Source organism: Camarhynchus parvulus, chromosome 6, assembly GCF_901933205.1.
Source record: "Camarhynchus parvulus chromosome 6, STF_HiC, whole genome shotgun sequence".
In the NCBI taxonomy this organism is placed as follows: Eukaryota; Metazoa; Chordata; class Aves; order Passeriformes; family Thraupidae; genus Camarhynchus; species Camarhynchus parvulus.
Genome location: NC_044576.1, coordinates 7294383 through 7409001, shown reverse-complemented (window position 1 = coordinate 7409001; position 114619 = coordinate 7294383). Strand labels below are relative to the sequence as shown.

Genomic DNA, 114619 nt, shown 5'->3' with positions numbered 1-114619 from the left:
GGCTCTGGATCTGGCTTTTCTCAGGAGTGTACAAATACACTGCTGTGCTACTGTCCACAGAGGAAAGCAGCAATTGAGGAATCCTGTCATGGAAAGATTTATCATCCATAGCCTCTGATATCGAGCCCATGTCTGTGACTCTGTGGTTCCTGACTGTAATATATTCATTCTCTGCATCCTTAAGCCAGCCTATATCAATGAATGCATTGCTTTGAGAAAAATTTAATGTGGTTTTCCTACTAAATATCATGGAAGAAAAATATTTGTAGTAAAAATTCTGACAAACACATTTTGGTTGTCTTGTTTCCTTGATTACCTTCCACACATGACACAACACAGTGTAAAAAAAAAAGAAAAAAGAAAATTAAATCTTCATAAACTCCCTTAGGTTCATTTTCAATTATCAGTAGAAAGTATTTTGTGTGTAGGCTCTTGGCAGGCCTGGAATTTACATATAAAGAGATATAATAGCTTCACTGACCAAGAAGTTGCCAGAGAAATCTTGCCTGTAGTAATTCTTTTTCCTCTACGATTATACCAAACACATACATGAATGATTAAATCCATTATTGTGTATTTGAGTCATTCTCTTGCAATTCAGGGTCATCAAAGTCCCAGTTTACTCGGAGCAATTATTCCATCCAAGCATGTTTGGAGGCCCTTGGTAAGGACAGAATCAGTCCCGGGTGCAGGACCAGGGTTGTGTTTCCTGCTCCAAAGACTCTGGGCCCTGTGCACCCTGTCCAGGGCACTCTGTGCCTGCTCAGCCCCAGAGCAGGGGCTCAGGCCTCCCCAGGGATCAGCTGCAGTGTCTGGGCTTGGCTGGGCTTTGCATTTCTGCAGGCACTGCTCTGGACTCAGCAGGGCCACAGCAGGAGCCATGTGCTCTGCAGCCTCCTGCCCACACTCCACAGCCTTTTGGCTAATTACAGGGGCTGGCAGCTGCTCTGCCTTCATTCCAAGGCAGGCCCTCGCTTCATTTGCCTCCTGCCAAAAATAATCTGAGCTCAGAGAGCAACAGAGGTCATCTCTACTTGGAAATCTCAATGTTTTCTGCCTTCCTTCTCAATTCCAGGCACTTACATTGTGGATGAATTTCACTTAGATGCCCTACAACTGACTGTAATAACAACCACAACTATAATAGAGGAGCAGGAAGATCTGTCTAACTGCAGATACAATATATTCTTAATCCCCTGCCCTCAGTCTGGCAGAGCATTAACCCTTGCTTTTTGCCCTCTATACAGAAATGCCACAAAAACGTCCTTTGGAAGAAGATACATTGGCACCTTGACCAGTACCAGTGTTTCTACTAAAGCAGGTTTTTACAATGGAACTGGCCTTGGGCTTCTCAGCAATATCCTGGTTTAAGGCTGTAGTCAAGAGATGTGAGGAAGGGATAGAGGGAGAGCCTGAAAGAGGGCAGAGAGCTGAGCAGTCCGAGGTGGCACAGTGTTACATGAAGTTGGCTGAGAGTTATGAACCTGTAAGGGAGGAGTTCAGGTTGGGAGGACAGCAGCTATTTCACAGGGACTTTGAAAAGAGCCAGGAGATTCTCTTCTTCCCAGACTCACCAGCTGCTCTTTAATCCTCCTCCCCCTGGTCCCTGCCCCACATGCCCCACTTCCCCCCAAGGCAGAGCCCAGTGGGAAGCTCTGCAGGGCACAGCTTACTGGTCCTGCAGCCAGGCTGGGAGCCAGGCAGGGCAGGGAGCACTGGTGCTGCTGGGAGGGCTGATGCCAGTCTCTCACTCACAGAAGGAGCTTTCTCCCACACACACCAGGCCCTCCATCAGCCAAGGCCCCCTCTGAGCACTCAGCAGAGAGCTGGGCTGGAGAGAGGAACATGCTGTTCTGTTACAGCCCATCACCTCTGACACAGCAGAGCAGGTACCTGCCCTCCAGGCAGCAGCCCACTTTGCTCATGTGGGCAGCCAGCCATGCTCTGTAACAGAGCCCAGGAGCAGCAGGGAATGTTCCTCTCCACTGATCTTTCCACTGTGATTGCACCAGGCTGCAAACCTGTACTCAACTCACTCATGCCCAGCCCCTGCTCCTGAGTGGCCTCTGGGTGCACTGGTTTGAGCTGGGGCTCAGTGCTGTCCTGAAAGTTTCTCAGGCTTATCCACAGCAAAACCAAAGGTACTGTGTTACATCCTTGGTGCTCTTCCCTCCCCTACACAGCCAGCTGCTTATGTGCACAGCTCCTCATCTTCAGCACCCACAAGTTCCTTTTATTTCAGAGCTCTTTGGCATCTTTCCTTTTCCCCTCCTTGGGGTAGTCCTGGCCTACTGGGCCATGTCTAACCAAAAGCATTTCCCAAGCCTTTTCTCCTTTCTTGTCTTCATGCTTCCTGCAGTCCTTCCTGCTCAAATTTTAGAGGCTCCATGCCTTCAGCTCAGCCTGTCCTAAGCTGCCATCAGCTCTTCCCATCCCTGCTCAATCTGACTCACACCAGAAGCACAGACAGATCTCTTCATGGAGAACATTTTAGAGCAATGTCTTGGTCTTGTGGATCATTTAAAGTAAGCCATCAACATTATTATCAGGCCAAAGCATTTTCCCTGGCTAATGTATGTCAAGTCCTGTCACAGCTGAGATCAAAGGCCATGCTTCTCCTCCCAGCTTTTTTACAGAATTGCTCCACTGCCCTGACACCCCCTGCACATGGGAAGTGAGGGTCAGGTACCAAAAGGATAGCAGAGACAACAGGTTTAACTCCACATCCACTTTCCCAGTGGGCTCAGCCTCACAAATGAAACCTAGAATTGGCAAAATGAAGTGCTGGTATGGGAAGCAGTGAAATAACAGAGCATGGGCCTAAGTTTACCATTCTGTGTTACTGCTGGGCACAAACCAAAACAATGAGGGGCCCTTCAGCATCACCTTTCAGTGCTTCATAGAACTGCTACTGATAGGGACTTTGAAATGTGACCCAAGTCAGTAACAATTGCTTGTTTAATTGATACACTTTGAAAGATACTGCTGCCTAAAAGCTGTGCAGAGGTTTCAGACACTGGGTTCGTGGACTAATGGCATTTATGAGTTAATATTTAACTGACAGCAAAAATCATCTATATTGTTCATTCCTTTCTTTTTTCCTGTATGTAACAGCCCATTTTTTTATTTCCTATTACTTTTTGTTTGCTAATAAATTTAAATAGCCTCCCAAATGGACCTGGTAGTTTAATGAATTGTTCTCTATCTTCCCACATTCACGGCATTAAAAGAAAAAAAAACCACTTAATTTCAACTTTGTATCTTGCAATCTCTTTCTGGCTGATGCTTTCCCACTTGGAAGACTCCCTTCCAGCTTCAACAACATGTTAAAATATTCTCCTACTTTGGCCTGTGGTGCCAAGGCAAAATTCTGCTCATTATTTCCTTTGAAAGACACAGAGCTCAAGTGTTGGTTTACATGCACACACACCACCCTCATTTTGGGCTTCCTTACTATTCCCTGTTGGGTTTTGTGGGTTAAGAATTTATGAGCCATGGACACTGCAGTTAAACATCCTGGCCACACGCAGCTTTGCACAAGGCATAAAATCTAATATTGAAAATCAAAGAGCATTAGCACTGACAGCAAGTACAGACCAGTGACCCCAAAATGCCAAAGGCTTTCAGGTGCTGTTAGAGCAGCTGAAGCTCTCTGGCATTTAGAGAAAAATGGATGACTGAGTAGTCATTCAGCAAAACAACCAGCCAGGCAAAACAAAATAGAGGGTGGCTTTGGGGGCAGAAGGGAAACAAACAATGTGTGGCTGCTCGTCAGTGTTCCCTCTTCTGCACATGCAGGGCTGAGACACCAGCAGTGTAACAAAGCCAGGCCAGCGTGCTTCTCTTGCACAGCAACAGGGATTTCATGGACAAGCCTGCCAGGGAATATTAAACAACAGCATTGTAAAAAGGGAGATCGGTTTACTAGAAGAGGCAAACAACGAGTGTATCTCGCTGCTGCAATGCATTCCTCTGCCCAGAAATGCCATGCAAGTCAAGGATGGGCCCGGAGCATCCCGGGCAGCCCTCGGAGCACCGCGCTGCCGCCAGAACTGCAAACACCAGAGGGCACTCCCCGGCTGCAGAAGGAGCACAGAGCGTGCTCGATGAGGCTTATCAGCAACAAATATCTCAGCAAATTTAACAAGTCAAGCATCTTTCTGGTAAGATTATTAAGAGGAACGGATAGAAGAAAAAAAATCCAAAGAGCTCACATTTTATTTTCTTGTAGTCTTTTACGTCTTCCAAGCTTGAGGGATTTTTGTTAAAATTAAGTTGTAACACCTAACAGACAAGGAACAGTAAGAGACAAGCACTTGCTAAAAGGACAGAAACACCAGTACTCCCACTGCCTCAGATGAAATCCCATAGATTTCATCATGCTCAGGTGGGAAGTCTTATTTCAGGCACAATCTGCTCAGCAAGCTCCCATCCCAGGCACGCCATCTCTTCTCCTGTAGTTCCCTTGTACTGAGGGACATTCTTTGGAACATTACTTCCCTGACTCATCAACATTTAGAGACTGACCTCCCACTGGAGCTGGATGTCCCACCCATACTCTGGGACACAGGAAACAGACTGCAGTTTGTCAGGACCCTTTTCTGGGGAGAATTCGGTCACTGGCCTTGTAGCCTTTATAAAAGACTAAGGATTTGCTTACAGGGGCCAGGAGCCATCCCCAAAAAACTGCAGACCCTGAACTATACTGCTTTTTCATTGAGGAAAGCTCTCTGAAATTCTACTTCTCCCCCTCAGGTTTACAAAAGCACGTGAACAAGGACAGGGCTGACAGCAGAAGGGACCAAGTCAAAGAGCCAGAGATGCTGTTTCTTTTTGCAGACATTGGTGTCAGTGACACAAGAGGGGCTCTGAGAAGGTGGCCCAGAAGCTCAGATTGTCTCAGACTCCCATGGTAATTGGCTCTGAAAGCAGAACTCAGTAGGAAGGGAGACCTCCAGGAGTCAGGGTGAAAGCAGAAGAAAACCATGAAGAATCTGAAAGCAATGAGGTAAAATTCAAATTTGTTAGAAGCTTCTAAGGAAACAGGGGGCCAAACCTGGATCCACATTTTGCATCCAGCTCACATTTTTATAAGTTACCTACTATGGACAGGAAGCCTATTTGCCTGGACAGATTAGCCTGGAATGACATTCATTTTCAGAAAGGCCCTGCAGGAGCCTTGATAAGGGCTGCCAGTGTGATACATCAGTCCTGGCCCTTCCCACAGCATTTTCCAGGCACCAGCACCACGGAGGTAACTGATACCAGCAATTATTTCATTCTCCTTCCAGAAGCAAGAAGATTACATTTGATTGAGCTTCACTCCTGATTAATGTCTGTCTCCAGGGTTCTCTGCCAGCATACAAACCCACTAAGCCCCTAGTATTCCTTTAGCCTGTGACTCATAGGAGAGCCCAGCATGCAGTTTTTCTGCTCCAAGACTATGATCCTAAGGAAATGCTCAATCTGAGTCTCCTTTAGAGGCCTCTGAAAATAACCACACAGAGTCCACTGTCAAGGTAATGTGCTGTTAGGCCTGGATCTCACATCTGACATATCTGCTACATGAAAAACACAACAAAACCCAAACAGGGCCTCAAAGCAAATAGCCAAAATCTAGCCACCCTGCTTTTCATTTTCCTCTGGGACATACGGTTCAAAAACCAGCCCAGCAACACCCAAAGTGGTACTAGCCAGCATAGCTGAGGTGGTACTAGTGATAAGAAGAACTTCAGTTTTAAAGATAGGAAATGCCAGTGCCGGGTCTCACACTTTTTGTCCAGGCAGGTGATAGTTCTAAAGAGATTAAATGCAGCTCCACTCTGAGTTTAGGACATGATGTGTCTCACCCAAGGCTGCAAACACAACCAGAGAGCCAGAGCAGAACTGCTGCTATTGACTGCAGTGCTGACAAGCGCTCATCTCCTGAGGCTTCACCCACTGAGCTCCCACAATTAGGGAGTTCATTCCTTCTTTCCTTTCTCCCCATTCCTGACACACAGAAAGTGATCCTAAGCTTGAGCTACTTGGCTTAACAGTACCTCAGTCTCATGACTTGGGGCCAGGTTCATGGCTTGTAAGCATTTGGAGTTGACAGCTACCCATGACTGGGGCCTATGAGCTGCAGATCATGAGGGATCATGAAAGCAAGAGCAGTTTGCTTACAGTGACAAACAGGAAGGATTAAGATGTTTTCTGTTCATGGTAGAAAACTTTAACTTGAATTCTTTGGCCTTTTTTTCCTCTAGAAGAATCCCAGCCAAAGAGGGAGCCAATATTAAGCACTACAGTCAGTGACAAGTGCCTTTGAGGACAAGAGCCATCCACCCACAGAAAAGGATTCTTTTCTTTATCTACAACTCAAGGAAGGAAACACAATTTTATTATTGGGCTGGCCTAAAAAATAAAAAGAACGTACTTCTATTCTGGCAGTTAGTTTCATATGTGGGCCAAACCCTTTGCTTTTGTAACATAGTACAGTCCTGAAAGCCAGATTTTCAAAAACAGAGCGCCAGCTTCTCAGCTCAGACTGAGAACCCACAAATTGGCCAGACCATCAGCAGTGTTTTGCACATATTATCTCCTATTGGGACAATCTTTTCAAATCTGCCTGTAACTCAATGAAACCACAACAGTTACATCTGCAAACAATTTGGCCCACAATATTTTCCTCTCTAGTCATGCTTATGCAAAGGGAAAAAATGCCACTTTCATAGTGACTACTTTATCCATGTTATTCACATGTAATAATGCCCAATAGCAATGTTTTCTAGAATACCCAGGAGAAAGCAGAAAGGTGTTTTATTTTATTCCTCCCAAAAGAGATTTTCCACAAAGAAGCAGCCAATTCTAACTCCAAAATACAACTAATCCATAGCTAAGTAGCAGAACAACTCACTTGGAAATGAAACTTCTCCAAAAGCAATATCACAACTCCCACTCATGCAAATGGTTTTCATTTGCAAGAGTGGCTGTTCTTGAAGAAAGGACTCCACAATGGAATAGAAAGGTGATTCAGAACTGTAAGTCTGGTGCTAGAAAGGACATTAGAGCAGAAATCTGCAGCTCACATTGTGTTGGGCACAGACAGTCCTGACTAGAATTACTGACAGTTACGTTATTCAATAGCCTTTTGAGTCTCAGAAATTGGCAGCAAACCTAATATTTCAGCTATTTGGATAAAACTGTTCCTTGTCTCTAGGGTATTGCTGTTTATTTGCCTCAACTCTATTAATTCCATCTAAACCAGGTATTCAGAAAATGTGCGATAGCAGAATTGATCAGTCAAAACATACCGAACATTCTTTTCCAGAGGATTGGGAAATAGCTCATTTAAGTAGTTCTTTTGCAACATCTTTTGGCTACACTGTCCCTCCCACCAGCTTCTTATAAGAATCATAGAATTACATCTATTATTGCCTCACTACAGTTCCTTTCACTACTAACTTGAGATAAATTATCACAGAGCATTCTGAAAAGACCCACAAGGATCATTGAGTCCAACCCTTAAGTGAATGGCCCATACAGAGATGGAACACACAGCCTTGGCATCATTAGCACCAGGCTCAAACCAACTAAGTATTCACATGTATTTTTACTTTATTTAGAGCAGGAAGTTACTTTTTCTTCCCTTACAGAACAGTTGCCCACCCACTCCAAGAAAAGAAAGTAAACTGTCATAGCAAGGCCCCAGGTAAAACTGTAAGCATGCTCACTTCCCACTGCTAGAGCATATTTAAATGGAAATAAAAAGATAATGGAAAGACTAAATTTAAAAGGAAAACTAGAAAGCTACCTACAGCCTGCAGACAGCAAGGAGCCAGATCCATGTGCCATAAAGGTTACTTTGGGCAGGTAAAGAGACTGGCCTTCTGCACCCTGCCTGTCCTGTGCTGTCTCCAGCCATCCACAACACCCAGGGGCTATAGAAAGGGTGAAAGTGAGGGGCTCCGTTCACTTCTATCCTTACTGCATATCCCACAGCCAGAGAGGCATCTCTCCATTTCCTGGAAATTGCAGCATTGTGGCAAGAATACAGAAAAAAAAAAAAAACAAAGCTATATCACAAATCTAAATGTTGGATTCCCAGTAGAATAAGGGTGAACACCATTTGGCTTTTAGGAAATTATGGGTTACTGTCAGAACACAGCTTTGATTTAAGCTCTAGTTTAGTTTGGTTCAGGCTTGTGTCCAAACCTTTTAAAAAACTGTTCAGTTAGAAAAGTTAAAGGAAGTACTGTGGGGTTTACTGCACTTTTTCCTTTAGCAGTGAAATGTTTTGACTGGAAGCAATTAGGGTCAGGAGCCTCTTTTTTATGACATGCATACTCAGGCCACAACACCGATCCCAATGGGCCTAAGTGCAGCAATAAATGTCGTGGGCACCCATTGTTTATTCTCACTCCAGAGTAACTGGACAATTTTACCATTAGGTGGCACCAGAGAATATTTGAACATTACCAGGAAGGACAATTGGAACTGGGATTGTCGTAATTAAAGATAGTCCTCTTTGCTATGCATATGAGCTCTTTAATTACTTACTATAAGTGATACACAGTTCATCAGAATGCAAGTTGCAGCTACAGCCAAGATTTATTAGCAAGTGGTTTTTAATCATACATGAGAAGTATTTAACATGAAATTGCCATACAGTTGGATTTAACTGAGATGAACGGCTTTGTGGGGTTTTATTTGTCTTACTGAAAAGAAAAATATATTTCTGCCCAGACAATTCCAAATGTGGGCTGTTAAAAAAGACCCTTTCAAGAGTCCCTGTGCATATCTGGTACAATTCCAGCAAGGTCTATGAATAATTTACTAGCTAATGAGCTCTTTTCTGTTTATGAAATAATACTCTTAAGAATAATAGGGCAGGACATAAGCAGTAGCCATATGTTTCTTCTCAAGTTCTAGCCAGACAAACGACCTGAAAATTGCTGTTGCAAGAACTTCTAAAGCATATGGCTAAGTACAGGGAATTTGTTAGCTTCTTGTGTCAGATCCAAGACTTTCTAATTATCAACAAAAGATGGCATACCAACCCAATTACTCCTGATATGTTCCAGTCAAAGACAGATTCCAAGTAACCATAGCTGTGTGGGTGTATGTGGTTTGAAATAACAGGAATCACTGCAAATTTAGTGTAAATAAAAAAAGTAGACCCAGTGATCACATCCAGACAAATGTGTCCCAGTGTGCTGAATGTACTTTCAACAGGAAGCAGGAATTTTTAGGCATTCTACCAACGCTGATTTCGAGCCACCATAAACTATTAGAGGTACATTTACTTTCCAGCTCTACAGAAAACTCCAGCAACAGCTTATTTCGTTTGTCAGAGAGGAAAAGAAATGTATCTTTCTTACATAACAAAAATACACCAAATAGCTGACAATTTTTTTTTAACTATTAAATGCAGATTGCTTTTTAAGACAACATCCTCATCCAGCTGCATAAACACCAGGACATTGGTACATTATGCATATTGCTGATACATCTGACTAAGCAACTGAGTCCAGTGCCATGTTCTTACTCACAGAAATCCTTACCCCAAAGCCCTGGACACAATGTGTTTTCATACCATGCCTGAATCATAGAATCTCCAGCCATTCTACTTGACAGCAAGATGGAAAAGCAATGATATATTCAAAACAATGGACCAGAACTCATAAAACCACTAGGGGAAAAACACAAGGAACCCATTTGTACATTAAACAATATTTCATAGTCATACTAAAATTTATTACATCATCTTAAGAGCCAAATAAACTGTCAGGGATTATTCCCACTGTACTGGGTCAGTGTGTCAATCCAGGTCAGCAACAGCATATTCTTCACTAAGTTAAGAATGTTTCTGGGTTAATTTTTGTTTTAATCACACATCTTGCAAGGAAGGTGAAGGTCCACAGGTCATTTCATGCTGTGTTTATGTTTGAATTCAGCATGTTGAAAGTCACTGCTTAGGTCCTTTATTATTTAGCTTCTAGTGACTGACTGTCCATGGTTTATGGTAAAAAACATACAAAATGCCAATTATCCATAGACAAGCCAATGACTGGGATGTTTTCCTCTCCACAGCCCTGCAGGCGCTTCTCAGACCTGGGACGTCTTGGGTTGAGCTGCTCAATCCAGAGCAGATTCCACTCACTACACTGCAGAGCTCTGGCTTGCTCTAGGGGGAGTAAAGCCTGAGTAGAGGCTGCTGGAGAATCCCTAACGGGCCACTGGCTGAGCAAAAAACCTGAAAGAAACCATGACGCTGGTGAAGGGAGAGTAAAAACCCTGCAAAGCCCCAGAACCACCTCCTCTTCCAGCCAGACTGGTCCATTCCAACAAAAGTAAGCAAAATCTGTGGAAAATGATCCCCAAATACTAAGAACAGACTAAACATTAAAGTAACTGCATGGGCAAAAGATGTGTAAGAGTCTAGAAATGCAATCTTTTCTAATAGCTCAAGTTTCACTTGCATGAAAGTGAAAAAATCACCAATTTAACTAATCCTTGCTTTATTATACTGCCTTTAAGAGTAGTATCTGAGCTACAAGTGTAAAAAACAGGCATTTTTTTTACAAAACACAACTCTGATCTAGTTAACACACTCTAAGAAAGAAAACAAGAAATGAAAAATCACATTTTGGACCTGTCTACATTTCTAGAACTACAGTAGAAAGATCCCAAAAATCTAAAAAGTAATTCTGAAATTTGCTCGGTCCATACTATCTAAGTGTACATGACTGATGGATTTCACCCAAACACAAGATTAAAACTAAACTGTTGTTCCTTATCATAGCAAATAATACCTGGCACTGTTCATAGGCATTTCCAATATTAACCCACCTGTAAACCAAAGAAAACATTTTCTCATAGCTCAGGAATCACAGTGCCACAGCAGCTCATTTCTAAGACCCAGGAATGCTGCTTGTGAAACTTAACCTGGTGCGAGCACATGGAAGCTTTTCAATGATTAGCTATTGTTTTATCAGCTCCATGACAGAAAAAGATGTTTTCACCAGAATGGGAATGATATCTAACTGACAAAGCTGCCTCAAAACCAGAATAAATATAGAGAGAAATACTAATAAATACAGAGAAAAATACTAATAGTACTAATAAATACAGAGAAAAATACTAATAAATACAGAGAAAAATACTAATAAATACAGAGAAAAATACTAATAAATGGTATTAGTAGCAAATAGGTTTTCCTAAATGTCCTTATAGAACTTTTTCCTACTAAGGTGTGGGAAAAGTGTTCAAATGCCTGTGCCCCCAATTAAAACACCTGTTTTTAAGCAGGCAACAATCCACTTTTCAAAACCCTATTCCTCACTGCATGTTATGTTCCACTTGCCATGCTTTGTCTCTTTCAGGCTTGTGTTTACCAGTCAAATACAAATTTTAATCTCCTTCTCATGCCATGCTGTTGGGGATCATGCTTTCCTCCTGAAATGCATTGTTGCACATGCCACAGCTGGAAGTAGCCCTCCCTTCCAGCAGGAATTAAGCAGACACATGAATTCAGTCAATTAAGCCCATTGATTTTGGTGGTTTTGTTTGTACACACGAAGCCAGGTTTAAGCACCACAGTGAGCAATGCCTTTCTTTATCATCCCACACACTGTCCACAATCATCCAGCTATGCTAATATCAAGGTATGAATGCACAATCAGTCAGCCTGAGCTACTTCACAACAGTTGTGTCCATAGAAAAATACGAATAAATATATTTATATAATCATATATGAATATAAAATATATAAAAATATTTCTATAATATATGTAAATACTAATAAATATGTGTGTCCATGGTTTTGTGGTATTAGCCAAGCATTGGTGCTGTGGTATTCCCAGGTATCTGAATCCTGCCCTCTCTCCCCTCCTGAGGCACAGGACATTGCAGGTGTGTCTCTGGACCAGTACACTCTGCAAGGAGGTTCAGGAAGTCTCTTCTCTACATCAGTGTTCAGCATCACTGCCATAGCTGTTCAGCCACTGGGAGAGGATTGTCTGTTGTACAGAATTTTTTGATTTTTTTTCACTACACAATGATCAAGTACCTTTCATCTTCCCTCACCTCAAGTCCTGTATGCCCTTTGCCACAGCAGCACTGTGCAGTTTGTTACAGAAAATGGGTTCAGGAGAGGTACAGATTAGTTAAGGGAGCATCATTTGGAACACAGCACCTGTGCAGAATCCCTTGGGCTGCAATATTCTCAGTTACACTTCATAACTGAGAGCCCTCACCTCCCTGCTCTTCCATCACCCTGCAAAATCACAATGCTCTTCCCAAACTCCATCAGCTCTGTCTCAGGCATGATGGCTGTATGCAAAAGCATTTCTCTTGCCAGTTGAAATCCCTGCTGCACCTGTGTGGATTGATTTAGCTAAATAGTCTCAGCCAGTGCTTTTGTACTAGATTCAAAAGATTTATTTTAAATATCCCAGCAGAATCAGATAAGACACACTCAGCCCATTTCAGCATAAAATGCAAAACATTCTTGGAGCAAAATGTGCAAAGCTCCCACAACTATTTAAGTTAATAATTAAAAGGCCTTCCCCTAGGGTTAACCAAGTCAAGTTAGTTATTCTTCTCATTTAAAGTGCATGTACTAGGACCAAAAAGGAAGACTGTTGGATGATTTTGCATTTCATCCATGCAGAGTTGTGCATTATAACCACATACAGAAGTGCAATACACTTCCAGAAAAGCACAATATCGCTCCATATCTTGGCATTAGTGACAAAGTGCAGCAAGCCACATACCTTGAAGCCATGCAAGCCTCTCAGACTGCTATAGAAGACACACCTGCATAGCTGAAACTGCTCTGGTGACTGCCCTAGATTAAACAGCATGGCATTCACACAGAATGTAGGCACATATAATAATGCCTTTATAATGTGGCTTGCACTTCACACCTGCTGTATAGATACCTTTATACCCCACACCTATGGTGACTTGTGACTGGCAGCCCCAGCCAGCCACTTCTCCAAACAATGCTTTAAAAAAGCAAATTTACTTTAATCCCAGTGTTGGCCCCAGCTTTGCAGGAAGACTAAACCATAGGAAAAGGTAACACTCTCCCTGTATAAGTGCTACAGTAAATGACCACCCTCAAGGTGACCATGTTCTGAATAAGATCCATCAGGACTGTGTGCTATCCTGTGCCCACTACCATCATCCTGTCACCACTTGACTGCTTTTTGGGTAAAAAAAAGGCTCTCAGTCAGGCAGCCCTGCTATCTTGGCGCACGGGAGAGTCTGCTGAAGGCAACAACAATTATTCCAGAAAAACATCATTAAAATAAGTGCTTAACTTTAGAAATAAATGCTACATTACAGCATAAGCATTTCAGTTGATTCTGAAATCTCAGGCTTTTCTTTACTCTTTGTAGCCTACTCATGCACGGGATAGAGAGCATTCCTACAGGATCAATCTTGCTAATAAATACATTTAGAGGCAGCCTCTATTTTTTTAAGGGCAGTATAAACATTCGCCCAAAAAATAAAAAAAAAGCACAGGATTTTTTTTTGACAACAACCCTTTAAAAGTTAGCATACTAGCATTTGAGACCTAGGTACTTATTAAGCAAACTGAAGCATATACTTGATGGCATTATCAAAAACCATTCTGAGATCTCTGGATCAAATCTTTATCTGTTTCATGTCCAAAGTCATTTACTCCAACATATCTGTGTGAAAACATCCAAGAGCAAAATGTATTCCTACATGCTCACTGGAGTTCTTGAACATTTACAGTCACTGACCTAACAAAACAGTGTTACAGACTTGTTTTAGGAATGTTATTCAGTCCTGTCAGTGCTTCCTGTCTCTGCCTCTGTGGGCTAGTAAACTTGACTTGAACAGTTTGGTTACATTAACCTAGCTTTCCTTGCCATTACTATGATATTTTTCTTTCTTGTGAGTACTGTGAGTCATTTCCTTAAATCTTTGCTGGTTTGGCTGCAGTCTTCAGGATAGTAGGAACTGCCAATGCTCCTCTTCTACTCCTGGTTTTAATTGTGCTGTGTGCAAGAACCATTTCTCTATTAGAGTAGATTTATCTGTTTAGTTGAAACAATTACATTTTTGCCTAATGCAAACCATTGAAGTTCAGTTGTCATCATAAGTTCTTCAAAGCCTTAAAATTCCAGGTGTGGACAGTCTGAGCCCAATGTTTTGTGAATATTCAGATAAAAACTCTGCAGATGAGCAGCAAAGCTTTAAAAATGTGGCCATACCACTGTATCCTATCATTTATTTAAATCAAACAAAGTCTTCATACCTAATTACATAAAGTCTACCAATGCATTCTAATGCTCAAATACTCCTCTGTGTATTCCTAGGCCTTGGACAGAGGAAAACACACACACACACTCATAAAAGGAACAAGAAAACTCAATAGGTGAAAGACCCATCCAGGGAGATTCTGTGGTAGTAATAAGCAGCAGGACAGGGAATCACCTACCTGCAACCCAGAACCAACATCAACTCTCCAAGGCAGGGACAGAGCAAGAGCCTAAGAGCCAGGGAAGCCCAAACCAGGGCTAAGCTCTGGGCCAAGCTTAAGTGCAGCTCCTGAGCCCGTGGGTACAGGGTGTGGTGGGGCCCTGCCCAGGTGGGGCTGATCAGGCAATTAAAGCCTGTTAGGCCCAGAGCCCTGGCACTGTGGGAGAGGGGCTTCCCAGCCTCCAAGGGTGAGTAGCTGTGAGAAATATAAACAGCCATGTTCTAAGTGCTAAATAAATCCCGGTGCTTTTTACAGACTAGTGACTCATCAAGTGCAAACAATTTTATAATAATGAAGCCGCATATTAAACCTGTATGAAAGAAACAAAGTAAAACAAAAAATCCTCTAATCCCATTTTTTGTTCAGTTTCTGATAGAGACCCCCAAAGCTAATTCTAGCAGCTATCAGCCTTTACTGCTGAAGGGAAGTACATTAATTACTTCAGCCATTATATACAATGTGAAAGCCTTGAGTGACTGAAGGAACCTCTGCAGTGTAAAGATTTAGTTCTTAGTTGAGGGACTACTATAATAATTGAGTAAATCTTATCTGTTGAGACAAAAAGAAGAATTTTTTGAAATGCATCACTGTTAAATGCAGCATTTTAGCTATGCAGGATGCTAAGAAGGATGTACACTACATTATACCCCAGTAATGGGAAAGAAAAATAACCACAATATTCCTAATAAAGAAGGTTGATCCATTTGGAATCTGAATCCAGAAAACACTTTTACCTATCTGTAATTTTATTTCCATTAGTTTTGGAAGAAATAGAGAAAAACTGATTCAGTATATATTTATTTTAAATCAAAGTATTAAATCCAATTATAAACTTATATCAGAATTTAGTTCAGATACCCTCTCCTTCAATAAAACCACTTTTTCCTGTTTGACACTTTATGTGAGTGGAATAGAAAGAATATAAACCACCTAAAAATCACCTGTGAAGACTACAGTCTTAAGAGACAAGTTTCAAAACAGGAATGCTTTTTCTTAATCCAGAAGAGCTTTTTTCCAGTGGCTTCTAAAGAGAAGAGAGAACTTTTCTTGTTCTTACTTAAGGAAAGAACATGGTTATCAAGTTCAGGATTTAGATTAGAAACCAACTTTTCCTTATTTATAGATTTGTAATGCAGTTCCTTTGACAGCAATGTAGGATGTTGACATCTGACATGATAAGGAGATTGACAGGGCAGGATCATTGCTCTCATCCTTTTTGATTCTTTAGAGCGCCATATTCAATTCTAATTCATGCTCTTCTTCATTAGTTACTCTCCTTACAAATATCAGTTTTCTTTTTCTAATTGGTAATATTTAAATCTCTTATTATAGTGTTTTCTAATTAGATTTAGAATGTGAACTATGACTTTGCTTCTGAGAGCCAAAACAGAGAGGTTTTGCTCTTGCCAGAAAGAGCCCGTGCCATTTCCAAGAGTGAAAATTCCTGGACTTCTGAGCCTTGTACATTTGTTTCCAATTCTCCTAACATTTCTGAAAAGACAAGGTTCACATAATCCATCTGTTGAAAAATCTTCCAGAGATTAAGATGTTTAAAACTGCATGGCTCTAATAAATAACAGTGTATATATAAGGTTATACAGCACATTGAATGTTACCAAATGTTAACACCTCATGTGTGATCAGTCAGACTTTTAAGCCTAGATCCAGTGGTTTTCTGCAAGGTTCACCAAGGCTGTATTTATTTCTCTGCTCATTCTCACAACCATTAATGGCTCTTTTTAAAATCCTTTGGTGATGGGTGAGGTACCAGAAAACAGAAAAAGGTCAAATATAGTGACTGTCTGTAAAAAAGGCAGGAAGGGAACCAATAAATTCTAGATTAGTCAATTTAACTTCTTCTCCCAGGAATATTCTGGAGTAAAAAAAGTAATTGGAACAGGTAATTGGAATAGGTAACCTAATAACAAGAGTCACACAGAGCAAGTATGGCTGTGACAAGAATAAATCCTACTAGCCTAACGTGCTACTGTAACAAACCAGGAATGTCTGTAGCAGTGGCCCTAACTCAGGACTTCAGCAGAGTTTAAATCCTATTTCCTGTAACATTCCCATAAAATACAGCAAAAGTTGTCAATGACATAAAAATGTGCAATAAGCATCCCCACACAGGACTGTTGTGACCATTAGGATGGAAGGATGCATCAAAACAGACAGATATTCTATCCTGGTCCCACTGTGTTCTGTGTTTCTCTGATGGTTCTGTGAGAAAACTGAAAGGATGCTCTGAGGGGTGTAAAAACTGAAGCTGCAGAAGTACAGCATTAGTGCAAATAGATGTCAAAAAGCCAGGAACACAATATTTAAGAAAAACCAGGTTCAAATTCATTTGGGACAAGACCAGGAGACCATGCTGAGCAACAGTACTCAACACCAAAATACACCAAAGGACAATTATGTGGACAATGGTATTTTCAGAAAAGGACCTGGGAGTTAAAGTTCATCAACACAAGCCATGCAGACAGGATAAGCACTACATAAAAATGAATATTCAGGAGTACAGGTTGTGAGGCAGCGGGTAAGATCATGCAGTTCTGTCCAGCACTGGTCAGGCCTCAGCTGGGGTACTCCCTCCAGTTTTGTGCTTGTATTTTAAGGAGGATGTAGCTTACTAGGGAAAGAGTTTGTTGCAGAGCAGCACAAAACATGACCTCTGAGAATGAGCTGAAAGACTTAGGAGTATCTAGCTTAATGAAGGTAACCCTTAAGATTAATCAATGCTTGATAAAAGTATTTATAAGCACCAAAGTCTGATAGAAAGAATAAATAACTCACTCAATGTGTCCATGTTGGACAGGACAAAACTGACAGCTTTAAGTTGCAGGAAGAATAATCCAAGTTACTTATTAAAGCGAGAAAATACTTCTTGATGGTAAGTGAAACACAGGAATTTCCTGAATAGGTCATGAAGACCTCATCATGAGAAACTGTAAAGGAGTGAATAAACAAATATCTATCAGAAATGAACTCAGCATAGTTAGGAGATGAATGAGATAACCTTTTTCGTTATCTCTTTCAATCTTTTGTTTTATGGTTCCATAATTCTGTATCACTAAAAAGATGATTCAGAATCTTTCTGCCCTTTCAGTTAGTATTTATCAGGCGAATTTCTAGGGATAGAAAAGTTTTTGTAATGGTTGTGGAAGACGTTTTATTTATTTGCTGGTGGGTGCACAGTACTTTAGAACACAGCAGGACACATTATATTATTCTGAGAAGTTTAAGTTAATGGGACTTGTTTGGGGAATATGGCATAACATCATGAAAAGACAAGATATTATAGGCTTACTTCTGTAAAATAGTGAATGCAATAAAGCCTTTCAAAACCACCAGCATTCATTTTCACTAGCAATAACCTCTTCCAAATAACAAACCCCAAATTTAGCACTCCTAGAAAAGCATTTCTAGGATACTACAGATGATGAAAGAATCTGTATGCCACCTTCTCTTTCCCCACCCTCAAACTGCAGCTTTCCAAACCACCCTTTCTGCACCCACCTCAGGGAGCTACAGAAAAGAGCATTTTGCTTCATCGTGGTACTGTGAAGTAGAGAAATTTGAGATGAAGAACAACAAATAAATGCAAGCTCTGCAATACAGACTGTGCTATATTAAGGGTAAGTTACACTGTCTGACTGTTTATATTTCAATTCTCCCTCCTGGGCAGACACACCCAGCCATCCATCCCATGCACTGGGAGCAGCCCCAAAGCAGAGCTGAGCACGTCCAGTGCTGCTCCCTGCACGGTGACCTTCACTTCTCATCCCCAGGGCCAAGGGCAGAGCAACACCCTTCCCAGGAGAGATCCTGCACTGCTCTTGGTCTGGGGACCTTGTGCAGCCCCAAACATGTGGGACTTATTACAGTGGATCACCCAGTTCATGAAGTTCCTTTAAATTCCAGGATCTGTTTCACCCCAATGAATGCAGGCTCTGCACAGAGGCTGAGTGTGACAGTGAAACATTCTCCTATTCAGTGATGCTTTTTCTGATTTGCAGATATTATGTGTGTGTGTGTGAGGTGAGGGAAAGAGACCAGGAGGGAAAAAGAAGGCAGAGAATGTAGCAAAATAGACATGGTACACCAGAATGAGAAAGATCCTGTTATTCTTTTCTTTGATCAAGCTATTGGCCCCAGAAAAATTGTCCAACATAAATTATATATGCCAAAGTCAACTTCAGCTGATGTTCTTTCTAGCCATTTGATTTTGTATCTGCCAACTTCCACCCATTTCCCCAATTTTATCCACATGTAATAGTATGTAGCCATTAAAAATGTGTTTTTCTACTTAGTTCAAGTTTTCTGTGTAACAGGCATTTTATTCTTCCCCTGCAATATCCTAGGAAAATAAAATGTCATTTATTCAATTGAAGTGGTAGAGTACTGAATTTAACTACCAATAATAATGCCTAATGACTGTATCCTTTTAAAAGCATTCATATGGATTTCAGTAGGAAATCTAAGAGTTTACATCTTATTTTTTAATCTAAAAGCACATTAAGAAAGAGTTCTTTTCAGCAAATAAAAACTAAACTGCGGACAAAATTATTTTTAAGAGGTCTTTGATTGATTATATTATTTTTATGGCTGCTGAAAAAAAGATTACTTTTGGTTCAACTAACTGATGAGAAAGAAGGTTTCTGTGGCTGTATTGCAGGAATGGATAAAACACAAGGAAAGGGACCTCCTGGACTTCTTACACTGAGAATCTCTGACTGTAAATCTCACTAATTTATGAGTGGAAAATACCCAAATAATTGTTTTGCTCAGAGGAGCTAAGCACCTGTAGCTGTTGTGGATTGTAACTGGTGCTGTCAACGCTCACCACTTGTGAATATTTTGGATTGTGCAACTGACAGGTACTGGCATCTAGAAGACACACGACTCCAGCTGGTGTTGCTCTGGGGCGAGGCAGCACACTTCACTGAATTTCAAGCTGTTTTGATAAGAGCAATGTTCACTTTCCCATCTACCAAAAAAAAAAAGGAAAGAAAGAAAAAAAAGTGCTTGATGACTGTAAACTTCTCAACTGGGAAGGAAAAGACTTTTAGTCTTTCCTGAGTCTGCCCCACACACCTATAGTGAGATCACACTACAAAAAAATATTAAGAGAAAGAGAGATTACACTGTTTTCAAGACCTACATTCATATTTTGTTCTAGTGTTTTTGACTTCAGACACTTTATTTCCTGGGGCCATGGGAAGTGTCAGAGGACCTTGTGAGCAGTGTGTTGTTACCTGCAAGCGGCTGGCTAGCATCCACAGAGGCTGAGAATGCCTCACACCATGCATGTAATGCACAACTGGAATCCTGGGTGTTGTAGCATTCATACTGTCACAGAACTAAGTGGGAAATATGTGACAACTCGGTAAGCCCAAACTGGAACTTTGTAAAAACGAGTGCATGTTGAGACTGGGCACCGTGCAGGTCCCTGGATCTACCTGGAGTACCAACAAATCTCCTCACAATTGTTAGCATGGTCCTTCAGGCTGATGTTATCAACGATTTGAGTTACTGTCCCATCAGCTGTAATTTTTGTGTTGGCATCCAGACTGCATCCTGGTTTGGCCACCAGAAATGCATGGATGCTCCAGCTCTGGAGCCCTGCAGTGTAGGATACCTTGTGGGTTGCCAGACCCGGTGCTGCTGGATCATTTTCTATCAAGTAGACTGGAAAACAGCAGAAAACAGCAATCAATTGAAGCAGAAAGCTCTTGTTGGAGTGTGTGGTGTGTAACTTTTTGTGTCAGAAAGGATTTCTCTGATTCAGTAGAAACAAAGCAGACCCAAAGAGAGTAGGATGCCCGTGCTTTACTCTGTCCAGGTGATTTAGACAGTCACACTTGGGCCGTGATGGGCCTCCGGGGCAGCGTCTGGCTGAGGGAACAGCAAAATGCCACCAGGCCAGTGTGACAGCTCATGCTGATGTTTCCTCTCCACCACTGCGTGCTTGTGGGCTCAAACTGTTTGCAAAGCGGCACGAACTGTGCCGGAGTACATCCAGCTGGGATTCTGGGTGTGGGTAAACGCAGCTCTGCTGGAAGGTCAGGGATGTCCAACCCAGTCTCTTGAGGTGCAGCAGCACAAGGCACTTCTCCCTCAGGAGGCTTCGTGCAGCGAAACGCCCGAGCGGGGATTCTGGGCCCTGCCCGGCGGGAGGGGATGTGCCAGCCGCGGCCCCACGGCCAGCTGGTCCCTGCCGCCCTCAGCGGCGCGATCGGGATCGGCTCTGGGCACGGTGCACCTCAGGACCGCCACCCGCCTGTCCTGTGTGTCACCCGGCACCGCACGGTCACTGCCGACCCGCCCTCAGGGTCGGGGTCGCCGGCTGGCAGGGCGATCCCGGCTGGCAGGGCGATCCCGGCTGGCACAGCCCCCGGCCCGCAGGCGGGGGCGGTGCCGCTGGGGGCGTGGCATCTCCCCTCTCCTCCCCTCCCCTCCCTCCGCCCTCCCCGCCCTCCTGCGGGGCCGCGGCGCTGCCCCCTCCCGCCGGGGATATCCCCGGCCCCTCCCCGGCGGGCGGAGGCCCAATGGAGGTGGGGATGCTGTGCGGGCTGCGGGCGGGCTGGGGGCGCCGCCGAGCCGCGGACGCCGCCGGGCCGGGGCCGCGCTCACTCGGCGGGGAGCCGGGGGCAGGGGCGGGCGGCGCCGGGGCTCGGTGCGGCGGCGGCTGGGATGCGCCGGCCGGGCGGCTCTGGGGGCAGATAGCGTCCCGCGGCGAGGCGGCCGAGTGGGGCCCGGGGCGGCGGCCGCCGGGCAGCGCCATGGCGGCGCAGTGCGACCCGCTGAGCGGGTACCTGCCCCAGCCGCTCTCCGACCCGGGCTCCAACAGCGAGCGCAGCGCCGACTCGCCCGCGCCCGGCTCCGAGGAGGACTCGGCCGGGCCGCCGCGGCCCCTGCACAGCCCCGAGTGGGGCGAGGAGCGATTCCGGGTGGACAGGAAGAAACTGGAGGCCATGCTCCAAGGTGAGGGCGGGAGCGGCGGCGGTGCCCAGGGGGCGCGGGGCGGTGGCGGCGGCCGGGAGCGGCGAGAGGGGCCCCGGTCCCCGCCGTGCCGTGTCCTGGCTCCCTTTCCCCGCCGGAACGGGAGCCCCGTCCTGTCAGCCGCTTCCCGGGCGCTGGACGCGGGCCCGGGTCGGCGGGCGCCCCGTGGGCCGGTCCCTGCTCCGGGCGCTGCCGTGGCCTCTCGGGCCGGGGGGAGCGGCTCCCTGTGCCCCCGGGGCGGAGCCGAGCGCCCCGGCCCCAGCCCGGTTAGCCAGATGCCGCTTGGGGCCGGGCCGGCCCCGGCGCCGCGGGTGCTGCCGCTGCCCGGCCCCGCCGGGGCTCGGAGGGTCCCGGTCCCCCGGAGTTCCTTCGGCCGGTGAGAAGGGGACATCCCGCCCGGGCAGGCGCTGCGGGCTCTCGGCTTTCGAGGAACAGCCCAGCGCGCAGGGAGCCGCCGGAGCCGGGTGTCCCGGCCGGAGCAGCGGGGATGGATCCGCAGGGCTGACAGCGGCCGTGGGACCGGCTCGGCCCTTGGCTCCGCTGTCTGGGGTTTGTTTTTTTTGAAGGTTTTTTCTTTCCTTGAGGCTACGTGTTTTATCCCAGTATGTTTTGAATTATCTGCTCTCAGTGGAAGTTACGTAGGCAGCTTTTGACAAAACAGGAGTAGTAATTGCTGGCTTTGTTGCTAAAGAGCACATGAGTGGGTTTGAACCAGTTGAGGATGCTGCTGAGCGGGGTAATTCCCTCGGGCTGTTCCCAGCTGTCTGGCCTGAGGAACCCGTGAGAACCGAGGTGAGTTTCAGTCCTTACAGTGTCAAATCTCAGGATGTGTCTGGATCAACAAGAAGAGACGGTGGTGGCTTCAAGAGGGCGCTTTTTCCTTTGGAACTACTGTTTTGTAAACATTTAATGTTACACTAACACGGTAACTCACATATTTGTGTACATTTCCAGAAGAAACCCTTGACAAATGTTTTACCTGACATGTCACAAAGAAGGCGTTTTGGTCACTTACTGGAAGCTTTGAGTGCTCCCTACATGGGCATCCCCTGTCAGGGACCTGCCTTCCTCCTTGCAGCAGTGGAAGGCAGGCTGTGGGAGCGAGCAGCAGAGCAGCAGCTGGTGAGTTGGGTTGGTCACTGAAGAGCTGCGGTTTGACTTGGTGACTACAATGATTGGAATTTTTTTAATTGAGATGGTCTCTCCTGGGGGTGAGTTAATCTTTAATCAGTTAATACTTTAGAGCTGGTAGAAAAATCTCATTATGTAATGCAGTAAAGAGAAAGGAATTTGGAGAAACAGAGCAGCACCAACTATTTATAAAGATGTGCTCATCAAAAGTGTCTGAAAACCAAAACCACATGGGTGTTTCTGTGTAAGAAGTGGTAGAGAAGGGTCAAAAGTTAGAGTTCTGTAAGAAGATGAAGGTTGCCTTAACTTTTTCGTCTAATAGCCAAATAAATTTCCATTATCTCATCCCTCACCCAGTCCTTTCTTCTACTGCCTGAGGTAGTAAGCATGAAGGGATAAACAAAGCTCACAAGCAGAAAACAAATACTCTGTAGGTTGTGTGACTCAGTAGTCGCCACTGTCAAAATGTAAGATTTTTCTTTGCTCCTTTTTCAAATTTTATTTCTTACCTTTGATAGGAAGAATAAACTAGTAAAAAGTATACGAATGATAGAGCATAGTGAGTAAATACAAACAGAGTACTGCCTGTTTTTTGATGTGAGGTTACTGTATGCTCTGTCTAGAATACACATTCTTCAGGTGGTGGTTTGAGGAGGGTTTGTATCAGATGTCCTTGTCGTGGTGAAAAGTTTATATTGGACTTGGAAATAAGTGGCTTTATGTGAAAATCTGAAGTGTCTGGCTTACTGTTAATGAAAAACTGTTTTATTAGGAAGCAAGAAGCAAACATAGTAGTCCTTTCTGTGAGAAAACCGAACCGTTTTTGTAAACATTTTGTCAGTTTCTGTCAGTTCCCTCTCTGTGCTTTACAAGTATTTGTCTCATCTCTTGACTTACCTCAAGCACCAAGCAGCTCTGCCAGGGAAAGCATTGTGAAGCCAGATCTGTACCTGGTTCCCAGAAATTCAGTCAGCTGTGCTGCTGATTACTAGCCAAACTTGATTTTAATTTTTAACTTCTCCCACCCTCCCCACCTTTTGTTTGTGTCCATCTTTTGGGAATGAAGCTTTGACTTGCCCTTTTAGGAAAGGGAGAATGGAAAGGAAGCAGTGTGAACAATCTCTAGGAACAAACTCCAGTTAGATAATTTGTAGGGTTATGTTCCCTATGGTTTTTAATACCAGATCCTTTACTGGAAGTTCTTAAAATATGCAGAAATTGCATCATGGAAAAGAAACATCTTTTCAATCCAAGTCATGATGAGCAGATTTCTTATTTCCAAAAGTTAGCCAATTTTTGCACTTTTTTTTTTTAATTTCAGGCTGGTGTAAATACAGCTTTTTGTTCATATTAGATGCTTAAAGGCTCCTCTTTTGCTTTGACTAGATAGCTTGTTTACATTTGGAAAAGTTACTTTTTAAATTATTGAAAAACTTAGAATGTCTTCTAGTGATCACCACCCCTTTCTTATATTATGGAAGAGTAAGAATGTATCATTTTTAGTTCCCTTATCTTCACAGCCAAGTTTGAAGGAGCATCTGTTGAAGGAACTTATCAGGAAATGCTCTCATTCTTGCTTGGGGGTGCCTTGGTGTTTTTTTTTTTCCTCATCAACATCTGTTGTTTACTGAACTAATAGTGAAATGTAAGAAAAACTGTCTGGGAGAAAGAATAAGCAGCAGCTCCGTGTTCACCTCAGTGCATCTGTTACTTCTTGCATTGCTGAGTTTTTGTATGTGCTGCTGCTGCTGTGGTTATTTTCATCTTTCCCACAGTTTGTGGGCAGTTTCCTGAGGGCTGGGGCTGATCCCAGCAAGGCTCACCTGGGAATATCAGCCTCTGCAGCTCGTCAGGGGACTGGGGCACCTCCCTGTGAGATACACAGTAGCTGCAGTAAGTGCTGTAGCAAGAACTCCATAGCTGTCTTTAAAAAAAGAGGAGGTGCAGGTAGTTTGCTACCAATTTTATCTGAACCAGAAATCAAATCTGACTTGAGGTGTCAAAAATTTTTGATAGATTTGAGGCTTCCACTACCTTTTTTTTTTGGTTTGTTTTTCCTCCCCCACTTTAAAATAATTGTATTGGTATTTCCTGAATATTTCTGTTTGGAATATCAGAAACTGCAAAAGCTGTAGTAAACCCTTTGCAAATAAGAACTGTTTTTTCCTTGTGTCCATCTTCTCTGTATGACTGTTTCATTACTTGCACATGGATGACTGGAATTGTGTCCTATAAACAAATCTCTGTCTTTACAGTGGTGTGTAAGCTCTCTTATGCCTCATCTCTTCATCAGTTTCTTGGTTATTATTCTAGAATTACTTTTTTTTTCTAGGAGGCCAATATGAGTAAAACAGATCAACTTTTCAGCAGTGACAGAAAATGGTATTTCCTAATAGCCCAATTAATTACAGCTGCTCTGCACAAATTCTGGTTAATGCTCAGGTGACTTCATATTGTGGGATGATTTACTTGGTGTATGAGTGCCTGTTACCATAGGAGCTGAATATTATTGTAAAGAGGCAGAACAGTAAACTTAGGAAAGCTGTCCAAAAATTCTAATCTATCAGCTGATGTTGCAGCAATCAGTAGGCTTAGACAAGCTGGCCACGAACATTAAAAAATCCCAAACCGAAGAAAGCAACACCTTTTTTTGCTTGCGTGGTGTGTCTCATTCTTGGTTACAAAATATTATGCCAGTCTTGCATTTCAAATAATCCTCTTTCTTTGTCATGTTCTTTAGCAGATGTAGGGGTTTTTTATGTGGTATGTGTGGTTTAAGTGCTCGCAGTTAAATACTTTTTGACTTTATAATGTACTATCACACGATAGTAGTTTGCTAAAAAAAAATCTCCATGCTGTTTTTAATAAGAGTCTAAATGTAGCAATGGTGTGTGGGCCCATATTATGTATGGCTCTTTCATTAAAGTACAAAACTCTGCTAGTTAAAATTCTGTATTTCTTCACTTTTTGTATTTTTTGTGCATCATCTTTCATTTTGAGGACTCCTCAGGGTAATTTTAATTAGGGATCTAAAACTTTATGGGTGATGGTTTTTTTGTTCTGTGTTTTTGTTGTTTTGGTTGGGTTTTTTTTCCCTTATGAGGTAAATCAGCATTTGCCTGACTATTGATAAACATGTGAAGAAAAGCACAGAGCTGCATGCCCAGCAAACTCTGAAGAGCACCCAGTTTGCTCTCGAGCTCATCTTACAGAGCAGGTTGTGCTGAGACCAGGTGGGCACCTTGGAAAATAGCACTGGGTGTGGTACTGGCTGTATTGGTTATGTCGCAGGTCAGCTGGAGTAGGCCAGAAGTAGAGGAATCATGTAAATTCTAAAGATAATAGTGGCTCACTGCTTCCTTTCCAGGCAGGAAGGACAAAAGTGCTGTAACAAATTCAGCATGAGCAGTCAGTGCAAGCTCCTCACTCAGGTGCCCTTGTGTAGCTCTGTCCTGCCATTGCAGTGTTGAGAGATCTCTCCCTCATCCTACTCCCTGTTTTGGTGCTCTTTGCCTGCCATGGGGAGCTAGAAAAATGCTCAGCTAGTAGTTTTCTGCCCAAAACAACCCCTGATTTTCTTAGGGGGAAGGTGACATGTTTGCTTTGATAACTTTTTTTGCATGGTTTAATCCACATGAAACTTAGAGTAAATTGTTCATTCCTTTGCCTAAAGGTCACCCAGAGACCATTGTCAGATCTTGATTGTACTTATGCAATGCCTCTTTCTGATGTCTGGATGATAACCAGCTTTTGTTTGCTGATCCATCAGGTGAAACTTGTGTTTAAACAAGTATATTTTCCCTGCTTAATGCATAACTGTTGGGAAGTTTACTTCAGTACTTTTCATAGTCTTCTGCACTGGTTTGTTTCATGTGCAGAGAATGAGAAATCAATTCGTGTGGCAGGCAAAGCTTGGGGGAAGTGGAGTGGGGGGGAAGAAAAGCACTTTTATTGGAATGTGCTAAAGAAGACAGATATTCTAAGAAACCCAAGCTTCTGCTGAGTGCTACAAACAATGGTTTTATTAGAGGCTGGACCCTGAAGATACACATTTTGAGCAAGTTGGCTGCTTAACAGGCAATTGTAATGTTCCTGTGATGGTGCCTGTGCAGGGAGGGCAAGTTCCATATTAAATTTATTTTGGGGTTTTATGTTTAAATGGCTAAACAGGAATTACTGATATTCCCCTGGATTTTTTTGTGTGTGTTTGTGGTGGTGGTAGAAATCTGTACAATAAAACTTAGTGTACTGTGGTCCTTCAAATAATTAGTGTACCTTGCTTGCAGCTGAAGTTAAAAATACTCAGAGTGCTGGTGATTTATACTCCTGTTTACAGTTCCCATGTCCCTCTTGGAGCTCCAAGGGTTGTGAACTATGTCTTATCTATGACCAGATTTGTACTGAAATATCTAACTCTTTATTTTAGTAGGTCCTAACCACAGTTGCTTTTCCTAGAGGAAGAAAATGTTGGGCTTTCCTACTAAATTGTGAGATTTCTGTTGGTGGTTTTTATTATATTTTGTTCTTTGTAATGTGTCAGCATAACCTATACAAGGACATAGTTGTGGGGAAATTGGAACCTTCCTAATAGCATTTACATTTGGTTTTTAACTTATATGTAGCAGGAAAAAAGAATCCCAAGTTCTTTGTCAGGTTTTCAAATCCCCAAAGTGCTGAATAGTCTATTTCTACGAAAAATAAATACATGAAATGAATTTGTGTGACTTGTAGTTCTTGCATTCCACTATTAACAATTGTAATAATACCACTTTCTCAAGTTTCAGTGTTCAAGTAGTACAAGGGACTATCATGGTTTGGCATGAGCTGCTGAGTTAAGTATTGCTGGCTTGCACATTCCTGTTGGTTATATTGTAATCTTTACCTCCACTGGAAAATATGTCCTATTTTGAGTACTCATTTCAGGCTCTTGGCTTTATGCCTCTCAAACAATGAAACATGCTAGTTTTCTTTAATTTCAAACCTCTATGTCAAAGAACTAATAGCTTTTTAAAAAATATTTTTACAGTAGTGACTTTTGCTGTGAAGACTCTTTGGTGACTTTCATGAACTTTGAGCTTAAAAACTGGTATGACTACACAAGCTGGAGGTCAGCTACAGAAAATACCCACATCTAATAAGCTATTTGAAGGAACGAGCACTTGATTTAAGGTTTTCTTCTTTAAGATGCTACCTATTAATCAGTGGTAATTTCTAAAATAATTTTTACTTAAGCAATTCAAACCATTCTTTGAACATAGCCTTAGCTCCTGTTCAGTCTTTGTTTTTGTTTCTTGCCTCTGGCTCAGAGCAGTATGAGTGCATTGCGTGAGGCAAAGGAGCTCTTCATGTTTTGGTGATTTTATAGCTGATTTTTGTAAAGATATCTGCAGTGATATCCTCTTTACTGGAATAAATAGTTTCATGTTAGAGTTCTGTTGATGTTTTGAAGGACCACTCCAGTGTGAGTGTTATCTCACTAGATAATACGGTCTAAGGAATCTGAGTAATCAACGAGTTCTCTCATGTGTGAAAGCAGGGTTTGGATATTGGGTGGAAAACTCTTGATGTCTCTGCAGAAAAAGATGGGTCTGATGGATAGGGGTTTGAAAACAAATCTGAAAACAAATCCATAACTGTGAACACTAAATGTCTGGATAAGTAATTTGCCTGGTAACATAACTCCATGTAATTTTTCTGCTGCAAGCCAGGTTTCATGGAGGGGTTGATGGGCATGTGGCAACACTGTTCTGTCCTGTTCTCCTGCTGTGCAGCTCTGCTGAAGTTATAGACACCAGGGCACAGAAATTGGGAAGGCACACCATAGGTGTGTGCCTGCAGAACTTCCAGGAAAACCTTTACTGGGAAACCCACAAGTATGGTACATCCCTGAAGCTGCTGATGGTGATGCACGGGTGCAGACAGGCGGAGCTGCAGGGCTGCAATCTCCCTGAGGCTGGAGAGGTGTGGTGCGATAGCTCTGGGGCCTGGAGTCCTTCAGTGGCAGGGTCTGTAGGCTGCTCAGAGTGGGATGCTGGGGAGGAGGTGTTGCCCTTTGATGTGGGGGAGTGGCAGGATTGCAGGGAGCTCTGCCTTGGGGCGCACCACCAGCCATTTGAGAGTGCAGGCTCAGGAGTGCTGGGTGGTTTTACAGGTGCTGCTGCAGACCATCTGGGTGGGAAGAAGCAGCACACAAGGCCTTCAAACAGCAGGAGGGAGGCTCCTGTTTGCAGTTGATCCCCATGGAGGAGTTTAACCCCTCTGTTCCCTGCTGGGACAAGAGCCTGGCAGCACACAAGCCATGGAGGAGGTTTCTGGAATGCTTTCTGTGACAGCTTCCACACAGGTGATCAAGGGACCCAGCAGGTTTGCTGGGCTTTTGCCTTGCTTGCAAGGAAAAATTATTCATGAATGTGAAGATGGAGGGCAGCCATTGAGAGGGACCCTGGCCAGCTGAAGAAGTGGCCTAAAGGAATTCCATGAAGTTCATTGAAAAGGGAACACAAAGTGCTTCTCCAGGGGAGAAAGCTGTCACAAGTTGGGACCTGACATTCTGTGCAGCCCTGGTGAGACACATCAGGAGTGCAGGGTCCAGCCCTGGTTCCCCAGTGGCAGAGAGACATGAGCATTCTGGAACAAATCCAGCAAAGGGCCACAGTGTTCTGAGGGACTGGAGGGGAGGCTGAGACGTCTGGGATTGCTTAGCTTTAATCTTGAGAAGGCACAGGGAGCATCGTATCAATTGTGTGTGTCAGGGGATAGAAGCAGATGGAGCCAGAGTCTTCTCAGTGGTGCCTAATGACAGGACAAGCAGAAAAAAATGTCATCTTAGGACTTTTCCTCTTTTTGTGAAAAGGAAATAATCCATAAAATCTGGAGGCTTTCCAGTTTTTGTAATGTTCAGTGCTGAAGTGAGGTCACTTCTGTCTTTTTTGGACAGCAAAGGAGTTAAAGAATTCTTAACTGCAGTTTCAGTTGTTGAGTTCAAATACTAAATCTGAGATTGGGCTATTATATTAAAGCACAGTGTCAGGTATTGGAGATTACTGAAAATACATTTTTAGGTAAATCCTTGCTCAGACAGCAGTATTAAAAATACGAATTTGCAGCCTGAAGCATTCTCCATAGTTGATAAAATTGTGACTGAGTTAGGGGTCAATTTGCCTTCCTCAGAGCATTGAGAAACATCTGCTGGGAAAACTGGTCTGTAGACCCCATCTTTGGCAATCCTGGTAGGATTTGGTTGTGCTGGCCCCCAGGGAGATCCCTGCAGGAAGGGAAGATGCTGGCTGGGTCAGGCACTGCTGCCAGGGCAGCTCTTGGTTCTCATGCACACGAGGGGTGCTGGGGGCTGTGTCTGGCTGCACATTGAGGTGTTGGGGTGCTCTGGCCCACAGGAGCACAGCTGGAGGCTCCCTGCAGCCTGGCTGGGTGAGCTGGGACACAGATCTGCCCTGGCAGCACCTGGGTGCTGCTGCTTTGCTGCCTTCAGGCAGCTTTTGCAATGCTGGTCCTACAAGGCTGTAGCTGTGGTTATCTCTGGGAGCCTCCCACCTGCTGGGTTTGCTGGGGCTCTCTCAGGGTTGGCTCCAGGGATGGATAAACTAACTGGGTGCTCAGGGGCCGAGCAGTGGGAGCTGCCCATGGGCTGCATGGCCTGGCTGGCCCCAGGGGTGCGTTCAGGGATGCTGTGCTCTGGGTTACACCACATCCTCCTGAGCTTTGTGTTCCTGCTGCTGGTATGTGAGCAAGCTGTGAAAACAGGACCTGGGAGTGCAGCTGGGCTTGGAGCACAGTCCTGTTATCTCTGCTGCTTGGATTCTCTTGTGTAAACCACAGAAGGACATGTTGCTCAATTTATCCTTCCTAGAAGTGCCTTCCTTGCACATGTGAGTGACAACAAACAGGAAATTACTTGTTCTTTAGCTTTCTTTCCCTTTGAGGGTGAAAAGTTTTTAAGAAATATATTTGTAAATGTATCACTTGTGGTGAGAAAGACAATAATAGATGATGCATTTAAAAGGCATGAGATTTCCAGTCATTCTGACTACCTCCCAAATGGCCAGCTGCCAGCAGCTGTGCCTTGAATTTGGCATCTTGAGATCAACAGTTTAGAAATGCTGTGGAGTAAAGCTCCTTTTTTATTGCTTAGATTTATTTTTTTTAATTGCCCAGGTTGATATATCCTAAACCTTTAAAGATTAGATTTTGTCCCATTCCTTTATGGGCTGTGAACTTTGGGGCACACTGGTGGCTTGGGGAGGTGCTTTCCAGGACACCCACACAATCTGCCATCTGAAGATGTAGTTAGCCCTTGATAAGTGATAGTTTTGTATGCAGCTAAACGTTTTAGCTGTTACCATTTCTAGAGGGGCTCCAATGCAGCCTGGTAGAAATTTTACTGGACTGGGAGGAATATTCTCTGGTTTACTGCTTTTGAGACACTGAAAAAATTGCTTTTCTTTGCCCCATCTGATTTGACTGCTGAGCCTTTTCCCAGAGGTAGGAAGCTGGTCAGTGTAGCTGGTGCAAGCCACAAGGCAGCTGCATTCCCTATTCTGATGCAATTCCAGGGCTTGCCTGGTGTGTAAAGGTTGCAATAAAACTTGTGAAAAATGCTCCTTGTGTATAAAACTTGATAAACTTATATGGAGAAGCCTTTTCTCAGATATTAATGTATGAAAATAGTGATTCCCCATTCCTCTTTTAGGTGCTTTACTTGTTGGGAACATGCGTAGCTGCAAGTGAGACATGAGCACTCCATTTTCCATTTACTGAACTTCTCTGCAGGCCAGGTCTGGGAGGTTTTGCAAAATCTTGGTTCCATTTTCCCTTAGAACTATGTGATATGAATCAGGTCTGTAAGAATGGTTTTTGAGGAAAAATAAGCAGCAATCATGGTGCTTATGTGGTTATTGCCAGGCTTGCAGTATGTAGATGCTGAGGAATGTTTATTACACTGGGGTTTTATAGGTACTTCTTCTCCCTCACCTCATAGAAAAGGGTTTCTGGTTGGTTGGTTTTCCTGTGTGCCTGCCCAACAGGTTAAGAAGCTATGGGTTGATAATTCTTTTATGACTTTCAGCCCTTCTCTACAGCTTTTTAACTTGCAAAAATAACTTCTATTTGTAGGAGTTAGAATGGCACAGGATTTTGATTGGGCTGCTAAGATATTAAAGAGGTTTTGAAAGCAAAAAACTATAAATAAGAGTGCCAAGGGAAGAAAAAACAAAGCCTCATTCCAGATCATTCAAGTGAAATATATCTGCAAGTTCAAATTATGTACTTGAAAAGATTGAGCTATGTGTTTTCTCACTTACTTGGCACAAAGTCTGTGTAAAAGCTTGAATGATTGTCCATACTAGTGATGAGATGACAAGCAGAACAAACCCAAAATACCATTCTGCTGCTTGTGGAACAGCTCAGATCATGGGCTTCATCTGTTTAAACTTTGTTCTTGGAGAGGAATTATGCTAGATTTCCTTGTGAGGAGAACTTGCAACATTTTTATATCAAACTGAGCTAAATGGTCTCCAGTACAACATATCTGAAAATCAGTATTAAGCCAAATAAATCTGGTCTGAATGAAGCGATGTTAAAAGATAACTGGAGGGGGAAATTGGTAACACTAATGATTTATCCTGTTGTTTTGAAGTGCTGCTTTTGTTTTCTGGAACATGTACACATATCTGTGCTGTTCTTAGCTCACACATCCCAGAGTGGGTCAGGAAAGGAGCACAGGGGGTCACTGGTGCTGCCTCCCTGCTCATCCTGGAGCACCTGGCACAGAGCTGTGTCCAGCTGGGTCTGGAACATCTCCAGGGAGGGAGGCTCCACACCCTCTCTGGGCTGTCCCAGTGCTCGGTCGCTGCACTGGAAGGAAGTTCTGCCTCATGTGCAGATGGAACTTCCTGGGCTTAACCTCATGACATTGTCTCTTGTTCTACCTTGCTATACAAACCTTGAAATTTTTTTATTGTTTTGATAGTCTAAAGTTCCATGGTGAGGTTGCCACATATACCAAAATTTTAAATATATTTTTGCCTCTTTCTTTTTTGTTTATAAACCATTTTTTAATTCTACATACAGGTGATGATTTTTTTTTTACATTTTAAGCAAACTTTGGTTTGGGGAATCTGTGTTACCACTCTGAATTAGTGGTTTAACCTTTAAGTATGCCTTCTACCTTATTGCAAATCACTTTGTATGAATGGAGAGCTTTGATTATGTCTATTTTGATTGGCTCTGTTCTGTTCAGTCTGTGCCTGTAATAAATTTATGGCAGTTGAATATGTAAGATTGGTAAATTAAAACCAAGCATCTTGAGAGATGGAAAAATGAAATTTATAATTCCAAAATAAATATTAAGTCCATTATAAGTGATGCAGTGAAACATTTTTGTTTAGTTTCATTGATGTCTTCTAAAGATATTCCCCATGTTCTTTATGGTGAGATTGTGTTCCTTGAGGGTGTATAAACTGGGATGCAGAGTAATTAAACCAGGAGCTTTGTTGTAAAGGAATTGTTGTGCAGAACATTCCACTGTGGTACAGAGCCACGATGAGTGAAAGATGAGCTATGTGCTGAACAGAAAGGGGTTAAAATCACCTGTGTTAAAACCACGTCTCTGGGTGTGTAATACTTACATTTAAGTGGAAAAACACACATGTATTTATGTGTAATTGAAATGAAGGATACATTTGCATGTCACCCTTGCTGGGATATGGAAATCCTTTTCATGGAAGGAATATGAGACTTGGTGTCCCTTTCTCAGGATGTGTAAGCACATCCATGGGTGAGAAGTACTACAGAGCAGTGAAATATTAAATTACATTAGATGGCCTTTGTTTATATGCAGCTGGAGCAGGTAAAATAGCAATGATTTAAAGAGTCTGGATGTGGAATACATTTTTTAAATACTGTTTTATATAGTGGAAAAGAATCCGGGTACGTCTTTGGTTCTTTAGTTAAACAAACACAAGTGCTGTTTTTGCTTAGTAAATTTGCTTCCGGAGTGTGTATAAAATAGTGGATAAGAGAGAAGCTGTTTCTAATCTGTTCCATGTGCAGAAACAGTGAATAAATTTGATCAAATCTTTAGTTCTTTATAAGCAATTCCTTTTTGAAATAAGAACATATTCTGCAGAATTTTCTTTTCTTCCTCTGTGTGGAAGACATTACCCTCATTAGAGTGCAGAATACATGGACTCTCAATATGTGTGAAATTTTTCAATGCACTAAACAATTGGACATGCAATGATGTTTTCTGGGTTGCTTAGCAGCACTCAGGTTTTTAACTTTAAGTGGTCTTCAGTGACATCTTTAGATTGTTCAGAGACTTGGCAGAAATAAAAAAGGTCATTCCAGTGTTTGAGACATGAGGAATCGTTTAAGCTGTGGAAAAAAAAAAGAGCAGGGTATTGCAAAGTTTTGTATGTATTTAAACATTTACAAAATTTTATATTTGTGTTCTTGTAAATGTTTGGGGGAAGTGAGTGCTAGAAAATTATTCTGCTGGATTTTAAGTATAGTTTTAGGTATTTTTCACCTGAAAGGTGCAGACTTAGACAACAGATGAATTTTACCTTTACAAAGGCTATATAATTTAATTTAATATTTCACCACTCTATAGCACTTCTCACCCATGGATGTGCTTACTCATCCTGAAAAAGGGACACCAAGTCTCATATTCCTTCAACTGAAGTTTTTTTAAATTGGTTTATATGTCATTGGAATTATGTTTTCTTTGTTTATGTAGAGAGCTGAGGCTTCCTAGTGTTTTGACTTGAGAATATAATGCAAATCAATTAAAATGTAAAATGCTAATACACTTTTTTTCCTTAGAGGATAGCAGCAGAGGATAGCAGCTGCATATTTACAGGAATCTTTTCATTGAGTGTCTCTCCTGTATCACTGCAGAGCTTCTGTTGGCACTGCCTTCCCTCTAGGCTTGAACAACCAGCAGAAAATTTGAGACTGGTTTTAATAATGTGTTAAAGAATTAAGTGCTGTCAGCTTCGTGCTACAGCCCTGTGCTGCCTGAGGCTGCTTTTGGTGTCTCTTTCCCTGCTCCTGCTTTCTGCATTGCGTGAGTTGAAGGAATGTTCATCCTCCAAGTGAGCAGTGGCAGGGTCTGGCCAGGGCAGGAGCGAGCGAGGCGTGGGAGCAGCGAGTGGCGGAGCCCAAGGAAAGAGTGACACAGCTGCCCCTGCAGGCTGGCCAGAGCAGAGAGAGCAGGGCAGCACAGCCAAGTCTGCCAGACAGATAGGAAATTTCACAGTGGGAAATCTCAGGGCCCAAGAGGCGAAGGGAGACGTGACTAAGAGGATTATTAAAGTCCAGTAGCTTTGGATGAGCACAGGAAGGATCTCCCCATACATTGCACGGCAGCCAGGCACGCTGCCGGGAGAGGAGCTGCTCAGTGCTTCTGTTCAGCCTCTCTCCTGCTCTCCTTCTGTTTGTAGTGTTTTCTGGGAGGAGAGGAGGAGGAACCACTCACCAGCTCTGTTCTGCCCCCTCCCAGCAACCTGATGGATTGAGATCACTTGGAACATTTCAGCATTTCTGCACCTGGTACCCAGACTCGGGGCTGCTCCTCTTCATGGGAGGGAGAGCAGGCCAGGGGCAGGCAGGGAGAGCTGGGAGCCTGCAGGGCTGGATGGACACAGCCTTTTTCCATCCTCTCCTAACTGCCCTTTCAGATAGAGTATAGATCTTTGGTGAACGCTGCATTTGAGTGTAGGCTTTGGTATAGGTGCTTTGCTATGTACCTACCCAGGATGGGTTCTTTCTGTGTGATGTGTGTCCCTAACAGCTCCTCTGGCTCATCAGGACTGCCTCACTGGAATGGAGGCAGTGACAGGATGGTTGGGATGGGATGTTTGGTATTTGGATGCATTTTCTTTGCTGCAGTAAGGCAGAGTCAGATGCTGCAGTGCATGTTGCCTTCCACATTAAAGATGTGACCGGGAGGACCACGGTGTGGAGCTGCTGGTCAGCATGGATTTGCATTTTTCTGAAGAGAAGAGCCGCAGCCATAAAAGAATATTTGCAGTCTTCTGGATAACAGTAGAGACTTTAGGAGTGTAGTCACTTTGTAAGGGATTTTTGTTGTGCTGTTTTACTCATCCTAATTACTTGCAAATGATTACAAAATAATTGGGGGGATATACGTATTTGTAAAGTAGATAAATTTTACCTGGTAGTGAGAAGGTAATGGTAAACTTACAGATGGAGCTTCTTGTTCTGAAACTCTTAAAAGTCCTTAGTGTTTAGCATTTTGTTGTGATTTAACCTTTCTTCCACCATTTAATAATTAAAGGAGTAAAATGTGCTCTTAGTAATGTATGAGTAATTTTATGTCCCATAAAAGGGTTTAACACCAGCCCAAGTGAAAACATGGTTCTCTAATTATGAAATATAATTATCTTTGTGGTCTCTTGTGATTCCCAAGTCATGTCATCTTCTCAAACATTCTGCTCATGGGCTGTATTTCTTTTCCTTCAGTAATACAAAGTCAATTTCTCTTTTGAGGTAGTCCATGATTTAAACCTTATTGAATTTGAAGGGAGAGTATCTCAACATTTTTAAGGACAGAAGTAGAGGTGAAGAGGGTGTTTAGGAGGAAAGCACCTTTTCTGGTAAGTTAAATAACTCTTAATTCAATTTATTTAATGTGCTCAAATGACCCTTGTTTGTTCTGCTGTAAGTGGTGGTTACTGCTGCAGGTGGAACCCAGATCAGCTCCTGTTGCTCAAATACAGACTGGTTTGGGATATTTCTGGCAGGAACTGGTTAATCGCTGCAATATAGAGATTGAAGTGGACTGGACACCTTGGGGACTGGTGCTTGAGCTGTCTCAGCTCCCTGGTGCTGTTTCTTCAGCAATGGAGGATAGTTTCCTTTTCTGGAGAAACCTCTCTGATCCGTGGGCAAGCGGGCTCCATGGAGGTACAGTGAGAGCTGGTTAACATTTCACTCGGACAGCTTAGGCAACAGAAATTTATTTACTTTTCTAAAACAATTTTTTTCTTCTGACACCTTAAATTTGGTGATTATTTTTCATTAGGTTGCAGAGAAGATTTGTATCAATTTCTGGAAATGGGTTTTGCCAAGGCTGTGGGTTTGTGGTAGGCAAGTAGTCTCATGATTTCAGGGTAGCAACTTAAAGAGCTGAAAAGTATTTTATGGTGAAATCCAGTTGAGCTGTAACAGAATACCCAAATTCAACCAAAATCAAAACAGAAGAAAAAAATGCAAACAGGAAACGTTGCTTTTTTTGGCAGTCTTAATAATAATGGCTTATGAACTCCAGAAATGGAGTACACCCTCCAGACTTTCACCTCTGTTAATTCTAGATGGTTTGGGTTTGGTTTTTTCTTCATAATTATGGTTGAGATAGGCAGAGACTTTGAGTCTAGTGTGCTTTTTGTCTGTAACTTCTGGCTGTTACAATGTCCTTTCCTCCACAAAAGTGATTTATAAACTTACATGCTTGTCTTTACAGAACAATCTACTGGTCTCCATACCACTTAATTAGTGCTAATTGTATGCAATGCCTCATTGTTTTTAGTAATGTGCCAAAAAAACCAAACAATAGCCAAATTATGTTTTAAAGGAACAGCTCAAATAGTTGAAATAGCACTGGTAAAAAAACAGCATGAAAGAAGAAGCATAAATTAAGGGATAAAGTCACTGTTGGCACAGCAGGAAGCACAATACTGTCATGTTTATCTCAAGAACAGCTTGAATTGTGAAGATTGGAGCCACATCTGATGGGTCATGCTTGTACTATTTCATCTATGCAATAAACTATATGCAGTTGTGACTTCTGAATTATTTTTGAGCTCATGATTAAGTGCTATTGGTGATATGTATTGTCTTTAGAGTAAATAAGGTCTATGTGTTTATTTTTTTTTTAGAATGTCTGGGTTTCAGTATCAGGAGGTGGTGTTTGAATCTTGGGCTTGCATTTCTCTGAGTGTATGGACTTTTTTCAACTACAAAAACAGGCTTGTATAAAGATGACCCACAGTCTCTGCAGAGTTAGGAACTTGGAAAATTCCTAGGGATTAATTGCAACTCTAGGAAGACCCAGTTAAATAAAGTCAATAGTAGGAGGCTTTGCCTAATACTTATCATGTGTGGGCAGGGCTGTGTTTGCCATTTTTCTGCAGGAGGCATAATGCACTTTATTTGGAGTGGACGCTGTCACTGTGGGGAGGATTTTCCTGGGCTGGAAGTGCCCATTTTCTCTGGTGGTGTTTGTGTGTGCTGTGTGACAGCAGGGCTGAGCACGGCTGCAGGTCTCTCTGTGGGGACTCGTTCTTACCCTTTCTCAATGCATTTGTGATTTAAGATCCTGACTCTACCAGTATAATGTAGTGTTTAACCTCCTTCCTCTTCCAGTGCAGTTTACTCTGCTTAAAGACTCCTGAAACATGAACTTTCCAAACATTCAGCAGAGGAACTAGAGCAGCAAGTCCTCCCTTTTTTTTTTTTCCTTTTCTGCTTGGTTTTAAAGCTAATCCATTTTAACTGCAGGAAAAAAGTAATTTTACTGTTGGCTGCTTTGCACTGCACAAACCTTTGGTTCACGTTGTGGAACATCTTGAGATCTATATTATGGTAATGGAAGAAGAATGTTTGGAATCTTTTGTGGACAATGTTTTTTTTAAAGCAGAGCTTTGTGGATGGCAAAGAGCAAAGGCTGTCATGACTTTTTTAACTTTTCTGTTCCTCAGTAGCAGGCATTTTCATGTTCAAGGGCTCCATGATCTGTCCTCTCCCTCCTTTCTCAGGAAAATAATTGTTGGGATGGCAATTTTGAGTAAAATACTGCCTTAAATTTTCAGTTTTCAGCTGGTGGTACAGCTTTGTTTTTATTTTTCTCCTGGATGGCTTTTTGGCTTATTCAGCATTATTCCAGGCTTTGCATAGTTCTTGAAAACCTGTGGGACTGCTGACCTGGCTTTTTGGATCCTGAGTTTCTCTGTGTGATTAAAAAAAGCTGAAATAAATGTCAGAGGCTCAATACACTGAGAACAACACAGTTAAAGAGGTTGTTCTGTGGAGAGGTTTTTTTGTTAAATTGGAAGAGGAAGAAGCATTAGATGTTATTTTGTGTTTGTTATACATATGTATACTTTTTTAAAACTTACAGGTTAACTTACAGAATTTCCAAGACATCTAAATCTCACCCAATATGTGAAAGATTTCTTTCCTAAGGGCTTGATAGAGCTTTGAGGAAGTGATGGAGGACTTTGCAAATGACAGATTTTTCTGATTGTGATACTTGCCTACATGCATTGCAATTTAGTGTTGTAAAATTACGTGGCTTGAAATAGTCACAGAGAGAAAGTGAGGCTGAGTTACAGCGTGTTCAGCTCTTACATAAAACTGTGTGATTTTTATTGGGGCTGTTCTGTTCCTGCTATTCATTGTTCATCATCTACTCCTATTGCACATGTTGATAGAGAATGCAAACCTAAAGCAAGCTTTTTTAGTATTTCTTAACTGGGACTTCTTAGGACTTTGTTGGATGCTTTATTTTTGTTTTTAAAAGGAACTACTAGCTGATGTTGACTGGAAACAGTAGCCAAATGTGGGCACATAAGGGGCATTGACCAATCTGTGCTCCAGGGTGGTGATTGTTTTTCACTGAAATACAAAGCTAAGATCCCCTTGGCTGTCAAGTGGCAGCAGTGCCATTATGTTTTTACTCTGCTCGAGGCTTGGTTTATTGTTAATTCTGTTGAACATAAAGCACTCACGTGGTTCGTTTTCGGTTGCAGAAACTACTGATGGGTATTGCAAGCACACAAATATTCTTTTTTTTTATTGATGGGTAACTCATTTCTTTGGCAGAAAGCTGACCCCAGTACATGCTTATTTATGTCTGGGAATGCTGACTTTGAGCTACTTCCCCCTGCTCTCAAGTGGACTGTATTTCCTTAGGAAGGTTTGCAGTTCAAAGCCCCCTTGCCTGTTGGAAGCAAAGCTGTTGTTTGAGTTAGAAATCACGCGTTTGCGCGGTGTCCTTGTTTTCCCACATGCCAGCACACAGATGTGGTTATTGTAAATTAAAAATACCCTGTTTGTAGAGCTGAATTGGAAGTACCTTAATGTATGTGCCTGCTTGTGCTTTACATCATGTGAGTCACACACAGTTAGGGATTTCTCAGGAGCAAATGTGGCTCCATAAATAAATAAAAGAGCCCTTTTTCCTACATTGGCTGTCTTTATCATTCCTAGCTAGAATTATTCTCTAGAGCAATCCCTTCTAGTGTTCCCTGTGTATGGCTCTTGCCTGTGCTTATGTTAAAGGTCTTTGGATAATATTTTTCCTTTTGCCACTCTTCTTTGATACATAAGTTGGTGTTTTATGATACTTATTTCTTGGTCTTTTTGAAAAGAACCTCATCACTCTTTAATAACAGCTTGCTTTCCTGTGGTTTCCAGTCTAACTTATCTGCTACCATAGCAATCTAATAATTTACTAATTATCAGATGACACTGTTAAGACTTTTTCTGTCCAAAAACTGGCTGTGGCTTTGGTTTTATTTGCTGTCAAGTCCTGAGAGTGACATACCTTGACTATAAAAGGTACAATAAAATTGCTGACAGTACCATGTCAGCTCAGCCTCAACAGATCTGCATGTGTGCATTAATTATGTTGGTTAATTATGGTTACTCCAAAGAACACCAATTGCCAGATAACAGGAAAAATAGCAAGGTTTGAAAGTAGACTTGATTTTTCTCTGGTTCACTGACATTCCTTCCACATTACTAAGCTTTCCATGTCACTTAAAAAGTGAGTCTTCTGGCAAAAGCTTTATGAAAGCATGAAACACATGGGCAATACTTATAAAAACTGAGATATTTTGCAAGTGTAACGTGTTGAGGGATGTTACACAATGCTCAGTCCGTAGTGGTTTTTGTGAATAGGTTGTAATGTCATTCTGTGTTTGGTGATAAAGAATTGGTTTTGTATTTGTTGCTGGAAAAGGAGCTGATTTTTGACGTAATGCAGGAAAAAAAAATTGACATAAACTTTTACGGAAAAGATTGAAATTGAGTAATGCTGACCAAAAATGCTAAAACAGTCCTGTAATCAGCATTGCATTAAATCAGCTGCTCTAACATCTTGCTACTTAAGCCTCTTTTGTTTGCAAAAAATATGATATTTCTTCGGCTAAAGCCCCCACACAGGAACTGAAGGCAGAAGTGGGCCAAATATTAGTTCCTTACTTGTTATTGTTTGTTTTTCTAGATTTTGGCAGAAATTGCACATTCTTTGTTTTAATTTTTCACTTCCCCACACTCGACATTTTATATCCTTTAAGTTTACAAGTTTCTTTCCAGTTTATTTTGCATGAACTTAAAGGCTTTTGTATTGTATCACCTGTTCTAAGCAGGACTTCTCTGAGTCTTGAACATAAAAAAGGGGAATTTAATATCAGAAATAGTCAAGGTTTCTAGATAAATGAGTTGTGTAACTCAGAATTACAGTTGTCTAACCACAAAACAATGCTTTCTTGTTTACTTGTGGTCATTAATTTAGTTTAAGCATTTCCTGCACTGTATCACAAGGTTGTGTAAATGCAGCTTTGTAGAGTTTTCCTGACTTATATATTTCTTGTAAACAGCAGTTGTAGAAATGGCTTTGAGTCCATAAAAATACAAATTAGATAGCAGGGGGCCAGATGCGGGTCTTTGAGGTTGTACACTGCAGTCAGTGATTTGCTTGTGCTTGAGAAGAAAGGAGTTTTAGGATTTGAGGAACATATTTTGGGCCTGTTTGTGTAGGCAACGTAACTTCAGCTCTGCACTTCCTGCCTGGTCCTTAAATGTCTTTCTTGGTCTCATAAGGTTTGAATAAAGGGTTCAGCAGCCCACAAAGGCTGGCTTTCAATTCTTGGGGCACACACTCCCCAGTGCTGTTTATTTAGGGTTAGTCTGATGCCCACAGTAGTGTTGGGGTAGGTTTGAGCAGTCCAGGCCTCTGCTGGGGGTTTCACCCCTCAGTGGGGTTGCTTCCTGACTACTGAAAAGTGCAAATGAAGATTCCTCTTGCCTCTCAAGCGTAGCAGCTCCAAGGTGTTGCCAGGATTTTTCGGGAGACTTTCAGCTACCCTGTGGCAGGACCTTGCCTTAGGAGGTGGTAATCACAAGGAATCCAGTGGTTAGTGCAGCTGGATTTCTAAAGATTCATCTCTTCAGAGCCTTTGGGTGGAGAGAGCTTTGCATTTCTATACATCTGCCTTGTAGCTGGAAGACACAGCTCGAAAACCAAGAGAAATTAACTTGAGCATGTTAATTTATATGAAAGCATTGCCCAAAAATACATAGAAGTTTTGACAGCTGAGCTATAAAGTTGTTGGTAATCTTTATAAGATGTGAATTTGTTTTTATTGTACTGTGAAATTTGCATCCTTGGCTATTTTTTTTTTTCTTGAGAGAAGTCCAGATTTGGGAGGAGTCACCCTGTGAAGAGGGCTGACGGCCTAGATCAGCTTTAAGGTGAAGGGGCAGTTAAAACTTCTCTGTGTGTGTAGCCTTTAGTGATGTGTGCTTCCAGCATGTCTGTGTTCAATTTCACAAAGAGCTTAGGGATCTTTGAGGGACAAATCTCAGTAGCATTGAGGTATTTGAATAAATATCACTGTGTGTTCTGCCAGATAAGATTTTGGTTTGGGTTTATTTTAACCTTTAGGTGACTGACTTGTAGTCTCCTTCCTTTGACTCTCATACACAGTCTGAGCTCAGTTGTGTAATACTTGAGCCATGGTGCATTCTTTGGAGTGTAGAGCACCTCTCCATGAAACTGTAATGAATCTGTGACTTTGCTGCTTGCTTGTGTAGCTTGAAATTCCACTTGCTATGCCACCTTACCTGTGGTTTGGCAAGAGTGCTCAGGTTTTCTCAAGGAAAGTGTATGACAAACTAAATACAGTATTAGCATGATTTATCCTCAGCTGTTCAGCTCCTCTTCCACTGTAGAGAAAACTGTCATAGGTTTTCTGTAGTTATTGATGAAAATTAATGAGGAATAGATGGTGAAATAATGTCATTATTGTCTATCTGAATTTCACAAGGATTTGCTACCATTCAGCAATCTTCTCCTAGAAGATGATTTAGTTTGAAAAACTCATTGGTAATAAAAAGAAATGCAACCAGTGGAAGTGCAGAATTTCCTGTGGAGTTGAATCTTTTTGCCCAGAAGTGGCTTTCTCCTCGTGCCAGCTTAGAGCAGTGTTTTTTGGGATACATACATCTGCTAAGTCTCAGTCCTGAACTGTTTGTATCTGTAGTGCTGCCTCAGTGAAAAAGCACGTAGGATTTCCCAGGTGGAGTAATTTCACTTAGGAGATTAAAACTAACATAATTGGTATAATTTATTTTTGTGTAACACCCTAAAATCAGAATGCTCTTCTTAAAGTAGCTGTCCTTTTTTTTTTTTGCTAAACAGTCCACAATTCTAAATTAAAAACTAACTAACTATTCTTAACACCTTATACAGTCCACTTCTAATGTGACGTGATTAGAGCTGGTATGGATGCCAAGCTTCTGGCCAAATTTTACCACTGTAATGTAAACCAGTGCAGGCTTTTATCTTACTGTAAACTGTGTCTAGAAATCCTAATTATACAGCTTGACGTTCTTGATTCACTGTGTATGTATATGTTTTTGCTTACATGCATGCACATAAATGGAATAATTTAATGCTTTGGCAGCTGTATATACCAGTTGTGTTTTTTAATATGAGAACTGTTCATAGGAAAAATTCATGTAGATGATAAAAATGTGGACATAAAACCAGCTGTGAAAATAAGACTTGTTCACCTTTACCAGAAGGGTCTAGACTTCTGTTGTGCTTTGATCTTCTTACCTAAACAATTACTTCATTTCCTTAGTTTCTTAAAAGCAGAAAGATCTTGGTGTTGTGAGTAAACTTGAGTTTGGCAAAGTAACTTATATCACTGTATTTTTGTGCTGATAATTAATTTGGATTTCATGCCTAACAAGTGCACAGAACAATGGGTGACAAGTTGGTGCACATTTTGTTGTGGTGATACACAGCTCTAGACTGGATGGATGGGTAAATTTACTTCCTCTGCTTCTACCCTTTGGGGGGATCCATCCCACTCCTTCTTTACAAATCTTGCTTTGCAATTTCCTCAGTGATATTACTTGAACAAATTGTTTTGGTTCTTGGGTCAAACTGATGAACTTGCCTTCTTCAAATGTTACATGGATTATGATGGTATCCAAGAATAAACTGGCACCCTTTTTCCTGTCTTTGAAGCTATGAATTGAAATATAGGGTGTATTCCTGAAAATGGGGTTGTGTGTGATTTTACCTTTGTCTTTTTTTTTAATTAACTGAATGCATCAGTGCCTTGCCCCAGTGCTTATGCCTGCACTTATTTACATTTGTTTATCTTTCGCTTTTCTTCTTGGCTTTTTAAACTTTTTGTCCTTTGCTACTTAATGCTGGTTTACAGCTCAGTTATCCTTCTCATGAAGTGTTTAAGTGGGTTTACATTTTTCTGTACGTATATTTAAACTGGTGTTTTTCATTTAGAGGGAGTAAAAGATGCAAAAAAAAATCCAATTTATTGTTTGCAAATACTCAGGTCAACAGCTTATGTCAAGTGGGCACTGCTTCAGTAGTACTGTCAGTAGTCTAACATATTACAAATCTAGTGTACAGGAGTGACTCTCCATTTTATCCTGAACTGAACAGCCCAACAGCCCTCTGCTAGAATTCCTCTATTGCCACATGCCTTAGAATCTGGAATTAAAATATAGCAAGAAGCCTGAATTGGATTTTTGTCTGGGGAAGAATTTATGTCTAAGGCAATCAGTATATTTTGAAACTGATGAATGCAAAATAGAAGACAGCAGGCATTCAAAATTCTCACGTTAAGGGAAAAGGAGATGCCAAGCAGCCTGGGTGTGTGGATTTGCAAGTGTTACCAGCTGTATGGATGTGCAGGAACAGGGGAGCAGATGCCTAGAAAAGGGTTCACAATGTGTCATAACTGAGGCTGTTGGGTTTTTTCTTCTGATAGAGACAGAAACGAAGAGTGAGTGGGTTTGGACAGAAAAATGAAACTCTTGTTTGTTCTCCAAATATTCCAGTTTCATCCAGGAAGCTGGAGAATGTGGAGTTGGTTGAATTTTAGAAAAGCAGGAGACTTTGTAATTCCAAATAATGGGAGTTTTTTATCCCTGTCAAATGTATTCCACAATCTTGTTCAGCATAATGGGCCAGATACAGGCAGTGTCTCCTTACTGTTGGAAAAGGCCTTGGAGCTCAGTGTTTAACCTGCATTGCAACAGACTTAAACTGGTTTCCTGTATAAAGCTTTGTCTTTGACTTAATCTTGGCTTCTCTCCTTTAACTCCACATCTGTGAATGACTCATAACAAGCAGGACCATCAGAAAAATATTGTGTACATTTTATCCAATTCTGTAGGGTTTTTGTTTCTCATTTTTTTACAGCCTTGCTGCATTCTCCCCTCCCATGCAATGAATCATGCAGTATCTGTACTCATACCTGACAGGAAAAGTGCTTGAGCATTGAGGGAAAGTTGAATGCTAAACAAACAGAAAGAATATCCCCAGCCATCAATCTGCTGAGAGCAGAGCTTTTGTGTTTGGCAGGTATCCTCAGTCAGCCCCCGGGGCACTGCTGATATTATGATTTTCTTTCCTCCTGTAAACAGTGAGCCCTGTTAAATGGATCCTCTGGCTTGGGGCAGAGCTGGATCTGTCAGGCACTGGCAGCAAGGGAGCTTCTGCCTCCTGAGACACTCCAAGGCTTTTTGTTTTCAGCTCTCTCATCCAGAGACTCAAGGCAGTCCCACTGCAGAGCTTTTCAGAAGAATGTCAAGCTTTACATGTCTTACTTCTCCTGCCCTCCCATGAGTGCTTCGGCCCATTTCCAGATGTGTGACAGCACGGGGGCAGCTCACTCAGCTGTCCTGTCCCTTTGCAGTGTTTACAGTGGCCACACTGGATGGGAAGGGCAAAAATGCTACACCCTGAGTCCTTGTCTTCCATATTTTTATTTCAATACTTTCCTAGGGAACCACAGCCCTCATATTTAGAGCAGGTTATGTGCTAATGATAATGGGGGTGTCAGCTGAGGCAGGCAAGGTGGGAGAAGGGCTGCAATGGCTTCATCCTGACAGTGTTGTGGTCTCTTCCCTTGTGTCAGAGAGGAAGCCTGGAGTAGTGGACAAGTGAGTTGCTGGCATAAATATTCATAATTTTTATTGCTGTGCAGAGAAGTGTTTTATAATAGCAGTGTGGTGTGATACGGTGAGTTGGTGAGATGTTCCTGCAGCTGCTAGAGCTGCCCATCTCCAGCTGTCCCCTCCAAAACTGCCTCTCTTTGGGTAACAGGTCGAGGGAACTGATTACATCTAAGCTGTGTTTGAAGTGGGACAGTGCTCTCACGAATGGCTGCATGCTGCTGCTGTCAGTTTTTCCCTACAAAGAATTCAGAACAAATTAATACAATGTGATTTTTTTTCTGGCCAGCTTACCATTTTGGATACAGAGTTCAAAATGGAAAATTGAAATGCTGAAAGGCCTGTTTGAAGGTAGAGAGGCAATTAACTAAGTCCTTGATGAAAATAATAGAAGCTAAACCACATCACCTTTCCTTTACACATCTCAGTATAGGTGATGCTTTTTGGATGTGACTGATGACACTTTGCATCTCTCAGGGAGCTGCTTGGCAAAGAGCAAAGGAAGACTGAGGTCACAGATGCTTTATTTTTGTATGTATGGAGGCAGCAAAAATGCTTTATAAACATGAAAGTTATAGCATTGTTCTATTCCCTTTTTATTACTGCCTCCAGTAGTATTTCAAAGATGATTTTCTCAGAACTGGGGGAGCTATAGAGCTTCAGTGTACTTAATGTAAGTTTTCAATCAGGTTTCACCCATGCTCATAGCAATGGATCTTAACAAAGATAATTCACTTTTTGATAGGCTCAGTTGTAAAAAAAATGATTATCAGTAGCACAGATGGAAATTTTCTGTCTTAAGAGGACCTATTAATAGGTTGTTCAACTTGGCTGTTATTTAGGTGTCAAAAAGCCGTCTTCATCCATTGATTAAAATGGAAGAAAAATGTAGCTTGTATTTTAAAATCTGAGGATAATAGTGGAATTATTTGATGAAAAATCAATAAGCTTTCTTCCTTGGAATTCTTATCTTCTTTCCTACAACCTGGCAGCTGGGTGCACTGTTTGCACTGTTTCCATTAAATGGAAAGTACCATTTAATGGTACTTTCACAGTACCATTAAAGTGGTTACAGACTTGAAATGGAAAATTTGTGTTCATTGGAGACTCCCGACACTTTGAGGAAATCCTAAGTGAAGTTGTTGTAAAGTTATTTTCTTGTTGACCTCAGTTGAATTTTTTTAGTTAAGCAATTTCCAAGAAGCCCTCTGCTGATTCCAGAAGCAGGGTCATTGGTTTACTCTGTATCAGTGATGAGAATGAGGGCTTCAGTAGGGCTTTGAAAATCTGTTTGGAGGCATCAGCTGGCATATCTTCTGTAGGAAACAGCAAAAGTCCTTGAGTGCATCTGGAGGGTGATGTAGGAGACTTCCAGGAATATTTTACCCAGTTAGAGAGATGATGGAGCATTTGTGGCTCTAACAGTGAGCAAGTGGCAGCCAGTAGAGCAGTTTTAATCAGGTAATACAGTGCTGACAGCTCCTCAGTTTCCCTGGCTTTGTTCTGGAGGGGCTGGCAGGAGGCAGGCCGAGCAGTCGCTTCATTATCCTCATTAACTCCTCAATGCCTCACTGTGCTCCACCTCCCACCAGGCACTGGGCATGAGCTGCACCCATGTGTGCCTCTGCAAGGAGAGATTTCCACCAAGGAACCCCAGCTTCACTGCCTGCCTTCAAGCTGTGACTTGTCTCTAAAAATAAATAAACAAGCTGACTTATTTCTATGCAGAGTCTTGGCAAGACAGCTTTTTCCCTAGGGATAAATTTGTTTTGCCAAATGAAAAAAATGTTAGATATCTTAAATTTACAGTTGTTATGTATTAAATTATTGGTTTTAGAGATAGAGTTTTGTAGTTATGCAACTCGAAAAATATTGATGGTGGAATGGACAGGGCAAGTTGCTTTCTGTATAACCCAATTATTTTTTCCTTTTTTTTCCCCTTTCTATTTGTTTTTCCCCTTAGCTTTCAGTCACTAAATCTGTCAGGTCCCTACAAATACTATGAGGAAATCTCTAGGAATATTTGTTGAAAATCAATGTCTTTTTGGTCCTCAGAGTACACATGTTGCTTTTTTTTCTTGCTTTCTTTCTTGGCAATGCATGCAGAGCTAGTGGAAGCAAGTGTAGTTTAAGTTTTCTTTTTCTCTGTGTTGCTGTTGCCTTTATTCATCGCAAATGATGGGTGAAGCTTCCTGAGTTCTGGTTGTAGAGCTGGTTTTAGTTATTTCCCAACAATCTTAATTTTAGTATCAACAATTTAATTTTAAGATAGAATTCAGGGGAGTTGAAAAGTTAGTATTCTTCTAAGTGAATATGACTAGTATTAAGGGGAGAATGAAGATGATGGATGTGTCACCTGTCTGTGTTTACAGTCACATTCTGATGATGCCAGCCTTGATCCAGGGAGCCTCCTCTAGCTGGCAGAGGGTCCAGGAAGAGCCCATGGACCCTGGATGGCCAAGGGGGCTCATTGACCCTGTTTGTCAGCAGCAGGGAAGAAGCACCCCAGCCTCAGCCTGCTTAGTTGCCAGCACTGGTTTGGTCTGTCAGATACTGGAGCACAGCTGGCCTCTGTGGATAGCTCAGCAGTTGTGTATTGAGTTCCTGCTAACAGGAGGAGATACACTGGAACCCACCCAAAACTGTCCAGATATTTGACAGGCTGCTTACTGTCATTTACTGAGCATGCTGAAATTCTTCCAGTTCTTCCTTGGCTACTCTAACTGAAGAAGAATGCTCCCTTATAAAGATTTTAAGTTTGTAGCATGGATGGTTTTGTTTGGACTTCTAAAATTTTCTGTCTGACTTCTTAATAAAAGGTGACACTTTCACTCTCAGTCCAAGAGTCCTTTTGTCACAAAATATGTAGATTGCTGATAGTTTCTGTAATATTCCAGATATCATGTAGGTCCTGACTTTGTCATTACTTTTTTGTCAGCATGCTCTATGGACAGGTATAGTTTGCTTTTTTCTCTTTTGTTGAATGTTCCAGTAATTTCTCAAGAATTTTTGAGCTTTTCTCCCTTTGCTCAGTCTCCTTTGCTGGTACCATCAGTTGACTCTGACATGTCTATAGTGATCATCCTCAAAACCTGAAGACTGCTCTGTATATAAGTTTAAAAACTTATATGTCCGATTTTCATTCATCAACTCTGGAAAACTCCATGAAGCCAAATAAGACTCTGAAATAGTGAGATTGCTATGTGTAACAGGTTATTTTATGAAGTTTATTATCATTAATTAAGTAAAAAGAATACATATTGAAAAGTCAGTTAATATATGTTTGGATTTTTCATGCAGATTTCTTGCTTGTTTAAGCCTTGTTACTTCTCTTGCCAGACTGTATATTTTAGTTGAGTTGTCTCTGAGACTTCTTAGTTCCTAAGCTGAAAACTGGAAGTGAGAGTGGCTTTGCAATTTCAAGAAAAATGGAAAATTGTTTTGTTTGGATTTCAGCAAATTCAATTTAAGGTCAGATTTTTTTCTTTAACAATGCACGCTCTATCTTTTTATTCCTAAAGGCATATTTTCAGCAATTCGGCTTAACTGTGTGGTCATGGGGGTGGAATTCTTTATCTTGGCTTGATATAAGCAAGCCTTCAGAGCATGTGTGGGTTAGTGTCTGACTTGGTGCACAGGAAAACACAATCTCTTTATCAGGTGGTTTCTGGTTCAATGAAAGAAGTTTTTGGTTGAGTTTCTTTGTGTAAGACAGCAGCTTGGTAACTTTGGCTTTCAATAAATAACTGTTCATTCCATTTAAAAAGTTAGGAGTAAATAAAAATCAGCATTCTTATGTAGCTAACATGTTTCCATGGCAGTTTGAGAAAAAAACTCAAAGCTAAATAACATGAGGACACTCTTGACATAAATGTTATGAAATCTTTCTCATGCAATGGATAGGAAAGGTAAAGTAGAATTGAGCACTTACCTTCTTACCTATATTGTTCTGCAGCTTCTTGAAATCCTGTTAAGTTGATTTGTCTTGATACAATGAAAATAATATCTGGTTATCTCTCTCTCTGGTTAAAGAGTATTTTGATGCAAGGAATTTTTTTTTTCAGCATAGTTGAGAGCTGAAGAGCAGAACATGCTTTTTTGTTCTCTTAAAAATTTAGTCTTTGAGTACAGACAGAGGAGAAAGTTTGGACACTAATCAATGTCCAGGCAAAGTCCCCAACTCAGTCACACTCAGTTACCCTGGGTTTTTGATAACTTCAAGAGTTTGGAAAATAAGACACAAAACTGATGTGTGAGATCAGCAAAGTTACAGTAATTCATTTAAACACTTGACTTAATCAGTGTTTCTTGGGTTCCCTTCCTGTAAAATATGACCTGTATTGTAATAACTTTTTTAATAACTGAAATAACATTTGAAGTGAAAGCTCAAATTCATTTTTTCCATGTGAACCTGGAAATTACAATTGGGCCTTTTTATGATTTGGTGATTGAGTAGACAAATGGTGCACTTCTTGGGTACCATAACAGTTAACACCTGTTTCAACTGTTTCATATTTGTATTGGATGGAACCTCAGCAATCCAATATGTCTTGAAAAGCAAAAATCTAATATAAAATATTTCATGGTATGGAAGAAATTACAATAAACAGAGTATAGCTTAAAATATAAAATGCTTGTTATGCACATTTACGTAGGTTTCATCTGTATTTCTGAAACCAGTGTAGCCACCTTGTGTAAAAGTAATCTTAGTTTTTCTGAGGGTTGGTTAAGTGATTATTCAATACCATAAAGTAAATACTGTTTTCTAAGAAAACAGTATTTCCTGAGTTGGCAGAAATGAAGCAGTGAGAAGTCAGATACAGCTGGATTAATTAGCATTTGGTTTGTGATTTCTCTCAAATCTGCTTGGGGACAGGGACCTCTGGCAGAAGGGTGGAGTGGTCTCCTGTGGCGCATGCCAGGCAATAATGTCACTTCTTTATGTTGTTTGTTACTGGTGTGGTATTTTGCATTCAGTAACTTCAGAAAATGTGAAACTTTGTTCATTAAAATCTGAGAGCTTATTTCAAGTTTAGTAGAGATGGGCTCCATTGTACCTTCTATGCAGCTCGGGTACAGACTGCTGGCCCCCTCAGCCTCCCACAAAAGGCTTGTTGTCTGTGGTGTTTGGTAACTTCAAAACTTCCTGCTTTTCTGGATAAAGCTTGGTTTGAAAATCTAATTATTATTATTAAGATTACAAAAATAATTTGCTTGAGTGCCTTGTCAGATGTAAATATCGTGAGCTTCTTAATATGATATTTCAAAGCTGAAGTTTATTTTGAGAGTCAGGGTTAATACTCTCAAGATTTGTTTAGAAAATATGATCTTGGCATGTGATGACCTAGGAGATTTTTTTTCTGAAACACGAATTCAAGCTTGCTTTTATCTCAGTTTATCTGATTTGAGGTAAACCTCAATGCCTTACTAAATTGCATTTGCTTGTAGAGAACACTGTAAATGATTTGCATTTTAATGGCTTCTGCATAAATTTCATAACTCTGGAATGCTTCTCTTGCTCATTTCCCTGCAAAAGATGCTGGGTTTGTCTTGCTGTAACAAAATCTGTTTAGCTTTTCAATTATAAGAGAAATGGATAAATTTGCCCTTGGTTTTGGCTGTTCCTACTCTTTTCAGAATTTTCAAGACTGCCTTTACCTACTTTAGAGAACAGAAAGGCTTCAAGATAATTTCACATGAATCATAAACATTTCAGACACATGTTGGAAGCTTTTTGAAACATAGGTGCTTAGTTTGGGAGCAAACATACATGCAAATGTAGGTAATTGTGGGTAGCATCACAAAGTTCATAAACTGCTAATAGAATTTAAATTTAACTGCAATTGCTCCTCATAAAAACCAGAGGAAATTTAGGAAGTAAAATGAAAAAGTACCTAATTGGTACAAAGAGTTGTATGATATGAGGAAGGAGGGAAAAGGGAGACAATAGCTGGAAAATAGCTAATCCCAAAAAAAGCATAATACATTGTTTCATGTAGTTTTTCTTCAAGTTTTTAGTAATTTTTTCTCTTTCATAGGGAAATATATAATTCTAAGTGTAACAAAATACTTTAAACCACAATTCTGAGCATCTTTCCCCTATTAATTAAATGCATAATGGAGATGGTAATGACTAGATCACCTTAATATAGAAAAATTAGGTATGATCAGAGGCATACCTCTTCCTGGATTAATTAGTGCTGTATCTTGGATATGAAGTGACAAAATTCCAACAGATTGCAGTATCCCTTAACATGTGAAGAATTATTCTAAGGTACAGATCTTAGAGCTGAAAAGCTCTAATGAAAGACCCTATCTGTATAATATGTTGTAAGAACTAAACCTTCTAGTTACTAACTAAAGGTTTTTATAAAGTGCCATCTGCTCCAACTTTCCTATTGTCTCTACTGTTGTGGGTTTTTTTTTTCCCTGTGAACCCATTTTGTGATGTTTTCATTCCCTCTTCTTTCCCGCTTTGTCCGTGCTTGCTGGATTCTGTCTGTTGTGCCATCAGTTGTTGGTGGGGCCAAGCTGTAAATCAGGTCACCAGAATGATTCATATTAAAAATAAACCTACAATAAAAAGCTTGGAATCCTCTTTGTCAGCATTCTACTTAATGCCCTGCAGAGCATCTCTGCTATTATCTTAAGCCATCTCTTGTTTGTATTCAGTTTGGAAATTATGCATTTGCAGCTGGAACAAAATCTGTCTCTTCTCAAAACTGCAGCTTCAGCCACACATCTGTCACGTTCTCCTCTCCAATTTATCTCGTGTACCCTCTGATTAAAAGCATGTTGGTCCCATGTTCCACTTGAAATAGAGTGGTGGTGCTCCTCCCTTCCCAGAAGGATTTCCTATCTATTCCTGAGTTAATGGAAAACATGTCAAGCAATGTGCACCTGTCAAGGGGCTGCTTCAAGGAAGTTGTGTTTTTCTGCTTGTATCAGTAGCTTGTAACTCTGGAAAACAAACCTTCCCCAGTTGTTTTCTCTGCTCCCAGAAAACCTTGTTCTGTTGAAATATGAACCAGTTTGCTCTTCTCATAAAGACACCTATGGGTTTTGAAGGTGGGGAGGGCTTTTCTTCCTCAGGCTTGTGGAATTGGGGAGTCTGGAATTGCTCTGCAGCAGGATGAATGCTTGACAGGCTTCATTTGCTGCCTCTGTTATGGCTGCACTGGAGTTGAATCATGAACTTCTGAAGTGTATTAGATAAAACTTGCTAGTGAGCTCTTCTCTGTGGTATTCAAGTGTTGTTATTGAGATTTTGAGAAGCTTATTTCAAATGTAGTGGCACTTCTTCCTCTGGGGTAGAAGTCATCTCATACCTCCAGCCTGTATCTGCTCACTTGCATTTTGCAATCATGTTGCATTAGCTGAGTTGACAGTTCCTAAAGAGTTTGGAATTGGTTGTGTAATTGGAGGAGGGTGGCAGAACCAAGTAGTTGAAAAATGGCTTTGAAGCCAGGGTGATGGGGTGAGCTCGAGGGGTCTGTTTTGTACATGGGAAATACAAAGTTGCTTCAGTAATCCTGTACTATTCAGGAAACTCTTCTCCACCCTCAGAGTTCTTTCTGAAGGCATCCCTTTCTCCAGGGGAAAGGAAATTATCCTCTTTGTAATCAGTTTGAGCTACTGTGTTTTGAACAGCTTGCTAGTTCAACACAGATAAACTACAGCATAAGCTATGTGCAAACAGTTGCATCATTTTAAGTGCAATAATTTGCATTAACTAAATTTGCAGTTATGGGTTTAAATACAAGTGGGAGATAATCCAGGTTGTGGTCTTGAGATCACTGAATAATGTGATACTTGATACAGAAAATCTTGTGCTCTCCTAGCTTTCTTTTGATCCTGCTGTTGGTAGAATTGCAGGGCAAAGCATGCCGTGTGACTAAATTGTTACGCTTTAGACCATGTGTGTTTTGTAACTGAAATATCTATCAGTGTGTTAGAGCTCAAGTACCCAAATACAAAGGGCTCAGACTCTGTCCATGGCAAGTGGCTTGTGAAAGGTTAATCTGGGTATTACTCAGCTGTTGACAAATGTTTATTGCATGAGAAAAAATACCCAGAGTTGTTATTTTACAGTAGCATGTACTCACTGAGAATTTCTATATGTAAGCCTGCAAATTGTCTCCTGTGTATTTAGTAACCAGATCCCATTTTTGTTTTACAGCTGCTGCAGAGGGCAAAGGGAAAAGTGGGGAAGACTTTTTTCAGAAGGTAAGAAAGATATTTCAATTCTATAACAGCACCTGACTAGAGAAAGAAAAAAAAAACCAATTATTCATGCATGTGATCAACTAATTAAACTTCATGCACAGTTTCCATGATATTGATCAAATTTTTAAAAAATTTGTCATTTAGTGTCTTCTTGCTACCAGCCATGCATGGAATGAGATGAGAAACAGGTTCTTTGGTATATGCTCCTGTCATCCATGCACAAAAACAAATTAACAGTTTTACTAATTACTTAACTGAAAATGTTAAAATACACATGATGAACATTTGTTATGCTTAATTTTGAACCTAGAAGATGTTGTGAGGTGGTCTTAAGGATATTGTCAGTGGATAAATGCTGCATCCTGTTATTAAAATACTGCCTTGCAACTTAGTGTGATATTGTTGAAAGCATAAATATTTGGTTGAGAAAGGCAATGGGCTTTTAAGAAAGAAATGCACAATCCACAAAATGATTCAACAATTTGTGGTTGGACAGAGGCACGGAAGGACTGGAAAAGGGAGTCCTGCAGCAACAAAACTACCAAGTGAAACATGGTCAAGAGTAATGACTTGCAGATTATTTTTCCAAAGCAGCATAGTATTGGGGTTTTTTGGTCTTTGTTTGTTTTTTGTTTTTTTCAAGAATAGTGTGAAGAACATTATTTATAAGTTATTTTAATGAAAATCTGCATGTTGCAGGCTAATAAAAATAATGACCTGTTTTTTCTTTAGTACAGGGAAGACAGACAGTGCAAACTTTGCTGTATGCTGAAATGCCTTGACACTCCTTTTTGACTCGTTGTCCACTGAAGTAATTTGCTGTGTTTTGCTATAATTTTAAGTGATTGTTCCAGAAAGGAAGATGTGAAAGGTTGCTTTACCCTGCATGGGACTGTGGGATGCCTTGATAAAGGCTGGTGAGGAGGAGTATATATTCTGCCAAAATGTTTGGATTTTCAGATTTATGTTGCTCTTAGTTGACAGTGAGAGTTGTTTTTCCAAATGTGGTGCTTAACTGTCTGATATTAGTGTGCACAGAGGAGAATGTGTCAATAGTGCCTCCTTAGGATTTTATCAAAATACTTTGAGTTTTTTAATTTGCTGAAACAAAGCTAAGCCATAGTACCCTATGCTTTATTCTACACATTATTCATTTTACCACAGTGTTTTCTCTCTTTTAGATAAATCTGCTCATAATTCTTAAAGGTGTGGATAAAATATTTCTTCTTGAGTGGCTCATCTGTTTGACATGTGTATTTGATTACTTGGTTATTTACTGTAGATATGATGCGCCTTACAATTATGTAGTCACTAGTGTAATAGCAGAAAATGGCTGTGTTGAATTTAACAGGAAAGCAAAATATGCTAAACTTCAACTGTGTCATGAGTGCAACTCTTTACCCACACTGATGATGCAGTGGCTATCCTGGCATTTAAATCTTGTCATATTTGTGCATAATTATTATCTAGGCACAGTGGGTGCTGCAATAGGTTAAAGCTGCTTCATTTTAACTGGCATTCTTCTTAAAATATCATCAACTCCACAGTGTAGATTTCTGAAGTTTCTGAGCACATACACACAATGCTACAGCTAATAAAACCAGATGGAAACTATCTCCTTTGAGTTCTCTTTTGTTGGAAGAAATCTCTGGACGGTTGCTCATAGCTTACTCACTGTCTCTGTCTGTGCAATTTCCTTTAATCAGAGTTAAATTTTTCCTCTCTCATGTGAAATGAATAAGGCAGAGTATGTGGAGGTAAAATGAAGACTCATTTCATGTGTTTCAGGTTGGTGCAGTGAGGAAGGAAAGTGATTTGTGGTATTAGAAACACATTGCAAACTGAGGCAGCAGGACCCTTCCAGAAACTCAGTATGAACTCAAAGCTGCAGCAAAGGCGTTTTTGTAATGCAGTTCAGATAATGAGACTTCAGGACATTATTGGCAGGATTTTGAGTGGGACAGGGAGGGAGAAGTGCATCCTTGAAAGGCCACATCTAAAACATGAGGGCTTTATTTGCATAAATAATGCCAAGTTTGGTGTGTTCTGATGGACTGCCCTCAATGTGCTGAGGTTGGCTGTTGCCTGGAAGTGGCTTGTGAGGTGGAAGAAATTTTCATAGGAATGCTGAAATAGCAAATGACAAGGCAAAAATTCAGGAAGGTGATTCTGTATGTCAAGGCATGCAGACTAAGAGGGAGGAGAGAGGAGGCTGTGCCTGTGGGGTTGGCAGAGACTCAGCCTGCATTGTTAAGCTGCAGAGAGGCTTTTAAAGAAAGTTAATACAAGGGTTTGGTGCTAAGCAGTCTTTTGCTGGTCTTCAAACACGTGAGAAAGCAGTACTACTTGGATTTTTATAATCAAGCAGGATCTCAGTGGATGTGAGCTGGTCCTACCAACTTTCAACTTCCAGAGTTTAATAACAATTTAAATGTGAAAATGCATTATTTCACTGAGCATTTTAGCAGAAACAAGCACATGCAATGCAGTTGCTTGTAGAGTCACAGAATGAGCCCCAATTCTTGGTGAAATTCAGGTAATTTTTCTGCCCTGTCATGACAGGGAATACCGGGTGAAGAAGTGCCCTTTCCTCTGGTCCAGAATTCAAGTGAAAAGTAAATAAATGTCTTTCAGTGGTGTCATTTTTAAGAGTCTGAAAACCTTATCATACTTTCTTCTAATGTTTCTTCGTTGTACTACTGCTTCAGATGAGGTAAAGCCTACCATCATCTAATGAAGATTTTTCAAAACCACTGGGAGCTACTAATAACTTAGCAAGAAATAAATAAATAATGGCATGGTTTTCTCTGTAGAGCTCTCGGATCTGCAGTTCAGTAACAGGTAATCCTAAATAAACATGGATTGCTCTGCTGTTGTGTTACATACTATTTAGTAAAAGATCCTTGTGGACCTTGCTCTCTAAATTGTTTTTCTTATTTATTCTGTGAGGGGAATAAATAATATGAAGTTATTACATGTCCTTGATCCAGAGCCCATTTTCACTTGATGGTGGATTTTTTCCACCAAGTTCCACAACATCTGGCTCACGCCTCATAGGAATCAAGGCCCTTTCCCCAGCAAAGCCAGGACATTGTTCGAGGGAACAGATAATTTATGTAGCCCTGTAGAGGTGTGTGGCACTCTTATATAAAATGTAAGAAGGTGGTGATTCTCTGTCCTGAAGAGTTCATAATCCAAAACAGGTGAGGGTCGGCCCTGTGGACAAAGAGGAATTTCATGCATCATTTTGGTTTGCTTTTAGCTCTGTCATCATCAAGTTGGTTTCTTCTTTTTAAACACTTGGGAATCTCAGTGCTGATGGTAATCTTTCATTCTGGAACTTCTTTGGACAGGGATGTATCTGTAGCCTTCTCCAGGGCCTGTGAGCAGAGTAGGGTGGGTGATAGGTGAAGACTGTGGCTTTACTGGAATTTGGGTGGAGTTCTTGGGACTGCACGTGCAGAAGGTGGTGACTGGAGTGATGCACTGCACAGGTAACATCCAAGCTCTTTATTTCAGTGTTATTCAGTGTGCATGTGTTAGTGGGGCTTTGGGAGTATGCCTGGAGGGGCTCCTCAGCTCTGGCTTGCCTGCCTTTTAGGGTTCATTTGCAGAGCTTGGTTTTGTAGGAAGCACTAAATACTACCAGCCAGCTGTAACTTCTGTGTTTTACTGGTCCTGAGTGTTTGACATCCTTTTATGTTTTGTGTTTAGGGTCTCTTCTGTATCTTTATTAAGCAAACAGAAGTGTTTGCATGCATTTGCCCAGTTGGAGATACTTAGGGGTTTTTGAGATATCTCCGGATTTAGACAAAAAGTATATTTAAATGCTTGTGTCTCTCTTGACTGCAGTCTGTTATTCCCTGAGGGAGACCATAAGTGTGCTTGGAGCTGTAAAGTTGCAACTGGGCAAAAGTTTCATGTGTGTACCAAAATCTCTTCTGTTAATTATTAGGAGCTTAGGAATGCAAAGGAAGACTAGTGGTTTCTTTTCATTTTCCTTCCTGTGCTTACATGTAGCATGTTTAAACTGTAGCTTCTGATTTTATTAAATAATTAGCACTGTAGAAGTTACTGTGGCCATTTTGGAAGCAGAATGTGGTGAAACCATCCTTGAAAAGCAGGTCATCTTTCAGTCCAGGTATTTGGAAACAGTAATACAAAGAGACTAAAAAAGAAAACAAACAAACAAGTGCCCAACCAAAGCCAAAAAATAACCCCCTGTGATTATTTGAAGATGTGAAAAAGCTATATCTAACTGCATCTTTAATCATGTTTCTGTTAAAGTCCTCTGTGCACTAGTCATTAATGATTGTGCATTTTTATTTATTTAGGAGGCTCTGGCAGCAAAGGCAGCAAGGAATCTTCCTCAAGCCCTGTTTGCTTATCTAAGACAGTAAAAACACTTGGTTTGCAACATCCTGTGTTTTCTCTTGAATCTTTGAAAAATATCTTTTATGTTGTTCTAGGACAAACCTTCAAACTGTTGCAATATTATTACTCATGAATATATTAATACAATGTTGATGTATGCATTTTGTAAGTATAACTAGTATATTCTGATACAAATAAAGTTGATTTTCTCTTTGCAGTAGGTCAGACTGGAAGTGGATCAGTCTCACTTTTTAATCTCTGAATGTGAAGCATATCTAGAGCTTCAAATGCAAGTGGCTTAGGGCATTTTCAGGCATTAAAAATATTAATCATTGACCTGAGACTAAGATGTCTCAAGCTAATTATTATCCATATTCAGGACTAACTTCTGAAGGGCTTTTCATGTGTCTTCAGCCATGACTATTCCCCAGCTGCCTATTTATAGCTGTAGTTCCCCCAGGGCTGTGTTTCCATTTCTGATGGGAGCCTCTGACTTTCTTGCAGTGTTATTTATCTGGTGGTAAGACCTCGTGAGCTGCTGGTGATCAGACATTATCATGGGTCTGGTTTCTGTTTCAACCACAGCAGCAGCTTGGAGCTGCAGGAACTGGTTCTACACATTCCACTTTTTCTGGGTAGGAATCAGGATCTGCACTAGCATTAAAATAACCTCTTGATGTAGAGCTTGGCTCATGGCATGTGACAAGGATTTATTAAGGCCATACGTTTCCAGAGCTGGCTTCAAGTGCCTGGCTGGGATGGGAATGCTGGCATCCAATTTACCCTGAGCTTCCTCTCATTTGGCTTCCTGGGAAGAGGAAGTGACTGCTTGGAGAGGGCAGCATGGATTAGGGGCCTGAAAGAATGTCAGTGCAAGTTAACATTTGCAGGAAATCTTGGGATTGAGACATTTGTCTCCCTTTTGGCAAAACCGCACCCAGTGGAAAGGAGGCTATTTAGGTTGGATCAGTTTCTCTAAAAAGGTAAATCAAGAATGCTTACTTAACTTTTTGCTTAGTTCAGGCAGAGCTGAGTGGTGGGAAGGCTTCATTTTTGTGGAAAATGGCATTCATCCCATCTGTACTGTAGTGACCATTCTGCTAAGGCAATGGAGTAATTCCAAGGATTTTCGGGTTTTTTTTTTCATTTCATCTCCAGTTTCTCCTGTGTTGCTTCTGATACAATGGGTGCTATCTTGAGATTTTACCTGTAATAGCAAGTCTTAGTTGTTAAAGTTCAGCTTTGTGCCACTTCATTGCTATACTTTACACTTTGTGCAAGATCTCTTGCACTGTAAAGCAGTAGAGGAGGAGTGGTTTGTCACCACCATCTCAACTGAGGTGCTCAGTGCTTTTCATTCTGAGAGTTAAACCCTCCCACAGAATAGAGGAGGGATTTCCTTCTCAGAAATGTTTGTACTTTTACCTTGGGGAAAAAAAAAAGTAATATAAAGGAGACAAGTATGAGAATGATTCAAATCAAGAATATACACTGGCTTTCTGGCTTGTAAGGAGGAGAATTGCTGCTTTTGGTTTCAGAGAGGAGATTTGGATGCATATTGGTGTTTTGAACAGTGTTCTGTGGGGTTTCATTTATCAGTGATATTTTTCTTAGGATTTTTCATATTACTTGTGTAATTCATTAATGCTATAGAGACAGATATTTCTATAGAGAATTCTTGCATGCTTAAATTTTTTTTTGTTTTATGCTTTGTCCTGTATTCAAAACAAAAGTGTTACCTGTGACCCTTGACTAGTATTTCCATTGATGGTAAAATAAACTTTTAAATCAAGTGAAGGACTTAAGTGTTTCTCCATAGGTAAGGACATTTGATTGATTGATTTTTACTCTCAGCTATTTTTGCTGTATTTGTAACTTAGGTAAAAAAGTTCTGTCAACATTTTTGTTGCAGAAAGTTCGCTTAATGTAGTTTTTGGATGCAACAACAATACTGCAATATTTGCTTAAACAAGACCCTTGTTTTAAGAATCATCTTAGTTCTTTTCAGGTGAAGTGAAGGTTAAAAAAAGATGCAGTGTTGTATGTGCATACATGCATTTGTTCTCATCTTTCAAGGCTAAAATCTCTTACTGGAAATGGAAACAATAAAAATTCCAAAGCCACATCCATATAGGCAGCTTTCCCAATTCCATCTTTAGTGATTTAGAGCTTTTATGTAGTCTGAAAGTTTCATTTGTAAAACTGATGTCTTTTACTCTGATGCCTTTATTGCCTTTATACATAATCTGTTCATTAGTTTTAGTATTTAGTATAAAAATTTTGATACACATTGATCAAAACTATGAATAAATACATTGCCCATGATGTTAACCTTGACCTCTAATTTTAGCTTCAGGATCTCTTCATCCTGCACATACTTTTCTTAATTCTTGGTAAGTTCTTTGGGAATAGCTGTGAAAACTTTGTGAAGATGGTAAATTTGTTAGAGTCAGCATGGGTTAGGATTAGTCCTTGACAGCAAACAGCCCGAGTTCTGCTCTGGGGAAGCCTCAAAGTCTGCACAAAAGTATTGGCCCTGAGAAGTTGCAGGGAAGCGTTGGTGTTTTGCTTAGCTTGACATGACACTGCATAGCAGTGTGCAGGTGAGTTTTCCTTCTGTTCCCTTTTTATATATCAGTCAGAAACACATCCATGTTTTTTGATACTTATTTTAGCATTTAATAAGAACTTGAAATAAAAATCAGTTTAACAGAGATGGTCAAGTGAGTAGGTGAATATCAATTTCCTGCAGCATTAAAGCAAATGACTTGCAGTGGAAGCATGAACAAAAACATATGGGAGCATTGATCCTTATCCATGCCGCTTATTCCAGACAGTAATGTCTAAAATAATTTACGTGTTACCTTTTTCCAAGACAAGTAAAACTAGGGAAGAAGGACTAGCCAAGCAGTCACCTTTTCTGAAAATGTGTCTGGGTTTCTGACAGTTGGGCTATAGAATGGGAAAATGAAGAGCCCTGCCCTTGAAGACAGCAGGCACTCATGTCCTTTTGTGTGGGAAGGCTCTGTTGTCCCACTGCTCCTTTCTGTACAGACACACAAGTGGAGCTTGGTCCTTGTCCTCCCTGTGCATCCTTTGGTTGTGGATTTTAAATAGATTGCACCTACCATGTGTGCTGTCAGTACTGACAGACTGCATTCACAGCAAACTTACTAAAGCTTTTTCTGTATTTTATGGTTTTAATTCTGGTCTCTGCATAGGAGATGGGTTTTTTGCCACACAGGAGCACAAACTGGAAGCTCTGGACAGTGTAGTCTGGAATGTGGGGTGCCTGGGGCCATGTGCCATTGCTGCTTCTCAGGAACAGCCCCTCCTCCTTACCTGCAGAATTAGGGCTTACACAGGGGGTCAGGCTGTACTGCCCAACTTTGAGTAGTGGCTGTGACAAAGTGTGAATTCTTGATTGGAATTGCTTGTGTAGATGACCTCAGGGGGGAAGAAACTACAATAGGGCTTGGGATGCAAATCCATTGCTGTACCCAAAATGTTGGCCCAACTTCCACAAGATCTGCGTACTTGCACCAGGCTTTGGGCTCAGTTTTGTAATCTCTTTTTTAACTCCTTTTATTCCTCAAATTTCCTCACCAAACCAGTAGTCCTTGATGCTGCCCTGCTGATGTTCTCTGGCCTCACCAGTTTTGGAGTTTAAATTCCCAATGGGTAACTTCACACAAACCTCTTTTGAGTCTTGTTCTTCCTTCCCATCCTTGTTCTTGCCTTGCTTTCTCCTCCCCCCAAACCGAAAAAACAACAAACCATTAAATACAATAATTCTGGTTCCAGCTACACCCATTGCTGTGTTCTTGCTGCCAAAAGTCATGTTCAGGGATTAGTCATCCTCTCAGATTGTGCTGCATCACCTCTTGTGCACTGCAAGAGATAGAACTAAGGATCACCCCACGCAGAATTTCACATGTCTGCTGTGTCTCTTCAGGTCTTGTCCTATGGAAATATATTTTCCTTTCATTTTCATCTAAGTTATATTTCATAATTCAAATAAACCATAAGAATAAACTTGTTTGTACAGCTGTAAATGCATACAAACTGAGGGGACTAAGACAACATTTCTGAAAGCTGAAGATGCTAGATGAACACTGAAAATCTGTGAAACCCAGTATTCCAAGACTAGGCCCAACATCTTCATGGTGTAAAGTGAGATTGTCTCGGAGTTTCCCACGTGGTATTGAAGTTCAAACTGATTTAATTTTGTTCTTTTACTCACTTGCCTGGAAAAAGAATTTCATTTTAGTGGGGAAGGAATTCATACTGGGTAACTACAGAGACCCACTAGTAGATGCAGATTCCTGTCTGACCCATTTTTCCTTTCACTGTGATTAATACCTGAAGCAGAAAAGGCCAAGATGCCCAAATCCCAAAGGTGGGAAGGCCAGAAATAGGTATCTTACCAACACTAACTATAAAGAATACTACTTTGATTTAATGTGCCTGCTTTAAATGAAGAAAGGTCTGGTATATATGTCGTTCTTGTTCATCCACTGTGTGTAAACTATTTCCTTTGAATTCTGAAATACTTGTGGGCTTTGGGGGAGTTTTGTTTGGTTGGTTTTGTTGCATTCAGGACATTCCAGTTTCCATCCAAAATCAGCTAAACAAAAAATACAGCATAAGAAAAAATAATTTCTTACTGTCTTAATGTAAAAACTCCCTAAAGTGCTTAAACTATAAACTTTTCAAGCTGGAATACAAGAAAGCCAAAAGCTTGTCTTCCAGCTGCCTTACAGTTAGACTTTTTTTTTTCTTGAAGGCCCAATGATTTGCAACTGAAGCCAATTTTTTCAGGGTCAGAGTACAGTCTGATTTGTTTTGTTGGTGTCTTCCAGTGTCTTGTCCTCTTCTGTTTTTTCTCCACTGAGAATAGCTTACATATTTTGGCTTGTAAACACTACAATTACACTTGGGCAAAGGAGAGGAAGGAAAGTTGTAGAAAGACAATTTCTTCGGTTTTCCTTCATTTTGAGAAGAAGCATGAGGTTATTTGTTGGGACTTAAACCTTGCTGGCAGAAATGCCTGATCCCTTTGGTCAGTTGATCCCTCAAGGCGAGCAGAGCACTGATTAGTACTCACTCTATCTCTTATTTTGTGTGGAAATAAGGGAAGCTATGCAGAGGTGCTGTTGTGCAGAGATCATGAACTCTGAGTCATCCCTAGGCTGAATTTCCCCTGAATGTTATGTAACTCGAGTATTTATACAATTGGAATGCATGTATTATAGCTGGAGCACTTGAGAGTTCTCTTTTTCATGTGAGAGCAGAACCCCTGTTCTCAGGGTATGTGGCATAATACTGATTTCACTAATAAAGCAGTTCCATTGCAACATGCACTTGAGGTTGTCATGGAATTACTCCAGATTTTTCAGGGAAAAAATTTAAATCTTGGCACTTAGAATTCCCTGGGTTTGAATGGTAAAGCTAAAACAAAAAGTTGGTGCAACAGTGATCTATGCAGTCTTTAATCTCATCTATGATCTTCAATATCATCTTTACTTTCAAGTTTAACTGCTCTCATAACAACTCAGTTCCAAGTTTTCCAGAGCTTTGTGACAATTTGCTGTTATAAAAAATACAATACATAAATAGTAACTTAAATACAATGATAGTTTATGAATTAAGTGGTGTAGTTTATTTTTTTTTTTGAGTGTTCTTAGGGAAGTCCTGATTTATTGTAACATTACAGCCTGGAGCTGAAAGCCAGCACAGACTGAGCATTTTGATACTTCAGTAAATGTACTTAAATGCATCCTGACTTTTTTTTTTGCCTAGCCTAGGATAGGAGATAAACTTGTCTTTGTAGGGGCCAAACTGAGTTATCTTTTTTGGTCTAATGTGGCAATTTTTAACATTACAAAGAGCTTAAGGATACTAGATGGCCAAATCTCAGTGGCTGGCAGTCAGACTGCTTTTCCTTTGAAGATCTTATATGCATCTTTCTCATATGTCCCCAGAATGTGCAGCTGTGAAATTGTGGGCTTTCATTTTATTTTATTTTATCATAAGAAACGGGGAGGATTTAATTTCTTCAAGACAGAAGTCTCCAACCTTTATTGAGAGGGTAAAGGACTGATGGGATGTAACACTTGCCTTGAATGACATGCATTCTTCTTCTGTCTCCTCTCTTGTGGTTCCTTTCATGTTGGATCTTCTATAACTCAGTCCTGCACCGTTCTTTGTTTTAGCATCTCCCTTTTCCTTTTAGCCAGTGCCTTCCAATTTTCTGTGTATTTCACTGCCTCTTGCACAATTAAAAAAAAATCCTCGCCCAAAGACTTTTATCAGAGACAAGTGAATTCTTTGAAACAGCTTTTTTCACATCTGGATTGAAAAATGGTGAAAAGTATATGTATGTTGCTGGTAGAATTTCACCCTCCTGGAAATGTTTTATTTCAGCTGTAACTTATTATCCAATAGTGCTGAAACCAAAAATACAGTATAATGAAGTCTGGCTGATGCTTTGTTTTTCCACATGGCATGCTAATCTGGAAGTTGTTGTGGTGTCCTTGGGATTTGGATGTAGAAGATAAGAATTAGGAACTGTTGGAGAAATCTGCCTTAATTCTGAATTATACTGTTATGGAAAACATACTGGTATTGTAGCTGTTTTCTTAATGCATTACTCTTCTTCTTGGAAGTGGCTTTGCTAATTATTTTGACATTTTAATTGTTTTTATTCCATCATGAGTATGATGAGAGGTATGAGCTCACCATGCTTGTTGATGAGACCTTGGTATAAAAGAGAAGTCCTTTAGTCTCAGTAGACATGCCCAGCATTTCGAGGAGCTGGGTTTCCATTCATCTGAAGTCCTTGGTGTCAAGCAGTTCCTTGGAACTCCTGTGTTACAACTAAATGGGTTGGTGAAGCTCTGTAGCTCTGTGCCAGGATGAAATTTCAGTATAATCTACCTGTAAGAGGGCTGGTGGCATTTTCACTGAGCCCAAGGCAGCAGCAGAATGAGAGCTGACACTGAGCTAAATGGCTGCCTGGTTTTCACAGTGTAAGCGGGTGTGCATAGTTTTTCCCTGTTGGCTGGAGATGTACAGATAGGTTACACGCTGTGTCATAATAAATAAATGCTGTCAGATGTCTGCTCTGACCTGCTAAACTGAGAAGTAAAAATTCTTGAGTCTGGATAAGCTTAAAATGAAAAGCTGCTTTTGGGTAAAAGTGAGGCAAACCAATATATTTTGACTTATGGAGACTCAGAAAGACTCAATTTAAATTTGATAGGCTTTACTTAAGAACCATTTTAAGGTAACTGAAGAAATATTTGTGTTGAATTGTAAAGTTTTGAAATTCCCTCAGAGATGGATGTGGAGTCTGCTGTAGCTATTAGTGGTCATTTGAACTTCATGGAAGCTGTTGAGCATTTTGGGTTTGCTCTGTGGAATTCTTTTGAATGATCAGAACTCAGCCATGCTTATTAACAGACAAAAGTTCTCAAGGAAACCAGAGAAGCAGTTAATGGCTTGTGCTATTTAAAAGTAATAATATTTAACAGTTTTAAAAATGGTAAACATGATATTTTCAGAAAATGTATGTATGCTTTTGCAGGAGAAAAATAAAAACTTAATTCTTTGAAAATGCTTTCTTTTTTAATAGATTATGGAAGAAACAAATACACAGATTGCTTGGCCATCAAAGTTGAAGATCGGAGCAAAATCGAAAAAAGGTATTTTATTTTGTTCTTTTTATGGGGTGGGATTTGTTGTTAGCGTAGTAAAAACCAGAGAATAAAGAATTGGATTTTTAGAGTCACACATCAATACTGGTCACCTGAAGTATTTCCATTTCAGTCTGCTGTTGCTTACAGAAATTGCTTGTTGAAGTTATCTTGGCTTTATATAGGTATTTGATACACCAACCCGTTTTAAGGAGCTTGCAATTCTGTGAGTATTTATTTAATCAAAATTGTTTTATTAAGCATGTGTGCCTTCTGCTGTATGATTCTGTATCTAATCAAAACAGTTTCTTTATTTTACAGCAGCCAAAGCCAGTGTTTCTGGTAACATTTTAGATGAACGGGTGTTTTGTGGGGTTTTGTGTTTGTTTCTGTAGAGTACAAAGATGAGTGTTGGCCAAGCCCAGCAGAACAGTAAATACTCATTGTGTCCCTGACAGGGACAGCCTGCACACTTTTTTGGGGTCTCCAAGAAACCTAAGTGGAGCTGTTGCTTAGGAATGACCAGTATTGTGGTTTAAATTATGTTTCTTTTGGAAGTCCAGCCTATTAGTGTGAGCTAAGTATACAGCCTGGACATCTATTTTGGAAATAAACCTTCTTGTTCTGTTCTTAAGGAGTCATAGCTGTGACTGATGGAAAGCAGCACTTAATTTCTCTTCTACATAAAAAATATGAGATTGGGAACATTGCATGCATTTCTGTCCAGGCTGATACATATTTAAAAACCAAGAAAACGAACTTCAGATAATTTCTCTCCATGTTATATATAGAATGTATAGGTGGAGGTGTGGGCTAACCTTAGTAAATTAATAACATCTCTTGGGAAGAAAAATGATCTTTTTAGAAAGGTGCAGGATTAATAAAGTTTTTATGGTGTAAAGTGAGGTTGTTACTTTCCCACATGGTGTTAAAGTCCAAATTTATTTCATTTTTTCTTTTCCCCACTTGCATGGAAAAAGAATCATGCTAAAATGGGGAAGGAATTAAGACTGGGAAAATGCAGGTGTTCTGTATGTAGGCATTAATGTGTGGAACTAACATTTATAGTAATGCAGGTGTGACAAGGTCTCTGTGCAAACCTGGGAAGTTCTGTGTGCCCTCTCCTTGGGGTGCTGGGAATTGGTGCACACTTGATACTCCTCAGCAAGCTGAGGCACAAGAGTTTTTCTTCTGAGGGTAGAAAATAAGAAATAAAGTGGTGCCTGTAACTTTTCCCCCCTAATTTAAGTGGGCTTAGTTCTGAAGATGAAAAGCATGAATGAAAGGCAGTAAAAGAGGGGTAAGAGAGGTGGTTGGTTGGGTTTCTGCATTGGCACTTGGAGATGCAGCTTTAAATTAAATTAATTTAACCTCTTTATTAGTGACCTCAAGTAGAAGATAATGTGGTGAAGCTCTATCAATACATGGAATGAATTTGAGTACCATGGGAAATAAAACAGCTGGAAGAGTTATGGGCTGATAAAAGTAAAAATTGAGGAAAGGGAGCACATATTCCAGCTGGGCATACTGAGTGAATCTGCAGCGGGAATGATTATCCTGCAAAGTCCTTCTGCCAAAAGAAACTTTAGATAGTGAGATAGTGATGGGCTGTAAACAAGACATTTTAGCAATATGCTAAACTATTAAAAAAAGTGTTTCAAACGCCTGTGGATTTCAGGGTGGCTCTAGAGTTAAGACTTGTACTCTCTGGCCAGCTCAGGTGTGCTGGGTTGTGTGTATATACACATAAGATAGTAAATTACAGCCTGTGCACAAAGAGCCCCTTAACCCTGAGGTTCCTATTTCTTGTGAAATAAGGTGCAGTTTATATGTTCTGTTTACACTTAATACCAATTGTTTGCAATTCTGTAACTTTCCATTTGCAACTACAGCAGCTGTTTATATAGAGGTAAATATTCCAAGTGTTTAACATACTCTTAGCTTCACTTAATGACATTTTGTGATTGAGAGGAGAGTCTGCAACAAATAACTGGCTGGCTCTGCAGGGACTTGACCTCAGATCGTGCTCTCTCTGCCTGCCTCCTTGGCTAGAGCTGAGTGCCTGAGTCATTCATGAGGGAGCAGCAGCTATGGATGGACAGTGCTTTACCCCAGCCCCACGCTGGACCCAGGCATCGCCCAGACATGCCAGATTTTTGGTACAGTTTTGGAATATAATCTGCCTGTGGTTTCAGCAGCTTCACATCCTGTGTGTTGTGGCCTTAGGTCATTCATAGCTTTCCTCCCAATACAGGGGAAAACCAGTCATTAGGAAAACATTGCTTTTCTTTCTGTGATATTGGTCAGTCTGTCATGAAGCACTCAGGGCTCAGTGGTGTCGTTCTTCTCACTGCTGGTGACAGTTTTATTTAGACACTACTGATACTAAATCAATAAGAGCAAAGCATGCTTTGTTTTGAATTGAAGCACAAAGGTATTGAAATTTACAGCCAAGGTGTGCATAGTAAGATTCAGCAAGGATATGGAGGTTAAGTTCTCTACAAGATCCAGAATCCTTTTGTGATCCTTAAAAAAAATGTGCTATAGTGAAGCTGAAGCACCAAGAATAGATGACTTGTGAACCTCTGTATCATTTCTTTTCTGTTATATGGATTGCAACTTTTAAATCGATGAGTCCAAAATTCTTTATTTTAGGTATCGTAGTGGTAATTCATTAACTTACACTTGATAAATATTTTCTGATGGGGTTTTTGAATTGCAAAAGACTTATGTCTGAATTAGGCATAAGCGGATTTAAAAAAATTGCTAATTTGAATTCATTATTTAATGTGTTTTCTAAAACACATCATCACAAAGCTAAATTTAAAAAAAACTATTATCAACTTTCAACAGTTTCATAAGGGCAAAACAGGAATTTCCTGGTTTTAATGAACACCAGATGCTGTAGCCTTACTCTAGTGATGAGGAGGGTTAAAGCATTTAGAAATAAATGTTTAGAAAACACACAAACATATAAATCTTCCACAGCATCTTAAAGCAAGCCATTTGTTCAGGTTGCCAAAGAGATCCCATAACATGAAGGATTTAGGGAGGGAAGTGAACAATTTAAAGCTCTTCATGACTGATTCCATCAGTAATGAAAGAATTGGCACTGGCAGGGTTTGCTCTGCTTTACACTGGTGCTGTAGAGCTCAGGGTGTATCAAAGCCTCATGTTCTGGAGGTCTGGGATCTTCTCTAGTCTGGTGAATTAAAGACCAAATTGAGAGACAGTAACTTTGGCTCTCAACGTGCTTTTTTTTTCACTCTGTTGTAGTTACTGTTCCTTTGGAATGCTGTTAATTGTCTTTTAAAGATTTATTCAGTGGTATGAAAGCATGAGTAGGTTGCCAAATCCTAAATGATCAGATGCTGTAGTTCCACAAACGTTTTCCAAGCAGGCATAAGATAATGGGATTTTCCCTTTCCCTTTCTGAAACACTGTCTTGTTCTTGTTGTCCAGCCCTTTCTGCTGTGCTGTCATTGGTGCTCACATGGGGGACCAGGGTGGCTGTTCCTCAAATCTAGCCATGGATAATTTTTACTTTTGCAGAGGGGATGTTCTTGTTCGTTTACTAGGTGTCTGAACCCTAACTATACATGCTCGTATGTTTCCCCATCTGTTTGTGTGGAACTGGAATGCTTAATGCCTTGGAAGCAGGTGAATGTCATGTTAGCCAGCAGCAGTGCTTGTGGATAGGTACTGAAGGTGCTCTTTAGGAAATGGATATATGGGAGTTCAGATTTCAACTATATTCCTTACTCTTTTTATTTCTAAATTTTCCCTCCCCCATACCCCTGTGTCCCTATTCCAACAGCCATAAAGAGGTTGTGGGATGTGTGTGTGCTCAGAATGCAGCTTGGAATAGCTTTTGGGGGACAGCCACCATAAGAATCCCTTCAGCTCTTGGAAACTTAGTGGCTTTAAGCAGGAAGATGATCAGAGAGTTGGAGCAGGGAATATTTTAGTATGTTAAAAAAGATGGTAAGGGGAAATGCAAGATAAATTGAACTTGCAGAACAGGTAGAACTCTTCCACCATTCACTTTTAAAAAGGACTTCGCTTGCTCTTTTTTCTTCCTCTTACTCCCATATTTTCATTCCTCTTCTATTTTCTTTAGTCTCCAGCTCTTTTTTTATCTGTATCATATCCTGAAATTACCAATTTCTTTTCTTTCTCTCTTGAGTTGCTGTTACTTTATTTTACCTCTTCTCTTATTTGCTGTTTCTGGCATTGTGACTTTTTGTTTTGCTCTTTTTCTGTTTTTCCTCTCTTATCACTGATGCATTTTAAGCTGGTCAATAAAAACCTATTTGTACTTTTTCCATTTGATTTTACATTTTACCAATTCTTTCATCTTTTTTAATAACTTAAAAAAATTTAAACTAGTTTGTGTTATCAAAGCATTTCCTACATGCTGTTTTTCATTAGCATATCTCCAACACAAGTACAGAGCATGTTAAATTCATATCAAAGGAGAATAGCAAGAAACATAGTGGTGCTGATGGTACTGGAAGGAAGGCAGCAATAACTGTCATTGGGCACTGCTGGCATTCATTGCCTGGCAATTTGGCTTCATTTTTTTCATTAAACTTTGCCTTTTGCAAATTATCTTTCAAGCCAAGTGCAACTGTTTCCCTGTTTGTATCCTGTGCTGTGAAGGTAACATGCACAGTGAAGTTAATAACTGAAATACCACACTTGAGGCAAATAACCAGAGAGATTTCAGCCAAATCAGTAAAACCTCACTCTGGTTTATTGGAATGTTGTTTAGGTACAAGGGAAGCATTCTGCCTGTTTCAGGAGGCGTTGTGATAAAAGGTAGAGCCTCCTTTTTGTTAAAACAAATGTCGCTGCTTAGTGAACTCAAGGCCAAGCTTGTGAGTTACTGCCTTAGATATCTAGAGGAAGCTAAAATGTTTGTCCTTTCAGACCTTTAAATCAACTTTCAGTTGTTTCCCAGTACTGTGATAGAAGCTGAAGTTGATATTTTCAGATGAAACAGGGAGGGAGAGAACCGAGAACTGCGGTGTCAGGCTGTGCAGCCTTAGGAAAGTGTGCCGATAAAATGCCAGGTTATTTCTTCTTTTGCCGTATCTTTCTGATAAATCTGATTTTAGGCTTTTTAGATAATTTGTTTTTCTTTTCAGAAATATGTCATTTTCTCAATTCAGTTTGCCAATGCAATCTTTTTTGAAAAGAATGTGAACTGCTTTTAAAGCTAAACCTCTAGCTTTAAAACCAGGAGTGGTTAATCTATGAGTAGTTCAGAGTTGTGCCTGCCAGTTCAGCATCCCATTGCAAGCACTTCATCATTTGCACATGTGTTCCATGGAGGGATTGCATCACTGCTTAAAACACAAGTGCATCGTAAGTTATGCAGTATTGCTCTTTGTACTGCAGCTGAGCTGAGTCCCACATTTGTACAGAGGAGAGACTGCCATGCAGGAATTCCACACTGCAAAAATCCCACCTCAGATTAATGGATGCGAGTGGGACTTTGTCAATGCTTCTGTCCAAACTCAATATTTTATTACTAAATATCAGTGATAATGGAAGAGTTAGTAACCCTCCACAGCATCATTATCTAGGAGTCTTGTGAACTTTAAACATTGCTGTAACCTCTTGTAGCATGTCTGGAAGTCTCTAGAGTTTCCTTCCCCCCAGGAAACACCCAGCCAATCAAAAACCACAACCCCAAAACCTCCACCAAACCAAAACACCCCTAAGCAAACCAGAGAGCTCAATGAGGCAGATGTTGAGAAACTTTGAGTAGAGGGAGAAGTATTTGTGTGGTATCAAGGGGTTTGGACCCTTGCTTCAGGAGATTCTCATTGCATTGATGGTATTTTGTAGTAAATGCAGAGTTTGGTGGAATTAACAGATTTCTCTGCTTTCAATTATTGCCAGGATTGCTGAAACACTGAAAGGGTTTTGGTCTAGGCCACTGGATTTACATTACATACCTAATCTTTTTCTAAATACCAGGTGTCTTGGTGTTCTTCAGATGCTGGCATGTCTGCAAAGGGCAGTTATGTAACCTGAAATTTCCCCAAGAAATTAGCCAAGTCCTAGTTCAGTCAAATAAACATAAAAGCAACTAGAAAATTCCTAATAGTTTAGGCTATTTGCTTCTTTGTCTTATGCAACTCCTAAGCAGATAATGCTGTGCTCTATGTGGTTGTGTGGATATCTTCCCTGAAGGAGCGGTGCAGAATTGGGAAATTGGAACAGGGAAGTAGTGGAGTTGCCATCCTTGGAAGTGTTCAGAAAAAAAAAATACAAACCAACAAGCCAAGCCAAGGCACTGACTGCCATGGCTGAAATGACAGGGTGGTTTTCAGTCAAAAGTTGGACTTCATGATCTTGGAGGTCTTTTCCAGCCTTAAAGATCCTGTGATTCCATATAGAATAATGACTGTTAGGATCACCTTATTTTTTAGGTCTTCGGTGTTTTCCTTTTCTTTAAGGCTTTACATACATGTTACTCCTTCTTAATATAGTAGCAGCCATAACAGAGGGTTTTAGTGGTTTCCTTAAATGACTTCCTTCTTCTGGGCCAAAGAGGCATTAGTTAATTTTTTTTCTTTTTTCACATTGTATATATATTATGCCTGATTTAAATTTTGTTAAAAAGTGATTTGGAACTAGCTGTATTGTGGAAAAACTGCAGAAATTAAAGATTGGGGATTTCAGAAATGGTTAAAGTTGCATGAAAACATTTTCTTGCAGAATGCTACTTTTCTTAGTTACAGTAGATTTGTTCTTAATTCTTTCAATATAGAAGTGAATCCTGCTACTTTTTTAAAGACTATGCCCAAGTAAAATGTGAGGTAAAACTACTCATTTTAATAGGATTAAAAGCCCTCCTATAATTTCATTCACTTCTAAAATTGCAATCTTTTCCTTTGTAGCCATATATACCCTCTAAAAGTGCATTAAAATGTTGTGAATAATAGGAAACTGAACTTCATGTGCTGGAATTGCTTGTGTGTCTGCCACTACTTACCTGTGTTGCTGATTTATCAATCTTAAAGGAAACCACTTTTAATTTTTTATTTTAATTTTTTTAAACACTCTTTAAATTACTGTAGAAGAAATTGATATTTTTGTTTCTGTAAATGCAACAAGGCACTGAGTTTTACTTTGCGCCTAATGTCTTAAATGGTGAATCAGCCCCACCTGGGAAGGTCACACAGCATCGCAGGACTACCAAGTGCTATAATGAATTTAGAACTCTCAAAGGTTTTTCATAGGTTGGATCAACTCCTGCTCTTGACCTACTTTCATGTATTTGTGTGCTGTTTCTAGCTACAATAAAACCCCAAAACCAAACCTGATCAAGTGAATGTGGGATATAATCAACTAGTTTTCCTGCCTTAAATTCTGTGCTATGAATAGCCACTTAATTGGTTTAGAGCCTTAAGCTCCAATTAAAAAAAAGGGGGTAGGGGAATTAATCAGGTCCTTGGAGACCTGCAGTCATAGGTGGAGTTTTTCTGACAAACTTGAGCTTCTCACCCACTAAGATACTTTTGAAAACTGTGCCAACTGAAAGGCTGTAACCCTAACTCTTGCTAGGAACCAAACATGTATGGAGTGAGGACTCTTCCTGTTCCTTTAGCTACGGATGAAGGGATGTAGAGTGATGGAGAGAAGAAGAGAGCATCTAAACTTCTGAATGGCCTGGATGCTTAAGCACACAGAGGCAACTTTTGTATTGGTCTCTTATTAAGGTTTAATTTGTTTAGTCTCAACACTGATTTCAGTGTGCACATCAATAGAAGTGTTGGCTCAGCTTGCCCCAAGTCATCCTACAGCTTACAGAGAAAGTAATGTACTTTATCCCAGCTGGAGCTCTGCCAGCCACTTAAACCTGCTGCTGCTCTGGTGCCTTCCTTTGCTCGTGTGGCTCCCTATCCTTAAAGTCAAGGAAGCAACCCCTGTCCCTACCTGATGCAGTGAGGTGAGGGAGATGGTGGTTTGATGGCTGCTGTGGGCACCTCAGGAGAGGAGCTTTTCACCTGGTTACACAGCAGGCAACAGAAAGGTGCTGCAGGATGGGCTTTGGAGTTCACTTCATGAGTCTTTCCCAGCTGCAAATGGAAAGGGGATCCCAGTGCACCGGTTTAAGACACCTTCATGTAATAGCAGAAGGCACAATGGGTTTTGATCACCAGACCCCAGGGCAGCCTTATTCCACATGTGAATAACAACAAAGATGCACTCACTTGTGCCTTTTCCAAGCACTTGCAAAGGCAAGACTGCTAACCACTTCTGCTAGAAGCAAAATCAGGGAGATATGATTGTTTTCACAGCTGGCAAACAGCACAATTGTGGTCTTCCCTCTCTCTCCTGCCTTGCTGCATGCTTCCAGGGTGTCCCCTGCCTCCATGGCTCCCTGCTAGGCAGCTCAGCCCTGCAGCCTGGCATGCCCTGGTGCCAGTCCCACTGACGCAGGGGGCATTCAGGGCCGCTGGCTTGTGGGGGCCAGTGCTCTTTTGTCAGCAGAATTTTTCCTGAAGCTGCTTAATTTTGGTTCCCAAGGTGTAAAGTTGTGGGTCTGACTTTATACCAGTTCAGTAAAGGTTTTCTCAAAAATCTTGGCATTTAAAAGCCTTTTCCTTGTTGGTGCCCTTGACAACAGAACTGTTGGTTTGGGTATTCTGTGTCAGCTGTGTGCAGCAAAATTCCTTTGCAGCTCTTATTTGACCTCACTAAAAACAGGAAAAAAGATTCACCCTGTTATGCAATTGTCCAGCTAAGGACTATGAATATAAGTAGATTTCCTAAAAAAAAATTCTACCCATATCTTCAAAGTAGATGAATTGCACATATGATTCTGCAATGGAATTGAAAGTTGCTCATGCCAGGAGATAAAGGGGGCTCTGCAATGTTTTTTGAGAATGCTGGCAGTGTTTGGGAAAGGGGGAGTAAGATAGTTTCTTATCTATGCAGTGGTTCATAAAATAAAATTTCAGTCAGATCTGGTAAAGGGTCTGGGAAATTACAAGGTTTTTCTGTTCCTCAGAGTGGCATTAAACTTGTTTGACCTTGTTGCAGCAGAACTAATGCTATTTGTATTACTCTAGTACTTTTTCCTTTAGAGAAGGGATTATTAATCCTCTTGAGTATTTTTCATGAGAGAAGACAAACTCTTGGTGTTAAGTGTCCATAGTACATTTTTGTTCTTTTGTCACAATGTACTTTTTCTTGGGTTTGGTTGGAGAAGTGTTACAAAAGGCCAAGTGTCATGTTTCATTTTTTTTAAAGTATGATGTACTCCTGCTACCATATGTTTCAATCCTAATGGTTGAGAAGGCATAAAGGGATGCTGAGAAGTTCTTGCTACCAAAATAATGCATTACTGAATGAAAATGTCTGACACTAATATGAGTAACTGAGGGTGCTAATTTAAACACACCAATTATGCATTAAGTACGATTGAGCATTGTTCAGTGAGTGGCAATGATAGGTTAGTAAACAGGACTTAAATTCTTGTTTTGGTTTGGAACAAAAAAATGCCTTGAGTAGCGGAGGCCAGAACCCTCCAGCTCTCAAAAGCTTAGAGAAACAAAGATGCATGGCAGAAATCTACTTAAGAGTCTTGTCACAGTTTGAAGGAAAAAAAGATATGTCCTTGAATATTACTGGGGAGAACACTACATTTTTATACTATGAAGCAATTATACCTAATGTGTGATATTCTGTAGCTGACCAAAAAAAAAATATAGTCTTTCCAGGTTTTGATACAGTGTTTCTGTAACTTCCCCAAAGAGGCTTTCCTGGGGACAGGAGCACTTGCAGGTAGGGCTGGCTGCTGCATTCCCTGCTCCAAGCCTGATCAAGTCCTATAAACCTTCTGAAATTACAGTGTACACGAGTATCATCCTCTCCCTGCAAATTTGATATATTACTAGTAAAGTTCTGATATTTTTGAGTGCTTTGATTTCACGTGTTCTTTATACTGTGCATTCTAAATATAGACAGAGTCTGTGCCAAAGGCAAAGTGCAAACTTACAAAACCATCATTGATAGAAATTCTGGTCTCTCTAATGACTTCCTCTGGAAACTGTAATTTGAATCATAGGATTTTTCTGAAGTAGCACTAGAAGGGAATATCTGAAAAATAGCTGTAATAGAGTTTTCAGAATTTTAGACTTTTCATCTGTACAAACTTAACCTTGCAAAAAACTGTGCTGGTCATTTAATTCCATGATTACTTGGCAAGATTTTGTCTGTAAAGGAAGTCGAATCTAAAGAGAACAAAATCCTGGGCATAGCTAGTGTTCTGGTGACTTTTGTGGGCCAGATTTTTAATATTTAAAAAAATTTGTGTTTTTATGGTAAATGCTTGTTAAGCACCCTGGTAGGTTTGGCTTTGGAATTGGTTTTGTTTAGCTGGGGATTCCAAAACCATCTGGCAGTGCTCACCAGCCATGGCCAGTCTCAGAGGGCTGCTGGCAACATCTTCCCCCTGTATTAACTCCTGTGAAAGGGAAAGGCAAATGAGCTTTTGTTAATGGGAACAGAGCTGTGGGAAAGGACAAAGTTGGGAATGAAGTGGAATGGAGAGAGACACGGAGAGGAAATGAGAGGCCGATGAGGAGACTGGAGCCAGTTGGAAAGAGGTAGGTGGGATGGCAGGAAATGTGAGGTTGGAGTGGGAGTCTTAAAGAAATGAGGGTTTTGAAAGAATGGAGTGATAAAGAGTTAGTGCCAAAGATGGTGTAAATGGGAAAACAGATGGGAGGTGCAAAGGAGGAAGGTGGTGAAAATGCATATTCCAAAAGGTGCTGGGGAGAATTACAGCTTTCCGTTCATAGGTGCCTGGCATGGATTTCCAATACATATCCTTGTCTTGGAAATCAGATCAGACACAACTCTGAGGTTCTTACTTAATGAATGTCCTAGGGAGAAGCTGCTAAATGCTGCTGTATTGATGTGTACTTTAATTACTGTCCTAAACCAGTGATTCAATGTCTAACATGTCATCATTCCCATTTGATGTCTTTGTGCAGCTTCCATAAAGTTGCAGTTTTGATGGCTGCAATTTAAATTTCTTAAACATTTACCAGATGTCTTGTCTTGCATCAAAACATATGGATGACTTAAAATACCAGGAATGCAAAATATGAATTTCTAGTCCATGGGAGATGAGGATATTGGCAATTTCTACTAACAAAAAAATCGCAAAACGGAGTTAGTATGTGTGCAAGTAAACCAAGAGGGCAATGAAAAGGATTAATTTTGAGTGCAGCTTTCATCCAGCTGATTGGATTTGTGTCGAGTGCAATGTCAAATAATGTAAACTTGGTTTTGCAGAGCTGGAGGAGAGTAATAGCCAAGAAAGTAAGCTGTGAAAATACTGGGCTTCAGGAAAGTGCAAGCTTTTTTTTGTGGAATTGGCTTAAAATCCTCTAATGCCAAACACGCCCACTGAGATTTCCAGCAGTAAATTTGTAGCTATATGTGTGCAAATTCCTGTGTGTAGTTCCCCTCTGCTGTTCCTGCTGCCCTGAGTGCAGTGAGCAGTTACAAAGGGGAATTGACTTTGCTCACAGACGCACATTTGGTCACATCAAAGAAATCTGAATTGTCAGATTGAATGTGTGCTTTCTGTGAGGGGAAGGAATACTGGTTATTTGGGTGTGTAATTTTTTTTTATTTTCTTCTTGTGGATTTGCTTACTTGAAAGATGCTACAAGAAGGAATCCCTGTAGGAATGCCATGACCGCGTACACGAGTGCATTTGGGAGAGGAGCAGATTTTGGATTCCATAAGATGGAGGTAGTTCAGAGTGATGGGGTTGGAAAAAAAATAAACCAAAAGAAGCTACTGTAGAGAAGTTCATTTATAGCATGAATTACTGGTGGAATGCCAGACCAAGATAAGAAAGCTACTACAAAATGGGTTATGCTTTTAATCAGCTGACTCATTATATAGAAAATTGCTTCTTAGCAGTGTAAGCAGCATATCAGCCCAAAAGAAGGAATTAGCAAGAAATAAGAGACTCTTGGCCATTAACTCTTTTTTCCTTTTCTTCCTAACATACATTAACAGACACAGATATTTTTTGCATATTTTCTACTCCATCTTCTGTTATTTTTACAACTAAACTTTAACGTCACTCATTGCCAGCATCAGCAGCAGCTGAAAATGAACATCTGGTAACTCAGACCTGAGTGCCTAAAGTGCAATTTCTAAACCTGTGTCTGCAAGTGGTGCCCTTTGCTGTTCTGCTCTCATCTTCTGGCAGGGAAAAGATGTGAGCAACAGCTGTGGGGAGAGGTGGTGCTCTCTACTCCTGATAATAATACGAATTTTTGTCTTGCTGACTTCTTTCAGTTGCCAGTGCCTTAATCTGACACAAGTTTGTTTTTTTTTTAAATTTTTTTTTTGTATTTTTTCATGGGCAGGCTAAAGGTTATCCAGAGAGTGAGGTATGTGAGGCCATAGCTGATAACTAAAATATTGACAGAAACCTATGCCCAGCATTGCCATTCAGGAGTTAGACTGGCATAGTGGAGTAGGGGGAGTTCTGGGTCATATTTTGTGGTTTCTCTCAAGCAATTCTCTGGTTTTTAAGTCCAGTGTTTGCTGGTAATTTTTGAAGTAACTCTCATGCCTGGTATAATACACAAGTATTTACAGAACTCCTTTGATTTAATGCTGGTTGAAATTTACCCAAGTAAAATCAGTTGCAGGCAAGTTTATGAATATAACATATATTTATTATTGATGGAATTAGCGATTTTTAGGGGGGTTTTTGCTATACTTGAGCTAGAATTTGATTTTGCTACAGTTAATGTAAAACTTGTGTTCTCCCACAAGTATTTAGACAGCTTAACTGGGGACTATTTTCAGCTGACTTACGTTGTTCATCCACAGCTGGGACTACATTTTCATTATGCAAATTGGTGGGACATGAAATATTTGTAGGAGATGGCTGGAAAGGGACTGTAATTATTTTTTTCTTTAGAGAAACAGTTACTGCAAAAGTAACACAGGGATTTTTAATTTTTTTTCTTCCAACTGTGGATGTAGAACTTGAAACAAGGCTGATTTTCTTTGATTTTTCTCAGCATTTCAAATGGAACAGCACTGCCACCATTTTTCTGAGCAGACATACTCTCTGTCTGGAGCCCCAAACTTCCCATGTCTCACTTTCTTCTAGTCTAGTTTTCTTATAGCTTGCCAAGAGTGACAATGTTTGCATATTTTGCCGTTTGAAATGAGTGCATGCACGTGAATTATCCAGTTTTTCTTTGGCCAGTGGCTGCTCTCCTCAGGGTGAGATGTAAAGGTGGAAAAATCCCACTGTTTTCTGTGTTTATGATGTTTGGCTTGTGAATATTTTGAGGGGAAAAGTCTTTTTAGTTTAAGTACTTCTCCCAAGTATTCACTTCAAGTACTCAGTGCTAAGCTTCCTGATGAACCTCTGGAGTACCTATTGCAGCTGAAGGATTTGTTACCTCAGTGCAACTTTGTAAATGGTCAATAATTTCTGTAATGTGTTGCTGTTAATCAGTCTGTAATTGACTTAGAGACTTAAAGTGAGTCTCTTGCTGACATTCTGTTGATTGTTTGGAGTGCCAGATTAATTACAGCACGTATTGTAGTTGCTGTATTATGACCTCCATCTGCTTTTTATTAACTTTCTCTGTAAATGACAAACTGTCAGTGCAGACTGTTTCGTACCTTCTGAAGAAAAATTCCCCAAAACCCCACAACTGTGTACTTTAAAAATTAAAGAACCGTTGTGTTTAGATCACAAGTTTGTTTATTTCTTTTGTTTCTGGAGCAGCTGACTCAAGCACAGATGACTCCTCCCTGTTTTGCAATAAATAAATGGACAGAAAGACCATCCCAGGCCATTTGAAACTCAGCCACAGGAGTTGGTGTTGGTTCTCTCTGATCCGAGCAGTCGGACATGCACAAACCCACAGCATCCCTTGTGCCAGCAGCTGGCAGCAAATCCCTCATTTGCTGGAGTCACTTATCCCAGACTGCTGCCACTTCAGAAAGCAGCCCCAGCCATTAATTCTGCAGAGTAGGTGACAGGCAAGGAGGCTTTTAAAGAGAGTCACATTTGCCTGAGCCTTTTATCTCATTTCGTGTGCCTGCAGCCACCAGAGCTTAAAGTCATGGATTTGTACTGGTTCAGAGGAAGATGAAATGTATTTATGGTCACACTGGTGAATGTTTTAAGGAAACTCTAGGTAGCAAAGGAGCCAGCAGGTGTGCATTGTACTGTAACTACACTCACACGAGAGTGATTTGAACTTTGGCCGTTCCTGTAAGAGCAGGAAGGTTTTGGGCTTTTCTGGTTTTGATCAGGGCTTGCTGTGTTTTTTGTGAAGAGCAGTGATTTGCTTATACTTGGCCAGACAAGGGAGGGGTAGAATACAAACACAGTTGTAATATGAAGGGAATTATCAAGGGACTTAACATCCAGTGAGTGTGCTTGGCAGTAACTATAGTAAAACTGAAATTTCAAGCCCCGGAATGTAGTTACATAAACTTATTGCTGTAATTAAATTACTTGAGAGTACAAATTTGTCACAATCTTTCAGTGAAAACTGGAATTAGTTGATGCATTGGTTTTGGATTTTTAGGAGCTTCTAACAAGCAGATACCTTGCAATGTGCTCTGCACTGCATTTGCAGGTAAACTGGAGACTGAGAGTGTTCCACTCTGATGCCCATCTTTCTATTTAAACTCAATTTTTGGGACACCAAATGCAATTCATCAGAGTGACTGCTGAAATTCACATTGCAGAGATGCTCAATAGGTGATTAATTTCCCAGAGGTGAGTTTTGCTATTAATGCAATACTGGGAGAGACAGATGGACAGAAGTGATGCAGAGAAAATTCATCTGAGAACAGCTCTGGAATGACTTCTTGATTTGAAGGCAACACTGGGCATCTTTCAGGTGTTTGGTGTTCTTATTTCTCAGTGTACCACAAAGAAATTACCCTTGCAGCGGAACTGTGGGCAGTATTTGCTTGCTCTGAACCCCTCCATGAAAAGAAGAGCAAGAGTTTTTAAGTCACTGTTCTTCAGGAGATGAAGGTTCTCTTCCCAAATCAGCTGCAAACTGCCTGTTCTACTGGTGGTCCAGCCCCAGAATTGCTCCTTGCAGGGGCTGTGTCCAGAGCAGCTCACACAGGGGGTGCAGTCAGTCAGAGCAGTGCCAGGATTGGATGGGGGAGCACTGCAAGGAAGGCTGAACCTGAGGCATGAACTTCAGCTCATGAGTCAGATGATGTTTTTTATTTAGAAAAAGGAGTCACAAGGACTTGTTTGAGAATATGTGTGTGAGAAACTAAAATTATCTCATGATTTATGCATCAGAATTGCAGCCCTGACTATGAGTGAAGATACAGTGGTGTTATTTCTGATAGGAATGTCATGGCTGTTTTCTAGGTCCTCTATTAAGCTGATTTTGCAATACTATAGCTTTTTTCCTCTCTGTATTTCTTATTTTCTTTCCCAGGCATTGTGATTCTGTGTTTGTGCTTTGAGATACAAAGGCAACAGACATTTAAGTTATGAACTGTGAATTTGTTGCGTCCATGATGAAAAAAAATAAGCCATAACAGGCTTTGTGTCCTGCTGAGAAATTGCCTTGCTTTGGGTGGCTGCTTGGGCTAAAGGCTGAAGAGCAGCAGCAGCAGAGCTTCATGGCATGTGCCTTTTTGTAGCTGACTGTATTTGCAAAATGTCCCTGAAGTCACTTTTTGGAAGTAAAAGAAGGAATTTAAGTTGATCGTGGTGGTAACTAAAGTTGTGTAACTGAAATGGAGTGTCTTGGTGATTACAATTAATTCATTCTCATTTCTTCTTTCCAGGTTTTCTTCTCTACCTTGGCCTTCCCCTTCTCCCTTGAAATCTGGTCACTTTTCTGTTTAAATTGCCATATGATCTGTTACCTCTTCCTTGTCTTCCCTCTTTGCTTATGCTTTAAGAGAAGTCTTTTCAACTTCACTTCCTCTGTCAGTGATCCGAAATCCAGTCATCAATAGTTTTTTTCTCCAAACGTAATGTTGTACAGGTAATCTATTTTTTAAAGCTTATCTGATGTTTCTGGCTAATTTTCATTTAATTCTGGGCATTCTGAACATGATTTTTCTGTGTTCTGCTGGGATGTTTCGAAGCTGCTGGGAGATCCAAATGTGGGATTCAGCTGTGATTCATGTACAAGTGCATCTCATTTCTTTTAATTTGTGAGGCTTACATCAAACAGATACTTCACTCTGAGAGCCATTTTAAGTAGCCTGTTGCAGATTTTGACATTTTCTTTTGAGCTACACTGAAATCTTGGAGAAACAAGGTTCTTTTCTCTGCTCTACCAGATGCTGTGCTGCATTTCTTCAGGTTTCTGTGTGTGTAAGGTTGGTGTGTTACTCAGTCTCTGCTTTGTGAATATCTGTGTATGTCTGCCTGTGTGTAAGTGTGTCACTATAAATAGTGGAGAGAAGTGAGGAGGGGATTGCTGGCTGCACATCCCACAGTTGTTACAGAGCAGGGCTGAAAAGCAGTGCTCTGGTGGTTAATGCTCCTCAGGTGAGAGCATCCAAACTGTGACAAGAGTGAAGGGCTCTGTGTAAACTGCCTTCCCTGGAGGGAACAGCGTGCAGAACAGTGCAACAAGTGTTTGCTCTTTCTCAGCTTCCTTCTCATGTTGTGAGTTGAACAGAAATTCTTCTAAAGATGGTTTGTAGGTAGGTGCCAGTAATGGGGGAAGTTAAGAGTGCAAAAATCCTGGGAAAACAGTCTTTCAAATGTGTGCTCACATATAGGCAGTGGCTCTAGCTCCTCTCAGGGACATTTCATAATCAGTTGTTTGTCCACAACAAACAGATCCCTCAGAATGCCCAGAGCCTCAGGATATGTCTCCTCTGAAGACGCTATTAATTGCTTGCAGCCCATGTTGAGGTTTATGATGCTCTGAGTAGGCTTTTGATCATGCCCAAGTTAGCTGGGTGAAGTCTCGTTCAGACAAAATGATGCTGCAGTCTAACTTCAGCTAAAAAGCAAGAAAAAAGACAAGCCCCAAACAAAAAAACTACATGTTGTTGTTGAGTGATACCTCTGAGAATACTCAGGAGTCTGCAGTAGGAAATGGCTCATTGCATTCTGCCTTAGTACACGAGTAGCTTTTCCCTTCTGTGGTTTAGGCACTGGGAGGAGAAGTGAGTGCCCTGAGTTGTGTTGGAGAGAGGATGAGAATTCTTTTAAACTGGTAAGCCAACAGCACCGAGTGCCCAAGTGCTGAATTTAATTTATTATTCAGTCAAGCTCCTTTGCATGTGCCCTTACTCCTGAGCATTTGCTCCATGCTTTTAGCCTTCATGTTGCTTTTCCATGGCAATAGTTTGAGACTCTCTTGGCTATTAACAATCATGTACTTTGGTGAGGGAATGTCCACTCCTAAAACTGTACACACAGTATTTCTTAATTTATGGGCCTTAAGTAAATTGTTTCAATTTAATTATCCTTTGTTCCATATTAATAGGAAGCCTTATTTGACCTTCTTGCTTAGTTCACTTGTTTTATAGGTCTGTTTTTTCATCTTATTGTAGGGTGATCAGTGTATTTGCCCTTTCAGATGGGAACATACCAACTTCTATGTGTTAATTTGTTGTTTAGGGTTTTTTTTTTCTTTTTAACTTCTCACATAGCCTAGTGTGTTTTTCTTAGTACTTTTGGGACAGACACTCTCATAATTTGTCCCTTAAAAATTCTGGGTCTCTTTTGTCTTTTTGTTTGAATGGCTCAAGTTCTGTAATACTCTTGGGCTATTCAGATCTTAATCAGGCTCGTTAAGAATGACTGTCATCTGCCCTGGTGTTGCCCAGTTGTCTGGCTATTTTTAGAGTAGTGGTATTTTGGTATTTGTGTTACTTAACCTAAGGCTGTTCATCCTGTAAACAAGCTGGATGCATAGCTGTAGTCTGAAGACCTGCCCTGGACATTAAATGTAACACTTGAATTTCAGGAGAGGCTTACACAGTTCAATGGCTTCATTATTAGCAATATTTCTTGCCTGGGAGAAGTTGGTGTAGATGCATTTGCACTGGCACAAATATGCTTTTTCTTGGAGGAATTTTGTTTTGTTTGCTGAAGTGTCACACACAATAGTAGCAATAAAGCTGGAGGCTTGCTGGTGTAGCTGTGGACAAAGACTGGGGAGAGGAAACTCTGCCAAAGTGTGGAGTGAGGAATTTGAGGATAGGAGCAATAAAAGACCACTTGAAGGCAGGAGTCTGGCAAAATGAAGACTGTTGAGAAAAATTTCCAGCAGTGTCTGTTGTGTAACTTCAGCTTTCTATTCTATGTAAATATTCCTCCATTCTTAGTGAGGGGGGAAGGCCTGTTAAAATGAACTTTATCTTTTCCATTCCTAAAGAAAAATATACTGCCCTTCAAAATTGATGGAAGAGATGGATTACTATAGAATGGCATTTTTAATAGTTTGCATGACACTAATCATGTTGTTTCTTATGATTTAAAACCTTTTCCAGGGTCTGATACTACACATTAAATAAAGTGTTAAAGCCTTATATGCTTCTAGTGCACAGACCTTTGTTCTGTGTTTGCAAATAGCTTGCAAAGCTTTGGTGTCTCATGTCTTTATTTGTGGTAGGCACCTGCTCTTTGCTCACTCCAGTTTTATATGGAGCATACTCCCAGTTACATTGAGGAGCTTAATGAACAAGGTGATTTTTTCCCCCCCAGTAAGAACAGGCATCAAACCTCGTGTTCCTTAGGGATGAGGGATGACTTAGCACCACCTGGACAGAAGTTGGTGGTTGTGGCCCCAGCCAGGGGAGTTGTTTGGCCTGGCTCAGTGGGTACTTTCCCTCCAGCCAGGGCTGGATGCCCATGGCCCCATGGGCCAGTGGCAGTAAGCACTGGAGGGCTGCTTTGTGCTTGCCTGCACTGTCACTTCCAGACATCATCACACTTGGCTCAGTTTCGTGCCTGACAATCCTCTCCACACTTCTGAGAGTGCCATGGGGATTTCTGGGGGCTTTGACAGTGCATTGCTGCCATCACACCTGTAGGTAACTCAAATATTAAATATAGAGTTTTATCCAACCAAGATTTTTGTCTTAGTGCCTAAGACATGGTAGGATTTTTTCCCTAAATTAAATGTAACTGTTAATCCATGGAATCAGCTGCAAAGCACACGAGCTATTTGATTCCATAGCTATATCAAGAAATTTTGTTTCTGTAATACACAGAAAGTCAGGTTATTATGATGTGATTGTCTCTCTAAATTCTTACTTGATTGCTGAAATGATCTGTTTGTTGATTGTTATTTGGGTACCTGTGCGTTTTCTGCAGATCATACATAGTTTCGATGTGCTTTCGACTCATACAAGGCCAATTCAAACACTTCAAAATATTTTAGTTACAAGTAATTCTTTTCAGGCAAAATTTGATGAGGATGTTGTATTTAATTAGTGTTTCACTGAAGGAAAGAGTGAACAACTCTGGAAGATCTAATTTCTTTGACTTATACTGATGTGCTTCATATCCATTTCCAACCACTGTGTCCTTGAGAAGTAGTCAATTAAGGAGAGGGTACTTAAGACCAATATTAAAAGATTTCGTAGCACATTTTAGAGTTGTCACTGGCATCAGTGGAGTCTTTTTTGCTTTGTGGGTTCTTCTTTGGTTTTGTTTTTAAACTGAGCAATTGAGCTTTTTTTTCATCTTAAAAAAACCAAATGTAGAAATACAGGATGTTTGGCTGAAGCTGTCAGTATCAACAGAAAAGTCTCCAACTGAGATGAGAAATGGAAAAAATAGGTATTCTAAACTGTATTTTCACTCATGAGTGAGCAAATAATATTATGAAATGATAGTAATCTCCTTTGGTACTAATAGGATGCCAGGCTTGATTTCAGGTAATTTTCCTACATATAATAAAACGTGTATTTAAATACAATGCTTACAAATCTGTGAAAATCAGCTCCCCAGTGGTGGTAATGGTCTGGGCTTGTGTTTTTCCTGGTTGCATATGAAGAGCGCTTGGAGCACTGACAGTGTGCTAGAATCTGCTTCTGGGAATTTCTGACTGCAACATCCACTTCAAATATCATTCACAGCTTAAATGCATTACAGCCACATGGCTTCCTGACAACTTTAAAAAGAAAAGAAAATTTGCCCTTAAGACTGTTTAGTTGGGGTTTTGTTTGACTTTGCTCCATTGTGAAAGGCTGAAGCAGCAGATTTTTGAAGCCTCTGTAAGTCCTGTGTGCGTACCATGTTTTTGTGACTACAGTTTTTCCATTTTAAAAAATAAAATAGATCTGTTTCTCAGAACTCAAAATGCTGCATTTTTCTTGACTTTCATGAAACTTGGCAGTGAATCCTGTGTTCCTTCAGTGTTTTTGCATCCCCAGCTGAATGTGCTCAGAACTTCTCAGTGGTAAAGACTAGAGGCTTATTTTTACTGTTGGAATGAAAAGAGTATCCAGGCATGACTTAGAGTTTCAATTTTCAATTGAATAGAACAGGTTTACAGCCTAAAGTTGTATTATTTCGCATTTCTTTAGCAGGGAAGTGATTTCAATCATTCAGATGACGGGAAAGGCAGATCTGTTGTGTTACAGCTGTTTTCTCCTGCCATTGAGAATATATTTATTTTTATATTCCCTAAGATGTATGTATTTGCCTAGCATAATGAATTACATTAATTCAAGAGTCAGAAGAGGGTAGAGAATTTTTGTTTTAAGAGCAGTTCATTGTAATACAAGAGAAAAAGGCACTGCAGAAGGGCAGAGGGCTCAAGAGCAGGGGCAAGAGGCATCACCTGCAATATCATACCCTTGTTTCTAGCACACAGAAATGTGGGTGGGAGTTGGGCATTTCTTGGTTTGCTGTAACTGAACTTACATTTAATGTTTTGATGGTAATTTTGCACTGTGGCACTTCGTGCTCCTGGACACCAGATGGTGCTGCTAAACTGGCTGATGTGTCGTTTTCACACTTGCAGTAATTGGTACTTGATTTAATTCCAAAGTTGGATCTGTACTCTCTGACCAAGTGTATATTATGGGATGCAGAACTGCACCTGATCACTCAGCCCAACATCTTGTGTTGTTTAAGGGCAGTGCTCTGAAAATTATCATGTAAACCAAGTGGGCTGTAGAAAGAATATTTTAGATCTCACTGGGCAAAACCCACCATAAGCTGGTGTTCCTGCTAATTTATGTACTTGAATTTCAGCAATTTGCTTTAATGAAGTGTCATTTATATTTCATTTGATAACTGCAGTCAGAAAACTTTGGCTGGAGACACCTTTAGTGCCAGGTTAAAACTGCAAAGAATATTTGTAGAGACTAATTAAATATATCAAAGTGATGATAAGGGAGGGTTTGAGTTTGGTGGACTGCCAAAAGCTTTGAGTTGTCTGTTGTTGCTTTTGGTTTGAGAGAATATGGTGGCTTAGCTATGTAATTGCATTGCAGACAATATTTATGATACTGTCATATACATTTGGAATTTGATTTCTATTTATTTTAAGTTGGTTCTTGTGTTTAATAAATTCATTTGATAATCCTAATTGTGGGGCTGAAGGGATGGAATAAGACATTTTGGCCTTCAGCTGAATCCCAAAGGCTGGTGGTATGGTTTATCAGTGGATTATAAATAATGGGCTCAAATTTATTTGAGCGGTGAGGAAATGTTTTTATAGATATTGTACTGTATTTTTCTTACAAGCTTATTTCTTTTATAGATCCCCATATTAAAGTTTCTGGAAAAAAAGAAAACGTTAAGGAAGCAAAAGAGAAAATCATGTCTGTCTTGGACACAAAAGTAAGAAAACTTTCTTAGAATGACACCTTAGCCCCTAATTTTGTGGTGACATTGATCTCTTTAATAGGCACATTTCAAGAGAAGGTATTTATGGAAGCTCTGAAGCAAAGTCTCCAATAAATGCCTCGCAGATGTCGATATTGGTGTATTCCCACATATTTAAACATTTTGAGAGAAAAATACTTGCTTGAAGCAGCTTTTCCATTATATAGAAATATTTCCTGCCATATGGCTAAAGGCATAAGTGATTTGTTCACTGAATTGGGGTTTTACTTCAAAATCTGAAATACAGCTTCACTGCAAGCAATAGATTATGCAGCCACTTCAGAGAACCTAAAATTTTGTTTCTGTTTGAAATTTGATTTTAGGAGCATTTATGCTGTTTTATGTCTAACAGTTACTCTGTTCTTACACTCTGAAACATCAGGACCAGAATTTCTAAAACATCTAGATTTTGGCTGGGGTCTCTTCTGTTCATCAGATATTATTTTCATTCAGCAGCAGCTCTTTTGGGGCAGTGTGTATGGCTCCTGTGTACTTGTATGGCACCTTCCTGGCTCTCTGAGCAGCTTGCCAAGAGGAGCACTCGAGTGATAAGCACCACTTTTTAAATAACTATTAACAACATTATTGTGAGCTGTTGACAATAGAGATTTTAAGAATAGCTGTAGGCAGTGTTTGTGTGTTTTAAAAATTCATGTACCAAAAAAAAAACCAAAACTGTTTAAGGAAGAAAAAACAGTTACTTGGTCCCGTGGCTTTGATTTGCAAAGTCTTCATAATGTATTCCTTTCAGATCAAATAGGGGTGTGTGACTTCAGTTGAAAGAACACGGAATTAAAAGGAATCAGAATAAATTGCAAAAGGACATTTAAGTCACAATTGATGAAAGTTCAAGGGTATTTTAAAAGCATTAGTTGTTTTTGAAGATGTATCTTTGGAGTATTTTTTATCTCCACTATTTATTTCCTCACTAGAAAGTAAACAAGACCAAATTAACATCCAACTGATTCCTATTAAAAACATCATCCTTGAGTATAAGTTAAGTAATAGCAAAAATACTTTGGAAATACAATTTTGATGTCATTCTTGAAGTTATATACTCTTAAAAACTCAAATACTGGGGTTCTGCTGTGGCCAAGTCAAACTGTGGCTGCTTGATTTCCAGAGCAATCGGGTAACCTTGAAGATGGATGTTTCACATACAGAACATTCTCATGTGATAGGTAAAGGTGGCAATAATATTAAAAAAGTGATGGAGGAAACGGGATGCCATATCCATTTTCCAGACTCAAATAGGAACAATCAAGCAGAGAAAAGCAACCAAGTAAGTGTTGTTTAATACTGAGCTCGTTTGTGCTGTAATTCCTGAGAGTATAAAACATTTCTAAACTTCTCTCATCAGTATGGGTTTTTTGGGGATGGTGTGTTCATATTCAGGGAAAAAGATTTTTGGTTTTTACACTGTGTGGAAATTACAGAGCTTCCTAAGTGAGCAAATCTTTAAAAACAGATGGAAACAATTTGTGATGGCTCATGAATCATTTTAATTTTTTTAAGCTAAAATTACTTTGCGCATACAGAAGTCAGCAACTTAGTGTGAATGGTAGAGAAGTGGTATGAAAAAATCTGCTTTTGTAATTTTTTTTCCCTGTTCAACACAATGACTTATTCAGCATATTGATTGATTTTTTGGTGCTTTTTGCTTATGGTGTAACTTTGTTGAAGACTAAACTTAGCAAATAGCCAGCAGAAATGAATGTCCTATTGTAAGAGTTCAAATTCATTAGAATAAATCATTGAGCCTGAACTGTTCATCTTTTCTAGTGCTAATATTGGTGGAATGTTTACTTTCAAGTCTCTCATCCTTGTACTTAGAATTCCCACTTGTGCATCCTAATGGCTGCCGAGCAAAATGCAGTAATTTCAAAACATTCTAGAAAATCTACTGTTGTCTGAATATTAGCATTGAGCCTATGTATACAGTAGTAATTTCATTATTTAACCTAAACCACTATATTTTTTGATGTATCCTTTTTTTTTCTAGTTGCTGAAATATATATAACCTAAGATGCTGAAACTTTTTTTTTAATATTGGCTATAGTTCTCAGCTAGTGTTTAGAGAACAATTAGGATGTCAGCAAGTGTGAAATGTGTTGATTTTTTTCTTAGATTTTTTTTAAGGAGAGCACAGCTATCTGAATAACTTCTCCATGCCTCCCTTGAAAATATGATCCAATGTTTTTCACATTCTTGCTCTTCCAGGTGTCTATTGCAGGACAGCCAGCTGGAGTGGAGTCTGCAAGAGTCAGAATTCGGGTAATGCTCTAGCTCAGTGTAGTGTACCCCTAAAAACACCTGCCAGGGGGAAAAATGCTTAGTTTTGACAACTCTAGTTTTGAGAACCCTTGTCTGCCTCTGTCTGGTGACAGCAGAAGTGTAGGAACAAATGTGAGTATCCATATGAGAAATCTGCCAAGGATATTATAACAGTGATTCACATTCTGGCTGAATTTTTAATTGGCCCAAAGTGGGTCTTGAACACGAAGTCTACACTCAAAGCAAGATGTAAATTAATTCCATACTGTGTAGAAAATTATATCTTAACTTACCTACCACAGATGGCCTGTGGAAGCTCAGGCATCCTGTGTGAATCTGACTTGGGAAAGGCAATTTCTGCTTCTCACATTTTAACCATTTTTATGTATAATTTGTGTAAATAATTCAGTGTCATTCTCCACTTGTAGCTAGTTTCTATCTTTTCCTTATAGTTTCAAGTCTTATGTGTATTTTGGCATGGATAATGAAAAATCAAATAAATTACCAGAAGCTTACAGCAATTTTTGAGCCAGATGTGTCACACAACCTTATTCCACATACTCCTGCTATTTTGGAGAAAAAAAAATCAACCAAACAAAATTCAAAAAAGCCTCTGCAAAAAAAAACCTGCTCTAGTATTCCTGGAAAAAAGAGGTGCCTTTTTCCAAGTGACAGTATATTTTTATCCATGAGCTCTGGGCAGAGGATGTGTTTTGTCAGTTAAATCACCACTGACCAGTACATCATGACTGAGGAATAAAATTGTTGTAGTCTGAGTATGGATCTGGTTTTCAATATCTCCTCTTCATTGCTGTTGTAGGAGCTGCTTCCATTGGTACTCATGTTTGAATTGCCTATTGCTGGAATTCTCCAACCCATCCCAGATCCTAATTCTCCAACCATTCAGCACGTGTGTCAGACATACAACATTTCAGTTTCCTTCAAACAACGCTCTCGAATGTATGGTGCTACAGTCATTGTCAGAGGGTCACAAAACAACACTAGTGCTGTGAAGGTAATCTCTGCTCCTAAGAGGGTTTCTGAATGTCATATATTTATAACATATGTGCCTAAGATGGTATATCTTGCCTCATCAGCACATGTTATTGTATAATTGCTTGCTAGCCCTGAGGGTCTGAGTTTTTCTATACTTAACTTATACAGGTGAAATGTAAAAATGCATAGAAAATAGTTGTAAGTTTAGAAGTTAGCATTGTTGGTGGTGAGGTTTTAATCCAGTGTTCACCTCCTGCACACTTGCTCAGGTTTTCAGCAATTCTGGAATACGTGCTGGTCTTACCCATCTTTTAATTCAAAAACAATGCAAACAAAAACCACAAAATACATTTCCCATCTCAAATTGTTCGTGCTGAGCTCTTCTCAACACGCAAACAAATATATAACCTTGAGAGCTGCCCAATCAGTCAATAAAACTGAATCCAGCACTTGGAGGTGTGAATTTGACAGCCAAGGCAAGGAGCTGCCAGGAGCCTGTTCATCTTAATAAAGTAAAAAAGTGTTCTTGGTAGGAACTGGCAGTAGGAGAGATTGATACAGTCCCAGATGGGTGGATCTCAAGCCAGTAAGAACATCTGAGCCCACCATCGAGAGGAAAGTTTTGCAAGTGTACCTACCCAGACAAATCTCTGTTGACTTTCTGACTGCCTTTGTGGCCACAAAAGGCCTGTTGGGACCAATCCATGTGGCATTGTCTTACTGCCTGTTACAGAGTGGCAATTAAATGCTGCATTTGGCCATAAAATGGAAGTAGTGGGCAGAGTTTTGTTACCTTTAACAAATCGATCGTGGTTTTAAATCAACAGCGTTTTCTTATTTGCCTATGGAGTGCATGACAAAAAAGAAAGCAGTCTGAGTTGTCCTTTTGTGTGTCTGTGAGCCCTGTTTCACTGGTTTCTCCCATTTCCCCCCAGGAAGGAACAGCCATGCTCTTGGAACACCTGGCTGGGAGCCTGGCCTCTGCAATCCCTGTGAGCACGCAGCTGGACATCGCAGCACAGCATCATCTCTTTATGATGGGCCGCAACGGCAGCAACATCAAACATATCATGCAGAGGACTGGTGCTCAGATCCACTTCCCTGACCCCAGTAACCCACAGAAGAAATCCACTGTCTACCTCCAGGGCACAATTGAGTCTGTCTGTCTTGCCAGGCAATATCTCATGGTAAATACTTCCAGTGAGGCTTGTGTGAAAAAATTGCCAGATCGTAGAAAATATGCTTGCTCTGCATGTGTTTACAGGTCACATGTAAATTAGCCTGAGAGAGGAATGAATGCTGTTACACTGCAAACAGCTGATACAATTTTTGTCAGGCTTTTGTCACTGTTTGTAGTTATTGAAGATATTTGTAATCTCTGGTAACATGACTTGAAAAATAACCTTTTTAATATAAATCCGACATAAGTAATTTAAATTTACAACAATATGCCTCTGAGTAGAGGCAGTTTTCTGAAATATTCTGTGGGTGTTGGGTGATGCGTTGTGTTTTATTTTGCCAACCTGTCTTTTCTATGTTTGTCAGGTAATTAGGTTTCTTGTGAGGGAAATGTCAGGAATTCCTTAGTTCCCATGTAGGCAAGTGTTCAATGAAATTGGGAAACCATAGGAAATAATTACTTGTTTTGATGTCTTACATTCTTTATTGTACCACAGCCACAATTCTATAAGGCCTTTTATAAACATAGCTCTGGTGGTGAATATCATTATTTGTGGAGATTTTTGTTATATTGGTCTTTACACTTCACAGCAGCCTTTAGCCATTATTTTAGTACTAAAGTATGTACACATTTTTCATGTATGTGAATATTGAGGGACAAAATGTGTGAGGACTGGACCATTCAGTTTTTGGGGTTTTTACTCTAACTTTAGTATTTCAAGTGTGTAACAGATGTTATCCATATCACTAGAAAATATTTATGTAGCTGATCTAGAATGGAGAAGAGAAAAGTAAAAGTTAAGACTTAGGCAATGCCAAATTAGAGATTTTTTTACAAGTGTTTTTCCTTATTTCATACAGTTTAACAGGAGGCTTTTAGTATGGGTGTCCTGCCATCATTTCCAGACAAGACTGTGCCGATTGGAATGTCAAATATTGAGTGAATCATTTCACCCTTGTGCTACCAATCTCTTTGTTCAGAGTCCTGGGACAGGAAGATACACCTGTATTCTTGCATACAAGGAAATGGCTTTCCCTAAAATGTCATCTTTGCTATTTTTTCAGAACTTACAGAAATTTCCTTACATCATGGTGTATAAATGTTACAATGTCTGTAGTTCAGTTTATTGCTACCATTTTTATGGGCAAATGTCCAGTTAAGAGTGCTAGGAATTTTTTGTGCCTTCCTTTTCAGGGTTGCCTTCCCCTTGTGCTCATGTTTGATATGAAGGAAGAAATTGAAGTAGAACCACAGTTTATAACACAGCTAATGGAGCAGTTAGATGTCTTCATAAGCATTAAGCCTAAGCCAAAACAACCAAGCAAGGTTTGTGCAAAGCTAATATTTTCCTTTTAGACTTTCATGGCAAAGTTTTCCAGCTGATGAGTTGATGTGTGCTCTTTCCCCCCAGTTTAACAGATCATAAACTTGTGAAAGTCGTTTGTATTTTCTACTTGAAATACCAATTTAAATGATGCAGCAGCTCTGCTTTGGGGTGATTTGACTTTCATTAAATGCTTAATAATAAAGAAATTAGCTTTTGTATAGAATACATTGATAAAGTAGGAGGTGTTTATTGTAAAATATTAGGCCAGTGTAGATAGGGGACTCTGTGTTGTATAAAATGCCAAAGCAGACAAAAGTTCTAAAATTTTAAATGATCATTCCATTGTGTCAGTATGTGAGCTTCCCTGTGTAGGGATATATTTAATCAATACAAAGAAACATCCTGTAGAAAATGTACAAGAAGCAATTGGGTTTTGTAATTTAATTTTCCAGAAACTTATTCTCAGAGAGCTATGAATTTAATGGGTAAATTTAAATGAACAGTTGGGGTTTTGTCCACTTCAAGGTGGACAAAAAGTGAAAGGTAAAAGAGAAGATATTAATTATTGATTCAGTTATCTCGCTCTTGAGGTGCTTAACACTTGGTCTACCAGGTAGCACCAAGGTACTATAGTAATTAATTTTCTTAGAGAGGTGTTCCATCATTCTCATTGCAAATCCTTGTGGAATCCTTAGTCTTGCTCTCCTGAACTTCACACCCCTGAATTTAAATAGTTGCTAATGGATGTTAGCTCATGCTCTCTCGCGCTGCTGTGGTTGTGGTAGCTGTGCAAGGGTATGAGGAAGAATCATTTGTGTTGCAATCTGTGTTATGGAGCAGTGTTACTCACTGGTTTTCCTTTTTTTTTTTGTTGTTGTTGTTTTCTTTCCCTGCAGTCTGTGATTGTAAAAAGTGTTGAACGAAATGCCTTAAATATGTACGAGGCACGGAAATGTCTCTTGGGACTTGAAAGTAGCGGAGTCACCGTAGTATCAAATCCCTCTACTGTCTCCTGCCCTGTTGGTCTGTCTTGTCCTGGTTTGGATATTTTGTCCTCAGCAGGACTAGGACTCACTGGGCTTGGTATGCATTCATTATATTTATATTTTCTTTAATATAGTTTTGTTTTAAACTTAATTCACTTGTACTAGAAAAAAATTATCAGAGGTGTGTTTTGCGTAAGGAATCGTGTTCAAGTGTCAGAGAATTACAGCAGCCTCTAGCCTCTCAAGGGCTTGTTGTTATAAAACTTCTCCAAGGCTTTTGTAATCAGGGGTGGGACTCATCCCTGTAGAAAAATCTCTGGAAGTGTGCAAACCACTCAGCTGAAAGGGAGGCAAATACAGGTGAGGCAGGGCATGGCTTTTACTGCTGCTTTGGCTCTGTGATGTCCCAGGCTGTCCTGAATTTGGGTGGGGGCTTAAGCCTGGCAACACTGCTGGAAAGGTAACATAGCAAACACCACATTTCAGGTCAGTATCTCACTGTAATGGAGGGTCCATGTGCTTCTTTCTAGTAGGATATTTAGGACAAAAATGAGTTACCAATTTAGCTTAATTTTATAGAAGCAGTTCATAGTCCAGACTGAAGTTGCCATTTTATTTTCAAGCTCTGCAAATATATTTGTATCAGAAATGTATAGATAGAGTTTCTAGGACCTGTGTCAAGATTTGTCACTAGATTCTTCTGGGACTACGTGAATTTTCTGAGTTCTCATGTAACCAGCACTGTCTCTTGTGACCTGCCATGCAGGAGTGCTGTGCAGTTCCATCTCACATGCTTCCCTTGGATCACCCAGTAGAAAGTGTTTTTGCCATTTGACTGTGATTTTTAATGCTGCTTCTGTGACTGTTCTTGTCATGCTGCACTTTGCAGGTTTGGGGCTTTTACCTTTTCAGTGTGTAGTGCTGAACTGCTTTGTGAATGCTTTTACATGAAGAGTTGGTTTGGGGGAATGTTTTGGGAGTCATCAATGCATTTGGGGGCTCATTTGCAGCCTGTATTGAAGATGCAAAAAGAAATTGAATAGTTGTTAGTGTGCAAGTAGTGGTTGATTCTCACAGGAGCTTCCGAGCAAAAGGTTATTGTGTGAAATGAAAGTGAGGCGGTGCAGTACAGTTCCTTTCTCGTCTCTGTGATGCTGCTTTGAAACAAACCATCAGAAGCAACAGAGGGAATACAAAGGGATGCCGGGGCTGAGAAGCAGCCAGTGCAGACTCTGTTATGACAAGAGTTAGGGTCCAGTAGAATGACATAAAAGATGCTCCAATTCTTCTTGGATATATGATGCCCAGTTTAAGAACAGGAATTCTTAATGTGTTCTTAATGTGCACCAAATGAGCAGCAGGTTTAATGTTAAAATTGGTTGGTGAAATACAGGCTGGTGCAAATTAGCAGGGGAGGTTGTTTCTCTTCAATTGGTACTTGTGTGATAAATGCTTTCCTGTAAGTCCAAACTAAATATTCATCTTGCATAATATTTTGCAGGCCTTTTAGGTCCAACAGCCCTGTCAGTCAACACCTCAACTACTCCAAACTCTCTGTTGAATGCCCTTAATAGCTCTGTGAGCCCTCTGCAGAGTCCAAGTTCAGGCACGCCCAGTCCCACACTGTGGGCAACATCTCTCGCTAACACAAACACCACAGGTCAGTGGAAGTTTAATGGGAATTAAATGAACTGTGCAACATCAAGTTATTAGAATTGCAGTTGAAAAGTTGAGATTAATTAATTATTTGGAACCTGAACTCCTACACTTACCTTGGCACGGATGAATAAATATGCAAATATAAGGTTATAACCTAATATGCTGTCACAGGCAGTGTTTCCATCTGTTTTATGTAGAAAGCAAAGTTAACCTGCCCAGATAAAGCATTATGGTTTTGGCATACAATTCTAATGGCAACTTTTTAGTAAAGTATAATAGATACATAAAAATTTAGCTAAAATAGTGTAATGGCTGAGGAAGTTTAATTAGACACTTAATCAGAACATAACCAAACTTTATTACAGGTTTTTCTGCTATTCCACACCTAATGATACCATCTACTGCCCAAGCAACCTTAACTAGTATTCTGCTGTCTGGAGTGCCTAATTATGGTCAAAACACTCCATCTCCACCACCAGGCTTGACTCCTGTTGAAGTCCATGTTAATGGCATGCAATCAGAAAGTAAAAAAGGTTCACCTTCTTTAAATGGCCATGTAAAGGTAAGTGATACTACACTGGAGAATCTGCTTTCTTTGTCCTAGACCTCTACTAAGAAAAGCTGAAAGAGAAAACTAGCTATATTAGTAGATTTATAAAGCTTCTAAGTTTAAAAACACACAGCAATGTTTTTGAATGTGACTTAAAGATTGAGAAGTAGAACATTCAAACATACTGTTCTGCTGTACCAGGAATGATTTTCTCATTCTCCTGCACAAATAGAAAGGGGAAATGTTTTCAATATTTCCTGAAGCATAAAAATCACTTTAGTGATTTCTGAAAATCTTTTCAGGCCTCAAATATCAAGTATGCTGCACTGTCTGCCACATCGCTGGGAGAAAACGTGTTGAGCACAAACCACAGTGATGGAGTAAGGCAAACAAGTGCTCATGGTGCCTCAGAACAAGTGGCTGCTAAGGCAAATAGTGAAGAAGGTGAGATTTTGACGCTGTATTCCTTTGTCTGGTAGTGTTTGTGCAGTCTGTGTACAGCTCACGATACAAAAATGTAACAATATTCTCTCTGAATTGGTTTTGCAACCATGTTTAAGAAAAATATTGCTGCATGTCCCGGATTCATTGTAAAGGAAAGTAAATAGAGCCTGTAGTAACTGAGCTGTTGATAGAAACACCTTAAATCAACATCAATGTACTTGCAACATTTTACTTATTCCTTAGGAGCAAAGGGAGATAACCTATGAGGATTTCAGTGTTTTTTTTACAGCACCTTAACTAAACTCTGCTGGTTTAAATGATGTCTTATTTTTTGCTTTTTAACAAAAGGAAATAATGTTACTGAGAAAGTTTTTTTGCAGAAAATTGTGTAGCTCTAACCTAGATGACACTGGGAAACAATTTTGTGTGTTTTGCAGCAGCATTTCAGTTATGCTGTCCTTTAGAAGCTAAAGTACTTAACTGTCCCCATCATTCTTGGAGGGGGGAAAAGCCTGCTCCACTTCAACTTGAGCAAATATCTGTAAAAACCTTGTTTTCCTTGTCAATACTGATCAAGGAGATCATCTCTTATTTGGGGTCATGGTCATTTGAAATGCTGATTTGAATAAAAGGTACATTGCCAGTTTAGGGTGAGAAATATTTCTAAAAACATGTTCTGAAGATATTTGAACATAAAGTGGGGGGAGCTCTTATTCCAGCAGAAGTTACCTGAGCACCTGGCAAAATTATTAAAATTGGGTATAAAATCAGATTTCTTCAGAATACTCAGTCACTTTGAATTGTCAGTCTTCACATTTATTATTAATCAATATTATTTAAAATAAATACTTTAAGAAAGAAAATACTTAGTGTGGCTACTGTATATGTGAATACTGACACCTTTTTTGTGCATTTGAACTTTTACATCTTGACTGTTTAACCTTGACCTGAATACAGTCCTGTAATGAGGAAGAGGAGGTTTTCTCCCATAGTTCATTCCCCCAGAGAGCTCCCTGGAGCACAGCAGGGTGGTTGTTGAAGTCTCCTTTCTTGGCCTGGTAGGATGCAATGATGCTTTTGTGGAGGTGGGCATGCCTCGGAGTCCGTCGCACTCAGCGAACACCAGTGACCTGAAGCAGATGATGAGCTCTTCCAAGCAGGCCTGTGCCAAGAGACAAACGGTGGAATTACTGCAAGGCACCAAAAACTCCCACTTACAGTAAGCTGAGTGTATAAACACAGATCACGGGAACTTCCACAACATAGAATTACTTCACATGTTTTTGTACACAGAAGAGGTGGTTCAGTCATAAGATATTCAAAGAGCTGATTTCATTTGGCCTTGATTTTCCATCACTTTAGATGTTAATATTGCCCCCTGTTTGTCTGGTAACTGCAGACTTTGAATGCCTTTTGTTCATCCTGTTTGACTTTGGGTTCAAAAATGTCTTTCCTCTTCCACAAAAGAGTGGAGGATCCTTGTCAGAGGAACTTTCATTACCTGTTTCTAAAGTATGGGCTTTTGCTTCTTTATTGATTACTTAGAGAATTTCTGACAGCTTTTTCCTTCTGTGTGTACATGAGGCTGTTTTCCTCTTAGGAAAGCTGTGTACAGGGCATAGCAGCATGTTCTCAGACACTTGTCTCAGTGCTGATTTTGGTTGAGTTGTCTCTTTCATGACCCAGCAGTGGGAAAGGCTTGTTTGAGTCATAATACATCTTGGCAACACAGGTTTTGTTCTCAATGCAGTGTTTTTGTCCAATGTACTCATGTTCTCGCTGTTTGTTTGGGAACTATTTATCACCACTCTTTTGAGACACGTATTTTCTTTTGCTTCATTTATTTACACTGTCAGGGCTATGATATGTATTTAATTCTGCTTTCACAGTTTAAAAATCTGAGGAATCCTGCTAACCAAATTTGGTTGTTTGTGTGTCTTGTTCTTTTTGTTGAGGACATAGTGCTCACAGTTTCCTTGGGGATAGTAACTTACAGCTTCTAAAACATGATCACTTTTTTATTGTATTTGTGGGGTGCCCCTGTGGCAGGGAGGAATGATGAATTTGACTCCATGTTCTTGGAAGGTTAATTTATTATTTTATGTTACTGTATTATACTAAAGAATGCTATACTAAAGAATACAAGAAGGATATTTACAGAAGGCTAAAAAGATAATAATGAAAACTCCTGACTCTTTCCAGAGTCCTGACACAGCTTGGCTCCAATTGGCCAATGAGTGAAAACAACTCACAGCAGAAACCAATGAAACAATCTCCAAACACATTCCAAAGGAGAAAAACACAGGAGAAGCAAATCAGATAATTATTGTTTTCCTTTTTTCTGAGTCTTTTCAGCTTCCCAGGAGAAAAATCCTGGGCAAAGGGATTTTTCCAGAAAATGTGAATGCCACACTTTTAAATTAGAGTTTATACTGTTCTAGAGTAGCCCTAAAATGTGGCTGAGTTTAGGAAAAAAAAAAAAAACTGCACCAAGGGGTAATGCAGGCATGAAGGACTGCAGTTATTGAAGCTGTGAAAGCAAGCAGAGCCTATGTCAACTTTCTTAGTCCCTATTATGCAATCTCCTTTTATCTTACAACAATGAACCTGTTAGAACTGCTGGCCTGAGCAAGGCTAAACAGGAAATCACACTGTGTGGGATTGAATGCAATAACTCCAGATTCCAGACAGCTCAAAACTGAATCTATATGCTCTGCCTTGTATTTGGTAATACAGGAAGGAGAAACACTTGTTTTCCTTCACTGACAGAAAAAGGCACAGGAGAGCCGACATGTTTGGAAATATTGCTAAAAACGCTGAGATGTTTGTGTACAGACACATCTCAAACTTGGCTGCCGGGCTTCTCAGGGTGAAGCTGAGTGAGCAGAGCTGCACTGAGGTGGCCCCAGCCCGAGGTGTCCCGAGCTAACGGTGTGTTTGTCCCGCAGCACCACGGACAGGCTGCTGGCCGAGGCCGAGCTGGGCGCCCCCGAGAGCCCCGTGGCTGACAAGAAGGCCCCGGGCAGCGAGCGGGCGGCCGAGCGAGCGGCAGCCGCCCAGCAGAACTCCGAGAGAGCGCGTCTGGCCCCGCAGCCCTCCTTTGTCAACATGCAGGTAGGTCCCCTGGATGAAGCCAAGGAGGTGCAAATCTTGGTAACTGCAGAGTGAAGGTACTGTAAAATGCAGAGGTGGCTAGCCCTGGAGGCTGAATTGTCATTACCAGTTCAGTAAAAGCATTCACAGCCAAGGCATCAAGTGTTTCACTGAGTGGGTTGTCAATGAAAAGTCTTGAAAACAGAGAAGCTTCTGTTGAGTAAGAAAAATTTAAGCACAGAAGAATGTGTGGCTGTGTTTGTCTCCACAAGCATCACTTGCCTGTTAGAAATCTTACATTGTCGTTTGGAGAAAATTATAGCTAGGAAGTACATATTACAGCTTTTCGTATGCAGTGGCAGCTCAGTTAATTACAGCCTACAAATATAAACTACTGCCATGTTACTGCAAGTCTTCCCAAAGAGGGAGGACACCCCTTTGACTGTTTGTCAGGAAGCAGTAACAGGGTTATTTTCAGAGTAGATCTGTTGAAGTGTGGGCATAACCAGACTGTATGGAGTAGTGGAACAAGAGGCAGACTAGTGTTTTGGAGCCCTTTTCTTCAGTTATTCCTCTAGTTACTTTCAGTAGAGAATGCAATACTTCAGGCTAATACAGCATTTTTGTAGTTTTGTGTTTAGATTTCCTAATTTGTAATTCAACAAAGTGTAGGTTGTTTAATCAGGGGTATTTAAACTTCACATCTTCCATGGACATAGATAAAATACAAGCAAAAGTTCTTTAAATTCTCTCAAAACCTGCGTTCTTTTCCTTTCACAAGATGAGTGCATGGAGGAGAACCAAACCTGAAAGATTCTTGAAAATAACTGTGGTGCCCAGATTTGCCAAGATATATTATCTTTTTTGTACTGCTAAGGAATGTTTTAAATGCTAAGAACAGATAGTTAGGGAAGAGAAACTATGCTTGAAACATATCTTATTTTAAAAAATTGAAGACAAAAATTCTTCCTAAGCTGTTTGTAAATACTGCTGCAGTCTCACTCATATGGAAATCAGATAGTTATTAAAAATCTTTATCTATGTTTGAGTGAATACTTTAAGTAACTAAGGCTTTAACTAGGCTACCATGAAACTATTGTGCAGTATTTCAGGTTTCTCCTAGATGTATTCCCTGGCCACTTTGAAAGGCTTTGTTTTCACAGAGATGTGTACAGGAGTGACATTTAGTTAGAATTGCAATTAAATTATCTTCTGCATGTTTAATTTTTAGGCATTTGACTATGAACAGAAGAAACTACTAGCAACCAAAGGTATGTGGATAAACAGTGACTTCTGAAAAGTTTGTTAGCACATGGATGAAATGATTTCCTGAAGTTTCGGTTTTGTAATCTGATTTTTAATAAAATCTGAAAGTAATAGTGAAACATTTGTATATTAGCTTTATGTTCCAAAAAATTTCTTAATACCAACCTCGTATAAAATATAAGCAGCTTGCAGATGGGATGTGTAGGTACATCCATGTGCAAGTGATCAATATGGTTTTTAGAGAGCTTATTTCTCTAACACTTGACTTTATTTGGATGCAAGTTAAACTTTAAGGTGTTTGCCATATCAGCTAAATGGCCTCTTATTTCAGGGATAAATTAAGTTGTAAAATTGGTAAGGGTCTTAACCATATATTTGACCCGGTTATAAAATAAACCAAATTACCTGTCCACCAAAAGAAAAACAGAAGGTCCTCTCTTTGAAACAGATGTGATTTTTTTGGCTTCCATGCAGTCCTGTGGGATTTAACTATCTTCTGGCAGAGTAGATTGCTTTAAGGAAGGGTAGGATTAAAGCTATGTAGCAAGTGGAGGTGTTTAGGGTTTGCTGTTTACTGGGCTCAGGCTGTTAGCAAACATCACTTCAGTAATTATCTTCTCAGTACCCTGACTAAGGCTGAGATTTACTGATTTGTCTCTGTATTTTCAGCTATGTTAAAGAAGCCAGTTGTAACAGAAGTGAGAACTCCAACAAATACATGGAGTGGTTTGGGGTTCTCTAAATCAATGCCTGCAGAAACTATCAAGGAACTAAGAAGAGCAAATCATGTATCATACAAGCCTTCCATGACAACCACATATGAGGTATATAAAAGTGTACTGTAATGAAAGTTTACTTTTAGTGAATGATACAGTTGTTTCATTCAACTTCTGTAAGAACAAAGCCTTGCAGACAACTGTTGTAAATATTTTTTTATGGTGAAAAATATTTCTTACGTAAATATTAAGGCGTATGGAATACATTCAGCCCAACACACAAAGTTACATCTGTTTCACAGATAAGTCACAGAGCATACATGTCTGCTTCTTAAAATATATTTGTTTAAAGGAGCTTTGAACAACTTACAGGACCAAACATCTCAGTAGTTGCAAACCAGCAATAGGGAATTTGTAACCTAATGAGAACAGAGTATATATGACAGATAAACTATATCATGTGTATCACTGCATGGTGGAGGAGAACAGCAGAACAAGCAGCTCATCTTTCCTTCTGTGGACAGAGCTGGAACAGCTGTCTCTACTTGCACTATTCAGTGGGCTCAGAATTTTCCCAGGCAGAAGGCAGACAGAGTCCAGCACTTCTCTTCAGAGTCCCAGCATAGGAATCTTGCAGGGAATTTGTTCCTTGCTTCTCACAGGCATGCTGAAGTTGTTTTTTTCTTTGCTTCCCTGCTGTAATCCTTTCCATCTTCCATGAAGACACCTTTTTCTCTCTTGCTTGTATGCTTCTTGAAGAAGGGGACTTCATACTTCTCTAGTATATACCTGTCTGTTAATGCAAAAGAAATACTCAGCTGGGATAAAAATGTGCCTTGGTGTTCTGCACTTGGCATATCAACTTCCTGAGCCATTCAGCTACATGTAGTAGACTTGGCTACACAAGATGCAGTAGTAACTAGGGGAAAGAAAAAACTGCAACCAAAATCTGCAATTTTCTTTTGCATACTTTCTTGTCTTGGTTGAGCTGGGGTGGGATTTTCCCCCAGGCCTTAATGTCTAAAATCTCTAGATAGGTCTGTGATTCTAACCAAGAACAGTGTTTCTTCAAGGGTGCCAGTTTTACTAAATAGTGTAAAAGACTGCCTCCTAAGTGATGCTTTTCAACTGCAATTTGGTACAAGTTTATAGAATTAAATTGTTAATTTCCATAATTTTTAGCTCATGTAAGTATGTGATATCTGTAAGGTTGATTTCTTTTGGTTATGTTCCCATGGAATACTGCTGCCTTGTACTTCTACATTCTGACTCATAGTGATGAGAGTTGATAATAAGTATTTCACAGGTGTATGAAAATCTATTTTAAAAGACTCCAGACAAAACAACTACAAATTCACATGGCATTGCAGAATTGTTATTGTAGTATAGTGTGCAAGACTGTTGTCAAGTAGTGTGTACTTGATCCACTTATCTTCAGATAAATGTTCTGTTATGTTCTCTTCCCTGTGAAGGGATGTAGTCAATAGACTGCTTTGTCTAGAATTTGTGTGGGAATTTGATACCATGGAATGTTTTGGAAACAAACTTGGAAATACCGAGCAATTTATTTTGAATCATGTTCTTTAAATAACTTCTACTTAAAAACTGTAAACTGCACATGTTTTAGGCACACCTGCTGTTTTCATGTCCGGTTTGCAATTATTTGCCTATTGATCAACTGCCAGAAGAATGTTTGTGAGCGTTAAAAGCTGCTTTTTAAGCGAGCTGCTTCAAAGAAAACATCTGAGTCACAATGAAAGCTCTGTTTTCAGCCCAAATTTTCTTCCTGTGGTTTGCAGGGCTCATCCATGTCTCTGTCCCGGTCCAGCAGTCGGGAGCACCTGGGAAGTGGCAGTGAATCTGATAACTGGAGAGACCGGAACGGCCTTGGACCCACTGCTCACGATTTTGTCTCCTCAATTGGCAGCCCCAAACGGAAACAAAACAAATCAGGTTAATAAGCTCTTATTATCTGCTTAAAAGAAAATAATCATTTTGATACCAGTATTTATTTTGATATGAATGTATCCTGACTTCACAAGGGATTTAAATTACTGTCACCTTGTAATTACTTTTTTTACAAATTGAGAAGTGTAAGCTTGTGTTGCAGTAGCACATGAAATGAACGACACGCACAAGCTGAGATGTTTAAGGTAGAAAAAGGATAGTTTATTTTAGCATTCTAATATTGTTAGACTTTTAAAAGTGACTATGGTTGGAGGATGAAATTGCTACTTCTCCAGCTACACTCATCAAACTAACAGTCTATCAATTTTTTCTTCTTCTAGAAAGAAATGTAAAACAATTATTATTTAATAAAAAATATGTGAAAAACTCCATTGCAAAAATGTAAACATCAGAAAGCATAGAAGAACTTAGAAAAACAAAGCAACAAGCTTGTGTAACATGATAATACAAATAATGGTTGTCTAGGAAAACTTACAAGGGTATTTGTTAAATGCCAGACATCCTTGCTGAAAACTCTTTGCTGTCATGGAGGGGGGTTTTCAAGGTGTACTGAAAGCAGACCTGTAAAAAGGCTTATTTCTAGACCACTCTCATTCTGCTCTCTTGCCAATGCAACAGCAGCCAGGGCTTTATTGGGCTGTTTGCTCACTAGTCAAGTCATAATCCATGCTGAAACTGGATTTTAAAGCATGAGTCTCCTCATGGGGATAAAATTTACAAGAACACTGTGTAGTGACAGGACAAGGGGGAGTGGCTACAAAGAGAGTAGGTTTAGGTCAGATATTCTGAAAAAATTTTCCCTGTGAGGGTGCTGAGGCTCTGGCACAGGGTGCCCATAGAAGCTATGGCTGCCCCTGCATCCCTGGAAGTGTCCAAGGCCAGGCTGGATGGGGCTTGGCTCAACCTGGGATAGTGGAAGGTGTCCCTGCCCATGGCAGGGGGTTGGAATGAGATGATCTTTCAGGTCCCTTCCAACCCAGGCAATTCTATGAAAAGAAGCTTGTCCATGTGTTTGGCATGGCCTAGCATGATTTTAAATACTGATTTCTGTAGATACAGGCTGTATGTTTTGCAATGACTTTTCAAACATTGTTGGAAGTTTAAAAAAATTGAAATTTTACTTTAGTTGAACTCTTAGAAACTTTATTTTTTTAATAAGTTAATATATGCCTTTCTGAGAAAGTCAAAACTGGAGATAGGTAGTATGGACTTAGAATTCTCTATCTGGTTTATGGGGAAATAAGTACTGTGGCTGTTTATACTTTCTGTTGTTGCTTTTTCTTTTAGAAGTGAATAAACCTAAATCCCAAACTCAAAGTACACACATAATAAAATTTGGGCATGGTAAGAAAGGATAGTTCCAATTAGAGAAAATATTCACAGTTTTAAAAAGCATATTAGTTGAGCTGTGAATGGCTGCACATCGTGTTCTAAGTACTTGAAGATCTAAAGAGATGACAACTTTATTTGAAATCAATCTATTGATGTTTTCAACCTAATTGGACAAAAATGGAAGTTCTAGTTTAATAAAAATAATTAAGGATTAAAAATGTGTTTACATATGTGTTAGAAGAAAATTAGAAACACAAATACATTGGCAGTGAAGGACAGTGTTCTATGACAGCTGTAGCTTTCCCAGGAAATAAAATGTGTGGATAAAGGATAAAAGAATCAGTGATGAATTGGATGGACAAAAGTAAGGCTATAGAAAACAAACACCAGAACTTAATTAACAATGAAATTGCTTTATGTTGTTCATTCTCTCAGACCACTGGGAGGCTTTTTTTTTTCCTGAAAAATAAGGATTTAAATACTCTGTAAATGTAATGATCTAGCTGAATACAATGTTGGTGGAAAGCCATGCCCTTCTGTGCTGTGTCTGAAAAGTGCACTTGTTCCCTTCCAGCTGAACACTATCTCAGTAGCAGTAACTACATGGACTGCATTTCCTCGCTGACAGGAAGCAATGGCTGTAGCCTCAACAGTTTGTTCAAGGGATCTGATCTGCCTGAGCTCTTCAGCAAGCTTGGTTTGGGCAAATACACAGATGTATTCCAGCAGCAAGAGGTTGGTGTTCCTTTGAGAGGCACCTTTTTTGTGTTGGTAGGATGTTTTCCAGCACTAGTTCTGCTGTCTCTTCATCAAAAGCCACTTAGAGCTCACTTTGTGACAGGATTTTCCTGAGCTGTTCTTTCAGAGCTGGGTTGTACATCTTACAATCGTGGTAAATACTCAAAACCTCAAGACTCATAAATAAGACTAACTGATTTTCTCTGCTTTTCCTGAACCAGTTACTTTTACATTTCTCCTTTTCTGTCACAAATGGAGCAAATTGAGCAACTATGTGAAGCAGCCATTGAAGAGCCATGATTGCTGCCTACATGAGTAACTGTAAAATGGAGCAGGGGGAAAAATGAAACTGTTCTGAACCACGTTTATTACTTAATACTTTTGTGGAGAGACTTATTTTGCTTAGTTTTCCTATTTCTTTTTAATCTAGATTGATCTGCAGACATTCCTCACTCTTACTGATCAAGATTTGAAAGAGTTGGGAATTACCACTTTTGGTGCCAGGAGAAAAATGCTGCTTGCAATCTCAGGTAAAAAACTCAGAATACCATGTATTGATTTGTATTCTTCTCACTCAAATTGTGTATTTATAGCAACAAAAGAAAAAAAAGCTTGGAAAGAGTGAAATGTAGGACTAGAGTCTACACAGGTAATATTAGCTTGCCCCTCATCAGAGGTGCTTAAACCCAGGCTTTATAGAGCTTTCCCCTTACCTAATACCAGCTCACTTGCAATAGTCCTGTAAAGCTGCAGCTTGGTAGAAAGTTCATCTCACATTGTGAAGTTTAATGCTCCAAAATTGTGGATCCAGGATTTCTGGGAATCAGGCACTGCAGAGTCTGAGCAGCACTACATACCAGTCACAACTGGCATTTTCAACCTTTTGGTTCCCTGTCCTCCATTTTATTGATTAGCAGACGCGTCATCCTACTGGGAAAAAGTGCCTCCTTTTGGGGGGGTTTTTTGTTTGTTTTTTTAGTTTGCAAATGTACTTAGTTCAGTAGCAGTCTTGAAAATTTATAGAATTTCTCAGTGGTTTGTATCTAGCACAGAGTTTGTTTACAAGAACTGGAAAGTGGGGAAAAGAAAAATATTTTAGATGAGCTATTACTAATATGAGATCAGGGTTCATGTTTAAATGAGAGGTGAGCATCTGTTTTTTTTTGAAAGTCCTTGTTAAAATACTGCTTCAGTTTTGTGTTTAAAGTAAAGAATTGTGCATTGAGAAATTATCAAGTTGGTAACAAGCTTTTCTGTCCATTTCAGTCTACACTGCATGGTTGAGCTTCCAGGAAGATTGCAGTGTTTGAGTATTATAAGAGAAACTTTTAAAAGTTGCAGCCATGTCAATTTGATCTAAATCAATATTGCCAAAAATTATCAGTGCCAAATGAGAATTGTCCCAGGCAGAGCCTCTGAGTCTTAACCTGATGCTCTTATTATCTTGTTGGACTGTTTGTTAATTGAAGGAGTATCTCACAGGTATTTTCAGTGCATACCCTATCTGCCTAAAGTACTTTGTTCATTTAAAGAGAAGTTGTGCATTTGGTTGACAGAAAGCATTAAAATGGATTTCTGCGGGTGTGCTTACCCCCTCCAGAACTGAACAAAAACCGAAGAAAGCTCTTTGACCCATCCAACATCCGTGCCTCGTTCCTGGAAGGTGGAGCCAGTGGGAGACTGCCGCGCCAGTATCACTCGGACATTGCCAGCGTCAGCGGGCGCTGGTAGCAGGAGGCTGGGCTCAGAAAGCAGCTGGAAAGATGGACATGGCAATCCTGTGGACAGCCTTCACTGCACACCACCCTCTGCACTTTGGGAGTTTGGGTGTCAAGGACCAAAGCGTTTTGTCTGCACAATACTGTGCCAAAAAATCAGAGAGAACACGTTTTGTCAGTTGTCTTTTGAAACACCAAATGTGGGTTACGTTTTACTCATGTAGATTGGACAGAATTTGCAATAATAATAATATAGGGTTCTTTGTTTAGTATTTTATTACCTATAACTATAATGTATGCACTGAATTTTGTACTTTGTTGAATGAAGGAAGAATGAAGAGCTGGGATGCCAGAGAGCATAGATTTGGCTTTATCAAGATGGATTTTTCTGGTACTGCTTAAAATAATTATTGAGGTCTTTCTGCACTTTACATGTTCTGATTTCTTGTCCTGTGGAAATTTATTTCTCTTTCATTTCCATATCAGTTTTTATATTGGCACTAATCAAATTTTTTCAGGTGTTCCTATGTTAAGTCACATCTCACTATAATGGTACTAGAAACTGGTTCTTATGCAGATTTTTGTTTTTCCTCTCTCTGTCTCCCAGGTAGTTATCTGAAGAGACTGTTCCAAAATCAAGTCACTTGGTAGTGGACCAGTCCTATTATGCTCTTATAAAGCAGTCTAATGCTGCCTGCAGTAATACTCACTGTAACAAATGCAATGAAAGACCAAAATGGACCCTGCAATATTAACCCTTTTCAGTCAACATATTTAACTGCTGCCTTTTTGCTAAAACTGTTTTTAATGGTTGTCTCAAAGCAAAGGGCTATTTTTAGTACCCTGCCACTAAAGGACACTTATTTATATCAGACTTTTATTTTTAGATTCTATACACCTACAATACGTAACAGATTAAACTGATCTACTGCAGATTTATGGTAGAGACCAAAAGGCATTCATCAAACTAGAGCTCTGGGCTGTCGGTTTGATTAAACAGACAACTAATCTAATTTGACAAGACAGCACTGTTGCCATTTAATAAATGACACATATTACTTACATGACTATGCATGCAGCAATGAAGTGACCTACATAAAATAGGTGTAATAGCATCTGTTTTGTTCGATCTAGATTTGTAATTGTCAGCTGCAGAAGTGTTTGAAACTCTGGAGATGAACTATTTCTGAAACAAGTTATGTTCAACAGAAAGAGTCCATGTTATAAGTGGCTAGAGCTAAATTTTGCATTCTTATACTGTGAAAGTCCGAAAGATTTGGCAATGTTATTCCTCTGTCTTTACAGATGTTGTATTATGGATTTATGAAGGGTTTCAATGTAATGAAGGAATCCATTAAGTGCCTCTTTTTGCAATGCTATGTGTAGTTTCCAAGCATTAATTGAAAAGCATTCCCATGAGAAATATTGTGAATTACCTTACCTCTACTGTAATGTATTATTTATGTTCAGTGTACAAGCCTTTTGAGATGGACATAAACCACTGTCAAGTGCTCTTATCAGAAGGCATTAGAATAACATTTACAGTAGTTGGGGTTTATGCAAAAATGGGTGAGAGAGTTTTGACACTTTCCATGGGTAATTCTTTCTTTTAAGGTGAGAATGCAAAATGATGTATGGCAAAAATTGCACACACAAAGGGAATTTCAAGAGACTATTACTTGAGGGCATAGATGATCAAGCAATAATATAAAATCTTGTGGTTAGCTAAAAATTGCTGCTCAGTGCTCATTTCAGCCATATCTACTTAATGGTGTATACCTGGGTGACTTCCCCTGTAGATCAAGTAGCAGCTTGTCTGGTTTTAGAACGGCACTACAGATGTGACTGGCTAAAGCTGTATCTGGTACTCACACAGTTGTTCACAGCAGCTTCCTCTGCTCAATGCCAAGAGTCAATATCCACGTGTGTAGGAAAGATTTGTGTGTGTGTGTTGCACAAGCAAGAGCAACTTCATGGAAACCCTCTTGGAAGCCACCACTGCTCATTCTAAAGCTATTTACACTTGTGCTTACTTCTAAGCATGCAGATAGTTCCATTCACACGGACTATTTATGTGCTTACAGATAAGCTGTTGTTTAAATGTTTGCATTTGCAAGCCCAGTGCTTGCAAATCAAATTGTATTCAGACTCCTTATTTCATAAAATGTTTTTAATGAACTAAATATTCAGCAACACTTTGTACAGAATTTTCTGCAGCCCCTTCTTGCTTATTTTGCCTAAATTTAAAAGCATCCAAAAGCTTTGCACTCAGATTTTTAGCCTTTTGTAGGTACGTGCTATCCATCCAGACGGTACTATACTCAGAAACTGATTTTCTTACAGTATTAAGTTGATGTGGTCTTTTGCTGAGCAGCTTATTTCATCTACACCAAAGTGAAGAATTTCCCATGAACAACATTATTTTTCAGTAGGGCTTCACATTAAAAAAAAAACCACACTGGAAGTAAATTCTCACTTTGATTCCACAAAGGGAATATAACAGTACAGTGTATCGTATTGTTAGTGTTACATTATGCACAAATATTTGACTTGCTACGTAAAATGTTAGTTTTAAATCTGTGCCTTAACAGTGACCAGTTATCTGTAAATATAGAGCAGATACAGATTGTATTTTTGTGGGTTGTGTCCTTTTAGTGATTTTTTTAAGAAAATGAAAGTTGAAATTAAAACATTAAAAATGGAGATTTTCAAAACTAATCAGTGTTTCATAAAATAAATTTATATAACTCCCTTGTATTCTGATTGGTTCATGAAATATTTTTATATAGACCCAGTTCCAGGGATGCTTGCTTGTTAATAAAATATAAAAAGCACTATTTGACATAATGGCAACATGTTTCTTTCACATGTTAATGCTTTATGTGTTTTACTGTTCATTTTGTGTCATATCCAGTGTCTTTGTCTGGATTTTAAATGAGAATGCTTTTTTGGGGTGCCTCTCCTTAATCTAAGAGAAGTTAAATTATGACAGGTTCAATTCTTAGCAGATTTTAGTGGTTTGGCCCATGAATTCCGTTCCTCCTTTGGTCTTCCCGTTTTAATGACTGTTGTGGTCAGGTTAGCAGAGAGTTGTGTGTTTTCACGATGGTCATTGTACTGTCACCTCCAGCAAGTGGTGGGGAGGGGGAAGGGAATTCTTTCTTCAGGCTGCTGGGACATGACCAGTCAGCCTGGCGAGAGGCACAGCTGTGACACTGAGGTGATGTGCACACCACAGGTACAGTCAGTCCTGTTGTTTGCTCCACAGCTGCTGGTACAGGTTTGGTATTGCTCTGGTACAGGTTTGGTATTGCTCTGGTACGGGTTCGGTATTGCTCTGGTACAGGCTCAGTATTGCTCTATCTCTCCACGTGCTCTCAGGCATCTCGTTATCCCCACCTGACGTGCTCTCTGTTTTACAGACAGATCGCCAATGGCTGTTCCTGGCTCACTGGCCTTGCAAAACTGAGAGTTGTGTTACTGAGTACCTCCTGAGAAGTGCAGGTGTGGGAACAAGTCTGTGAAGGAAATAGATCAACCAACTCTTCTGCTGAGGACAACTGAAGGGTGTGGTGCTGAGCACCAATTTACCAGGCATTGACATAAATTACATGGAAATTTACAGGCAGCTGAGCTTGCAGATTCCACAGTGTTTCTGATGTCTGACCTATAGAGAGCTACAAGGGTCTCAAGCAAGTTAGTTTCCTTTGTGGACCATTTGGGCATATTGCTTCCAACAGCTTTAGTCAGCAGAGTGTAAAGCTGGTGTGGGACAGAGAAGGAGGTGATGGAGCGTTAGAGCTTGTTGGCTGCTTTTCTTATAGTTCAAGCAATGTTCCCAGCAGCTGGCATGGCATAGCATCAACAGGATTGCTCCCTGAACAAACTGGACATGTCTCTCTCCACTGCTTTGTCTGGTTTTTAAATGGCACTGCAGCTGTGACTGCTTAAAGCTGTAGCCAGTGGAACAAAACTGGTGATTTTCAGTCTACAAGAAGTTGCATTCTAAGAAATGTTGCCAATACACGAGAGAAAATAGATGGAGTCTCCAAGATCTGTAAAGATTAAAAGTGAGGCATCTCTCGTTGCTGTTGAATCCCAGTCCAATCTAACAGTTGCTGGAGGAATCTTGTTTTTCCACAGCCCTAGAAAACACGGTTACACCACTTTTATGAGTACTGTTGTAAGCTGGTCAGTACAGGTGTGAAGGGCAGGGGTGTTCATACTGTAAAGTAAGCCAAGGAGAATTTGATTCCAGGCAAGTCTGGACACTGTTGGAGCTACATTTTATCCTTGAAGAACCAGCTTCCTTTCTGACACGGATAGTGGAGCAGAAGGAAGGTTTGGTTTTATCTGGAGTTGCTGCAAAATTTTTGAGGCTGTCAGAAGATGCAAAAACTGGGGAACTTGCAGAAAAACTTGCAATGTGCATGGTTGGTGTCATGTTGTTGACAGCTGCTTTGAAAATGCTGAGCTGTAAGGATGTTTAAGCGGGTGGAGGGAGTATTTTAACATGGTTAAAGATAAAAGAGCTCTTATTTTGAATTAGATGTAGTTGTGAGTGAGGACTATCTTGTAATCTGAAAAGCACACAATCAACTTGTGCTTTGGTATAACATTCCTTTCTATTTGGGTTAAGATAGCATCTGGAGCAGAAGTAACAAGCATCCAGAAATTATAAAAAGCTTTTTGTAGATGATATATCTTGTACTAAGGAAAATTTGAGTTTTATCTTTGTTTCCTGTGCTGCAGATGTACTTTTTTATAGTGTTTATAATTTTAATATTTTACATGCTTTCATGAGTTAGTAAAGCAGACTTTAAAAATTAAAATAGTAGAACAGTCATACTTGCCAATTTTGAATATTGACATAGCTATTAGGAGCAGCTAAAGGTTAATAAAGATAATTTTTTCCTCTCACTTTGAAGAAAGGGTACTGTTAAAGAAACAGACTCAAACAATGTAGAAAGTTTTTGCATTAGAGCATCATCTAGTGTCAAATTTCCCTGCTCTCTTAAGGAGTAAGATTTGGGGAATATTTTGTCTGAGAAATGCAGAATGATTCCAGATGTTGATGAAAATATGAAGAAAGATGAATACATTGTGATGGAAATTCCCAAGTTTGTGCCAAAACTGTGTTGCAACTTCATGGAAACTAACAGATGGAAAAAGCAAAACATAATATGAGAAAAAAAAAACTAAAATAATTATATAATGAAGAAAAAATTTGTCACTTCTAACAATGGGTGATTAATGTTTTAAGAAATAATGTTCCTGCTAATTTAATAACCCTAGGACCATAAACTGGTATGGATATTGCTACACTTCTTTGCTGTGATAAAAATCATGGTTTGTTACCCAGGAAGGACAGGGGAGTTGGAGAGGCCTGAAATGGGCATGGCAATAATTTATGGTCCCAAAAAAAGCCATCCATGGGAGCTGCAATCTCATGCTGTGTATATAAAATACCAAAGTGAAGAGGGTGTGAGTATTTTTGAGATTGAGAGCATAAGAAATCTTCTGTAGACAGTAAAGCTTGCTGTATGTTACATGTGAATATACTAAGGGAAAACAAAATGGACCCCAAGGATAATTTTCTTTTGCTTTCAGGTGATCCAAAGTTCAGATAAAACAAAATATTCACAACCCTTTCCTTTGGCAGGAGTTTTTCTACCATGCAGCTGAACTATGTTTTGGTTCCTCAAAAGTATTCTTCTGTTTTCATGCTGAAACTCACCTCAGAGAGAAGTTGATAATGCCTGGTCCCAAAAAAAACCCTTTCTTTGAAGTAGCTTGAATAAGCACTGGGTGCTTAGCACTGGCAGTTGAGTACTGAGTGCTGATTCTACCAATACTACAAGATCTCTTTATGTAGCCCAGCATCTAGAAATCACTACAAACAAAACTGACATGGTGAAGTTAAATTGCTGAAAGATTTGAATCTTGCTTGGAAACTGGGTGGGAAACAACTAGGTAACTAATCCCTGTGGGGCAAGAGATGTTTTGGTGTGGCTAAATCAAAACTAGCTTTGTGCCAGCAGTGTTTCTCTCTGAACCAAATGGTGACAATAGCCAGCAAACTGGAATGCTGAAGGCTCATCCTGAGCATGCCTCCAGCACTGGTTATCTTCCATCTTCACTGAAATTGGTTGCAGATGCTCCACTGTTGACTCTTTCTTTCTTTCCATTGTACTTTTGGACTCCAAATGCTAGAAAGGGCAAACTTTTAAATTTTACATGCAGCTTGATGAGCTTTTTGCTTGCACAAGCATAATGTTTTCTTCTTTTCCTAGG

General features: G+C 40.1%; 1 protein-coding gene across 2 annotated transcripts; it reads left to right on the top strand.

Annotated features, from left to right (window-relative positions):
• Positions 1-21166: 21166 nt before the first annotated feature.
• Positions 21167-111081, top strand: BICC1 (BicC family RNA binding protein 1). Of its 2 annotated transcripts, none has more exons than XM_030951771.1 (21): positions 21167-21487; positions 54078-54124; positions 66135-66204; positions 87954-88033; positions 89202-89360; positions 90299-90352; positions 91173-91367; positions 92284-92535; positions 93723-93854; positions 94752-94938; positions 96343-96501; positions 96866-97062; positions 97353-97494; positions 98557-98713; positions 100443-100608; positions 101819-101858; positions 102523-102677; positions 104369-104522; positions 106444-106604; positions 107038-107137; positions 108208-111081. In XM_030951771.1, exons 1-21 carry the CDS (start codon positions 21286-21288, stop codon positions 108336-108338), a joined length of 2940 nt encoding a protein of 979 aa, XP_030807631.1. In that variant the 5' UTR covers positions 21167-21285; the 3' UTR covers positions 108339-111081. The 2 variants fall into 2 exon arrangements, with proteins under 2 accessions (XP_030807631.1, XP_030807632.1); XM_030951772.1 differs by lacking the exon at positions 21167-21487 and adding an exon at positions 36258-36273.
• Positions 111082-114619: the final 3538 nt, after the last annotated feature.

Excerpts from the sequence above, each read along its gene's own strand:
- BICC1 (XM_030951771.1), top strand. The coding sequence starts at position 21,286 with ATGGCGGCGCAGTGCGACCCGCTGAGCGGGTACCTGCCCCAGCCGCTC. Across the intron at positions 93,855-94,751 it reads AGCCAAAACAACCAAGCAAG|TCTGTGATTGTAAAAAGTGT; the intron begins GTTTGTGCAAAG and ends CTTTCCCTGCAG. Across the intron at positions 106,605-107,037 it reads ATGTATTCCAGCAGCAAGAG|ATTGATCTGCAGACATTCCT; the intron begins GTTGGTGTTCCT and ends TTTTTAATCTAG.